At 33.2% G+C, this 144179-nt stretch overlaps 1 protein-coding gene and 1 non-coding gene across 2 annotated transcripts; both read right to left on the minus strand.

Annotated features, from left to right (window-relative positions):
- Positions 1-15555: 15555 nt before the first annotated feature.
- Positions 15556-95667, minus strand: Sox21b. Its single transcript, XM_068765333.1, has 5 exons — positions 95466-95667; positions 76843-77096; positions 51416-51610; positions 25461-25603; positions 15556-16120 (listed from the first exon to the last, which is right to left on the minus strand). The coding sequence occupies exons 1-5, from the start codon at positions 95468-95470 to the stop codon at positions 15674-15676; spliced, it is 1044 nt and encodes a 347-aa protein (XP_068621434.1). The 5' UTR covers positions 95471-95667; the 3' UTR covers positions 15556-15673.
- On the minus strand, positions 83011-83083 carry TRNAR-UCG (transfer RNA arginine (anticodon UCG)). The gene has a single exon. It is a non-coding gene; the product is annotated as a tRNA-Arg (tRNA).
- Positions 95668-144179: the final 48512 nt, after the last annotated feature.

Here is a 144179-nt window from a genome sequence, read left to right on the forward strand (position 1 = left end):
TACTACATGGCGACTGGGGAAGAACGGAGGAAGGGTGGCCGGTAAGTGGAGAATCCAACATCAGTGCAAGTGTATTAGTATATTGAACGTTGTTACTTGATGTCTATCACGTAATCTCTCTTTATTAGAGGGATGCATCCAATATTGACGTTGTTTTGTTGCTCAATCTTCCACTGCTTACGCAAAAGCAAATGCACCAAATGCAATGTGACTAATAATGTGGTCTTAACAGAGTTCATCTCGCGATTGCAGGTATATCGTGCCGGTACTAAGTTGCGTTTGCATCACGACAGTATCGCGTTAGTAGCGGGACTGAATAGTGAGCGATGGTATACAGCTAGCGAACACTTCGCGAATGCATCGATGGACACGGGCACCAGCATTGTTATTGCTTCGCTATTCGCGATAAAAGGAACCGTGGGTAATGGGTCTTATAATACGGGTATTAGTGTAGTTCATGTAACACTATAGAATTTATTTATGTTTCGTAATCTGTAGAGTACAAATTTTACAACGGAATATAGTTTTTTTTTTAATATTTTTAGTTTTAATAATACTCGCTATCGGCTATTTAGGAAACGATAGGGTTTTTTTACTGTGTTAAATATTTATTTCCACGTTCCTATTTTTATTTCTCTTTCTCTTCTTAAATTCTTCACAATTTCTTTCATTTGTCATTTATTTTTCGTCACAATATCTTACACTCCCCTGGCTTATTTGTCTCCGTATACACATCATCTTCCTTCTTTTTTAATTTATTTCCTTACTCCTTAGACTATGGAACTCTTTTTTATTTAGTCGCCTTCAATTCTGTGCTGCCTAATAGCAGAGACCTTCCAGGAGAACTTATAGGGAAAAGACTACGGAACTTAATACTGAAAAAGTTTTACTACGGAATCTAATATAGTGCTTGTTGCACTACGGAATATAATATAGTGTTTGTTACACTACGTGATATAATTTACTGGTCGTTATACTACGGAATCTAATATAATGGTTGTTACACTACGGAATGTAATATAGTGCTCGTTACAGTAGGAATATAATATAGTGCTTGTTGCACTACGGAATATAATATAGTGATTATTACACTACGTAATATAATTTACTGGTTGTTATACTACGAAATCTAATATAGTGGTTGTTACAGTAGGGAATATAATATAGAGCTTGTTGCACTACGGAATATAATATAGTGCTTTTTACACTACGTAATAAAATATAGTACTTGCGACACTACGCAATGTAATATAATATATGTTACGTTACAGAATTGAGTGGAGTCCTGTTATAATGCGGAATATTTTTTTATAGCAAGCTGTAACGAAATATATTTCTAATATTTACCTCTTTAGTATACTAGGGAATATAAGTAAAACGTTAAAATAAAAATCTGTATTATATGATGTTGGTTACCATACTGTAACATTTACGGCATAATAATACATTGTCTGTACTGATCTAGTACGGTTCTGTAGTTTAGTAGTTTAACAACTTTGCACTAAACCATACAAATTACCTGTAGGCGGTTGAAAACGGTTCAAGCCGGTGGAGCCATTGAAAAAGCACCTGGCAAACTAAATAACAGAATATTCACTAATAACTTATGACGTTTTGGATGACTAAATTATTATAAGTAATAAATATATTTCTTTTTTCTTAAATACTACGTTAAGTTCGTATTTTAATTTTTACACATGTTATTTATATTTTTACACTAGCCAACAGATTTTGTACTGCACGAATTTATTTAACTGAAGCATTAATTAAAATATAATGTAACATATTAAGAATGATCACTTTGTAAAGGATCATTGCAAAAAAACTTATATTTAATGATAAATGAGTGATAAGCTTACACAATTGTAGCCAATTATCCTGTATATCTGCAGCTCCTGAAATCACAAACGTGTGAAGTTCAGTGCAATCTGTCAAACATGTAAAGATTAGTCATGCTATTTTATTATGGTAACAAAGTATTAGAAAATTAACAAAATTACGCTTAATTCGTTCTTAATAAATCATGTCACTGAGGTAAATAAAAATATTTCTAATAATCAATGAAAGTTTTGTCTACGACATGTTCCAGACTGAGGTTACCTAATGCGTGTACCTATTGTGATACAATTGAAATGCATTGAATAGACAGGGTTAGTAAAAAACTGGCCACTAGCCTATAAGGCATGAAAATGAGAGTTCATCGCCTTTCATTTCCACCTACCCCCGCATAATAATACACATTGTTCTGTTTCGATTTATTTTAAAAATGGAACGCGGATTGAATCCGCGTCAGACGTCACAAAAGGGAGCGTCAATAATCAGACAATATAGCTGCCGTAATCAATATCACAATTGAAGAGGGGTATAATCTTAAAGAAATATATCGGGAGGGGTTTTTAAAGTCCTCAGAGGGTCGGACACAATGCCCGTTTTTCATACGAACAACCCCAAGCGGCGTGGACACGTCGCCGTTGACAGTCCCGCCTAAATTATGTGCTTCCTACGAAAAATGGCGGGAACTTGAGTCATCCATTTTGAAGTTTTCTCCGCGATCAGTACACGATTTATTGTTGTTTGTTCTTTGTTCGCGCTGGTTTTTTTTTTTGATGATAGATCGGAAATAATATTGTAATAATTTCAAATACATAAATAACCAATGATTAGCTGCTGCCAATGTTAAATGCTATGGAATTCATTAATAATTAAAACATTTAAATAACATAATAGTTCTGCTTCTTTGCGCCTTTTTTTTTCTTTTCGTTCTGAAGCTATGATTTGTTCCAACTTTCATTACTGTACTTGGACCATCATCATATCTTGCTTTGTTTTCTTTCTTTAAATATCGTAAAAAATTACGTCATATTTAGCAAATTAAAAATAAAACAAAGCCAAAAAGATCTGTCAAAATACTAATTTGACATTACATAGAGTTATTTATTATCTGTGGTAGTAGAAAGTGATGAATAAAGTGATAGATGAATTACTGGCCATCTGAAGGGTATTGCTACTGTCAAATTATTTTAATTACGTAACGTTTATACAACCAAGGAGTTTTTGTAGAAAAGAGGTTTAACATATTTAGCAAATTAAAAATAAAACATAACCAAAAAGATCTGTCAAAATACTAATTTGATATTACATAGAGTTATTTATTATCTGTGGTAGTAGAAAGTGATAAATGAATTCCATTATTCAAGTTTAAATAACGCTCAAAATTCAATGTTGAAATTTGAAATAGAATATAAAAGGCAAAAACTAAATTTTATAAAATTGGTTCTAAAATCAAATTAGTGCGCGTTTCTGTTTGACAAAAACGCAATTTATAACGAAATATATTTCAGATTTTATTTATTTAGTATGAAATTTAAGTCAAACACTACAATAAAAAATCTGTATCTATGTGATGATATGAGATTGTCAGACCGTAACTATTTTTTATGTCTCACTCCTTTTGAGGACATCTCGTTCCTCCTTGCCGTGTTTGGAATATTACAGATTCGGGTAAATAAGTTATCATATTTATTATTTTTATTGTTTACATTCTTCCTCCTTCTCATTTCCTTTTGTACTATCCTTTTATACTTCACAAAATCTATTTTTCTTGACATATCTTTTTCCTTTTTCGCTTCGCTTTTCTCCCCTTATCTACATTTTCAAATCAGTTTTTATTGTTTTTTTATATAGTTGTAATGGAATAGGCGTTTGTTTTCCATCTCACCTGATGGAAAGTGTAGATGAAGACGACGGTGGTACACGCCCATCCCAAAGAAACCTGTTCACTCTACTCTTAAAGGCTCAACAAGAGTTCAACTTATCACGAAACATTGACCTAGGCAGGTCCAAATCTTGACGAGTCTTACCAAAAACGAGCTGTCAAACCGTTTAGTTCGACTTTTGGGTATATCAGCAACGTATGGATGAAACTTTTGCCTGCGCCTAGTAGTCCGATAAAGGAATGGAGTTGGCTCAATCAGTTTGAATGGAGCCTTCGAGCACTCTCCAAAGTGCATCCTATAAAAAGCGATAAGCTAGCAACTCCGCAACTAGTTATCGAAGTTTTTAATTCAGTTATTGACTCATTTGTTTAAATTATTTACATTATAAATATTATTATGTTTTAAATTCACGTTTCTAAGTTGTATTTTAATACAAGCAGCTTTTCCAGTTTCTTTTGCTTACAATTGACCGTAACTACTATGTTGCACAATAATACATTGTCTGCACTTGTCTGGTACGGTTCGATAGGTAAGTAATTTCACAATTACACTGGAACGCATACGAATTATCGGTACGCGGTAGATAACGGTTTAATCTGGTGGATCTATCAAAACGTATTATTATTATTATTTATAATAATAATCTTAATTTTAAGGTTAGATCTGTGCGTTTCGAAATTCAAAATTGTTAATTTTTTTTTGTTAAGGTTAACACTAAAATATGATAAAAAACACTATGTTCTAATTTTAAATCTCAAAACGCAGCATGTATTAATTAAAAATAATAGTCGATTGGGTTCACTGTATCTTACCACATTTACTCGTATAGTACAAAAAATAAACTACGTAATATTAATAGATTCAAAAGAGAGTATAGTAAAAATGTACGTATATAAGAGAAAATAAAAGGAAAATCCATGCTATTTGAGATTACTATTCAAATCATCGAAACTCAGAAGTAAAACGACAAAAACTTGCATTTATCTGATATTTTGTATTACAAAATACTGTATAGCGTTATCGTTACTAACAAAGTGAATTAAGGTCATAAAAGTGCTTCCGACCCCGTAGGTTTTAAGAACTTTAAACTGTTTATACAGGATGATTGGTTACAGGTGTTTAGGTTTATTTATTGATAAGATAATTTAATCTTTAACACCTATTTCTAATCACTCTGTATGAAGCGATGAATCTAAAATTTGTTACATTTATTTATATTGTCTATAAAATTGCGACAACTTTTGACATTACAAAGTAGACAAGGACATATATTAAAATTTAAGCAATAAATTACGAAGAAAATTATTATTTTTGAAACCTTTGATTATATGATTAATTGACAGCAAATAGGCTATATGCTTAAGGCCTACTACTTTAAGCCTTTTACACCTGTAACCAATCACTCTGTATATGAAACAATTATTTGTAATGACAAGAGTTTTTAGTAAGACTTCGTGATGTATACAAGAATACACTTGATTAAATATATACAACGCAGGTGTCTGTCCGTATGCCTCATTAACTTTGACAAAGTGATCGATGAATTACTGGCCATCTGAAGGGCATTGCTACTGTCAAATTATTTTAATTACGTAACGTTTATACAACCAAGGAGTTTTTGTAGAAAAGAAGTTTAACATGTTTTGTTCTACTAGTGGTCAAGATGATGAAATGTTTACGAATCAATCTATTTAGGATATATCTTACATATATATGTTATATAGAATAATGTAAAAGATTTTTACCTATAAGAGACAAACATAAAAATAAAATTCTTTTCTTCAACATTGGAACTTTTAACAGAACCCTTATTGATTGTCAACCTATTATTTATATATTTTGGTTTTGACTCTACTCTGCTTCGCAAGGTGTTGTAGTTCTGAAGAAAAAAGCAGGAAGAAACACCACAACAACACATCTTTTAATAATTTTAACACAGATTTATACATATACACATTATCAGATATAACGATCAGGCGACATCACTGTCAAGGATTCTTATTATTTAAATATTCGTCTATTGAATATTAAGCTGTTCCGTCAATTTTTTTTAATTAGTTTTGAACTTCGTTAATGTTAGCCAAATAATGTTTTGCGGCATTTTATTAAAACATCTGAATCCATTTATTACAAATGAATTAAATACTCTTTGCAGTCGACACTTTATTACCGTCAGTTTTTCACGGTGCCTTGCGGATATACTATGGACCTCCCCAACATGTTTAATTTGTTATAATAACTATAATTATATAAAATATTACGATAAATGTATTGAGAGGCCACTGTAAGAATATTGTCGTCTTTAAACCGATTTCTCAAGGAGATACGTGGCTTTAAGCCGTAAATAGCTCGAATGGCTTTCTTTACATACTCATCACGATATATCTCGAACTATAAAGTTCAGAGACTTGAAATTTGGTGGAAATATTTATCATACCAAGTAGACATCAGCTAAGAAATTTGGTGATTACAGTTAAGTGGGCGTTCATTAGGAAGTTGCAAATTTTATTAACCATAGCTCTTATAGGCATAAAACTTGAATATTTAATGGAATCAGGCGTTCCTTTTCGGAAGTCCATCCTAAGCAAGAAAAGCACAAATATTTAGCCACTTACGCACATGCAGTAGTAGTCGTGAAACAAAGTGCACCGCCCGTCAGCCCGCTGATAAATGCGTATGCGGGGGCATCTTCAGGAGTTATGTTACACCGATTAGTGCAAAACACAGAGTCTGTTTGATGCATGACTACCACTGCATGTGCGGAAGTGGCTAAATATTGGTCCTTCTCTTACTTTGCATAAAACTTGATCAGAATTTTTTATGGTATGTCAAAAGTTACAAGGAACGAATTCTGTGAATTATTTCTACACACAATGTACAACCGGAGGACAGCTAGTATAATATAAACATATGAAATATTCTTTTTTAGAGTATTAAGAATATATTCTTGATAAGTGTCTGTGTATCTTATATGTATTTTAGTCCCTGGATGCGAGCTGTCAAAGACCGGTGTTTGCGATCTTTATAGCAGGCCTATGCTTTCCAGCGAACGTTCTAGATTCTTTATAATGGAATATTAAAAATAGTAATATTATTATATTGAAGTTTATATCAGATTGCGTAAATATAATCGAGGCGTGTACAGTGAACTTCATTTGGCGGCAACTCCCGCCGTTTAAGCCGCACGCGACGACACGTGACCGCTTGACAGTTGACAGGCCGGTGACAGCGGAGTTGTGTCAAATTTGACAGAAGAAAGGTGAAGGCGGCGGTCAAGTTATTGTTCGGTAAATTAACTTTCGTGCGTTAGGGTCAAGCTATTTGTGATAACTTTTAATTTTGATATTATAGAGTAAAAACCATATAAAAATCGAGCAGTGGTCAGAGCACCTACAAGTGTAGATCGCGGGTTCTATTCCATTTCAGTTTTTAGTATTATGTACTGTTGCAACTGTCCAAGTATCAGCTTCGAGTGCCGGTCTGGCGTTGAAATCAGGGAGGAGTCAATAGCCTCCCTGATAAGCGGAAAGTATACCAGGAAAGAATTCCTCTCTTATTGCAAAAGAATCACACAATATGCAATAGAAAGAAATAAAAGTTAGGCATAGACAACAAATAAAAACTAACAAGACAAGTTAAAAAATAAAATAATATAAAACTGTGATATAGAATAGATAAAAATGTGATACAATAAAAATAGAAATTAAGAAAATGTAAAATGAAAAGAGGATGAAAGAAAGGTAAACAGAGCAAAAGGGAAAGAAAGCAGAATTGTGGCATAAAAGAATAGAATGGTAGATTATGTGAAGTATGAAAGTAGAGAATAAAAATAAAAAATAGTTATGTGAATAAATAAAATTGCCCATAAAGTCCCTGTCCCATCAAAGATAGGGGTACGAGAGGCCCCCGAAAGCGGGGGCCATGAAAAAAAAAACTGTCCAAACGAAACGTAATTTATCAAGGCTCTTTCTCTTTTTATAATACAACGATTTGTATTTGGAATACATATACGAAAAAGTAAATCTTACACTAATACTGTATATATTTTTTGTTATTAAACCAAGTACATTTATAAACGTATTAATATATACTTCATATTCCTTATAGGTAGTTTATACATTGTTTTATTTTGTATTAGCTGTGTCCGCGACTTTGTCCGCGTGGGATTTAACAAAAGAATATTCATTTTATTGAGTTTTTTTTTAGAGAGAGACAGATGGCTAGGATGCAGTTTGTCAAGGAGGCCGAATCAGTAATGAGGAGATCAGTAGTCGAACAAAAGTAGCCGATATAGTCCAGCGAATTAGCAAGTTAAAATGACATTGAGTTAGCTATATAGCGCGCAGAACAGATGGCCACTGGTGCCTTGAGTATCCGGAGTAAAGACCACTGAGAAGCAAGCTCAGCGTAAAAGGTCCGCAAAATGTTTTAAGACAGGATTTTACTTTGCAATGATTTTTTCATTATGTTTTATTTTTGTTCTTCTCTCTCGTTCTTCACTATTTCTGTTACAACTTCTTTCATTGACACTCTTTTATTCTATTCCTTTCGTTAATATTCCTCACACATCCTCTCTCTTCCTTCGCCATATTCTTTGGTATCACAGTTAGTTCCAATTTCAAATTTCTATCCTTATTTATAATTGGTGGTTTATTTCTCATTTTACATTTCTTTTTTTCCCAGCTTTTTTTTTGTTTTAATCTTAATTCTTGGTTTTATTTATTATCTCCTTTATAATTCTTTGGAACGTCCCCCTGTAAACACATCTTGCTAAGGTCTTCGAGAGATGCTAGATGGAGGCTGTTTCTAACTGATCCTTTTTGAATTCTATAGGGAAAAATTATGTCCATATCCTTATGAGAAATATAAAATAAGTAGTATTCACAACAGGCGTGGTTTTTTTCTAGCAAGTAAGGTAAAAGCTTCACACATAAGTTTATCAATTATTCAATCGACTGTACCTTTTAATGACATAAACATGGAAGTGTAACAAAATAGACCTATTAGAGGTAGCTTAAACACAGTCTTACCATTTGTGAAATGTATCATTTCTTAGTGGATAATAAGCCGAGGATTACTTTAATAACAGTTCGTAGTTCCGTGATTAGTACGCGACTTTCAATGTAGGTGTTGGTTATTACTGTACTTGGAAGCAATGTGTTGACGTTTTAAATTACGGGTTTATATTCTCATACTAGCTGTTACAATATACATGTACATAAACAATTCTTTAAACTGTTTTTAAGAGTGATGGTATAAATTCCTTTTATAATAAATCATACTCTAAACTTATCCTGTGTAGTACCAGGCATTTGATTTGGCACACCAATTTTTATGTTCTATAAACATATATATGCCGTGGTAGCTTAGAGGTAGAAGACCGAGACTTGCGATCTTAAGTCGCGGGTTCGATTCCCGGGATCTATATACTTCACATTTTTTGTATTAAACATTTTTATTAATGATAGTCCAATAATAATTAGCGCTATATTGCTAAAAATCTAATTCTGATCGATATCAGTTTTCCGACAGTCATTCCGTTTTGAATATGGATTTATATTGATATATCAAAACTACTATGTTAGAGCATTTCAACTTTTTTTATTTAATTTTCTTATACTTATTTATATTTCCGTATTCATCGGAGGAAGCTAATAATTAGCGAAATTATTTCATAACTTATTGTATTTTGTATTATCGTAACTTACTAAATTATAATTGGAGCCCGTGGTAGCTGATGATATAATCAACACACTATTCAAATAAATAATATTTTAATTTTTATTTTGATTTACGTTCGCAGATGTTCTTGGTAAGTTTCAAAGAATCTAAAAATGTATGTATGTGTATATAGGTTTATGTATGTTTATGTTCACTTATTTGTGAATATGTAGTTTTTGTACACGTAAAGTACCCTTAATTAGTACTTTTACCTTTTCCATACTATGGTTGTCTGTAAGAGATTGCCTTGTGTGATAAGACCGCCCATTGTACTTTTTTGTATATTATTTTATAACTTAAATGTATCTTAACGTGTACAATAAAGAATAATAAAAATAAATAAACGTTTGTTGATTATGAACAAACACCACAAGGTGTGATATCTCAATATTGAGTTCCTTCGGTGTCTTTTGTATATCAAACATCGGGGCACGGCAGCAATGTTAGTGACGTCACAGCCGGAGCCGCGTGCACCACTCCATGTATTTATTAGTCTTGATTTTGTTTGCAATGAAAACAATCGCGGCGCTGCATTCGACGCTATTCATTGTTTATTTTCTCTCGTTTTGTCATAATAATGGTTAGCAATGGGGTGTAGGTGCACAGTTGTATACAGGATGATCTCTTTACATTTATTTATCTGTTTACTCTTTATTATATACATTCATAAACATAAAAAGAAGTCATATAACAATTAAAATACTGGAAGCAGCCAATAAGCAGTGTTTGTTCTTTTGTTGCTATTTTTACTTGTATTTTTAATCTGTAATTCAAGTTGACTTTAAAAATGTATTATATAAATAGCCTAAGAAGTATACAAAAAGAGAGTTTAGTAAAATTTGCCGACCTCACAAACATAATTTTGTGACTACAACAGACCTCCAATAAAATACAGTTTCGTACTGTGATTTATTAAGGAAGTAAAATAAGCATTAGCTACACAATGTAAAAAGTGATAAAATAAATCAAATTAAAAAATAAGGAATAAACTAACATTTTAACCCGTAGTATTCTGGAGGGATGCCGATGGGAACGAGGCGGCATATGGAACGAAAATAAATTTTGCAAAGGAAATTTTTATAAAGTCGAAATTTTTTTTGTAACTAAGAAGGGATGAGGTCAAATGAATTGCTTTTAAATTAACCCAAGCAGCATTTTACGGGCATCACAAGATCCGTTGTGGTGGCAATATTTAGAGATTATATTTTGCTGTAGGCGTCTGTAGACTGTCATGATGATGAAATTGTTCTCAAATTTATCTAGTTCTTTAATATCTGAAGATAAAATATTTATTATTATATAGTATTTTAAACCTTTTTTAAAGAGCATCCTGTATATTATCACCTATCTTTAACAAGAGGGTTCGCGATTGTTTGTGTTATTTCAGCGTATTTTGCCCCACAAAAGACGGCCCAGTTGTTTACTTTATGCCAAATCACTGCCCCTACGCCGCGCAGTGATATCTATCAAGTGCGCATATTTTATTAAAAAACATAGGGGAGCATTCAGGCGTTAAAAATTGACAACGATATATTAACGTCCGAAAACATATTGTTAAGGAGAAATATGATTTATTGCACCGTGATAGGGGTCGTCGTTGTGACAGATTGCAATCGTGTTAAATTTGCTATCGTATTTTATTATTTTAAGCGATTTAAAAAGCGGAATGAACACTTATGACGTCATTATGTATAATTCGTTATGAACACATCCATGATATGTTGATCTAACGGGACATGTTCGCTTATTTTGAATAATATTCTATTAGATAAGCGTTAAAAATACAATAGCAATATTTAATACGACTCTTGTGAAACGGAACGATATAGAATCATCGTGCGTATAAAAAAATATTTACATAGACATTTACCGAAACACACCAAGTAAAAACTTATATATAAATTCTCTTGGAAAAATTTCCGATCACTGGACAGGTCGATAGGCACATATCACAGTAGCCGAAACAAAACACACTATCAAAGACCGGCATATGACGGAACATAGTACGAGATAAACTTTCCAAAAATGATCATCGTCCTCGGAAGCGACTTATATGATCGAAGTAAAAGGTAATATCTCTAATCATGTAATAAATTTAATAATTTCATTAAATAAAAACGCGTTAAATCTTAACAAGGCTTGGGAATCTATGACTCCACTACCGTACATACTGTAATAAGAATTAGTTACGTTTATTTTCGTCATGATCTTAATATCAGCCAATCGACGCCCACTGCATGGCGTGGGCTTCTTCCATAGGTCGCAACGATGAAAGGTCTTATTTACTTTCTTCTTCCTTTTCTTCTTTTCGACGATAGACGCCCACTATATGGCAAAGGTCTGCCATAAAAGTCGCCACTATGACCAGTCTTGCAGTAACCGCATCCCTCGAGTGCTCTGGAAACGGAGGTAAAGTTAAAGATAGATTTAGAGAGCATCGCCTTAATGATGGGCGACGAAAACCTTCGCCCATCATTCCTATCGTTTGCTCGTAGGGCAGTGAGTGACACTGTTAATAGAAACAAAACAGTATAGATAAGAATGTATCTAATAAATTGCACATAAAATAACTAGTCAATTAATAATACAATAAGAAAAGTGTAGTAATGTATTAAGAAAGCACAACCCAAAGAAAACTGTGATAAAAAAATAGAATATGTAAATAATAAAATAAAGAATAAAAAAATGTACCTAGCCACCTAAGAGTAATAAGATGATGGCAGGAAGGCGATGAAAGCAAGAAGGAATGAAAGATATTGTGATGAAAATAAGGTAAGAATAAAAGAAATTGAGAAGTATGACAGTGAGTGAAGAATAAAGATGAAAAATCTGAAAAACTTATTTGTAAACAAAGACCCTAATCCCAACTAATTAGGGGTACGAGAGGCTTCCAATAGCGGGGGCCGTAAAAAAACACCGCATCCCTTGGTAACAATGTCGGTACACTTAGTGGCACGCCACACCACGTCTTCGGGCTCGAAGTCACCACTATAGAACCTTCTAACTTTTAACCCAAACGTCCATCAGTTTCACGTACAATCTGTTCCACTTACTGCCACTTTAGACTAGTAATTCTTCGATATTTCGCGGAAGTCCATCGTAAGTAAGAAAAGGACAGAGTGGCTCTCTGTGTTTGGCACTGATCGGTGTGGCATGGCTCCTGAGGATGCCCCGTGGAGGGGTGAAACACGTGTTGAGTAATTTGGCGGTGGCGGTTGTGTAATTCGCATTGTTTGCCGCATACGCATTTATCAGCCGGCTGGCGGGCGGTGCATTTCATTGCACGACTACCATTGCATGTGTGGAAGTGGCTAAATATTGGTCCTTTTCTTACTTAGTAATTCTTCGAGCTATGTAGGTTGAATTTTGTTTTTAAGAAAAATGATGTCATACGCGTTAACGGGTGGAGGAGAGTTACCATTCAAGCACCTATCTGTTCCTTGAAGACAATAGCCATGATGATCTAGTTTACGTATATTTACACGTATACAATGATTATTTACATATTACACTACCTTAATATATCTGTAACCTGGTTCTTGGTTCATCTGTTGTATTGTAATTTATTTAATTATGTTGTGTTTAGCTTATAATCTAAGTGAATATAAGCATTAATACAATCAATTAGTTTACATGTTGCCATATTGAAAAAAAGCTGCATTTTTTGTGATTAAAAATACATGCTCGCGTGGGAGGAGCTTGGATAAGGCTGTCACTAAAACGGAGGTGCCCAAATCGCATCCTTCGGTTGGTATTATCTTGCATAAAGTATCTTAACAGGTCAAATAATTAATTATGTAGTAACAAACCCTTAGTCATATATTATTGAATATCTCTATTATTTATTTACTGTACCTTCAAACTTTGTACTGATAGAATTTATTTGTCTTTCGCATATATGTAACATACAGCCATCACCACTGAATAAAATGACAATCACCGTTATCATCTTAATGGAGTTTTTAATTATTTGCAATTTAGGAATTCCAATACAGCTTGTTAAATTTTTTTAAAATTTTATGGCTAATAATGGTGGAGATATGTAAAGTTATTTCTTGTTTATTTAAATAAACAAGGTAAAGTACAAACAAGATACAAGCAAAGAGTTCTTGCAAATTTAAATATTCATCTTCAAATTATCTTTTAAACTAAACAAAGATTATAATTCTAAATATATTAATTTTTGAGATAAATTACTAATATTTAGTTTTTTTCAACTCTCCTTAAAAAGTGCATTTTGTATCTATGAGCGGTTTATTGATTAAATGTGAAATAGAGTATATAATTTTGAGGTTATAAAAACTGTCAGATGCAGCTGTTAAAAGACTGTATATTCACGGGAATTAATTTCATAGCGAACTGTCAAACGTGAGAAGTTTATAAGAAACTGTCAATGGCGTAGTTTCAATAGTAATTGTTTTTTCTTAAATTGATTAAGTTTCTTTAGTTTTATATCCAAAATAACCCTCTACAAAGTTTTAAAAAAGTTACTAAAAAAAGATGGATGGAATTGGTAAAGTTATGACGTGACTAAATAGTAAATAGATATTTTTAAACCTATAGATTAACTTATCCTCATTTCAACCATAGATGATACCCACTGTAAAGGCATACGCTTCACCCAAAGATATCATCAATAGAGGGGATACAACATAATCACCACACTTAGTAGCAGGCGAGTCGGCGAACGCAGTGAGGTATTATGGTACGCAGAGGGCGCTGCTAGTCATCCCCTGGAAACTTTTTTTGTGAGCAGTGGCAATCCTATGTAATTAATGTACAAAGTGTGAATCTTACAAGATTGAATCCCAGGAATCAAACCACCAACCTTCCATCGTCTTAATCCTCTACCACTGGGTTACCACTTCTGGATTAACTAATGATAATACCAATGTGTCTATAATATATGGCAAAAATATATAAAGAAAACAACTCAGTGGAATTTTCAACATTTTTAATTTTACATATTACGTGATATTTTTAATTATATTTAATAATCGTTTCATCGTACGACCGACATCGCTATACAGTTAATTACAATTTAAAAATCTATTTTAATTTACAACGAACAATTACAATGGTTAAACAAACAACGCGTTCATGTCGAACCGGCAATGGAAACAACATTAATATAAAAATAAATAAAAAAAAGTCGAACTATATTTTGAGCGTAACTAGATAAATTTATTTTTCTTTTAAAATGCCCGAAACATTTAGTAATGTTCATAATATTTTTAATTAGGGAATATCGATAAGTCGATATTATTAAAGACTATTTATTTACAAACTCCATTTGAAATTTATCGTATATTCAATAACTATATTTATTCAACATAAATTGCACCATTTTACTCTACGTGACATTTCCTAATGTTACTATCTCAAAAAAATTATGATTATTTTTTTTTGTAAACATTTCGGCATATGGCAACACATAAATGCAATGATCAGATAAATTTCCATATGGCAGTACCTTTTGTATAAACGAATTAATGGTGTTAACATATTTTATTACATATATAAGGTTATTTATGGGAACTAAATAATTGTGAAACATTCCATAATCCCTTGCTAATGATTCAACTTAATCTATATTTACAAGAATTTGTTTTTAATACGTCGTTGTATCTATACTTGGACACATTTATATAATTATTTGACATGAAGTGACGATGTGTAAAAAACTTCCATTTAATTCAAATAATAAAATTTGTAAAATCTTTAATTTGTAATAAAAATTTTTAATTTCCTATGACGGTTACCGAAGTAAAGAAATACTCATTTTTTTTTATTTACCACAAAGTGGATAGACGACATTTATGTAATATAAAATAAAAGATTCTGTTAAACACTAAAGAAAAAGTTATACGTACGACATAGTATATGAAATCATCATATATATGTTAGCGAATAACCGCCACTTAATGTCAAAGAATTTTACAACTATCATATACTATTTACAACATACAATATAATCAAAACTTACATTATACAAATGTTTATCAGATAATTTAAGAAATGGGAAAAAGGAACTTTTAAATAACATTAAATCAAACTGATTAATTTTGAAAAACAACTATAATTTTTTTTTATCGACATTTCTCTACCGCTACAATCGAAAAACAAAATATATTCGTGTCTAATCAAGCTTGAGATAAATCCTCGATAATTCCCGCGTTTATTGTTCTAGCAACACTGTACACAGATTAAATATACTTCACAGATTATGTATCAGGTCAAAATATAACAGTTAAAGGTCTCCGGAATTCAGAACCGGCTTGAGTGCTCGGCGCATATTGCCCCGGGTACTGCGGCATCAGAATGTTTGGAGAGCTCTGATAGTACGGCAGCGAGGGTGATGGGTTTGAGCCTGAAGATGAGCTGCCTTCAGCCCTCTCTTGTGCGGTCTTCGGCGTCATATCAGGCGACTCAGCCGGCGACCTCGGTGAGAGACTTGAACAAGAGTTGACTGCGGAGCTCAACCCGGCCATTGCGGCTGCAGATGCCTCGGAATACATCTTGCTAATGTCCATAGGGTAGGAGCGCTGTTGCTGTTGATCCATATACATGTAAGCTTTGGATAGCGCGGCGGAGTCCAAATATCCTCGGGAAGGGTCAGTGTACATGCCGTAACGGTATTTCTCCTCTATAGAATACTTCGACATATCCATTGTAGTTCCCACCTGAAACAAGCATACAAATTTTCATTGATTTATCTTATGATATTCAAACTTTTCCTAAATATTCAATATTTTTTTTATTTGCATTTTTTATTTCTTTCAACTTCAATAAGATTTAATGCGATGTGCTGTAAACAATTTTACAGAATAATTAGTTACAGCTAGAAGCTTTAAAGGTTGTGAATATATAGTTCATAGGTGCGCAAAAAGTTTGAAAGCCTTTAAACCTATTTTCTTTTCACCCGTATAAAATCAATACTATGAAAAATATTTTTTTTATTGGAATCTGACAAAATCTGCAGATAAACAATAATTATTGTAATACGTAGTAATTAGAAATCTGAAAACGGTTTTTCTTGATATATTATCATTACATTGTTTATTATTTCTGAACTATTCATTTTTGCACCAACAACAATATAATATATATAATCGCTACGCTTGGCAGGGAGGTTGGTGAACGCAGTGTGGTATTATGGTACGCAAAGAACACTTCTGCCTATCTTCCGGAATTTTTTTTTGTGAGCAGTGGTAATCCTTTACAATCAATGCATAAAGTGTGAATCATATATAAGATTGCATCCCGGGAACTGAACCTGCGATCTATGATAGCAAGTGTCAGTTTTTTACTGCCACTACTATTGCACCACAATGTATACGATACTTTAAATGATAGACAAATGAGCTGTACACTCCCTGTTTTAAACTTTTATAATCTGTATGCGAAAAATTGCGTTTATCTATTTTTGTTTTAATAAAATTCTCATTTGATATTTAACGTAAATTCAAAAAGATCTAAATTATGTTAACAAATGTAGAAAATAATTGTTGGTCAATTTAATAGTAAATAAAAAGACTTATTCTTATATATACGATCCGATTAAAGTCCAATAATAGACTCAATTAACGCACAGATAATATAAAACTAAACACACTAGTTAACGAGTCAAAATATTGACAATTCAGCACTTTGATTAATTCAGTAATCCGATTATCTTCTGTAATCTATCTTGACTACAAATAACGCAATTCACTGAAAATTGAATAAATTCAACTCCCTGACAATAGTGCATTTAAAAAAAGTCTTAAAGTCATTGTGATAAGGTATAAAATCGTATAAAATCTCATTCATATAATAACGTAATGCAGTATTGTACTCTACACGCCCAGACACACAAATCAAACGTAACAAAGCCTTCGAATAATGCTGCGGGTTTTAAATTTTTTAATGAAGTGAGCCGTACACAATATCGTGAGGAAAAAACGGCTCCCGTACGTGACACACGGCTCGCCCGAATCATGAGCAATTTGTAAATATTCTTTTGTTAAAACTTCGCTAAAATTAACCGGTAGTTTAATCATAACAAATTAACTAATTCTATATAAATAACAAGTAGTACTGCCGCGGTAGAGGACTTCGATTTACGATGCTAGGTCGCAGGTTTGATTCTCGGGATATGACTCAAAAATGTTTTGGAAAATTAGTCGATAAAACTAATATTTATTTATAAGAATAATATTTTAAAAGATACGATACGGCGATATCGGTGTGAATAGTAGTGAAAATAATAAAAATTATAATTTTAATAGATAAAAATGTAAATAATATTCGCCGTCCGTAAAGGCCGTGTGTATCGGCAGTTAACGCATAACGTACGGGCAAGTCGACCGACGCGCTAAATCAGGATTAGTCCGACACCGCGACATCAGCTATAGGTTTTACTGCAGCCCTTACACTCTAGTTTATTGCACCTTGCGTCTGAGTTATAAACGGAGAATGTTACAGGTTCTTCTCTCTTTTTGACCGTGTGTATACTTAATATATAGCCGTCCGAACGCCGCCTATTTCGAGCTTTTTGAAATTGTACAGTGGCTTTTATCGTCTTTAATATCTTGTATAATAACCGAATGGTAAATTCAAAATGGAATAGCCGACAGCGTATGCTTGACAAACGATAATAAACATTTATATACATATATATATACACACACACATATTAATACTTGTATATGTTTACCTACTTTTAATTAATATGCTACGGTCAGCTACTTTCGCTGGACTTACGTGCTTTTGAAGTTCCTAGAAATCATTATATATATATATATATTATTTTTATATTGTTATTATTAACATATAGTTATTTTCTAATTAAATGCTTCTTCGTGTAAAGTATTATACATATACATATATATATATATATAAATATATATATATATATATATATATATATATATATATATATATATATATATATATATATTTATATATATATTAGCCTACTTTTGTAAAACTAGTTAGTTAAATTGAATGACGTACTAACGACTTTAAGTAAATTTTGATACTAACTCACTTATATTGTATGGACTAACTAGATTCTGAAATAAAAATTATAATTACTATTTTAATATTAGGATAAATGCTATTACGCATTATCAACTATAATTTTCGTAATCTGTTATATAAATTTTTAATAATAGTTATTGCACGGGATATCTCTACGAGATGAAATTAGGTACAACGAAATACCTTCATAAATGAAAATAATAAATTGAGTAATACCACAGCCTTTGAGATTCGGCTAAATACACCCACAAAGCCTTTGAACTAGAACGGCATGCTGTTGTATTTATAGATGATAATAAGTTGGTTTCTAAGAAACTTATTAATCCTGAAACACCGCCAGCAAGTAGTGGGTCTCAATTATTTATAAAGCTTACCTTGAGGAACTTCACGACTTTCTACTATCACGGTTTCTATAAATGACGAGTGGAAGTCAGCACACTACAACCCTTATACTGAGTTTACTTGAAGGCGTAACAAGCGTTTCGACTCAATGTTTATGATCCTCATAACCCGAGTATGTATTGGCTTTCCGAGAATTATACCCCAGATCTTTTCTGTTTACTTTACTTTTCTTTTTCGATTATACCGTCGCTTTACATCAGGCGAGTTAGAAGTCAAGGGTGGACAAGTAAGGTTTAAAAAAATATCTGATATAGGCCTGCGGATTGGTAAGTTCAAGTGGGCTTGGTGATTTAATCAGGCCTATTGGAAAACTATGGGGAAAGAAAATGAATATACTCAAAGTGTACCGCCTTCTTAAAATTGAATCTTCGATCTAAGATAATCAATAGAATTTTAAAATCATTGGTTGATGATATAGTGTTAACAATAGATAGTAATAATTGTTTTTAGATGTTAATAAAGAAAAAAGTACCCGCGCAAAGTCGGGAGTGAAACTAAATATGTTACAGAAACGAACCGTGAAAGGCCAATAAACACCGCACGCTAAAAATCATCGATCAACATAATCGAATACGGAAAATCACAATGGTTCATTATAAGCTGGCTACCTGTACAGAAAACGCTCTGTCACTATATTTAATACCGGGTAAACGTGAGGCGTTGAATTGTAGCTGATTATATTGTTTCGTATCGAGTTTAGGGTGCGATTCGATACGTTAATGGAAAAAAGTGCGATTTCATTCGATAGTGTCGGGTCTATTAAGACTGTGATGCATCGACAGCGTATCTGGCCGGCAGCTTTCGAAAATGGAACGCCTGTTATTTTTTTTTCTTTAATATATTATTATTCATATATTTAAGTAAAGAATTACATGAGATTCTACACTGAAAGCAGTCGGGAGACCATCAATTATATTTGAAATCTTCTATAAACATTTAAGTCATATAACCTCCGCTATAGAAAACCAGCCTCCCCCATAGATTCACATCATATCATTCTGCTTCGAATATTTCTAGTGTATTACATGTTTTTATAAGCTATGGTAGATAAGCGGTAGACTGAAACTTGCGATCATAGGACAGTCTTATATAATTCACACTTTGTGCATTAATGATATGAGATTGCAACTGCTCATAAAAGTTTTAAAAGGATGAGCAGCAGTGTTTTATGTGTATCATAATATAATACCATCGCCAATATACAACATAGATATATTTAGGGTAGTCATATACCTTGCAGTGGGTGTCTATGGGTTGAAAAGACACAACGCTTTTGAATTTAGTTTATTATCATATGTAAGTTATAATTTTTTATACACAAAAGCCACTAAATTATTAAACTTGATTTGTAATCAATGGAGGAACTAATGAGAGGAATAACGAAATCTCTCTGTAGCCTGTTGAAGGATTTAATCCAGTCAAGACAAAATATTAGCTCATTTCTTGAAAGAGATTTTTATGCAGCATTGGTAAGGTACCAAAAATCATGATTTGATAGATAAAGGTGAACGCTAATGCAAGGAGGTCTTTCTTAATGTGCTCGTTGGACCGTCAGCCCCGATCACCGTAATCGGCCCCTGTTTAAAAGACGACCGTGTGATTTATCTCAATATGTTCACCAGTAAATATTGGTCAGTAAACATTAGTAAGTAAAAACTCGTCAGTAATGTTTCTATTTAATAGCACTCGACAACCACTCGCACAATTAACCGCTGCCTTCCCTTCCCTCGTCGCCCCACGATTTAAAAACTCCTCGATCTTCCCTCACCCTCTGTTTGACGTTCGATCTCGTGCCTCTGACGTGGATGTGTTAAACAGGGTGTTTAGGGTGCGATTTGGGGATGTTAACGCGATTAACCAGATTTGTAGATCGGCGAATTATCTTCGAGTGCTTTCATTAGACTCGAGTGATATCGTTAAGATTTTGTTCTGCTGAATAAATTTACTTCACGAACTTTTATATTTCTATTTCCATTTCGTAATATTTCTATGATATCTATTTAAAATTACGATACGTAATTAAAACTGTGTTATATCTATCAAAGATATTAATTTTATATATCGAAATGATTAAATGACATTTTCGAATGTACTAAATAAGAAAAAATCAAATCAAGTTACGAATTTTATTATCACGTACACAACTGATATTTATTTAATCATTAATATAATGAAAGCTATATTAGAATTGTAATACACAATAAAATATATTAAAAACTTTTTACCGATATTTGTGTTTGACTTTTCAGTTTCAGAAGTTGAAGCGCTTTGCAATCAGCGTCTTTTGATGACTTTAAAATTGCCGCCGGTAGATTTTGTGAGTGTATGTCTTACGTTGCGAGTCCGTGGTGTTCACTATAGGACTTTAAGGTCAGTAACAATCTACTCTTCGTGCCAAGTGACGTGCCCATTGGAACTCGAACTTGCCAATCCGTTGGCCTATTGATATGTTGGCAATCAATGTTACATTATACGCAGGAATATTTCAATTTACAAAATTAGGTGAGGTTTGTAAAAGTCTTTAGGATTCATATATAATAATTGTCAACATATATGTACGTTTAGTGGGATTATAGAAAGTGGAATATATTTGTCATATGTTATATTAAATTAAGTATACAAAAATTACACTAACATACAGGAGTCTATATCATATTGTAACAAATCTTCGACTAGAATAGTTACAAACGGATTCTTACTTTTATAACCGACTTTATATATACATTAATACCTTTTTTAATCCAACAAATAATTGTCATTAAACAATTGAGATAATCTTAGAAATAAAACAAACGAAAATCGATTTATAAAATCTTATACTCCCCCATTCAAATTCTGTAGGGTGACAATATTTTTTTATTTCTATACTTTTTTATTTCTATTTTTAAGTTTATTATTACTGTTTGTGCTGTGATTTATTGATAAATAAATTTAGAAATAAATCTTTGGGATATTGGGTCTATCAACAATCAATATATCTGTTACAATTTCGTTATCTCCATACTCTTTATGAATAGAAGTTTTAACGTGAATTGTGGTATGAATAGAAATTGAGCTATGTTTTATCAATCCTGACATAATTATAAATGCCTTTCTTCCTCATGATAAGTAATACGACTTGTCACTGTTACTTGTAATACTAAAGCAGCTGTAGTCAGGTGACTTATTCAGGACGTCAAAAAATGTAATATGGGCTTACTCCCATGTCCACCATTGAACATTCTATGGTTGAAATTTTGGCGATACACTATAGTTTTATAGCTACGTAATTGTATAGCATATCAATTTAGTAATATCTTATGATGAAGATATTCAAGCTTTACTCTGGTGGTGAAGTGATTCTATGTAAAATGTTGAATTAGAATTTCACTCACAATTTCATTTACACATAACGTATATTATTCATGACTGTACCAAAAATATATAGTTTTGGAAATGTAAAAAAAAATGTCCGGTAAGTCTCCTAAATCATTGTTACAATACAATCACGACCTGCGAGCATTGTTTACGTCGAGCCGTTGAGCCGGAACCAAATTAGGGTTTCGCGGGGTGGATGATCATGTCAAACACCCTTCCCGTTTCGCGCCATCTGCTTGTTTACAATCGTTTAGTTGGTGTTTGTGGAGTAGTTTGAGCGTTCGCAAATAAAAATTAATTCAATTTGGTCTGACTAATCGACGGGCTACTGTTGGATTTCGCGATGTAATGGTTCCTGATAATAATGCCAATGAAACTTAAGAGAAAAAGTTATACTAAAAAGAATATGACAAAATAAATTCCTGTGTATAATAAATAAATTTTTTATTATTATTAGGATCTATATTACACACACATTGCTTTCTACAACAGATATTAGCGTCCGTCTTGGTTTTTATAATTGCTATTAATATTTACGAAATTATTTTGCTCACGCTTTTGCATGTTAGTGCTATTAAAAAATAAGAAGACAGTTCTTAAATTATTAACTAATTTAAAACGTAAACTATTTAAAACTAAGTTGAAATCAACAAATTATATTAGTGGAGTTTCTTCCTGCTTTTTCTCCACAACTATAACACCTTGCGAAGTAGAGTAGAGTCAAAAATGAAATAGATTAAAAAATAAATAAATAATAGGTTGACGACCAATAAGAGTTCTATTAAAAGTTCCAATGTTGAATATATTAATTTTATCTTTTATTATGATTACTTTTTTATATTCATTGGTATTTTGTTTTTTTTTTTTCACGACGCCTTAACGCTAATTTTAAAATTAGATATTGGTCTCGTTTTTAAAATTACGAAGAAGTTTTTAAATTAATTTACAGAATTTTGAATGACTATAGTAAAATAATCACAGATGATTTAACAGCTCATGTATATAGTGTATATGGGTCTGAGTTTACGCATATAATAAAGTCAAACGAGATATATAACTGAACCTTTCTTAGTTTTAAATATATAATTAAAAGTATGTTATTATATAAATCTAATCATACAATTCAGGAGTTTTATATTGATTCTACATGGTTGATATAATGTATACGAACAACAATTTTAATTTGGTTTAAAAATAAAAACTGTTGTGTGTCTGGCCAGCTATTCTCAACAAAGGAGGTTTCGAGTCAGTGGTAGCTTACTACTTATAATATTAAAATAATCGAATAGTCAACATTGCATGTAATTGCCTATTTGAATAAAGATATTTAAAATTTTTATTTCAATTTTAAATGTAATAAAAATATGTGAACAATTTTAAATAATTTAGCGTACGTTGTAACTCTTAAAAAACTAAGGTGTTAGCAAAAAAAAAATGGCCGACCCATCCGTTAATAGAAAGAGTAAACTCATCATATATTACAAGCCTATTAAAATTTAACAGGCCGGCGCTGGAGGCGGACATGTTAGATGATCGTATTTGCAACAGTTAATAATGCAGGTTAAAAAATAACCGCAAGGTACGTTTCACGGTTAAATCACGTGACGGATGCCGCTCCCTTTGATTATATTCGCAACTTAACCATTTAGGTAAGGCGGCTTCCTTTGTAGTAATTATTCGTTGGTTACTATACAGTTTTTAAATGTTTTAATGAACTTCCTGGTTTTATATATATCATATGTATTTATATATATATATATATATATATATATATATATATATATATATATACCAGGTCGATCGCATTGTAGGGAGAAAAGCCGGGGACAATGTTCGGAGCTGATATCCCACGTAGCAATTGTAAGGATTGACTTCCTGCATTTTCTTTCACTTTTATCGCTTCATCCCTAAGTAGATTTTAAATGATCGTTTAGAAGCCCAATGAAATGAGATAGTTTTCGTTTTAGATATGCCTAAATCGTTCATATAGAGAGAATCCGTTGTTATAACTCTCGCACCTACCTCCATCGCATACAAATTCCCAATGAAGTTTTTTAATAACAGTTTAATAAAAACTGTATGACGACATCGTGAAATTTAGGTGTATCATAAAGCAGGCTCATTACGCGTGCCTCAAGATATACTATCTCTATATGTATTTTCAAACCTTGCAATGGGCGTCTATCAGCTAAAAAGACGAAGGAGAAACGCGTAAAATATTACTAAACAATAACAATATTGGGTAAAATAAATAAGGGAAAGAAGTTTGTAAAGCTCCATTAAAATAGTCACTTTCTGCAGGTAATAACGCAGAGTAAAATCCAAGGAGAGAAACCTGGTAGAAGATAGAAATCCAGAGGATTCTTGTTGGTTTAAACGATGAGCATATAAAGACTGTTCAGTTACAGAATTGAGGATCAAAAAGTCTCAAAGTCAACCCCTATCAGCAAAGCACCATCAGCAGAACGTATTTTTTTAATAAAGTAAAAAGCATTTTATCCTTTTGTTATGATTAAATAGTTTAGTTTCAATTACCATAACATATTGTTGCACTAAATTCAAAGATAGCTATTGTGAACATCTGTTATTGATGTATAGTTTTAAAATTTGTTGTAATTTTTTTGTACATATTTATGTATTTATGTTGTTGATGTACCTTTATAAATGAAATAATTAATAAGGCCTATAGTGTATTATTAGCTCTGTGAAATTGTAGTGGACTAAGACTTAAGTTTTTGGGTAAGATTCCCGGTATACAATCTTATGTAACTGTCTCTTTTTACATCAATTATATAGAACTGTCACTGCGTACCACACTATACCACATAATACCACACTTCGATCGCCAACCCACCTTCCAAGCGTGGCATAGTTAGCTTTGTGGGAGATATATGCCTTGCAGTGGACTCCTATAAGATGAAACGACGACGACGTCACTGTTTTAAAGGGATTTATGTCACGAATGGTTTTTCGTTCGAAATTTAAAAAGTCAAAATTATCAAAATACCTTGATTCAAGTAGATATTTAAACGCACTTTCGAATTCAAAGAAATTTTACAGCATTTATGTCATTTATTTTTAAAGTTACAAAAACATCAGTGTAGTATATAAATGTGTAAGTTTCCACCGGCTCGGAATACTGAGCTACTGAGAAATGTCGACCAGAAACTCAACAGTTGCTTTTTTTGTATTAGAAAATTCAGTGCCTATGAGAATCTTCATGAATGTATAGGTACATACCTGTGCGTTTGGCGTGAGCGCCGCCGAGATAGCGTTTTGCTGGGCAGCTGCTGCCGCCGCTGCTGCCATACTGGCGCCCAGTGGGCCATATGCCGCGCCGTAGTAGCCGCCCATCGCCTGTCCCATGCCGCCGCCCGCCATGCCTGCACAACAGATAACACACCGTTAAACACAACATATAACTCGATATTATACAACAAGGATGTTCAATCTCTTTGACCGTGATTCAAATCAACAGAAATTAAAATAAAGAGTAGCTTGGATCATATTATTTAAACTACTAACCGCCGCATATTTTCTTAACTTCTGGATTAATTCTTCCAGTTATATATATATATATATATATAGTCAGTATTATAAGTACTTTTAAACATAATTTAAGTCTTGATTTTTTGAGCTTTCATTTTTAATACAAACAATAACATTAAGTCAATAAATAAGATAACGCAAAATTACAACTAATGACAGTGGGGGCAACTTGAGAAATTAACTTCTCCATTCGTAAGTGGGCTACCTAATGGACAGAACTCTATGTAGTCGGGGATAAGAGAGACGGATCACACAGTGTGACGTATAGCGGTTAATGAAATATCATGCGAAATTTTAATACTGATTGGTAAGTAAAAATGATTTTAACAATGATTCTATATATTTTTAATAGTTCTTTTAGATGCTTATTTGTACAGATAAGTTGTAAACGTTTTAAAGGGGTGAACTAAAATATCCTCTCTCGTGTCTTTTAAAAGACAATTTCGTTCGAAATTATTGAGTACACACAATACAATTTAATCCATAATATAAATATATGATCTAGATATATAAACTAACATAATATAAGTATAAAAACCATAATCCTTCATTCCTGTTTTTACTTGTTCTGTCATTGTTTGACTATAAATCATTAAATGTTCTCAGTGAGATAGTTATAAGGTAACAATTGTAACTAATTTTATATGTCTAAGCTTCTAAGTTTGTACTTTCTTACTGCCTTTTGTTACTGTTTATCTTTAATAAAGTAAATAAATAAATTAATAAACATATAGTTCATTTGCAGTCAATTAATGTATTGTACACACTGACGCAAATCTAAAAGAAAAAATATTTTATTACAATAACCATTTTTTAACAATGTCAGTCTAGCGGTGGAGGATTGATGAAGATCGTAGTTCGCGGGTTCTATTTTCGGGATACTATTACAGAATATCAATTACTAACAAGTTTACATAGGATAAGCAGCATACTCTCCGTACCATAATAACACAACGTGATCGCCAACCCTCCTATCAATCGTGGCGATTAAATTACATCCCCCATAGATACCTATGGGGAAGGTTAAGGACTTGTTGTGGCCGTATATCGATTGAAAATAAGAAGAAAACTCACTTTACAAGGGTTGATTGGTAATATGTGCAAAAGATTTTTGCTCACAAATAACCTACACATTCACTACTTTTAATCTATTACAATTATAACCAATCACCCTGTGTAAACTAAAAATCATTAGGACGAAGTATTAACCTTAGAATAAAAGTAAGAGTATGTGTGAATAATTTCGCAATCCGCTTCCGCTTAGTTCGCCACTAAAACCGCGCCCTCGCTTCAGGAGCTCGGATTCGAGCAGCAATTAATTATTTCATTGTGTGAGGCATAATCCTCTGACCCTCGATTCCAGTTAACTGACCGTTAGTTCCTTCGAGGTGTTTATTAAACACTCCTTCAGGCTATCGCTTTTCAGCTAAGCAACACTCGCTGCTTTCAGGGTTAATTGACTCTTAAAATTTGTACTGAAATCTAATCACTTACTAATACTTTCTCTGATATTTCTAAATAAATAAATTGTATTATATTTTAAAGGTTTGAAGGGGTGAAAATTAATCTTATTAAAAAGCAAAATGCTACCTATTTTTAATCACCTGTATAAATCGATCACCCTGAAATATGTCATAATAATTTTTTTTTATTGTAATACGACCGACTAATAGTTTCTGATTGTATAGTGTGTAAAAATGGATTGTAAACAATAATTAATTTATTTGTAGCAATAGGAATTAAAAAAAAATTAAAAGGCTATTTTTCTTGCTATATTATAAACACGTTCAACCATTGATCTTTGGACAATATACTACCACCACCAACCCATAAAGCTATAAAACATATGTATAACCAATCAAACATTTCAAATAAAGAACACAATATTGAAAAGAGATTACGTGTATTAGTTGGGTTATAAAAAGATAATTCGACAGTTATTTTCTGCCAGTCCTATTTACTTTTTTTTATTACAAAAATCAGTTCTTTGATTTAGAAATAATTTAATAAGTACATACTTGCATTTCAATATGTAACTGTAATATATCAATAAAACAACGTAAAAAATATTTATTCTATCAAATAAGTTTTGCTTAGCACATATGACAAATCAAGACATTAATATCGGAATTTTGTTTCTATTGAGAAGAAGCGAGAAATTCACTTTAATTTATTATTTTTTTTACGTTATGTGTCTTCTAATATTACTATTATTAGTACTATAGTAGATTAAAATTGTATTATAATTTGAAAAGCAATACCATTATAATACCGTATTACATGTCATGGAAATCGACGAATTGAATGCTATCATACGTAATCGAGCACTTCGAGTCTTGTCGAAGATTCTAAATTTAAATAACAAATAAAAAAATTCGAAACTCCCTCATTGTGGTGATGTCAATCTGATCTACAATATATTGAAATACCGAGAACGATGCTATTACGAAGTAAATACAACAAGGTCCCTATAGTCACGGGACAGGGGTTGAGAAATGCTTGGCAAAATTTAGCACAGCCGACAACTCCTCCGTTAGGGACGTTGGAGAATTTTTTTTTTATTATATTTATAATTAAATTCGTTGTCATCTCGCACCGTGATGTCTCTGCTATTGGCGTGAATAACGATGGATTTTCTCCTTGAAGCATGTTTTATTTTTTATTTTTCGAGAGTTTAATAATTTAAGTCGCGCGCTAACATCGAGTTTTATTTATTTTTTAATAAAATAATTTAGGTGACAGTCTGACAGGTGGATGGGGGCAGACAATAAAAACGATTCCGATTTATTATTCACTGAGTGGTCTGAATATAATTTAATGGTGCTATAACTGTTCTGTACGTGATTATACGTATTTTTTATTAGACAACTATATGTTTTTTTGTTATCTGTGAATGTAATTGTGGCTGATAAATGCACTAAGTAAAGTTAGGAATAATTTTAAGAATTAAATTATTTGAATGATATAATCATTAAAATGTTTCACATTTATGCAGAATAAACGACCTCTGGTGCTTTAAGGTTTTGTAGTGGAGACCTCTGATCGAAAAACGGCGTGTTAGAGTCAATAGAGGTTGAATACAGACCGCGTCTGGTCAGTTCTTTTATATCTGGGGGAAGGTTGTCCAGCCGTGGACGTCTTTATGCTGGAATTTAATTGAATCTTATATATCGACTAAGGCATTAGTACAGTAATGATTATTTTAAGATTTTTTAAAGAAAGTCAGTATTATTAACGCTTGTAGTATGTGAGGTAGGGGAGAAGGATGCCGCAATTAATAAAACGCACACAAGATAAAAACCGACGATGTGACGTTACATATAAATGTGATTTGTCCTAAAAAATGTCGTCGAAAATTTAATAATACGTCATATAAAAATTGTCACAGTATTTTTCCAAATGAAAATGGTGCTTTAAAATAAGAATACATTCCTATTAAGTTAGTAAAATTCTGGTATAACAAACTATTTATAAAAAAAAACATTTCATCAAATTGACCACGATGAAAGTGCTTAAAAATAACACATTCACATTTCGCACGCCAAGAAGGGGGAAAACCCCGCTTTTCATATTTCATTTCATGTTAAAAAGAGAAAATAAAAAGTGTATCCGAATTGGGTCCGTTGTAATATCATAGAGGCTTCGCCCTAAGCGTCCACAATGAGTCCATTTTCGGCGGCCACCATTGATGCGCGGTAATGACCGGCTTCCTCCGTATATGCGGCGTATTGTGCATACGGAATGGACCCTGAAAAGGTCGGACGCGATGGGATTTCCATTCGGACCGTATTTTTCTTCGCCACCTTGTTACAGGTACGTGTTAAATTTCGCGGAAAAACTCGTCGATTTCACGTGTCGTTGTGTTTTTATAAAACACTTTATAATGTTTTGTTATTATGTGAAGTAATCTACAGGATGATTGCTTATAGGTATACAAGTTTAGTTCAAGTTATCACACTGAAATATATTACATTAGTCTATTTTTTTTATGAACGCCGGTACACCAAGAAACGTAAAGTAATAATGTGCGCAGAGACAGTAAACAATAATTCATATTTTTATGTAGAAATTAGAATTTTGAAATATCTTTTTATTCATAACAATATTTATTATTTTTGATATCATTGATATTTAGATAGTATACACAATACCTTAATAGAAACTATATGAGATATAGGTGCACTGTATTATGTAAATGTATTATTGTCCGTAAAATTCTTCCAAACATTTCCTTTTTCATATTTTGAGTTGAAAAGTTACAATATTACATATAAAGATAAATATAACATTTATATATTCGACATTTGAACTTTTAACAGAACTCTTATTGATCGTCAATTTTTTTAATCTATTTTAATTTTGACTCGTCTTCGCAATGTGTTATCGTTGTTGAGAAGAAACAGGAAAAAACTCCATAACAATAGATAAGTAATGGAAAAATTGTGTGGAAAATAGTTTCACCTTTACTTCCCATATAAACCATTAAGTAAATTAAAATACTTGTCATTCGATGTAAAAGCATTTGACGTCAATGAAAAACAATAAAAGATATGTTAGGATGTAATTTACCATAAAAGTATTACAATGAAAATTGTTATAAAGGGTGTCTGAATGCAAAATTCGATTTTAAATAAAAAAAACTAGAATAGCTAATTACTTGTTTAAATAAAAATTAAAAAGAAGAACTTTATGGATTTTATTTTCTTAATACTATGTTGTATGAATGCTGATCATTACGTGGGCCACGCTTAAAATCCTGGCTTCAATATTTCGCTGCAGAAACGATCGTAGGATGGCACTACGTCGTAAGCGATATTTATTTTGGTGTCGTTGCCACACTTCAAATAACCTCACTAATAATCCATGGCGTTAAGATCCGGTGACCATGGCGGCCAGGAGATGTCACCAAAATTACTTCACCAATTTTTAGGAAAGAAACCACGAAGAAGTGTCATAGCTTTATAGTCATATATATTACGAAAGCCTTGCAAAGTTATTGAAAATTTATTCTTGTAAGTTATCTTGTAAATCACTCTGAAGTGAATAAAGTTCAAGTTCTAAAAATATCTAGTTCATCATTCCACGCCCCCCCTGCCCCCCGCCTTGTTTTGTAAACCTCTTACAATTGTAATTTTTTGCGAGGTTTATAATTTATAACAAGAAATATTGATAAAAACTATAAAAGGTTTTTATGTTACTCTATTTTTTTCCATAAATACGAGTATATGTATGTAATATTTTATAAAATACTTGTAATGCTTAGCCATTGTTCTCTTTTATTTGTTTTCATAACAAACACTCGGTTTATACATTTTTACTGTTACAAAATATTCAGTCAGTCGGCAATGCCTGTGCACTGTGCAGTCAACGTAAAAAAAAAATAATAAACGTCAACGAGACCGGAGCTAAGCGGATAGAAGAGAAAAAAAAAATATTGTTTCGCTAAAAGACATGGGTACTCGACGTAGAAGTCAAAAGAATGAGTTATGAAACACGAAATAAATGAAGAACACAAAAACAAATAAACAAACAAAACTAATGTCTCAGGATTCGAACGCCGCGGTAACAAGTTTCCTCGTACTTAAAGCGTACGGGTTTCAAAAAACGAGTGCCCACTCAAAATTGTAGCTCACAGTAAAAATATAACAAAACTTAGCGACTCCACAGTTCTTGGAAGTTCGTCCTGTGTAATTAAAATTAGCTAAATGCGACTCCATCGCTGTACTTTTACGGGATCGCGGGGCTAAAGGCCGCTATACACTAGAGTTACAGCTGACTGGACCGACTACAACCACAGAGTACGTTCTCTTATTCAAGTAGCTTTATTTTATAGCCTTTAAAATGTCAGATGAACATGAAATAATAACATTATTCCTGTTCATAAAATATTTATCGCTTTAAAATCTAAATGCTTGTGTAGATTTCACTGAAATTTTATTAAAATAATTTATGTACCTATAAAAGTTAGACTAAGCTTTGTAATAAAGAAGCTATAACTGATAATACATAAGACTCGACTATGCGCTTTTACAACAGAATCCCAGATAATTTACAAAAGGTCCTATTTCTAGGTTTAAAAAGAATAAAGAATATTTGTATGCTGGAATACAAAAGCATACGCGATATAACATGTATTCTTTTTAAAATAAATATATAGTTCTAGTGAGTCAATCTCGGCTGTTTTTTTTTCAGGTCTATAAAAGATCAGGTCACCGTATGTTCTTTTCTAACTTATTTTATAAGTTATCGTCAAGTTATAATTATATACACAATTAGCTACCATTAACTTTAAATAATTAAAATGAATAAATTGTTCAAGATGATTAAAATATAAAAAAAATAATTATGTCAAAATCTCGTTATAGCCAACATCGTTCTGAATTCAAAATTATTTTTCTAATATTTACATTCTAAATAAGAGATTGCTACAGTACCTCTCAATAACAAATTTGGTTGCACATGCAGAATGCGTAAACGAATACTGTGGTTTTTTTCAAAGAGTTTATAGAATTCGTACCGACCGAAATAGTGGATAAGCACCCTTAGCAACAAAACCCTTTCTTTAGAGAAATTTAATTGAATTTTTTTGGCAATGTCAACCGTGAATTAGAGCAATTTGAGGGGGTTCGTGTGCGCTTTGATTTTTATCCGGCTTCGTCCTTAGTTTTTTTGTACGGCAGCGTTAAAAAGTAAAAGTGTACGTTTGCGGTGCACTCGCGGCCCGGGAGCCGCACGACTAAATGCCCTTCATAAATGGCAACAAAATATTTACTTCTGGCGCACGAGGGCTTCACTTTGCACTTTAAAAATAAAAATTTTACGAATTTTCAGAGCTATTAGCGATCGTTTAGTGGTGGTGTTGCGACGCTTAATAATATTTTGCACAGATAATTGAGATTTTGAGAGTTATTCTGTGTAGCGCGTATCCGATGTTAGTTTGAAAACGGGGAAATTCGTAACGAGCCTTTTCAAACAAATAAAAAAAAAACTCCAAATTTTTTGTTACGAAATTTCATTTAGAAAATTTCAAATGACTACAGTTAAAATTATCACAGATGATTTAACAAAGTATATATATAATGCTTATTGGTCTGTATGCATATATGATAAAGTTCAAAAAGAAGTTTTCTTTTCTTAGTTTTAAATATAAAATTAAAAGTATATTATATAAAAAAAGGTTTTTAATTGAAATAAATTAATGAAACTTTGTTTGTTGACCCTACATAGTTGATATTACAATGTATGCGAATAACATTGTTAAATTTCATATAAAAATAGTAACTGTTGTTTTCCTGCTCGGCTCTTCTTAGCAAATCAGTATTAAGAGCCGATGATACCTTACTGTTTATAATATTAAAATTACTTACAATTCAAAAGCGTGTGTAAATTACTTGAATAAAGATATTTTGAATTTGTTGAAAAACCTCCCAAGGAAATCGCTGAATGCGGGCAGCGCCAGATTTGTGGCGATCTTTGAGTAAAACCTATACCTTGCGTGGCTATTATTATTTTAGAACATTCAAAATGATACAGATAATAAAATTAAACAATAAAACACTTGGCCGCATCCCCCGCGTTGTCTATGCCAAGATCGGTACCCGCTTAAAAAGCATCCCAACAAATGACATGGCGAATTTTCGCGCCAACTCATCCGACGATACACCCCACTCGTGAGATACGGACGGAACTAACAAACCGTGGTTAAATTGATAGATTAGCACCGCTCCCGCAAATCATCTCGGCCCCGGTATTGACCGACGGGCGGCTCTCCCGGCTCAACATTTAACAATATCATTAGCAGTCTAACAATTATGTATCCATGAAATTTGATTCTAGTTTTAAATTATATTTTTCTTGCCCAAAAAGAGTTTTTTTTGTGATAAACCACTCGTAACTATTTCTTCTTTGTCGAAGTAGACAAGTCTGTTTTTGGTATATGTAGGTGAGAGTTTGGACTGTATAAACGGCTTAAATAGATAAAAATGATGCTGATATTTCAATTATAATTTTACAAAACTAGGTAACAATAATATAATACGTAATAATAGACTGACAGAACAAACGGACAAGCAAAACGCATAACGACACAAACTGTCATAAATAAAAAGAAATAAAAATATAAAGAGGTTTTAATCCTTAAATGCATAATGATGTAAAACTGCAAAATATTACCTAAAAGTAAAATGAGTACTACACATAAAAGTAAATGCACAGTGTTGTATATCTACAACTTAAGGTTTTTAAAAAAATATGTATAAAAAATATTATACACATATTCTTTTCCTATTTTTCCCTGCATTTCAGTATACTTATCTGCAAGATGAATATTTTTTTAAAGTATAAATATAAGCCATGCATTTAAGGGTTAAGTGGCCAAGTCTAACAATACATATTACAAAAGCATTTACATTAATTAATATATCTCATAAATATCGTATGACCTAACAGAGGGGAAAGAGGTGGCTCACTTAGAGAACAAAGAAGAAAAAGAAACGCAGTTTTCTGATATAAAATACTTGTTAAATCTCTATCACATTTATAAATATATGTATATTAAAAGATTAGTTCAGTACGTCTTGGCATAAAGACGCACAGACGTGTAAATCTCTTCAAAAGTTAGTGATCTTTGAAGAATCAATATGTATTAGAAAGTGATAGGCAAGTACAGTCGCGTGCAAAAATCATTCATTATTAAAATATTTTATAAATTTCTTGTACAAAAAATAATGGCGAACTTAATGCCGTGAGCATTCTTTATTAATTAACTATTTATTTAACATTTGTTTTAACTTAAATAGAGTCCTAATCTTTTATACATTAGTGTTTTTAAACGATAATAAAAAAAAAACAAATTTGATTTGAATAAATATTTATATTAATTTTAGACAAAGATAGTCTTGTATGTTTAAAGCTACTTGCACATATTTAAAAGTAGCCTAGCGTGTAAACGCATCTTTACATATCTCTACGTTTATTGACATCCATTACTATCGTCTGCGACATCTCAAACTTAAAAACTGGCTTTGATTCAATCACACAGTATGTATAGCTCTTTTCCAGACAAGCGGGAATATAATTTGGAAGCTGATAAATATGTATTCACATATATAAATATGCTTTTATTTAATTCTTTTTACATAAAAGTGTTTTAAACATTAAATTGTTCTTAATAAATATTATCTGTCAATCTAATACACTTTAAAGACTAGAGTATCTATTAACTAAGACTACCTGTGTAACATATGGTCTATAAATTCGTGAATATTTTATAGTCAATGTTGCACGCGACTGTACTGTTACACAGACTTATAAGTAGGACGCGTTCAATTATCTCTCTACGCTCTTGTAACTTTCAATTGACACACGTCTTGATATTTTATTCACGAGACTTAATTGGAGAAAGAAAACTCAGTTTGTTATACATAACAAAGTACACTTACGTCGAAAATGTGAATACGTGAATACGAAAGGTATTATTTATATCAGTTCTTCGTAGAACGTGATTCATTGTTGAGAAAAAATATGAAATAATTTTAAAAGCTGTCGAGAGCAAAATATTTATTTAAACCGATAACAACCAAAGAGCCTTTGAAGATTAAAATTTTGTGTATTTGTATAGAATTTAATATCCAATGAAATATACATTATAAAAGGAATTTAATTTTAAATAAGTTTATATTACATACTTTTTGGAGATAATAAAATATAAAGAAGAATACTGTAGATATAGATTATCTGGATACATCTCTGTGTAATTGCTGACACGCTTGCAAATGATTCTTCTAATTCCCAAAGAATAAAAACTTAGCAAGAGTTTTCCAGTCGAAGAGTACTACATAAAAGAATTCTTCTTTTGTGGCTGCATACTTCTATCATGCTAGTAGACGATCATTTTAATACCAGAAGATTAAAAACCCTGCAATAATTTTTGTCATAGCTGTTCTTCTATGTTTAATGAAAATTCGTCCCGGCAAGGGAATACTTTTTAAAAGAACCCCTCTCTAGAGTGAAGGGGAGATGAGCGGCGATTACTGGTAATATAGCAATAAATCGATGTCAATAAATTTAATAAATAATACTTGTGATATCGTTAGTATGTTTGTTTACAGGGACAGTAAATATGAATAATCTATTTTTGTATTGTATAAAAATAATGCAAGTCATTTTTCAGTCCATTGACATAAAGTAACATAATGCGCGTCTATTCTGCTCGCCGTCTCTCCGGCGTCTGTCATGTAGATGACGTCACGTGACCGGATGCGAGCTGGGCGGAGGGAGGGTGGGGCATCCGGCGGCGCACGCGATTGGTCACTTCCGTTCGGCAACAAACTGCTGGCGTAATATGCTAATCGTGATGCAGCAATTTATTGGATTACGTTAAGATTTAAGCCGGGGTGTTTTTCACCCTATTTGTCCAAAAAAATATTCTTTGACTCAATTATAGAAGTATCCGTTGTTCTATTAAAGCCTTCTTGTAAAACATTCGTAAAAAAATCATATAATTTTTTTAGTAATGTTTTATACAAGGTAAATTTACATAGACATAAACAGTATATGTGCACTCGTCTTGGTGGGTATCATTTCAGCTATATGACGCAATATTCAATAGCACTGAACTTCCAATTGCACCGAATGGAACTGGACTATTTCTAGCATCTTCAGAAGATCTAAACCTGGTCGGCGGATCTTTCTGCACTCATATGTATATATAACCGAACGAATTACGGACAGTCCCGTTTTCCATCTAAACATACTAGCCATGGTAGTCTACAATTAAAACTTTAATCCTAATATAGAATCCGTAAATCATGGTCGCACTGTTAACAATAAATCGGCAAAGTCGAGGTTCGGTCCTTCGTCTCCGGTCGAGTGATGCGTGACAGCCGAAACTTAGGTCTACTTTCGGAGGCCTTTTTTATCTGATCTAAAAGCTAGTAGCCTGAGCAGAGGTTCCCAAGCGAGCTATCTGGCTAAGTTACGTAAACGAGGTTTATTCTAAGAGCCTTCTGAAGCCTTCGGTACATGTAAATGCCAACAAGGCAACAGTGCACATCTGGACCGATAAACATCTTGTTACAGGTATGATACATCAGTTCTCTGAGATCCTTGTGTTACAGTAAAGAAAATTACAAAGCCAATGCAATATAGTAGTGCAGTTGATTTGAAGTATAATAGGTTAAATTTCTTTCGCATAAAATAACATCGTTTTCTATTGTTATCACACATTTTTTTGTCTTTTAGGTAAATTTATAAGTTATAAGTGTGTACATAATAAGAAAAAAAGAAACTAGAGATATTTTACAAAATAGATTTCCTATCAAATTTTACTTAACATCTAAATTGGAGAATTTTGAAGAACATATATATATTGTAGAAATAATTATAACTGATAATATTATTATGTGAATATATCGCTTTTCATCACCATTATCATTTATGTACCCGGCTAGACATAAACCTATTCTATAGATCTCCAATAAGATCGGCTTGAAGCGGTCTGCATCTGAAGTCTTATGACGACATCAACAAAGTCGCCTGTGCCTTCTGGATACGAAACAGGAGGAAACTCCACAATATATCTTTTAATAAAGTTTAACACAAATTTATACATATACACTTTATCAGATATATTCTAAATGAAATCAAAATAATCAGGCGACATCGCTGTCAAGGATTATTGACATTTAAATATTCTTTTATTGAATAATAAGGTTTTTTTTTTGTCAATTTATGCTTAATATACGTTTTGAATTTTGTTAATGCTAATCCAATAATGTATGCGGCATTTTATTAAAAATCTGATTTCGTTTATTACAAATTAATTAGAGTTTTTCAATCGAAACTTTGATGATATAGGTTTTTATGGTGCATTGTAAATACACTACAAAATATTGACATAAAGATATTATGAGGCTACTGTAACAATATTGACGTGTTTAGACTAATTTCTCAAGGAGATTTCACAGCCCTAAGCTGTAAATAGCACGGATGGTTCTCTTTTGTAAAGTTAGATTTTGCAACTTAATAGACTTTCATCTTAAGGCATTAAAAATATTGAACGAGGTGTGTCGAAGTTTCTAGAACGTTTTATGGCCTATTTTGTTAATTCAAGTATAATTAGAAAGTTACATACTTGTTTATAAGAGCTTATATTTTCGCTAACAAACTATGTACAGTTATAGTGACTTTCTGTATACCTTTATTATTGTTTAAATAAAAATAAAGAGGCTTTTTTTAAAATCTCCATAACCTTGTGGATACACAATCATTCAACAACTATTTAATATAACAAAAGAGACAGACAATGGCAGAGAAACAATATATGCTTGCGTCAATTAGCATTGTTATAACAATAGTTATTGTGTTATTTTGTAATAATTGAATAAAAGACGAAATAAGGCTACAGTCACACTTCATAAATACGACGTAAGCTGTAAATATTTGAACACAGTGAATTCGCGTTAAGAAAACTATAGCTCATCACAATACAGTTGAACCACGCATCTCAATCCAATAGATCGTAAATAACAGAGAAAGATGTGGTCACAATGACCAGTTGAAAGAAAGTTTTAAATACAGAATAATTCCCTATAGATAAAAACAAACAGGACCTATTCTTGCCTGCAGTGGTAATCGACGAGTTAAAGTGGACAGGAGTGGAAGAAGTTAAAGAAGTAGAGAAGCAGAAGTTAAAGGAGTGGAAGGAGTCCTTTTCAAAGGTACAGGTGCGTCTTTGATTGAGTTCCTCTGATATAAACAAAAACCTTGTAATAGCTAATTTTCATTTCCCGCTGTGAACTATACTTAATGTTTGAAGCGAAAGGATTGTGGTACAGTTAATACAACATGTCACACCTGTGTACATTTGGTTAAGCAGACTACATGTCTTGTACAGTCGTGATGATAATTGTTTAATATATTAATATTTTTAAATATCATCCACTTGACTTAGTTTTGTTAATTGACGTAATTTATTACATGCAGATATATATATTTACATATAATGCCTGAAGTGTTAAGAGTAGAAATAAATCTAGAGGAAATATACTAGAAAAAAAAAATTATTGTAAATTGTGCAGCGGTGAACATACCTCAGTAACTTACTTTAGAGAGGAAATCTATGATCATTATAATAGCCCATCAATTTACACTTTTCATTGACATTTAATCATGTAACAAATTAGTTACGTTCGCGACTGTACCAATTAAATTTAAACAAAAAAAAACGTGACTTTTGTAAGTCACCGCAATGTATACGTTCGTTGTAACTTAACAATAGATTTATTAGAAGGTACGGAGCTCTTGTTTGAGTGTACGATTGTGGAATTTGTCCAACAAACACTTTAACAAGGGGGCTGGATTTGATTAGAACAAGTGTTTTGTATTTGATTAGTTTTATACATATCGAACCATAAAAAACATAACGTTGTACAAAGTTCTGACTTGGTATGTTCGTCCAAAATTCTATTTACAACTTATTTACAACCATATAGACAATAAATAAACTACTATTTATTCTTTTAATGAAAGAAAACGTATTACTACCAATATCAATTTAATACTGTGATTAATAAGTGAGGTGAATTATTTAATAAAATGTAAATTATTTATTTATTCTTCCAAATCTATTACATCCCCTTCAAAATAATCCTAGTACGACAAAACGCACTTTGGCTACGCTTTTTCCAGTCTTCGAAACTGTTTATATAGTCTTTTTCCGGTAGTCTTTAAGATCTTAGATTTAATATTTATCTCCTCAATTGTGTCAAAACATCGACCCCGTATTAGACTTTTGAGTTTGCTTAAGTAAGAAGAAGTCTCACAAAGCCGAACCAGGAGAATACAGTGGTTACGGAACGATATGAGTCGAGTTTTTGGCAAAAAAATCGCGAAGAATCAATGCAGTATGATATCGACCAATCGACTTGAACTGTTTGAGACAAAAAATCCTTCAAAATTTAGACTTAGCCAAATTAAATACCAAACTTTTGATAAACAGATGCTTGGTAAATGTACTAGACAGTCCTACATTACATAAGAAAAAAAAATTTACAATCTTTCTCCCCGAGAGTTTTAAATGACAATTTTACTTTACGTTTTGGTCCTAGAATATATTTCTAAGTATAGAAAAATAAATAATTACATGAACACAATTTTTGCCAATTGAACTACATAAAAGTTTTCTATAGAAAACTAGATGGTGAGTTAGAGTAGCAGGGGTGGCCAAACTGCGGCTCGCGAGCCAAATGCATCTCTTTGAATAATTATTTTTGGCTCCGATTGATTGACGAATTATATCAATATTAAAATTTATATTACCTATGTCAGCTCCTGAGAAATTGAAACAAATTACTGGTGTCAATAATTATTATTCCATCATAAAATTAGCGAAATCCAAACACCGATCACAATTAACTAACCGGCATGTTAAGTATTATTAAGATTTCTGTCATATATGTGTGCCATTATATCTAACTTCAATGGAAATATTTTGTGCTTTTGTTTAAATAATTTTAACAAATATGATTTTGATGAAAAAGCATTCTTTTGCGTGTTTTTAATGCGTATTCAATTGAGGCTCGCTTTTCAAATTTCGAAAAATGGCTCGCACTATGTAAGAGATTGACCACCCCTGCTATATAGTGTATGTAACTGAATTAGTAAAGAAATAAGAATTTCAACCACGACTGTCAGATTCAATCGTGACAAGTACTTATTATACCGTCCCAGACGGCAAAGTTTAGGGCTAATGGGGTTATTAGCTGGTAAATATGAGACGTGGGACGCAATTTTGGTCAGATTGCCCTTTGGAGCGCTCAGTGGGCGGCGTGCGCCCGTCGAGTGTGTCGCGACCCTAATGTTTGCTGTAACGACGCCGCGACACGCGCCCGTCGCGTGTGACGCCGCCCTATTCCACCGCTTCCATTTTATTGGCGTACAAATATGGAAATGGTTGTTTTTATATAAAGTTATGACAGTTCAGATTTATGACATTTCAGTCTATTTTCACGTAAGTGATTTTCTTTACTTCATATTTTCATTCATTTTTCCACAGACTCTCATATGTGAAAAAGCTTCGAAGTAGCTTATATAGCTAGTATAGCTCCTAATTCATCCCATCCTATCTATAAAATTCGTTTTATTACGTTCTTGAAGAATTGGTACTGCCAAAAATTATAGATCTATTGCATATAGCGACACATGTCGATCGCTTTATACAGTATGATTGTAAGTAGGTGTAAAATATTTACGTCTTTTTGCTGACAAATAAGCTATACACCTTCTATTTTACATTACTAAACTTTCACATCTATAACTGATTACCCTGAATAATATATTTTAATACATAATATTATATTTACGCAAAATATAATTAACTATAATATTATATATATATATATATATATATATATATATATTTATAGATTATATTTAATATTGAAAAACATTAGATAGTTTTCTTTTAAAAACATAAATACCGTATCCAATGCAGTAACATTTGAGTCTTTGATACATGATATTGAAAGTATAAGTTAATATTAACTTGTACAAGGGTTGGTTACTACTGTCTACTTATATATCTCTGAAGGAACTAAGGAATACTGGCCGTATCTTTCACAGTTTTTGCTAAGTGATGTGATCATTGACGTATAAATACTATTAAAAACATGCTTCGGTTTAAAGTCAAAAAATAATAACGAACTAGCTGTCTCTACATATTGTACTTCTATATGTTATTGGCCTGTCGTATTACAATAGAAAAATAATTTGATGTATTTCAGACATTTAATTTTTTTAATAAAATTAATGTCAATATAAATGAAATTAACTCATATCTAGCTTCGTATGTATAAACACTTGACCAATTTTTCTTTGACATGTTAAAAATTATAAAGAACAAAAGACCGAGGTCTAGCAAAGTGGGCGCGGGATAGTATCACAGCCGTTAAAAAACCAACTGACCTCGTCGGAGTCGAGGTATGTATGATATGTGAGCCACATATAGAGAGCCCCTACCTCCGATCATACTAAATAAGAAGCGTGACTAGAGTTCATTCCGCCACTTCTCTCCCTGCGCTAAAGCCTTCCGAAGGTGTAGTAATGTAACCCAGGTAGTAGCTATCGACTATGACGAGGCTTTGCCCTCTGGGAAGTCCTTGAAATGGAATGCTAAAAGAGTATTATCGTCAAGTGATAGCCTAAGCAGAGTTCCCGGGTACACTTGGGTCTAACCACTCCATGGAGAGGAAATGTGCCAGACGTTGTATTACTATCAGAAGGTAGAAAATTAAGCAATAAAAGGTAATAAAACGCAATAGTAATTGTAAGTAACAAAATGTAATAAAAAAATCAAATGTTAATACTGTGATAAATAAATAAAAATAGAAAATAAAGATATAATAAAATGTGAAATAAAGTCCCAGGACGAACAGTGAAAAATGAAAAAGAATGGAAAATAATGTGACAAATAAAAGAAGAATGAGTGAGAGATATTAAGAAGGACGTAAGAATGAGAAAATAAAAGAAATCTGAATAAATTATTAAATAAAACTGTCCCTGAGAACCTAAGACAGGGGTTTTACGAAGTCCCTAATAGCAGGGGTCATAATTAAAAAACAGTGACTCCATGGAGCGTCCACCGAAGCGATCTAAGCGCTCGGCGGCCTCCCAATCCTGTAAAATTGTAGTATGTAGTCTGAGCAGAGGCTTTCAACCTTAAAAGAGATGTTAGTCTAAGTGCCTTCAGCGTCCTGCCTCCTGACACCCGCGGAATCTATAAATGCTATCTGGGCAGCAGAGGAAGTCAGATAAAAAAGTTAAGAAATGGTGCTTCAACTTATGTAATAACCATTGGTGCTTCCACTACTGACAATTGTACTATGCTTAGATTCTTTCATTGTTTAGATCAGCTTTGCCGGATAGACTTACCATGAGACACTAAAACCTCCCCTCTGTACAACTAGTATAGAATAGTAGTAGACTAATAATACCTTAGAGTCGAATTAAACTAAAATTATTTAAAAAAATCTAATTAAAAAATAATAATCCTCGATAAACTTTAAAACATTACCTCCGCAGTCTCCACGGTACGTCGCAAAATCTTTTAAACTAATTGAACAAGCGCGTCGCTTAAAATTCACCCCAATTTAGCATCCGGCATAAATTCGCGTCTGCAATTAACTTAATAGCTATTTCGGAGTTCAGTGCGTCCTGACCCTTAAATAAGGGTCGCGACACACGTGTCGGCCACGCCTGTTTTATACCGCGGTTTGTACAAATGATGCTGGAGGAATGATGTCTGGAATTTTATTTGGTTTCTCTGTGATTTATATCAGACACTTTAAATTACTATTACTTGTTGATAATTTGATAAAACCAACACATGTATTTCAATTTTGTTTGCTTGATAGACCTATGACAGATGACGTGATACAGCGCGTGACAGTTTCCAAAAAAGTTGAGGGTACGGTCATTATTAGTGACCTAATTTATAGTGAAACACGTAATAAATATTCTATCGAAGAAATCGAATTTTGCAGCAAGACCGTATTTTATACTTCCTATTTTGTATATGATTTATATTTAATAGTCATAACGAACAATTTAAAATTCGAACAAAATGATTTTAATTTTAATTTCATATTCCATCAGCTAACTTTTTTATATTTTAGATGGTATTTTGTTTCCAAGTCATATAGATATTTTGGTAATAAAAACTGTATTATTTGTTTATCTTTGCTATTAGTACTACACGTTTTAAATATTAAAAAAAGATAATATTTGGCGCGTTATGGCGGAATAAAAAAATTTAAAAATAGACATCATGAAAGTCGAAATTATTAAAATGGCTGCAATTTTTTTTATAAATGGCTGCCATTAGCAATTTTATTTCTATCGTACATCTACGTCAAAAAATAGATAAGAGCATAAAATATATATTTAATATTGCCCTTAATACATTTAAAAAATAGCGGTAAGTTCAAACACGCATTTTATATATCCACACGGTAAAAGTACAAAAATAATTTCGTGGAAATTATCGTTATACACAATTCCACATGAGAATCAAATTAATGATAATAAAATTTGATTTAAAATAATAAATAAAAGTTTAAAAAATAATAAATCCGTTAGTCAACTGCAAACGTTGCAGTCAGTAAAAAGCGTCACGAAATCATTTGGGCAGAGGTTCGAAACATTTTTTGCGTTGGTTAAAAAAATACGAATGTTACAAGCACTTGTTCTTAGAATTCCACTTGAATAGACTTGTTTTCGTCTAATTCTTGAGAGGCTTTCGCTTGATACGCTCCAAGTGATCAGTGGTCATGCTCCGAGAGGTCAACGACCCCGACGCCGCTGTAAAATCAACTCTACGATATTTTGACTCTATTTCTTTGTAGTCAATTTATATTATAGTTTTACATTGATTATCCTACACTTTGATTCGGTTTGTTACACTAACGGAGTTTTTATTATTATTTGAGATTACTGATTTTCTTAGGTACACTAACACAATAGCGAATTTTTTATTAATATTTTATGATGTTCATACCAGGCAAGCCTGTATCGTCAAAAAAGCATTTTATAATAAACAATAAATTGTTATGTAAGCCAAATTTATTATTTTTATTTCAACCCTAAGAAGTCCAATACTGCAAATAGACTCCCACATAGTTTTCCAATAGGACCATGATCCTCTTTAATCTATTCCTAATTTGTTGTTTATATTGTACCCAAAGCTCCCAACCGTTGTACCTATGGATATAGTACATCTGCCCGAAGACAAGGACCTATTTACAGTAGATCTTGCCTCCACCGTCTCTCACAGCAGTACTCTAAAAGGTAAATGCCTCGTGCGCGAACGCACTGCCTGACTCTTCAAGCGGGTGATGGAATTGTAAAGTGCATTCACTTCCAATACATCATCAAGAACACACTAACGATTTAATCCTCGTCCCTTCAATTACAATAGGATCAGTAGAAAGCGGCTTGTATTTGATTTCTTCCGAAGACTTTAGATAAGTCGTCTGTCTACTATATGAGGACTTCTCATATGCTTGCCGTTTCGTGGTCTCTACTCTTTCTAGGGTTTTTCATAAGAGTTATCATAAGTTAGCTTGGGGGCTTTTACAGCTTCATCGGAACTGAGTTCACGGAGCTGAATGGTCCGTGAATTTAAAAATAAAAAGAGCTGGACTGATGCATTCCTGTTGCAAGAAGTAATACGTAGTAAACAGCTTTACTCGAGTAGAGCTATTTTCTGTTGGTGTTGTGTATTTGCGACTTGGGACGGCTGAGTGGACACAGGTGAGCCAAGGAGGGATCCGTTTTGAACCTCGGTTCACCCACACTGTTTGTGGTTGGAGAGCATACAGATGTCCCCTAAGAACGGGTGTTGTATTGTCACACTATTTGACAACTTAGAAATCCTGAGTATATCTTTGTCTATTGTTTATCAGAACAAACACGACCTTCATGAATGAAAAAGACGGCAAAAAATAACAATGGTATATATATTCTCAGGTTCTTGACTCTTGTTTCCGCAACTTACTCCATCGACCGCCAAGCTCTGGCCACATTAGAAGTCAAGGTTACAGCGTAGCAATGGACGTCATGCACTGATTGCGGTCGTGACGGAAATCAAGCTTTGTTACATCATCGACTTTGTTACACCAATTAAGACTCGTCTTCGGCTAATTGAGTAAAATGGATGAAAGGTATCCGTTAGAATTGTCACTGAACTTTATCTTATTTTTATATAATGTCACGTAGATTACCTAAATACTATATATATTCCAAATATATCTAAATTAAAAAATTCTTTAATGAACAGTATGAATGACATCTATTATTGACTTTATATGTCTTATATCTGAGAAGAATACACGAAAAAAACCCCACGGAATAAAAACTTTTACAAGAATATATGTCTATACTTATACGTTTGATAAAAACTTTATTGACCCGGAGATAAACACACCACAAGATATGCTATCTAAACATGAAGAATTTTAAAAAGGGAGTATAAAGTATTTAATTTTATATATACTACATACTACAAAGTTGTCAAAGATATATCTATCTATCTATGTATATAAAAGGTATTTAGTTATAGCTGTAAAAGCTACAAAGGCTTTAGTATTTAGGTATTTTGTAGTTAATTAATGTATAGTATAATTCATCTAAAAACAAAGGTTTCAGATATAAAATTAAATCCGGACTACAAAATATTGAAAATATTTATTGTTTACATACTGTTCCTGCAGATTTTGATTATAGATGTAAAAGATTTAAAGGAGTTATGTTTACCTTTAACTTTTTACTGCCAGAAGTTGCTTAGCGAAGTAAAATGGAAAGAAATAACATAACAACTGTAACATTAGGAACATTAGGAAGCAGATCTTGTAAACGAGATTCATGATAAAAAATCAATTTGCAACGCAACAAAACAATATGTTTCACATATGACAGGGGTCTTGAGTTACTCTGATAACCAACAAAGGCGGAACCAAGTGCGCCGGTTCGATGCATAGTTTAAAACCTCCTTGAATGCTTTTGACAGTTGACAGTTTTCGCTGTCAAAACCCGGGGCCGGCGCTGCGGCGGGAGGTGAGGACAATGGGATTTAGTTGCGGGGGTACGTCAAAGTTCTGACTGACACGCGATTAAAGTTATTGAAAGTTTCCGCTTTTTAAAGGCCAGTGTATGAGGGTGTTAGCCACCGCGAGAGTTGCTCTATCGCGCCGTTACTGCAATTGGGGTAGACGCGCTGTCGCAAGGGCTGCGGCTTTGTAAGTGTTATGTAATCGATTGTGTAATGAGTTCACTTGTTTTGTATACCTTTAACTACGACACAAGCTTTATAACGTAACCTTGTCTGTAAATATTATTGTAATAATGTGCAACTAACGTCAAGCCGTCTGTTTTGAAATATCTCTTGTGCGTACTGTCAATCTTTCCATCCTTTATCTCACCTCACATTTCCGCGTATACGATATTCAATTTTATTATTTTTAAGATATAAAAATAATCTTTAAAGTGAATTAACAATAATAGTAACACTGTTTTATTATTTTCAGTTACTAATAGTATTATCTATTATACATTCACTATCTAAATATCTATATCAAATGTAATATAGTAATATTAATTATATTGGAAGATGCTTGATGGCGGCCGCATATCATCGGTCCGATTAGACATGTATGGGCAACGGTTATGCCCAGCGGTGGCCATCCCATAACTTAAACTGATGATGATAGAGTATTGTAAAAATTGTGGACAATTCGGTGAAATAGATGATATGCCCGTGACGAAGTTCTTTATCCTTTATTAGTTATGTGGTCCAAGGTATGTCTTTAGAACGCTTTGACATCTCAAACACAGTGAAGTTATAAATGCCAAAGATCAAACGGCATGTCACGGTGAAAAAAAAATGCCGCATAGGTCCCTTTACAAATGTTATCTGCCATCAATTATTTTTATACCACAAATTCATAAGAGTTATAAAAGCGTAGAATATTTTTTGTCAAATAAAATAATGGAGGCGGCAGTTCCGTTAGGGACATAATAGATACGTTTTACAACAATGGAACATGTTTATAAAAGAACAAGTGGTCAGTTATTGCGCCTTGGTTTTGGAGTCACGAGCAGTCGTGACCACGGTTTGGTTTTTGTCGTCGCGCGGGTGACTGTACCATGCCCCATTTAGTCTTAAAGTGCACTGGGACAAGTAACTAAACACAAACAGATTGTTACTGTTTCGATTTGATTACAAACAAGTAACTGGTAATACATATTTTATTTCTATGTCATTTATTTAAATGTAACTTTTATATCATACGTTTTATAACAATGGTTAGTTTTTTTTCTTTTTATAATTGATTAAGAGAATGAAAGAAGAAATGTGGAAGAAAACCGAATGAAAGATCTTAAGATGTATAAATGAAGAGTAAGAAAATAAAAAAGATTGTGAAAAATTAAATAAATTAAAACAAAAAGTCCCTGTCCCACACCAGATAGGGGGTACGAGAGGCTCCCAATAGCGGGGGCCATAAAAAAACAATGGTTAGTTTCAAAAGGTATTTCAGACTTTTGTTTTCTTAGTTTTAAATCTAAAACTATCTAAGTATTTTATTAAATAATTTTTTTGTAATATTTGAGAGATTTTAGTTGATTGAAATGTGCGGAACTTTATTGACTCATTTAAATGATTGGTAAAACAATGTATTCATAAAAATAGAGCAGTGGTAGCCATGCGAGATACAATCTTATATAATTTACACTTTGTGCATTAATTATAAGTAATCGCCACTGGTCATAAACAAGTTTCTAGAGGATGGATAACAGCATTTTCTGTGTACCAAGACTGCAATCGCTAATCTTGAAAGCGTGGCGATTATGGTATATCTTTCCATAGATATCTGGAAAGTTCTATGCCTATGGGCGATGAAACGAAGACAAACGATAATTTATGTCTAGTTTTAATATTATATATAGACGCCATTTTTTAAAATTTATTATGTTTTTTTTATGGCTAGCATAATTATGGCCAGGGTTGTATACGCTGTCAAAAGAGAAACGTTTAAATTCGTACAGTTGTATGAAACTTAAGAATATGTTTATCATGTTTTACTTTATGGTATGTTTTCTTTTATTTGCTTTCTTCCTAATGCGCCTGTTTTAAGCCCTTGATTGTCGACAAATGTTTGAGTATTTCATAAAGAAATTAGTTGTACATGTTGGAAAATATATACATATTAGTAAACAAAAAGTGCAATGGGCGGTCTTATCGCACGAGGCAATTTCTTTCAGACAATCATAGTATGGAAACATTAGAGGGATAATTATCAGGTGGGTAACGTGTACATACAGACAAAACATACATATATACGTGTATATAGCATGTATACTTAAAATAAATACATTATAATATGTAACTGGTGACAGATAAAATAACATTCCTCTTGCCATAACGAAAATTTGAATTAAGAATTAGCGGGACAAGTTAAGCCGTTCTCGAATTTTTTGTACTACGACGTAAAAGAGCAATTATTTTAATTTCCGATAAATATTAAAATGTAGAGATAAACCGAACAAATAACGTAATAAGCAGTGGACTAAACAATGAAGTGAACAGAACGACATGTGGCGTGATAAGTTCAATACACTTTTTAATTTTTTTATTCGTCGCTATAGAACCTCGCTCGATGACAATACTATCGCAGGTATACAATAATGATCTTGAAATTTTTATTATACAGGGTGATTGATTGTTTATAGATTTAATAGCTTTAAAGGAGTGAATGTAGCTGTCATTTGCTTTCAATTTTGTATGGTATACTCTACCAAATAATAATAGTTTTAGGAAAAAATTTATGTGACATATATATAAAGAGAGAGAGAAAGAAAGAGACAGAAAGATAGAGAGAAAGAGAGAGAGAGAGGCCGAGTGATTCATTAGTAACGATGCGGAAGTTAGGTCTAAGCTTCGGAGCTAGGAGTGTGCGTCGTGGTTTCGTCAATTATTTGCACCAATAAAATCTTATATAATTCACACTCTTGTGCACTTACGAAACGGACCCGCGACCTATAATCGCAAGTCTTACTCCTCTAATCTCTGTCAACTCACTTTAATTTTTGTTTTTAATTAAACATAAATACTACTGCCTTTATCATCTTTATTATAATTGATATATATCCATAATTCATAAATGTACACATACTCTATAATACATTTTAATACAAATGAAAAACAAGTTGATCGTTCTACTTGTATGTCATAATTATCCGGCGAAATACATTCTGTTTTTACAATATAACTAAATAGCTTTCATTGATCTTATTTAATCACAGATACAAAAAGTTTTATAATTGATTTTTTTAACCAGAGGCAACGGCAAAACAGATTAATTTATGTTTTGTCTCAAAATATATTATTATCAATACGTTCCGTGAGTCATACCTACAAGAACCTAATAAACAAAAGATCTATAGTAAAAATGAAGAAAAAGAAAAAAAAAGAAGTTCATTAAAAGTCGAAAAACGCGCAATGATTATTAAAAAATATACCCGACTAGAGTAAGCTAGCCAAACCACATTAATAGCAACTTCATTTATAATGAACACGTATAATTTTTCGAGTAATTTAACATTAGAGCAAATTAAATGTATCATTATCTCTCATTGTTAAATGTTCTTTGAATAAATTATAACATCAAAGAGTTGTAACCGTTGAAAATTAAAAAAAAAAACACATGGCCTCTAAGACGGCTTAAAAATAAAAAATTAAAATGCATTCTTAATTCAAAATTGAGTTCATTAAGGCTCATTTGTAACATGGCAGCGATATAGCCGACGATAATACGTAACTTGATATTACGGCGGAAAGTGTTTTACAGCGCATAATAGCGGATCGAGGGAGCGTTTTGCCGAAAACAAACATGTCCGACTACTCGTGTCATGTGAGGCTTAATTATGTGTTGTTAATATTGCATGGAGTAATAAAATATTGACGCTAAACATGAAAAACTATATATTAGGTGGACCGGAAAGTAATATTGCTTTAAGTCAAATTCACACGACTACATGTTTAACAAGTTTTTATTTCTAACAATATATTTATCTTCATTAATATAAGGTAAAAACAATCTGCTTTCTGTTTAATATGTCGACAGAAACGACATTACTTTCCGGTCCCCCTGATATTATAATCGCCACGCTTGGCAAGCGGGTTAGTGATTGCAGTATAGTATTATAGTATACAGAAGACGCTGCTACTCAAGTCTTCATATTAAAAAAAGTATATATTCGATTATTCAAAATTGGAACTTTTAAAAGAAATCTTATTGAACGTTTTAAAACATAGGTTTTAAAACATTTTTTCTAGTTAGATTTAAAAAAATACCAAAGAAAGTTCATCTGCTATTGTTTACAACACTGTGAAAACGATGACCATCTAGCTCTTTGGCTCCTGCAGATTCTTTGTAGTCTCTCACAATATCTTTAATACAGAAATAGAGCAATTTGTTCTCGTGTTTTACTATCATATAAAATCCTTTATACAGTGATTGGATTTTAAACTTCTTTACAATCTAGACAGTAATTCATATTATCAACAAGTCAGCTACTAGTCGTCCATTGCAAGGCAAACGTCTCTTTCAAAGGCTTTTTACTCCGTTGACTTAAATTCCGTGACAATATTCAATCTAACTAGTAAGTGAATTACTCCGTATGTATTATCATTAATATTTAATGGAATCAGGCGTTACCTTGCGGAAGTCCATCTTAAGTAAGAAAAGGACCAATATTTAGCCACAGAGTCTCTGTGTTTGGCACTAATCGGTGTAACATAACTCCTGAAGATGCGTCGTGGAGGGATGAAACACGTGTTAAGTGATTTGGCGGTTTTGTGATTCGCGTTGTTTTCCGCATACGCATTTATCAGCGGGCTGGCGGGCGGTGCATTTGTTGCACGACTACCACTGCATGTGTGGAAGTGGCTAAATATTGGTCCTTTTCTTACGTATTATTAATAAATATGCTTTTAACCCGCCAACTCAGCTAGCGTATTAGTTTTAAGAGATGTTTGCATCAAGGATGAAATGCATATTAAAAAGTATATAGTTACAGAATGTTTGACTTACCAGCTCTGAGGGCATCCATGGGTACACTTGGGTAGGGAATGGAGTAAGGGTATCCCTCCTTCCTTAGTGTCTTCGGCTTCCTCCGCGGCCTGTACTTGTAGTCGGGATGTTCTTTCATATGCATGGCTCTAAGTCGCTTCGCCTCATCTATGAACGGCCTTTTCTCATCTTCCGACAGCAATTTCCATTCAGCACCTTGAAGAAAGAAGAAATTAGAATCAACAACAATAATCTGTTCCTTTATTCACCTGTTCTATTACTTATAGGTCTAAGAGCTTTAAAGATTTATATACATATACATAGTTGCATAATAGTAAAGATAAAAGTACAACGGGCGGTCTTATCACACGAGACAATTTCTTCCAGAAAACCACAGTATGCAAATTGTAAAAGGATAAATATAACGGGTAGTTAACGTGTACATACTCGTATAGACAAGACATATACAAATATAGATACATATATTTATATATATATATATATATATATATATATATATATATATATATATATATATATATGTTTTAAAAACCATGTACAAAGTAATCTCTCTGAAAATCTATTGGAATGCGATAGGCTAATTTCTTATGGCAATACAATGTCTATAGCGAAAGATAGTAAACAATAATTAATTTTAATATGTAGTAATACTGTCTGTATTATATTTAAATAATTTTTTCTTATGAATCTATTGATTTTTTATACATTCGCTTAGTTAAAGCGTTTTCATATATTTGTATTTGTGTTATATTAAAAATTATGTATGTATCGGAGAAATAGCTTCAGAAGTGTTTTTGATAAGTATGTCGTCAGCAATCTAATATTACTTCAGTGATCATAACAAATTTCCGATACAGCACAGTTTCCTTGATTTTTTTCAATTGGACTAGCACTGTAACAATGTCTTAAAAGAGTTGAACGCTCCGGCGATTCAAGTGATAATTTTCATTTTGCCGTCGGTGCGTTGATACATATATATCCACCACTATTATCTTTAAATAATATATAAATGAAAGTAAAAATAGTATTACATAAAAAGATAAGAATTTTAATTTAAGTTTAAATCAATAAGATATATATAAGTGAAACAAAAAAAAAAACAAACAAACAGGCTATATCATCATGCCAAATGCCATCTATAAAATCCACATAACATAATTAAAAGAGTGATTCGCGAATAAATGGCGGCTATAAATAAAAAAAAAACTGTATATTATTAATTAGGTGTACAAAAAATGGCACCGGGAATAATCAATTTTCAAACAATTACGTGATTTACAATACGGTATGTTACAGTGTTAGTCGAGTACGTAAAGATTCTCCCATTGTATTTTGTTTTGAAAGTGTGGCTGATACAAGCTGATGAGGCTGTTTAACCGACATGTACAAGGTGGATAGGTTGGTGAAGGACGCATGCTTAAAGAGAGACGTCATATTTTATTTAAGAAGCGATAGATCAGACTGAATACGCTTGGCGAATGGAAAGGTATATAGAAGACACGACGACTTCAGTGACGAGGAATTAGCTTCATCAAATTGAGTTGGAGACGGTTCTGGTCCAAAAGATCACGAGGGAGGGGGTTTCCCCGAGTAACATAAGTTCAAACTCAGGGAAAGTCCCTGATGCATTTGTGACCTGTGATGCACCTGATCACCTTAGTTAATAAATTGTAGAACTCTAGACGGAAAGAGAAGGAAGTTAGGCGATGTATGGAAAGGAATAAAAGACATTGAGAAGAAAGAATGGTAAGTATGAAAATGAAAATAACATAATATTATGTAAACAAAAACCATGTTCACCCATAGGTTGAACGAAAGACCCCGAAAACGAGGCCACAAAAAAAATTATTGTTTATAGGTTTAAAAGCTTCGTATAGCTTAAAATAACTTTAATTTTTAATCACCCTCTCTAAAGTGATTACTGTGAAATATATTAAATTTGTCTATTGAAATACGACTGATCATTTTTAATTTTAATGTGTTTTAAATGTGTTTAATTTTGAAAACCACCATTGATTTTTGGATATGGTGTATGTTACATTGACAACAAGTTAGGTATACATCGACCCCTTTAAATATTTTTCATTTATAACCGATCATCCAGTAGATTTTCTATGTCCGTGTCAGAATATTAAATACGAATATCTTGCGATGCAATCCATGAGTTATTCGCAAGCGAATGCTATAGTCGTGAACTATAATACCGTTAAGAAAAAAAGAGTGAAGTAATTTGTTTTAACCATCCCTCATTGCGAGCACAATGGCTGAATCGATACAATATAATCGAAAGCCCCGGCGACCAGCCTAGCTCAATTCAAGAGACCAACCCTTTGTCTCCCCCCATTTATAGGAAGGCTTTATTCATCCCATCGATACCGAGGATGGGCCCCACCGTCCATTGAAACAAGACAATCCTGATTCAGGCGCTCACAAAAGCGAAAACAATGTCACCAACATTGAAAGGAACAATCCGACGGGACGGTGCTCTCGCTTCAACTTACGGTGCGGCGGTTGGATGGAACGGGACGGCAACAACAATGGCGGAAAGCGTTTCCTAATGACGAATTTGCGCTTTTCATCTCGCTACACAAGTTTTTCCCGGATTCTCATTATTCCGTCGATACTTTGGGGAGGACCCTTTGTCAGGCCGCGCGATGGGAACTGAAATGTTTCTAGGCAGTGCCGCGATCTTGTCTCGTGTACACAACACTTTTTATACTCTCAGAACTAAACCACGTACACCGCGGAAAGCTAATGCAGCCTTCGACCAATAATGATAATTTTAAAATAACTTTCCCTAGCATTAGTTTTAAAATATAAAACAAAATGCCACTTAGAATAAGAAATTGTGGTAGTCTTAGGAAATTCTCCAAGATGTTTAGGTTATTTTTGACAGATAATCTGTTGTACTTCTTCTTTTCAGCCGTTAGACGCCGATTGCCAGGTATAGGCCTCTTCCAAGGATATCAATGGTGGGATATACAATAATTACCACGCAGGCGGTTTGGCTAGTTTGCGCATTAACTATAATACTAACTCAGAGGACGTTGCTGCCCATATTCTGGAATGTTTGTGATCAGTGGCAATATATTTATATATCAATATTATTAATGCCCAGAGTGTGAATTATAAAAGATTGTACTTCGGGAATCTACTTCGAGATCTACGATCGCAAGTATCACTCTGTCTCTGTGGCTACATACCGTCCTCCCTACTATGTTATCTTTTACCGTTCATAAATAAGTGTGATTTTTTATCTTACCTGACTCACATAATAAGTTGCTTAGATCATCTGCGCATTTAAAATTGACTATGCCTCCTTATTCTACTATGTTTATGGAGAAATCTTCTACTGTTGTCGCTGTTATGTTATGGAATGAGCTACCAGAACCATTAAAATGCTCTAAATCGCTGTCAGCATTTAATAAGTTGGTAAAAACTGGTATTGTTTGTTATTTATTTGTATTTATCTTATACCTTATATATATGTATATAGTAATGTATGTAGTTGTATATATGTACACCCCAAACTGCCCTCTCCTTCACGTCTCTTATCTCCATACAAAGGTTGTCTGGTAGAGATCGCTTCGAGCGATAAGACCGCTCATATATTTTTTTTCTTTTTAAGATATTATCTATGGTTATAAATAGTAGCACAGATATATAATTAAAATTGTACCCGCGACCATCATTATATTTCTTAACCAATAAGCTGCATTGTTACTTACTACTCAATACATTTGTTTACAATTCATTCATTTTGTTATTCACTTCAGTTGCCGCGTTATAACAAATCATTCCGAGACCGAAGCGAATCCACTGTCAATCAGGAGAGAAGAACATTTACAAAACAACGTCGACGTCGATGCTCCAGTTGCATTCGTATTACCATTTAAATGAATCTATTCAGCAATCAATAAACCAAACTAATTATATATCCCGTAACAAAACGCCATTTACATAACACAAGCACCGTACTAAAACATACACGGGCCTTTCATGCAACAATGCGTGTAGCTTCGCGATTTCCCGTATTCCAACAATAGAGTACAGTGCTCGGCTGTCGCTCCAAGTCGCAGGTTTTGTGCGCATTGTGTTGTACAATGTCGACACTGCAGCCAGCCTAAGGAGGACAAGGAGCTAAGAATTTTTCCCTATGCCTTTTGTTTTTTGGATGACAATGCTCCGAGTTATTGTGATGTTAACGCATGAGTTTGTGATGATACAGGGATCTCTGTTACACAGATCGACATTTTTCGATTGTGGCAATGTTTTTACGAGTAGTGATGTATCTTTGCTAACTTTAAACACTTCGGTACGGTGCTCGTCTTCTACAATACCGTAACCACAGCCGAGCGTCGTCTTTAGACCAAGAAATTTTAAAATATCTTTGCAATTACAGTTTATTATAATTAAATTAAATGAACATCATACTTCGTATCACGATGTTTGATGTCATATCAAAATATAACATTTATTGTAATATTCTAAAACTTGCAATATATATAAAACAAACCAATAACTTTGTGTCAAATTTTTCATTTATAAAAATAAAAGTTAACATATGAAAATATCGAAATAAAAACAAACACTGTCTTAATTCACGTAAGTAATATCCGCTTGTAATGTAAAACATTCTCATCACAAATGCATTAAAGAACAAGACGGGCTCAGTGTCGATAAGAGCCACATGTGCGCCTTCACCTGTGGCCTATAGTCGACGCTCATACCGATGTGTTTAATCACCACTGATGTGGTCTACCGGATTGTTCCACCACTATATCATCATCATCATAATTTAATCCGTATATCCACTGTAGGGCATACGTCCGGCAATTGATTTTCATTAGGACCTTCTGTCAGTTTATCTTGTAGATAAACAAAACGTTGCTCGTGTCGGTATGTGGTGTTCACCTCAAAACCGACTTCTGTGGTATCAGGGTAAGCTCTTTCTTAGATCTCCAATAGAATGCCTGCGTCCAGATTCTTCCGATGATCTTAATAAGGTCGTCTGTTTAATATGTGGGAGGATGTCCTATGCTGGGCTAGTCAGTAATGGTCCCAATTCCAAAACAGCCCCCCAATCTCAATTTCAGTCATGTCCACTGTTGGTCATAGGCCCATAAATTTGACATCCAGTGTCTTCCAACGACCTTAAAATGTCGTTTCTTGTATATCGAACTTAAATCTGATAAATAATGAATGAGGAATCCAATTAGTTTTCTGAGACTCAATTAAGAAATCGTATCCGATGTGACGGATATAAAAACACCCTTTATGTTCGTAGCACGTCAAATTATGTCCTCGGACACTTTTTACAGCGCCACTCTATGGGCCGTTATTCCAAATTTAATTAACAATCGCCGATCGAGTTCGCCGGCGACACGTGCCGGCACTACAAAGTGTTGCCACTCTACAATAATTATTTCCTACGGCCCGCCTCTTCATTAAACAATGCGACGCGGGCAACATTGAGCGATCGCTCCATAGTAACGTAAGTAGGTATAAAATGTTGCCACAGTACTCTTTACATATTTAAACACTATTTTATTTATTGAATCAATTTATATATTTTTATTCTATAAATACTATTGGTATCTTATCACCCGACTTAATAAAACGGGTTTAAAAAATCACGAAAAGTAAGTTCTGTTTTGGAATTTTATCTTTATTCATTTTACTGTTTATACTTCGATCTTCATTATAATCTCACTGCAATTATCATGAATCTCGCCTTTCTGTTTTTGAGTGAAACACATTACACATATTATACGAATAATTTAAAAGAATACCCTAATTTTCCTCGACTTACCTATTTAATTCGTATTTTTAAATAAGTTTCCTATTACTTTGTTATTGTTATGACAAAAAAGAATAAGTTTTTGCAAATAGTTAAAAAAATTCTGAAATTTTAATAACTATTGAAAATTATGACCCAGACATGACGACTTGAAGACTATATATTCACATAGCGGAAGTTTAGAGCGATTTATATTAAATAGAAGCATTGTTGGAGTTTCTTCTGCTACTTCTCTCCCAATGATAATGCCTTCCAAAGTGGTAGTAAAGTAACCCTGATGAGAGCTATCGACCAGGTCGAGGTTTCGCCTCTTCGGGCATTTTTGTATCGCTTAGCTGGTATTATCAACGAGAAACAGCCCAGGCCCTGGACTTAATCACACCATAAAGTTGTCAGCGATCTGAAAGCTCGGCGGCCTTCCAATCTAATAAAACAGTAAGTAGCGGCCCGGGCCAAGCTCTCCCGGGAGCCCTTCAATTCCGCAACTTTAAAGGAGATCTAAGCCTAGGCGCACTCTACGTCCTGCCACCTTAAACGCGGGGAACATGCAATGGAATACTATAGGCAGATAACTTCCGGCGTTACAAAGTTTGTTGAAACAGATATTAAAATAACACCTATACTCGTAGATGTACCGTATTTAAATTTTATAAATAGATGCCTAATTTACTTGCGAGGCCTTAAATAAAGATGTTGAAAGTATAATAAATATTAAATTTCGTTAAATTTATTACAAAATTGTATTTAGTGTTCCATTGTTACAATTCCAGCGAGATATAATTCTTCTTTTGTTCTCTAACGTATTGGAGAAATATTAGATTGTTATTTTAATATAATAACTATAACCGAAATGTAAATGAAATCTATGTAATAGTTTCATTAATTGTTTAAGGATAGTGTTAATAAATAAATAATAAAAAAAATTCTTTTCTTGTTGCATCGTTAAATCGTTTTAACTTGTCTCCCGACAAAGGCTTCTTAAAAACTTTTCATTCCGTTGTTAGTTGTTTTTGTCTATGTTAGAAAAACACTGTACATCATTACACTAAACATAATAATGATGTAATTGGATTTATCTAGTTTCATCTATGAGTCACTTTCATCGGGGTTGTATGAAAGGTCCCCATAGCGGGAGCCTTTCAAAAAAACACTCTACTATCATTTTAGCCGTAGGCATCAGTTGGATAGTATCTACCGCCTATTTATTTTCAATAAGACTGGTAAAAAGCGACATCCAGCGTCTTCGTGACTACCTTAACAGCTTCGTCAATCCACTGTGTGGGTGGTCAAATGTAGTAGATTTGATTCCGTATAATTACATCCAGTGAGCTAGCATAGTTCTTTCACCAATTATCGAACCGATATATAGTTCGCATTATCAATTTATAAAGAACCTTATAGGTGTTTTCGTTTAAACAAAACATAATTCGTAGCACACCCTCTACGAAGTTTTTGTACGACAAACGTCATTCGGCTAAGTGGAGGCGATTACAGATTAAAAATAGCGAATCGGCGAGTTACGGAGCAGCGACGTCTTACTTTACATAGGTATCTTTGTTAACGACAATCGCACAGACAAAGAGCGAGACAAAAAACAAGGGGCCGTATGTAACACACTCGCGTAGCACACAATGCGCGACACTACAAAGAGTTTCCTCTCTGCGTTGTATTAAAACGGCCATTGTGTTCAGAATCGGACGAAAATGCTCTTCATTACTCTGAAAGCTTGTGTGCCGTGCGACAATGGGCGGGCGGAGGGGGCTGAAGGGGAATAAAGGGCCGCGGGGAGTGGGGGGAACAAAGACGGCACGCTGAAGGCGCTCCACCCTTTCGTCCGGAAAATTGAAATGGTAAGAAAGTATTTAGGTCATGATTTTATTAAATCTTAGCTGGTTCCTTTTCGGGCTCCCGTGCAAACTTCGATGCGTAGGCGAGACATCGATATTAAATCTACAATCGTTTGATATTCGGGCGTTTATTTTTTGACGCTTACGATTTTAAAATAAAATTAGAATTTCTATGTGTACATGTTTAATAATTATTGTATGAAATCTGCTTATGGGGTAGAAAGTCCAATATGTAGCAGAAATATCAATGTTAGAGTTACAATCGTTTGATATTCAGACATTTATCTATTAAAGCTTTAGATTTCGAAATTCAAATTTATTTTCTATCTGTACATGACTGTTGATTATTACTTGATTAGTAGAATAAAACACCTCCACAAAGAACCTTGAGAAATATTTTCGACTGGTGTAGATGCTATGTATATAATTTATAGGTAAAAATATTTCGGTAATGATTTCCTAAAATTTTAGTTAGTTTGCGGAGTACAAACTGCGATGCGTAGTCGAGAAAGAATTTTTAACATAGGAACTGATTAGAAAAGTTTTTTTTTATCATTATTATTACTTTCTTTATAGACACCACACACCTGTACCCTAAAACGGCAGAGACATTGTAGTCCCTCGTAGACAGTTTTTTATTTCTTAATTATCTACTTTAATGCCACTTTTTCGTCTAATAGATGACATTTAGCATGATGGTACTACAGCTTGTTTGTTTTTGTGTCACTTATAAGTTACTAATCAACTTATGTTAGATTTAAGTATTACTTATATAAGAATTTATTATCTATTCATGTTATACTATTTCTAATTCTACTATTAATAGTGTAAAAACAATCAACAGCGCCTGATGATATATGGATCTGAGATGTGGTCACTTTAAACGGGCTTCATAACAAAAATATCTGATGGTACATTGAAATCTCTTTGAGTAATAAGTAAAACGTTTGATATACGAAAAATAAAAGGTTCTGATGTTACGGTCCACCATGTTTATTTACAGATGAGTTTGTACATCGTAGCGGTATTAGAAAATATGTTATATCTTCTTCCTATATGGAGGAATACTCTTCATAATCAAAGATCGCGTAGTTCTCTAGGTGACCCAGCCAGCAATGGGACAGGGCTATGTTCGGAGTTTCTGCGAGATGGAATCATCAATGTAGAGACCCGCAAAAGAACCAAGATCACTGGCGTATCTTGATGAATTGCTTGTTTGAAGTATCAGCAAGCAGGGTACATCGCTCGTGCAACCGAAAGGCTTTGGAACCAAAAGGTTCTCGTATGGCGACCACAAGCCGGTAGACGCGGCCTAGGTATCCATCGGCTGAAAAGAAGAAGAAAGAAGAAACTACGCGATCTTTGATTATGAAGAGTATTCTTCCATTTATGAAGGAGATATTTTCTAATACCGCTACAATTTACAAGCATCAGTAAACATGTTGGACTGTAATATCAGAACCTATTCATTGCTCGTGTATAAAATGTTTTACTTATTACACAAAGAGATTTTTATGTTCCGTCAAATATTCTCACTATCTTTCTCATATTTTTGATTGCCCCCGTTTTCAGGAATCTCTCGTTCCCCCCTGCCTGTATGAGGCATGGATATTACAATTCGGATAAGTATAATTTTCATTTTATATTTTTATTTCACTTTATCCTTTCATCCTTGACAATCTCTTATACAACAATATCCTTTTATACTTCACAATCTCTATCTTTCTTCACATTCAAATCGTATCCTGTGCATCACCTTCCTTCTCTCTTATTCGTTTCTAGATCACAGTTTACTACATCATGACAGTTTTTCGATACTATTTAAATTTTACAAATTTTTGTAGTTTACATTTTTATAAAATTACAGATAATTTATTATCTTCTCTTTTCATTGCTTTATCATGGCTATTCCTCATATTTTTATAATAAAATGTAGAGAAAAAATTGAGTAACGTTTTATAAGTAAAAAGATAGCGCAAATCGCATGGTCCCTCAAATATAGCAGGTTATTTTCACTGTGTTAAAGAAAACCAGATACTTTTAAATAACGGTTAAAGCTAAATAGCTAAAAGCTGTTTCATTATTCTTATTTCAGTTGTAAATGAAGAAAGTCTTGTAGTTAATTGAATAATTACTTCTCTTTTCATATAAAAGCGATTAAAAGAAGCCTTCACTTTTGCAAGGAGGTGATTCATTTATTTTCATCTAAGCTCTTTCCAGTGTTTTGAATTACAAAACCTGGCATCGAATAAAAGTACCACTCCAAAATGTATCTTTAGATATAAATTACAAGTAATTATATATATGGGCAATAGAAGATAACTTAAAAGTGGTCATAAGAAGAATGTCAGAAGAGCGCAATCAATTAAAACTTAAATCAAGTTGACCATATAGTAAGATCTTTTAACTCAAAGTTACGAGTGTTTGTAACTATATAAGTACACAACAAAATCTGACAGTTTTTAATAATCAACAAAGATCTTCCTAAAATTGTATTTTAACTTAAATGAGTCATACTGTATATTTGATATACAAAATGATTGGATACATGTGTATAAGATTAAAAGGGACAGGCTATATGACAGCACTAAGCTTATAGCTTTAACATTTATTTCGAGTCACACTGTATAATGTGAAAGTATATAAAATCACACTGAAATACATTGCATTAGTTTTTTTCCATTATAATGCGCCAGGCCATTAACTTCTGGCAGTATAAAGTCTGCAGAGATAGTAAACAATATTTAATTATAATACGTATCAATTCGAATTATGAAAATGCTTTTTACGCATTTGAAATAATAACGATTTATTATTTCTGAAACCATTTATTTCTCGATAGGGTGTACATTCTCAAAGCTTTTACAACTTCAACCAATCAGCCTGTAAATAAGTGTTACCAAAGCTACAATAAAAAGTATTAATGTAATTACAATCAATTCACGAATAAATACTACCAAGGAAACTATTAAATGTATTCAAAGGAAAAAAATTAACTTCCGGCTGAAAATCAAACTAATCAGCGAACACAAACTCGCACATAGTTAACGTATTGTATATACTCACAACAGAATAACGACAAACAACCAGAACAATAAACATTCAATTCACGGCGAAATAATAGAAATAGGCATTGACAAATAGAAATAGGCATTGACAAATAAAAACGACAGCTCACGTACTGGGACAATGGCGCAGTTTCCAACACTAGCCGGGGAGGCCGAGTGTTGCGACGATGGCGAAAAGCCCGCTCGCTAATTAAACAACGGGACAAAAAGCTCGCGAGCGACAATACGTAAACACAAGTATTTTCACTGTGCGCCCCGCGCCGGCCTGCGAGGCCGCGATAAGCTGGATCCAGCCAACACCATGCCCACATAAAGCTCGCTCGCACCAATATTTACCCTAACGTATATTTAACATGACGTAGCTTTGCTACGGCGTAGCGCTACGACCGTAGATCCTCTACAAGTAAAGCGGAGAAAATTTTCTATACATTTTTAAGGTGGTAAACGATTTATTAATGTCTTTATAGTAAAATTACTTTAATAAAATAGCGGCTAAACATTGTCACACGTCGTTTAACGAATGAGGTGACAATAAATTAGAAAACCATGTTCACATTGACCTCTTGAAATAATCAATCTAGAAAGTACGGACGAATGTTTTGGCAATTTTAAAAACGAAGCCTTACTTATTGAAAGGCTTGTTACCTAAGGGACGTGGGTAAACTAAGACACAAGGAAGACACTATTTTTTTACTTGAATACTATATAGATCATGTGGATTTTTAAAGTCATTTGTAAGTACTTAATACCACGTGAACTATTTTTTTGGATAACTAAAGATCAAAATATTTCCGAGGATTACTTTCGGAATTTTAACTAAGTTTATTAAAGTTATAAAATGCTCGAAAAAGATATACTACAGTATATAGATATTTAAATATAATATTTGTACATTAATGTTTCTCGTCAGGAAAATTCTTACCAACTTGTGCATTTCTTAGCTTGTCCCAAATAGGGAAGATATATATATATATAATGCATAGATATTTTGTATGTAGAAACTCGAATTTACTTTACAGTTAGATGAAAAAATACAAAACATTCAATCCACGGTAGAGTAAAAGTAGTACTCATATTTACATTTCGCAGAAAAAACAAAGATAACTCGAAAATTTTTAGTATTTTTTAGTCCATTGACCATTCCAACTAGCAGCTTAAACTCGATTTGCTTTATTACAGTCAATGTATAAGCATGTATATTTTTTAATCGTATCACAGACTAATTAAGTAGTTTTTTCTTTGTAAAAGAATGATAGAGGCGGTTACGGTATCCACTGGAGTTAAGTGAGTGCTTATGTTAGATGGTTCACGATGTTAGCGAGAAATTTAGTATAATTTTATTATTTAACATATTTCATACATAACAAATAGCTGAAATAGATTTTGGTTGAGCCGCAATTTCTCTTTCTACCTCATAGCAATTTTGTATTCCGACTGAAACTGACGTAATGAAGCTAATAAAAGAGAAAAAGAAACTAATTTAAATTAAAAGTATATTTATTCAATTATACATTTATAGGCAGTTTTGAATCGTCAATTATTTTTACAATTATGAAAAGGCCAGTCCGGTCAGGCCGTGAATTAGCTATCGTTAGGAATACTGATCTGAAAAGGCGACCAGAAACTCAACTGTCGATCTTTTTAAATATAATTTATTTTCACAAAAGCAGCAAACAGCAATATAGCTGCCACACAAAAAAATATTTAGAAAAAGTTGAAAAGAGTTGGTGTGACTAAAATCCATTAGAACGAGTATCCAAATTATAGTTTTGTAACGACTGCAAAGGTTTTATACTACAGCAGGCTTGCAAGAAAATTGACAGTGTCGTTAATTTCAAACTTTCAAATATGAAAATTACTAAATACTCAAATGCCGATTCAATATTGTTGAGAAATATAAAAGCCGATATTGGGGGCATTATAGGTCAGTCTACATCCTAAAGAGAAGTGAAAAACAAGAAGACTCTTAATAATGAGAACCGTAGGGAAAGAGCAGCTTTAAACAGAATCGCTGCCAGTTTCGTTGCCCGAACTCTAGAACATAAAAAGCGTATTTTTGTTGAGTCTGCGTTTCCTTATCCCCAAACCATTGTCTTGACATTATTAATGCTTGACGTATACATTATGACATACTCGTAGTAAGGTAAAATGTTTAATAGCTCTCATATTTATCAAATTTACGTATAAAAGAAAAGGTCAGATGAAATAAAATTTAATTTTAAATTCGCTAATATAGGTAAAGTCGCTCAACTAGTCATGAATAAGGCTATGCCGATTAAACCCAGCGACTTAGCAAGTTAAGTGGCTGTGGACAGTCCACAAAGCGTACAGAGCGAACCTGCAAGCATGGAGAAGAATTTCCACAATGTGGCCAAAAGCACATGTGCAGCAGTGGATGTTCCACATCTATAATAGTTATATTAAAAAGCACAATGCGATAGTATATCACTCACTGTACATTGACCAAACCATTAACATTGACATCAGAAATCTCAAGTACTCAAGATTCTACTTTGTTAGCTTTGACCAAATATTTGAATTCACTTTTGGGTTAGCCAATTTTAGCTCGCCTGTTGAGACTACAATTGTTTGTTCAGTGTAAACCAACAAACGCCTTCGACTTTGTTGTGTGTTTAATAATTATTTTATATATATGATTTTAAAATTATTTCCATACATTCAATAATAGATTAAAAACTAAAATAACTGACTTATTTACATATACCTTAAGACTAAACTTACAGTGGGCAAAGAGCATAACAAAATTAATATATTCTTTACTGTATCAAACTGTTTAGTTTGATACAAGCGCTTTCAAATAATCAGTCAATACAAAATATCAATATTGTCAGTCCTAGAGGCTACCACTGTCTCGGAAGCCAGTTCTGCTGAAAAGAGTCAGCTAGAAACTTTGTTGAGTTGAGAGCAACTGTCGTTGCTTTCAAACTTAGTTACAATGTTAATCACGTTATGAAGACAGCCGGAGAAGTAGGAGAAACAAAATTAACTAATCGTTGGGTTGAGGATATAACCAAAGTACCAGGTAATGACGTCACCTGTAAGAAAATGGAGTATGACTGTACCCAATAAGCTCGATATCCAAAATAATCATACAAATAATACAAGAGTCGACTTCGTCGAGTAAGCAATTCCTTTAAAGGTGAATGTGTACACAGTTTTACAGTAGGATCCCGGAAAAAATGTTAATAAAGCTTCTAGTTAGATTTAAAAATAATTTATAAAAGGAGATTCGTCTTTAAAGGGCTATAATAGTGTAAATGACATTAAAGATAAAATTCATTTATTCAACATTGGAAATTTTAACAGAACTTTTAATGATCGTTAACTTATTATGTATTCATATTTTAATTCTTTTATTTTTGACTCTACTATGCTTCGTAAGGTATTATAGTTGTGGAGAAGAAGTAAAAAGAAACGCCACAACAACACAACTTTTAATTATGTTTAGCAATAAAAATTTATGTATATATGCTCTTTTATTATATACAGCCTAAATTAAATCAAAAATAATCAAGTGACATATATTCGAAATATTAAATAAAAAACCTTCTCCGTCAATTTACCTTTAATATGCGTATTAAATTTTGTAAATGATGTCAGGTAATTATATCAGATAGCAAACCTCGGGATTGAAGTGTTCGCCTCCATCTTTGTTTATTATATATGACATTAAAATTATTTTTAAAAAGACCACAATCTCGCTTAACTTCTTCACATGTTCTTCTCAGAGCTGATGTATTTAATCCGGCCACGTGGTAGATTTAACTTGACTTCAGAGATACTATCCATAGTATTTTAAATAAAGAATTTATAAATTTGTATAGTTTTTACAAAGCAATGATCTGATATTTTAAAAAGAAACTAGCTTAAATTATTTTGAATAAATTCTTTGTTTGCTAACATGAGTATCTTTTATATTATTTATACAACTTTCTATATACAGGGTGTTTAAAGGACGTCGATTGTGAAATAACAAGACCGAAGAGACGCGACGATATATCTCAAGGTGACAAACGAAAACATTTGTCCCTGGATTTTGTTTTTCGACATTTTAAACGCCTTTTTATATATAGTATTTTTTACATAAAATGCTATATATGTTTATAAGCATTAAAATCGAGATCGGCACCACATATTCGACTATTTTTTTTAATATTCTCACTAAGGCATGGGAGAAAAATAACAAGTAGAGAAATTCCGAGCATAGTCTCCATGGCTTATTGTGCTGTATGAAGCCAAGAGTGAAAGACAAATTTCAATGCGAAGTCATCTCTGGTAGCAATCAGTGGTTACGTAGTTTTGTATTTAAGTACTGAAGGTTATTGATCCAGAGGTGTTTCATATTATTTTTTAATTTAATACTCTTTCCCCAATCTTATTTTTGAGACAGAGATCTTTCTATATCTATCTTCTGTCTCTATCTAATTCTTCACTCTTTCATCCTTCATATTTTCTATCATTCCCACAGCTTTCATTTACATTACATTCACGCGTAGCTTCCCATCCTTCACGACATGTCTTGTTACACGGTTTTGTTACGCTTTAAGGTTTTAGGTTGAAGATGGACGTACGTCCATGTTAAGATGGTCGGAAGACATTAGATATTCACTGGGCATCTCTGTCGTAATGAATAAAATAATTATGATTATATACAGAGTAAATAAAAATATTTGTCAATCATCATTCATTTATGCCTATGTCCTCAAGATGGGGCAGAGGGCGTCCACAGTACGTCGCCGTCCCGAACGGTCTTGAGCCTCGCGCTTTACTTCGCTCCACGTTATAGCGTCATGTTTGTCAGTAGCTATCAAATATATGATGTCAGTCAAAACCCAAATTAGACGTGTTAGGATACTTGGTTAATCACGTCGTTGTTAGAGTCTAACATATACGCGTAGGAAATCTTAACTAATATGAATTAATCTTTGGTTTTAATAAAAATTTATTTTTATATTAAAACTGTAAATAAAATGATCAATATTTGTTTAATTGAAATTTAGGATAGGACTTTAGTTGGAACAGCCAAAAACGGCGTTAGTGCCGGCGTTATTGTTTCAATTATAAATTAGAAGTGTTCAAAACAAGGGCGAATAGGTTTCTCCTAGGCAAGCATGTACCATTAAATACCTCGTCATCACTTAAGATCAGGCGAGATAGAGGTCAAATGTGTCGTCTATAAATAATAAAAATAGATTTCGACAGATCAACACGAAATCTGTCAAGGAAATGTTTAACTTTCAGCATTTCAAGAATTTATCGTGCGGGGTCAATTGCGTTGTTGGGAGAGTGATCGGGAACTATCGGGGCTGACGACCCGCGTAGCAGGTTTGAAGATGTTTTCTTTTAACGCATTGGTACTCACCAACACCGTTTAGTCTCCTCTCCCTACTTAACCTAATTTACTTCTTAATATATTTTTGAAATTGTTACTTTTTTTTGGATATTATATAGTGATGGATAAAAGAGGTTCGTTGTTTTTGACAAAAAAAAAACAATAAAACATCAATTCTATGTTTGTCAATAGTTGGTTATTATATATGTATGTTTAGTTTCTGTTTGCATGACGTTTTAAAATATTGTATTTACTTTACAAATATTTAAATGCTAGAAGTGTTTGTATATAGACGTAAGGTAACTTGGCTGTAATACAGGCTTAAGTACTAAGTTATAAAGAAAAAAGATAGACTGTTTCAAATCCAAAATCCATTTATGATTTATCTACCTCATTAAAATGCAATACCCAAAAACACGGTTATTCAGTTTGTGGTTTAAGTTAATTTTTTATATACATAAAATATTTCTACAATTGAGTATTGTTTCTTCGCCTAAATATAACGATAGACATTTTTACTTTTAAAAAAATATATTTTTTCAGGATCACTAATTTTCATTGTGTGTTTTTTGTCGATTTTCTGGTGTTAATATCTACACACACATGTATGCTATACACAATTTTGTATTACAAAATCATAAAAACACGACATATGTTCGCCATAGAACATGATAAAGTAAATGTATCTTTTTAAATAACACATCTTTTACTGTGTTTGTATATATATACAGGGTAACTAGTTATAGGTTTATGGTAAAGTATTGTCGTTTCAGTTCATAGACGCCCACTGTAAGGCATAGGGCTCCCTAAAAGATACCTATAGGAGATATACCATAATCGCCAAGTTTGGCAGGTGGATTGGCTGTCGCAATGTGGTACATTATGGTACATAGAGACACTGCTGCTTATTTTCTGTAAACTTATTCGTAAGTAATGGCAATCCTATGTAATAAATGTACAAAGTATGAATTACATAAGATTGTATTCCGAAAAACTAATCTTTCAGTCTCAGTTCTCTATCACTGTGCTCACACAAATTTTAATTTTTTTGTGTATATATGTAGTAATTAGAATTTTAAAATTCTAATCTAATAACTACATATTAAAATTAATAATTTTTTTGTTATCTGTCCCTGCAAACTTTTGATTTCGATTTCGGAATTGAGTAAAAAAAATTAGCATATTTCAAAGTAATCATTTTATACACAACTATTGGAAATAGTTGTAAAAGTTTTAAAATTTGTCGATCTATACGTTCACGTTTTAAGCTTTTATTCCTATAAGCAATCACCCTGTATATAAGCGTCTGATGGTAAGGCTTATTTTGACTGTGATACCATACGATTGCCACCTTTTTACAGTTAAGACAGTATTGAAATTTTTACAGTTAAAATCGTATTAAAATAGCGCTGTTAACACACAAAAAACGAGAAAAAAATGATTATTAATCTATAAAAAATTAATAAAGAATATAATGAACCTTCTTTTAAAGTATATTCCGATATACGGAACGTTAAATTCAAATATAAAACGTTCACAGTGATATCGATTCATTTTTACATTCGATTGTCAATTATATCTCAAAATAATCAGTAGCGCCAAATTAGAGAACAAAAAAAAGAATGTCGAAGTTAAATCGATTCAGTTTCAGTCACCGACATAAAAGCTTGGAATAAGCTCCCGTTCGAGCTTTAGAAAACACACAGTCATTCCGGCGCGTTCACACTGCCTTAATAGATTCCTTGCTTTACAATGTCTAGTTATTTAAACTGTATACCGTTTGGTTTTAAAAAAAAAGCTTTGTGAAGCACAAGGTTTATAGGCTGAAGACGTGCTTTCTATTGGGCGAGATACTCTCTTGCATTATAGCCAATGGCGATGTTGTTGGTGTTTTTTAATTACCGCATCTGCCACAAAAAGGGCGGGCAGGTGATATGAAAAAAACATCGAAGTCGGTAAAAACTGTCTATGTATAGAGGGCGATGAAAATCGGTATAAATTGGAAAGCAAAGGCGACATATGTTTGTATCACGTAATTCGAGATGTAACGTGGCGTGGATGATTAGATGGGGTAATGGGACCGGGGTAGCGTAGGGTTGCCAGGTAACTGAAACTTTGTGTGCTTTGACGTCAAATTGTCACGCAAGAGTTTTGGAGGTTTTTGTTCTATTGCGTACTATACAGAATGATTGCTTCTAGGTGTAAAATTTTATAAGAGTGAATATATAGCCAATTAACTCTCTAACAGAGTCATATATAACATATTGATGATGTAGCAATAAAATAAGAAAGTCTACATTTTATTGAATAATATAAAAAAAACAATTACATTAGAATTTAGGAAAATGATTTAGTTTTATAATTCTTTATTTAAATCATTAAAAAATATGTTGAATTTAATGATCACTGTTAATCAACGTATGTGATAATTTTAATAGCGTTCATAAAAATGCAATTTATGTTATGTTTTCTTTATTTTTACGTATTGCTCAATGAAACTTTTTCTTTTAATTAAATAATAAAATCACGTGTATTAAAATGTATTTAGATCTTTTGCTATAGATCCGTATGCACAGTATAAACTAATAAAAAAATATTGCAGTATAACAAAAATGAAGTCGAACGAAGGTTTCGCTCCTGTGCTACACCTTTGAAACTATAAATGAAAACCAATTACATGAACTACAATACAACACCCCCCATCCTTAATTAATATTAACTACGGCGCTACGCCCCTAACAGTTGGCGGCTAGAATTATTGAGGGTTGGTGCATCAGACAGCGATGAAAACAAACAAGCGTGACACACGGCCGCGAAGGATGCGGAGCATGTAACGAACATTCCTATTTTAAAACTTAATTCTTAATTATTTTATACTTAATAATTCCACTGCTGGAGATAAACTTCCCACATATATTTTCTATAAAGCCGGTTGAAAGCGACATCTAGCTTCTTACGATGATCAGAACAAAATTATTTTTTATTTGTATAAAGTATCAAAAAACTTTGTTAAGGACTATACTGTTACATCATCATGATTCCTATTGTATATCGTCCACTTCTCGATAAAGGTCTCCAACATATTATATAACCGGTGGAATCGACCTGAATCCAGTGTCATCTGATTACCTTAATAAAGTCATCTGAACTCAATGTTTACTGTTTTGTTGAACAAAACGCTAAGCTTGCAGATCTGATGTTTCCACATGAAGAGCTAAAAGTTCCAGTGGTCTTCTGGTCTGTATATATCACATTTGAATGCTATGTAACTCAAGATACTTCAGATGATACAGAATCAAATACTGCGCTTTATTGGATTTTACGTATTGATTTTATTTCAGCAATAATTCAAAAAATCATGTGCGTTTCTTGCAAGGCGGTATTTCTGCAAAAACTCCAGTTAAAACTTATTTATATCAAGAATTGCTAATATACAAACTTAAAAACTATTCCGTAGTTAATTCTAAAAATATTTAAAATGATTTAAACAATTTCGACTTTAAAGTTAATATCTAAATAAATTGCTAAATATCTAAAAGGGAATGATTACTAGGAAATTCTATAGATTTGTTTTTACAGAAATTATTATTTTTTAATATTTTTTAAGGGATATAGATAAAAAATCAACTGCAATTAATAATCTAAATATAAATATTAATGCGTACAAAAATAATAAATGAAAATTAATTTCCATTATCATTGAAAATAATTACATATTTAATTTTTTGTTTCTAAATTAGTTTAAGGAGAATTCCTATTTAGGTCTTTATTAGATGAACTGACACTTTACACTTCGCTATAACTAAAAATTAAATAAGAATCATTAAGATATTGTTATAGTTGCATCAGTGTTTTCAATCGAAAAGTTCTCATTTCACTCTGAAAGATGTTATATAAGTTTAATGTTTTACTTAACCATTGGCAATACAAAGTTAGTCGGGACTAATATTACAAAATAAATATTACATAAAAAATATTTCTTAAATACATTCTAAATAATACGTGACTTTTTAGTCTGAATATACTTGTAAAGATTTCTCTTGTGCACCAAATATAAATATCTTATAAATTGAACTAAAAATGCATGTGTGTATATAAGCGTTAATTGATATTTTTATTTTTTATTTCTATTTACTTTATTGGAAGCTTAGAAATATAAAATTAGTTACAATTGTTACCTTATAACTATCTCACTGAGAACATTTAATGATTTATAGTCAAACAAGTGAAAAAATTACTAAACACGGATCAAAGATTATGGTTTATATATTTATAATATGTTTGTTTATATATTTATATCATATATTTATATTATGGTTTTAATTGTATCGTTTGTTCTCAATAATTTCGAACGAAATTGTATTTTAATAGTTACGAGAGAGCATATAGTGTTTAATCAGGGACTAAACTATAAAAATTTAGCATTCAAAGTATTTGGTTTATTTTGATAAAGAGATGGAAAAATTAAAACAAAAATGTACACGAGTTCTAAAACAATCGACTGTAAAGTACGGAGGTAGCGAGATAGGGAGAGCAGTTGGAGCTTTGTTTGACGCATCGACATTTGTCGGCCGGCGATTGGTTTCTAGAACAAAACGCGTTTTGTGCGCCGATCCATTACTGCCCGTGTACAATGGTGAAAGAAAGCGCTCCCGTTCATTATCGACAGGTATTACGACTAAAATCTGCCATCTGTACAAATAGATCAACTCAATTGTGCGCGCCGCGCTTTGTGTGAGTTTGCTTTTGCACGGGACGCCGGTCACTTGTCACACACATTCACCGTAGTGTTTGAACACACGGATATGCGAGCGCAAATGAGTTAAACATCGACTAACCCCGCCGGAATCGATTTACAAAAGGTACCGAATAACATTTCGATCTTTTGTCTATTTGATTGATGAAGCTTTGTACCTTTCAAAACAATGGAAAATGGAAAATTTAATAAAACACCTTTGCCGTATAAAGTTTTAGATGTGACAAGTTAATAAACAGTTACAGTGCTATAATATTAATAACAAATTTATTTCTGACAAACTACTTGTTTCAATATGTTTATTATCATTTCAGCAGTACGCCTACAGCTGGGCATAGGTCTCCCCTATACATTTCCAATATATCAGGTTTAAACACTTGGGGACAGCTTGCAACACTTGGGTTAACATTCTTCGTTGTGATTAGTCAGTGGTTTCAGCTACAATTCAATCCAAAATCTTCATTAAATTAGGCATTTTCATGCACTTTTCATTGTCGATTATTTTAACATTATTAGCAGTAAGTTAAGCCGACTCAGAACGTTGATCTGTTGAGAAGAGCCGGCTAAAAACTCAACAATTGCTCTTTTAAACGAAATTTAACAAATTGTTTCATATGTACATTATAATATTAATTATGTAAATAAGTCAACAAACCAAATTCCAAACATTTCGATCAACTAAAAACTATTGAACGCATATATTATCATAAAATTTATTTAATGTAAACATTATTTTAGATTCAAAATTTATAGTTCACAGACCCTTCTGTTCCGTGAATTCATGAGAAATGAAGCTGTAAAAGCCTTAGGACTAACAGCATTAACTTTATCAGAAACAGTAGATAGATATAAAACAAAGAAATGGAAGGTTTAAGATATTTAGTGAAACTATTATATATGCGTACAATCACACTACAGAACTTTAAGGCGCTAGCGGCAACCTATTCCACGTGTTTTACGCGACATACATATATATAAATAGCTTTCGATATTCTAGTTATCTCGTTATCGGTACAAGCACAACCTTCTGTATATATTAGAGAGTGAGATGTATTTATTCCAATGAAGTATTAATAAATAATTTGTTATACATGTCCTAGCATTCGGTTCGTATTGATCGCACGTTTCCATTTTAACAAATTCCCGTACGAAGTGGCGATAAACACACATGTATAGAATTTTAAAAGTAATCTACACGGCGTCCCGTTCCCTCCAAAACGCGTGGTATATAAAATTGTCGTATGAATAAACGATGCGATGTTTGACGAGGACAATGTGGAACAGGCGCGCAAAAAGAAATCCTGAGAGCATTCCCCGCCCCACAGTAGCCCGATTTCTTTTTATTTCGATCGACGAACAATCGCTGTTTGCTTTGACGGCTTCGAGACTTACAATGATTAGTTTTACAGATAAAATAATCTCTTTTTGTGTTAAATATGAATAATAATATTATTTGACAAAAAACTTTATAAAATTCTTATAATACTTAATTTATTTTGTTTAAACATATGTACATATGTAGTATTTTGATTTCAACATACTATATTTTATTTATTTGGTCTTGTATATCATAAATTATTTATTTTATACTTAATATGTAATGATATTATATTTAATGTATACATTTTCAATTAGTCGTGGAATTTTTAATTGCACAATAATTCTATGGTATGTTCATGTATGTATGTACGTTATTCATGTTTTTCTGGTATGCTTTTAACAAAAGAATTAAAATAGGTAAATATATTATCTTATATTTACTATTAGTTAGTGTATTCTTTAGTTTTATCATAGACTAACTGTGCCCGTAACTTCGTACGCGTGAAATGTTAAAAAAAACCTTATTTAGTTTTTTTTTGTTTAAGAATTTTTCTGTTTATGTTACTCCTTATGTTATTTGCTACCAGTATAAGTCACGTTAAAATCGGTCAAGCCATTTTGGAGATTAGCCGGAACAAAGTAACAAACAGAAATATATTTTTTTTTTAAAATGAACCGCATATAAGCATATGCTTTTATTTTAATATTACAAACAGAAACTACAATTTTATTTATTTGTATAGATAAAATCTCTTGATGTGGAAATAAAATATTGTATTTTCTTTTATTTTCATAAATGAATAGTTCCACAGATAAAATAACCTCGATTTTTTTAAAATGTTTTTAAAAAGTAATTAAATGCGATGCGTCTGTCAAACATTAAATAATGTTATTTAATTTTATGTCATCTTTAAATTGTATAAAATGCTAATACATTACAAATTACAAATGGAGCAAAACAAAAATATTTCAAATCTGTGTATCTATGCATTCACTAGTCTATGATAAAATTTATTATTACTGTATCTGACAATGTCGCGCTTGACTGTTACTTACTACAAAGGTTTGGTTAGTTGATATGTTTATTTTAAACACAGTATTAGTGTATGTTATTTGAACGTGTCAACATAAGCGAGGCACAATGAGGAGACTAACGTAACGTTTGCCAACAGTACCTACGCGCCAAGCCGCACTGCCACCGTTAAAAATGGAGGGAAAAAAAAATAGAAAATGGCGAATCCTCTCGCCGTCACCGCCAGAATGGCGGGCAGGGCCGCTTCGTTTTATTTTTCCCGTACTCCGCCCCTGTCTCCTCTCTTCTGAACATTTTTAAATTCTCCGCTGGGCTTGAGTTTTGCTTACTTTTCGTGGCTGATTAATTTGGTGGCCGGTGTCCCACAGCGGAGCTTCTGTCGCTTGATTGCGCCATCTTTTTTTGTGCGCCTTACAATATTTCTCTTTTTTTTATTTTTGTTTTTCGTTGCTTTTAATTTTAAATCCGTTCCAACTTTTAGATCATCTTACGAATTTACAGCGTACCTTGATTCTTTCGATACAATTGATCAAGTCGGTTTATTTTAGTGAATTTATAGTTTATTTTTATTTATCAAATAAATTTATTAAATCGATCAGTTGTGCTGAAAATTTAAATCAAACTATTTTAATCTTCCTTTATCGTAGTGTTGTTATGCAATCTTTCTTCTGAAGTATCAGTGAGCAGAGCATAACGCTGATTTAACCGGCGAAGGCTGTTGATTCCGAAAGGTTCTTGAGTAGCGTCCACGATCAGGTAGACGCGGCGTAGGTGGGCCCACACGTGGTAGACCGATGACGTAATCAAGGTTGCTGGAAGTCGCTGGTGGGGGCAATACTAAACCGGACAACCCTTTATCCTTTGGGGGAGGCTGACATGAATGAATTCTACTCTATTATTCTACTTTTCGATGTTGGTTCAATTTGACTAAATCTAAATAAATCACTTTAACTCATCTTAAAAAATCAATTTCATATATTTTCATATACAATTGCTTTAGTCATTTCAAATTGTGAAAAGTATTATGGGGATTGCCTAATTAAACAATAGTACATTAAGTAGTAATCGCTAGTGCTGTCTCGCTGGCACAGTACCTACCACACGCAGACATATGTAGGTACACTCACTCACTAGTTGTACTACGCAAAATGTACAGACATGTCCCTGTCCCACACGAGATAGGGGAACGAGAGGTCCCCAACAGCGGGGACCATTTAATAAAAAAAAATGTACAGACATTGTGGCAAAATAAAGAAGCAAAAATGTATAGTTCACGGATTCTTCCGTTCCGTTAACTCATTTCCGATAAAACTGTAAAAGCCTTTGGGCTAACAACAAGAACATCACATAGAAAGCCAAGAGAAGCAATAAACAAAGAAGTGTAAGAACAAGCCAGAAGAGAATCAAGAATCAAATCGATTAGCAACAATCGGCTAGCAAAATTGAATGCAGTGTTTCTTATACGTTTTACGAACGTTTACCAAACGACCTATGTCCTAGTAGTATAATACGATTTACATCAATTATCTTGTTGAATTAACAAAAGCATTAAAAGGTGAATTTATAATCGAATACTGCCAACACGATTCCATTAGAATAATTAGCATAAAGCATACAACGCTTTGTATGTGGGTAGAAATATCACGGGTATCAAAGGATCTTCGCACCTTTATTATAAATTTGCATTATAACAGAACCATTATTAAACTACAACAGACTGTCAATGGAGGATTCAGATCAATTATAGTTTTAATTAACAAGACTTAATAGACGAACTGGAAGGAGATAGAGTAGAAGAACAGAAGGGTATAAAAGTAGGTTCATCTAATAAAGAACGTTGTTGAAATATAACATAAGATATATAACGGAAATCATTTCGGATATGAGACATAATGTAAAACCATTATGTTTAAAATAATTTTAGATATATTTTTATATATATAGATAGAATTTGTAATGCTTAGTTTTTTTTTTTATATAAAGAAGAAGCTAGCGATATAACAGCGACATCTTAAAATCGTGCTGAAAATTTAAAACCTTTCATAATTCCTTCATTGAAAGAATCATTTCAGGAAAGTGATCGCCAGTAGTCAGCACCCGGAGAAGTAAACCCAGCACACGCAATGAAAATCAATGGTTAAGAAGTATTATTATACTATCTATAAATTACAGTGTAAATATAGGTCTATGTACAATACTAATAGAGACAGCAAGTAAAACGCGACATCTGGTTAAAGATTAAAGACTCACCCAGTCTTTTGGAGATCTCAGAGTTGTGCATCTTCGGATTGTCCTGCGCGATCTTCCTCCGCTGCAGTCGTGACCAGACCATGAAAGCATTCATGGGCCTTTTGATGTGCTCCTCCTGAGTCTTCTTCTGTTGCGCTTGTCCGTTCATTGCGATCGCGCCCATGCTTCCAATGGCGCCCATCGCCGACATGTGGCTCATGGGGAAGTGACCCATCGAGCCGTAGCCGGTGCGGTCACACATCGCGCCAGCGGCACTGCGGAAACATTTTTTTTACAGTAAGATAGAGAAAATGGAAACAGATAGAGAAGAAGATGACGAAAGAATGGAATTCAGAATTCTTATGATCGTAAGTCGTTGAATTGATTCGAATCGATTTTTTATAATTGACGTTATCCAATCATTATATAGGATTGCCTCTGCTCACAAACAAGCTTCCAGAGGATGAGCAGCTTCTTCTGTGTACCATAATATTACACTGCGATCGTCAAAAAGACAGATGAATGAATAAAACTATTTAAATCGTTGATATTTCATGCCATAAACGCCCACCATGCAAAATTTATGCTTCTTGATATATCTATGGGGAAATATATCATCAACGCCATAATTAGCAGACGGGTTGTTGACCGCAGTGTGGTATTATTTATATGCAGAGGACACTGCTGCCCATCTTCTGGAAACTTTGTGAACAGTGGTAATCGTATATAATTAACGCACAAAGTATGAAATATATAAGACTGTATTCCAGGATTTGAACCTTTGACCCACGATCGCAAGTCTCTAGTTTTCAACCGCTGGGTTACAAGTGCTGAACACATCACATTTATATGCAAATCGTAAATATTTGAATTTCAAATAATAAGTGTTATGTTGTGTTCCCTTTAATGTTGGTCGCTAACATTTTTTTTTTTCATTTTCATATTCCATGCATCTCTGTATTTTGCTTTCACCTTTTCTATACATAAAGACAGATAATGTGTATAACTTTGTTTCAGTTCAAATCGATCGTTCATATCAAGTTTTACAAGCTCTTTCACACTGTCAGGTGAGTAACTAAACATTTAAGAGTGCACACAACACGCTATGATCGCAAAACATTTTAATTATCCTAAAAATATTACACTTTTCGCCCCCCGACGGTGTCGCGGCCATTGTTAAGGCCCCTTCACACGTGCGCAACAATCGCGACTTTTAATACTCCTGCGACAATTACAGCGTGCACGGAAGCGGAAAATATTAATACGCGGCGCATAAGAAAGAGGGCGCTTTTTTAAATTGGCTGCTTATAACCGACCAACCGGTTGTCTTGATTGGCTGAAAGCCCCTTACAAGGATTTGGAATTGAACGACTCTCAGCCATAATTTCCTTAAGCAAGTTGCCTTTTTACGGTCGCTTTATGCGAGGGAATGTCAAGTGACGCTTCAAAGAATATTCTTAAAATATAATATATAGATAAGGGTGTTATAAACATACATAAACCACACAAACATTAAAGAAAATTATTTAGGTAAATTTAATTTCTCATAAAATACATTGAATGCACTTTTAATTCCTCGTATTGTTTTGACCACGAAAACGTTTAAAAAAATTTCTTCTTTCATTTTATAAGAGATATCATAGGTGAAATTTTGTTGGAAATTATTTAGGTAAATTATATTTTTAATATAATACGTTAATATTTTATTTCTTTGTTTTGACCATGGATAAATCAAAAAAAAAAATTCCTTCGCATTTCATGAGAACATTAGTGAGATATTTAAAAGTTTATTTACATTTACATTTAACAATAGTATATAGATGTTATTTTGTTATATGACTTTTTGACATCCTGTTGGTAGAGACGCCGTTATAGATGCTGTAACTGAATATTTTGGGACTTCTGAACGCACCAGTATCGTTGTCAACACTATAATGTGAACCTGATACTGTCTAAAGTATTCTGAATTTTAATTGTGCTCAAAAGTTACTATGATTAAAAAATACACATGTTTTATTGATAAATTCTCGTCTACCTCCACCAACTTCTTGCTTAAATCTTGGCGGAAAATTTCAAATCGATAGATCTGAAGGCTTTCAAAAAATATTTAATGGAATCAGGCGTTATTTTGCGAAAGTCCATCCTAAGTAAGAAAAGGACCAATGTTTAGCCACTTCCGCACATGCAGCGGTAGTCGTACAACAAAGTGCACTGCCCGCCAGCCTCCTGATAAATGCGTATGCGGCAAACAATGCGAATTACACAACTGCCATCGTTAAACCACTCAACACGTGTTTCATCCCTCCACGGGGCATCTTCAGGAGTTATGTTACAACGATTAGTGCCAAACATAGAGTGAGCTTAGTCCGCCAGCTTTCAAAAAAAATTATCTCAATTATCAAAATTATCTATTGCAAATTAAGCCGAGTTTGATGCAAGGGGTGTAGGGAAAATAAAACGAAGGTGTTTTTTAAGGGAGAAGTTAAATTTCAGGTGACTCTATAGCTATGCATGCAGTTAACCGCATAAGTCAACCTTATAGGTCATGTTACAAAGAATAATTTTTTTGTATTCACGTTCTAATAACGATCTAGGTAGTAGTAAAACCAATGTAATTGTGGCGATCGTTTGTATAAAATCGCACCTACCTTACGCGGCAAATTATTGTTAATTATGCAAAGAATCTACCTTACGGAGGAATCTAATTTTCTATGGAATCTAAACTTGGAGATAAAGGCACGCACTCTTCTTTCTGTTAACTAATTTTGCAACTATTTTTTGTGATAAGTTAGTAAACCATATAATACAAACAGTGAACGATTATAAATGTTTTTCAAATAAATATTTCGTTAAATTAGTGTAAAACCACCCAACCCGACGGGGTGTGTGAAACGCGGGTAGTTCAAACAGCGTTTTGCGTCAGGGGTAGATTTTGGGATGTGGGGCGGTTTTAGTTCCAGACGAAGCCTCCCCTCCGGGATTTGCGGTGTGATCGTATTAATTTCGCATCTAGTCCGACTTCACCATTCGATTTGTCGCGTTTTACCTACCCGTTATAGGCGGCAGCTAATTTGCGAATGATTTCACAGAGTTAATTAGAAATTTCTACGGTTCATACCGTTCATCTGGGATTGAATGCGACTTTAATAGATATAACTTTCATTACATCATAAAACATTATCATTGTTTAATTGCTATTGTGAAATATTTTTGATTTTAAATATGCACAATGTATGTATACCTAAGATTGGGCAAAAACCTTTCGTTTCTTCCTAATAATCCTCATGTCAGACGATATATCTCCCCTACAAGACATAAGCCTTTACCAAAGATCTCCGATGATCGCCACTGCCACCTAGTGGGTTGGTCTGACCACTCTGCGTCTATCGACTCGTAGCCGTCACTGGAACCTTTCGGCCCCAACGGCCATTTCAACAAGCAATTTTTCGAGCTATATCGGTGATTATTTCTTTTGTAGATCTCTCCATTTTTGATTTGATCTCGCAGCGAAACTTCGAGCTCCCTCTCCATTGCTCTCTGGGTTACCCTGAGCCTTGTCATGTATTATAATTTTCTATGCAAATTTATAACGCTGATCCAGCTGCCGTTACGACTGACGCACCACACTGCCATTTCATACGAGTAATTCTTCGAGCTACGTCTATGGTTCTGTACTTTCGACATAAATTTTGATCCCGAAAAATATATACAAACCGCAAACAGTTTTCAATAAATTTAACCATAGGACATCAACTACTGAACATAGGCTTCCTCCATTTATTTTCAATAGTGCCGGTTGGAATATGGTGTGACCACCGTCTTCTGATAACTCTAATAAGGTCGTCTGTCATCTTTGTGGAAATCTTACGCTAGGCTTGAATGCCCGTGATCTTCGCTCCATAACCTTAAGGTTCTAGCGGAAATTGTTGCCACTTTGCCAATCCGCAGTTGATTAGTTTCTTTCATATGTAGATCTTTACATCCCTGATTCGGTATAGTTTCTTCCCGAACATAGTCTTTGCCGTGGTTCATTGAGATACAATGATATATAAGATCGTCGATAATGAGTATTTATACATTTACATGTAAATAGATGAATATATTACATCAATAACTTAATGCCCATGTGCCCATGTGTCCATGTGCCCATGTGCCAATGTTGAATACTCTTTTAATTAGGGTCGCTAGCCTGATTAAATTCCAAACATGGATTATGTTCGTCATAAGTCTTTATCAGTGAATTTATAAGTGGAAGTAATTACTTGTTTAGATATTTATAAGAGATTATCCTAATGTATAAAATGTACTAATAATGTATTTATAACTATCTACCTTTTTATACAGTATGATTCGTTATATAGGTGAGTGAATGTGTTGTTCATATCACCAAAAAGGTTTTACGTCTAATTTAATATTTCTATAAGAATGCGACAACATACCTTCTAGCAGTATAAAGTCTTCTGGAACAGATAGTATAGAATAATCATTTTAATGTGTATTAACACGGATTCTATTTACTACATATAACATTACGTTATTTATTATTTTTTTAAACATTAATATTTGGATAATGTGTACCATATAATAATTGAGAAAAAATAAGCCTATAACTTATCAAGTTATATACAGTAAAGGCCAAGTATCAGACGTCGAACTGGCGAACTTAATCTTACAACTGACATTCCAGTTACTAAACCTTCTCCTACTGTTTCATTTTCACCGTCTACCCTATATTACCGCTGTGGTTGATACGTAATGAGTTCAAGTAAAAACATAACTCACATATAGTCATCATGACATTTTTCATATATATGTCATTCACAGATATTGACACTTTACTCACTTTTCCTGTGTTAAGACGACGTTCGCATGTGACTGGCATTGTTAAAAACATTGGATTCAGATCAAATGGGAGGTTTCAATCCGTATCACCTTCCAAAAGCTCCTTCTTTGCGCTTTATTCATTCGCGTTTATTCGCAAAATAAAATAATGGGTCACAATTCCTGTATTCTCTATATATTATATGTCATACTATATTTTGTGTAATAAAATGTAAAAGTAAACGATTTTCAAATAAATTAATTGTTTTATTTTAACAAAGTTGTAGTTGAAATAAAGTCCTAATAACACGGTGGCCACATTTAGTTGCATTCTACGGTTATTCCGGGAATGTTGTGTTTGGGTCAAAAAGGCCGGTGTTTGTCCGCTTCGCGAGTAAATATTTGTCACAGTGCGCCTGTGTGGCGGCTATGTGAATGCGTTATGGAATAAGTTATATTGTAATAACAATTTAAGAAAGCGTTATGCGAGTTTTAAAACATTTATGTAATTCATTTAAGTTTACGTTCACATAACATTACTTAAAGGCTTACTTAATGTGTTAAAGCATTCTCCATTACTCGACGCAGTTGTTTCTGTTCTGTTAACGAAATAAATATATTTTTTTAATACTCGTTCCTTTGCTTTGTTTAGGACAGAAACGTTACAATGCAGGTGTAAACTTATTTTCATATTTATCATTTTCCTTGCTCTTATTCCCAACTGTCTGCCGTACCATTTCACTGCAGAACATTAAAATGGCGCCCATGAGGAAGACGACACTTCCCTCTTCCATTTTCTTATTCATCTCAACCCCTAGATTACAGTGTTTACACACTATAAAATAGTTGCCGTTGTTAGTTAACTATATCTCTAAAATTAAAATTGCATGTTTAATTTACACTGCCGACTTCCCAGCTTATGGACGTCCAGGCAAGTCAGACCACCTACAAAGATATCTAAGGGGAGATATACCATAATCGTCAAATTAGATAGGCAGGTTGGAGAACGCAGTGTGGTACTTTATGAAACGCAGAGAACATTGCTGCCAATCCTCTGGGAACTTGTTTGGTAGGAATTGAACTCCTATATAATTAATGCACAAAGTGTAAATTATATCAGATTGTATCCGGGTAATCGAAGCCACGATCTACAATCGCAAGTCTAATTCTTTTACATAAATTTATTAATTTATATAGTAATTATCTATTGGAAGAAATTTAACATGGATATTCGTAGTTTTTTGACCGAGCTTATCATAGAAATGACTATTTTCTAATAAATTTAAATATAACTAAAACTTAGCATAGTTTGACTATGTAATTAAAAAAATGTTATGAAATTACTAATGAACACATAAAAATATATATCGACCGTGACAGGACTCGAACCTGCAATCTTCGGATCCGAAGTCCGACGCCTTATCCATTAGGCCACACGGTCTTGATAATCAATGTTGAAATTATCGAACACTTTCTAATATCTTTATTTTTAAACTGTCTTATTAAAAGTAATGTTTAAAAGGAAAAGATTTATTCGTATTTTGAAACCTATACCTAATACAAGCTTTTGCAAGGTATTGTACATATAAGTAATGACAATTTGGTAAGTGAAGTTTTCAAAATTCAGATTACTACTTTTGGATTTAAAATTAATTGATATTTATTTGTTCTGGCAGACTTTATATTGACAGAATTTATTGCACTATCCCATTCGATATAGGACGAAAACTTTATGGTTATGTTACCGCAATAATATTGTTTCAGTCATTACTTTACAAAGGGTGATTAGAAATAGTTTTTAATCTATTTCCTCACTTTAAAGCTTTTTCACTTATAACCAATCGTTCAGTATTTTCGTGTTTAATCTAACAACCAAAACAATTAAAATAAGACATAGAAATATATTCTATATTCGAAGTATACTGGCATAAATGGAAAGAAACGATAAAAAAACAGACAATCTAAATACGATTGTATGAATTTAAATTTCGAACATTTTGTCATTCTATTGATGACACAAGACTTATTCGCAATCCATTGACGGCACATTACTAACTATGCGGACAAATAAGAGATTAACAATCGATGGACATCGAATTTGTGTTTGCTTAAAAAATTTCACAACGTAATTAGACACCTCAGTGACGACTCTTGCTAATTCTAACATCAACTTAATATTTCGCGTTGTAATTAAAAAAAAAATCAGTAATGTCATTTTTAAATAAAAAAAGGAATGAATTTGTTATAAAATAGTACTATTATATACTGAAATCTATGGATGAGAGAGTTAGGTTTCCAGCTATGGCCATCGTTGCTGAAATGAAGATGATAATAATGTTTGTTTAATAACAAAGTTGATTAACGGAAATAAATTAGAAGTTGTTAAAAAATATAGGATAAAGCGACTTGGACTGAAGAAAGTAGAAGTGAAAAGATAAAAATAAGGTGGAACAGTTGAGTAAATCTCGGCAAATGGACAAATGTGAAAGACTTGACTCTCTTCAGTTAGCATCAAAGGGTCAGCTTTAACTATGTGTTTTTGGCAAATCGATTGTGTTTCAGAACTTTCCTCCAATCTCAAACCTTAAGCATGATTTCCATTCATTCATTTCACTTAGAGCTTGTCTACTGATAGACATAGGCTTCCCCATTTACAATAAGTCCAGTTGATAGCGGCCTGCGTGGCGAACGAACTTAAACTTAATATTTGTAAATAACTGCTATCCACTACCTGCTTCATGAACATTAAACACTACCTTCCGGATAGAATTCCTTGAAGTAAGTTCTTAGCTGATATCTTCTATACGTAATTATTATTCCTATTTAATTTCAAATCTCAAAAATTTATTGTTATGAAAATATCGTGATGAGTTAGTACATAGATGGAAATCTCTTATTCAAGCTGATTGAATATTAGTAATAAAGCTTGTAAGATATATATACGAGTATGTATAGCTTATTTGATAGCAAAAAAACTTAGATCTTTTACACCTATTTAGAATCGCCATGTGTTATGGGATCAATCTGAAACTCTATTGGAATGTGATAGGCCAATTACTTTTGGTAGTACAAAATATACAGAGACGAATAAATAAACAATAATTAATTTTGATATTTATTAATTTTGAAACTGTTTCTTTTTGTTACGTTATCATTACGCTTCTACACTTATTAGTAATTATCGTTTATATATAGATAGATATAAAGAAAGATAGATAAATAGTCCATAAAAAGTACAAGTGTGGGTAATCTCAAATTTCCGCTTTTATCAAACATTGCTACCACGTGGACATCAAATAGGCAACATGCATCGACCTTATATAAACAGGCTACTGTTTGAACTGCTCAGAGGTCGTTCGGCTGGATCTTTGCGTAAACGATTAGCGGCGGCCGTGCGTTTCGGACGGTCGAAACTGTTTCGTATTTATTCGTATTTACCCGACAATTACCGTCGTTCGGTTCGACGGCAACTGTACGACAACTGATTATGCAGATACAAGACGTTAGTTTTTACACCGCGTTGTATTCCTAATTTAGACGAACATCTATGTTTCCTATTTTTATATATTTTTAACAATTTATTTACTGTCAACCCAACATGTCTTATGCAATATCTAAGCCCACGCTATTGAGAGACCAATGTACCCCTATCTTTGGAAAGGACAGGGTCGGTTTATTTCATTTTTTTCACAGTACTTTTTTTTTGCGCGCTCTTCTTGCATTCTCCTTATAATCTTTCGTACTTCATCTTTCTTTTCACATTTCTTCTGCCTTTCTCTTTCATTCGATGCCATTTATTCCTCACCTCATTCATCAGCTTTACATTTCCTTCTTTTATTTTAAACATTTTTTTCTATATACTTTTAATTTTTATTTTGCTTTATTTGTTATTTTATTGTTCACACTTATTCTTATTTTTATCTTTTATTTCTACTGATTGCTTTTTCTGCAATTTTCCTTTAAGTTCCAGAAACATTGGTCTCTTTTCATCCTCCTTTATTAGCGAGGCCATTAACTAATAAAATATAATATAATAATAAACTAAACCAATATTTATATTAGTCAACTGTTATCCATGATGTTTGGTTATCGGCTTTAAAAATGTCAATCCATAGCTCATTTGGATTCACGGTAGACCCTATCCGCAAATCAATAGCTTCAGAAACAATAATATAATGATAACATTGTAAGAAAAATCGCTATTAAAATTCTAATCACTAGATATTAGAATACAGCGATCGCAACAGGTTCTATCAACTATTATTGAATTTTAAGAACCATTGCATTCATATAGTTCATTGTGCGTCCTTCCTGAGCGATCAGGAGTTTGAACATCATCACCCAATACTCCAAATTCACAATGTAAACATAGATGAAGCTTCCGAAAAGGTCCTCTTACAATTGTCACAATGATATCAACATTTTATATTAATACACGTATTTGACGTTCATCGACTGTCAATTTCCCCTGTGTCGCCGTATAGTTAGTGATATGCCGTCAGTGGTTTGCAAATAACAATGTTGTATCTTAATCAAGACATTCGAAATTTAAATGGATATTGTTAATGCCTTTGGTATCTATTTATACTGTACTGTTTTGTCAGTCCAATTGATCATTGACAGAGTCAACAGTATCTCCCAGTTCAGGTAAGGCTTGTAGTTCTACAACTATGGGTTCAATGAAGCTCAAAGATTGAATTGTAATTAGTTTGACAAGTAATTACAAATTAACATCAAATGCACGTAGAACAACCATAAATCAATAAGATCAAATATTAATAATACCACTGCGAGTAAAAATGACGCATAGCAGAAGTATAACATGGCAGTTTATTGCAATCGTATGCTGGGTTTAGGACAGAATTAGAAAGACATGAACAGAATCATTGAATACTCTATATTAATCAGTATTAATATAGCATTCTTTTACTAATTTGCAGAATCATGGTATCGGAGAGAAAGCTAAACATGCTAAACCTTTTACTAAGTGGGTAAAATCAAATGATTGGAACTTGAAGATTCCAAACTGTCATTCCAAATCTAAATTCAAAATGCATATAAAAAGCCTATTATTCAATAAACGAATGTTTTAATGACATGAATCCTTGGCTATGATGTCGCTTGATTATTTTGATATAATTTAGGCTATATCTGATAAAGTGTATATGAACATATCTGTGTTAAACTTTATTAAAAGATGTTTTGTTGTGAAGTTTCTTCCTGCTTCTTATCCACAACTATAACATCTTGCGAAGCAGAGTAGTGTCAATAATAAAATAAATAGATGATAAGTTGATCAATAAGAGTTCTATTAAAAATTCCACGTATTTCATTTTTACCTCCTTACAATGCGCATCACACAACCGACAGACAGCCAAACACAGAGTTGGCACTAATCGGCGTAACATAATTCCTGAAGATGCCCCGTGGAGGGGTGAAACACGTGTTGAGTAATTTGGCGGTGGCGGTTGTGTGATTCGCATTGTTTGCCGCATACGCATTTATCAGCGGGCTGTCGGGCGGTGCACTTTGTTGCACGACTACCACTGCATGTGCGGAAGTGGCTAAATATTGGTCCTTTACTTACTTAGGATGGACTTCCGCAAGGTAACGCCTGATTTCATTAAATACTCCTTACCAATATTAATCTTTTGAAATAATTACAGACAGTCAATGTTTCTTTTAATCTGAATCATTATCATTAACGGTCATGGGATGTTTACTGACATAGGTCTCCCTCGTATATTTCAAAAAGAACCGGTTGAAAATTTCCAAGATTGAGCGTCTTCCGAAAAGGTTTAATGGCATTTGTCTATCTTGTCGCTGGATATATGAATGAACCAATGGAGTTACAATTTAACCGTTTCGTTTGAAAGTACACGATCAGCTTCTTACTTTATTTCAGTTAGTAGACTTCACTGCATGGTGTAAAGATCACCACGAAGACTGGTCTTGCCCTGCCCTCATCCAGCGACTTCTCCCGATCTTAACTGTGTCTAACTGCTTCTACTATCGACTCCTGGTCCGGCTTTTGTTAACCCTGTTCACTGCCACTTCTAATGAGCATTTCTTCGAGGTGATTTTGGTTTTGCTGCATATCTTCTCATTAATGATTCGATTTCTGTAGCTCTGTTTATTGCTCTCTGAGTGATCTTTAACCTTCATAGGCCCATCATAAGCGACCATGTTTCATTCAGCTGGCCACTGTGAACGTTTTCTTAGTCAAGAATAATTTATTTGGTTACAAAAGTTGAATTGACCGGCAACGATGATTCTCTGCATTCTTAACGTGGGCGAAACGTAAGGATTTTTCCGTTTTAGGTGCACAGTTAATTATTAATATATCACTGTAACAGAACGGCTTCTTAGAAATCATTATCATTTTACTTTAAATTTGTCTATGATTTTGAAATAAATTATTCTCTATTATATATAAAAATATGTTATTATTTCATAATATTAATTGCAAGTCTTCGAAGGATGTATAACAAACCAACAACAATCCTTGGCTAATTATTTCATTGTAAATGAGAATTTCGTGTTCATATTGATCACTTGAAAGATACTTTTCAGCTGTTAGTTTAGTAAAAGAAACTGACTAAGACAAGATTCCGCCCTTTCCGGTGTTCTTGAGTCTGAACTCTAAAAGGATATTATCGACGAGTGATAGCCCATGCCGAAGATCCTTCGTCACCTTTAAGCCTCTTCATTCAATAAAGCGTAAGTCTGAGCGATCTAAGACATCGGCAGACTCCGAATTCGGGGCTACCCAGGGATCCCACAAGCTTTATTACCTTAATAAAAATTTTAGACTAAGCGCCCTCTAAGTTCTGCTTCTAGCACCCGCTATATCTTCAAATGCAGCTCAGATAGCAATGTAAGTCAGGTAAGAAACTAACACTCATAAATCAGAGACACGTGTTTCGATGCTAAGCTATGAGATAATGAAGAATAAACTAAGTAAACTAAGTCTCTTTTAATTAACATACACACGAACTATGTGTGTCAGTCATGAATATTCATCTGCGAGACACATCTTTGACGGGTATAAAACAATTCTCGTTGATACTTTACTCTATGAGTTTGGACTTGTTATGGTACAGTCTTCACAAATTGTTTCTACAATGCTAGCGAGTTACTCTAATGAAATACGCAAACGTATGCATCATCGACTGTTTGATTGGCGGCAACAACTGACGGGTGGATTGTTCAAACTTATTACCGACGTAACGAAGTGATTTACAAAGATCACTTGACAGCAAACACTTTCACGCTAATACACTATACCGATATATTAACTAACGGGTGACTATATATCTCGTTGATCGATAGAAACTTATTTCCAAGCATATAACTACACTCTTCCAAGCATAAAACTACAATCCAAGTAAATAACTTCTAGCAGTAAAAAGTCTGCACGAACAGACGGTAGTCAGTGATTAATTTTGATATGTAGTAAATCTAATTTTTAAAACGCTATTTCTTACTATATCATCACAACGTTGTACTAATTATTATAACAAATACTATTGATTTTTGGATAGAGTATATCATATATTTTTTTACAAAGTTGCAATGGAATAGGCGTTTGTCTTCCATCTCACCTGATTGAAAGTGTAGATGAAGACGAACGTGATACACGCCCATCAAAAAGAAACCTGTTCATTCTACTCTTACAGGCCCCAGAGTTAACCTCATCAGGAAAAAAGACCCAGGCAGGTCGTTTCAAGTCTTGGCGACTCTCACCAAAAACGAGCTGTCAAACCGCTTAGTTCGACTTTTGGGTATATCAACAACGTATGGATGAAACTTTTGCCCAATAATTACCAAATTTATTAATTACTTAATGATCTACACATTCAACCTTTTAAGGCATTGACAAAACTTTAGACGTATGCAAATATTCAACCTCTGATAACATTGCTTGATTGTTCAGTTCCTGAGTATTCTCTGAAGTTCCAATCAGTTTTACAACCACTTACAAATGAGATGCTTTTAAGGTCAGTAACTCGTGAGCGGATCAAAATGGCGGTCGGCGAGCCACAAAGGCCAAGTGCCATTGTAAAAGTGTAAAAATTATGAAGGCTTTACGGGTACGGACAATAAAGATGGGGCGATTGTACCTTCATTAGACGATCGGGGCACATCTAATTGCTTTTATGGGTTATTGGTCAATTTCGCGTAAGTTTTCGCGTTCTGAACAACCACAGCAATCGCTGGTAAAAGTATAAAGTGTTACTAAAATTCCCAATGGAATTCACCTTTTTTATTTCAAATATTTTTTTACCACGTACGATATTTTACCACACATATCTTACATACAAAGTTCAATTCTTGATTTTGAATCTGTTGATAGACGCCATTAGCCTTTCTGAGTTTCAAAGCTCCTTCAGACTAAATCGAACTGTGTTTGCAGCTAGTTGGTTTTATACCTTGCAAATGATGTATTACCCTCCATTGATTGTATGATATCAAATTGCGGTACTGACTGACCAATACCTGAAGATACACCAGAATCCTGAAGGTAAGATTGCGCAGGCATCTGAGACGTGTACATCACGCAAAAAATTATCCCTTTGCACAGAATTGATGGGTTTTATGTTATTGCTTACACTGCCAACGCCTTCAATAGAGCCAGAATAATATTGTGGTTTCTTCTTTACTATTCTAAAATTATTATTATTCAAAGTCGGAATATGAGATTTATTTATGAATCTTCTCAATTACAACAGAGTAAGAGAAACGTACAGGATTCTATAAGATTACTTCAAGTCTTGATTACTACAGAATTCTTTTTTCAAATACAACGATACTTCATGAAATCCTTGCGTGGGCCCCAGTATCGGACGAACGAAGAACTACACTCTCCTATCTCACAAATGTGCAGTTCTTATAACAGAATATTTAAACAAATGCCACCATAATAGTTACTGTATTCATAACAGATTTTCAATTTTGAGTATTTTTAAGCACAAATCATTGAAGAAAATTGTGCGCCGGAGGAAACATTTTCAAATTAAGAGCTTTTTGGTGTCTAAACTCGAAAGCTAGATGTTTTCTCTCACGTGCGATCACTTTTCTCTTCAATCTATTTTATTTTCGATTTGATGTTGTCTGATCTTTTTACAATGTTGCGTATATTACATTCTTTAACTATTATTTGTACTTTAATTTTTAATGTACTCTTAAGTCATCTGTGCTGCTAGTATTTTATTATAAGTAAATAAAAACAAATTAAAGAAATGTATTCGACCTAGGCATGGATTGCATCTCTATTGTTCTATTTTTTTCTCATCACCAGTTCAGATAATAAATGCCCCATATCTGAGAAAACTTTATTTAAAGAATATAAAACGATATATTAACATTAAAATAGTCCAATGTTGGACACATTGTTTTCATGTCCACTTTATGAAGTCATTTATAATGTATTAAGTAAGAAAAGGACCAATATTTAGCCACTTCCGCACATGCAGTGGTAGTCATGCAATGAAATGCACCGCCCGCCAGCCTGCTGATAAATGCGTATGCGGCAAACAACCATAGAGTGTTTGGCACTAATCGGTGCAACATAACTCCTGAAGATGCCCCGTGGAGGGGTGAAACACGTGTTGAGTGATTTGGCGGTGGCGGTTGTGTGATTCGCATAGTTTGCCGCAGTGCCGGAAGTGGCTAAATATTGGTCCTTTTCTTACTTAGAATGGACTTCCGCGAGGTAACGCCTGATTCCAATAAATACAATGTATTAAATCCATAGCACGCATACGTTTTCAGACATCTTTTTTAAATCTAAAATCTGGATTCTTTTTGAAAATTATTTCGGATACTATCGTGAAAGCGCATATATTGTTTGTTGAAAGATTAACTAACACGTTGAAAGTATTGTAACATTTGCTACGTACACACATATACATAATATTGCCTATATGTAAACATATATCATATAATTATATCTCTATTATAAATTACATCATAAATATAATTAAATCTGCAATATATTTAAAGAATGTAACCAATAATGGTAAATATTTCGAACTTATTTTTTTTTAATATAACCTCAAAATTGCTATACCCATTTTGATTACATTTACAATTAGGTATATGTAATTCAAACTATTTAATTATATTAATCATTTAAGGCTATTATTGGGTACAATAAGGCATATGTCTCCGTCAAAGATATCTATGGAGGGATATACCATTACCAAGTAATTAGTAGTACCAAGTAATTGCCAAGCTTGGCACATGGGTTGATGATCATAGTGTGGTATTATGGTACACAGAGGATACTGCTGCCCATCCTCTAGACACTGGTTTTTTAAGTAGCGGCAAATTTTTATAATTACTCCACAGTTTGAATTATACTGTATCCCGGCAATTGAACTAGCGACCTACTATCGCGTCTCAGTGCTCTACCGCTGAACCATAACTGTTCAATTATACATGCAGTTTATATATTTAAATTATTACCACTGAAAACATGTATAGTTATTCCATGATAAAGTTTAATTGTATAAATTACCGCATGAGATTTATATAATTTGCTTTCGCGCTGTATCAATAAAGCGTCTTTCTCATCAATTGTCTCAGAAGATGTCGTAAGGGAGTGTTATGTGTATGAGAATGTTATTTATTGTAATTTCTACACATTTATCGAATATCATCTAATGATTTATTTAGTTTTATTCAATTCATTCATTTTATTTACAACTTTGAGTCATTTATAGCGATCACCATTGTAGGTCAATAGAGAATATCAGAAACCTAATTTTGAAAATCTACGAACTTCCACTACGAACTCTAATACTCTAGCAAAGAGCAAATCATTTCTTATCTGTTATTAATTGTCAATTTTTATGTCGCGGTAGAATTTTATTACTATTTTTTGTTTAACTGTTCAGATCCATATCATTTAGCAATATTCTGTTTCTTACAAAGGCTTTATTTCTAATCCTGTTGTTAAGTACATTGCAATTACATACACACACACACACATATATATGTGTGTGTGTGTGTTATCATAAATATAACTTTTCTCAAAGGCGTAACAAGCGTTTCGACTTAACATTTCAAATCCGCACAACCCGAGTATGGAACGATCCGTCCGCTTGCTTATTTAACGAGAATAATAACCCAGATATCTTCAGGGTCAGATTAAGTAGACACCTATTGAGTCTCCGTGCTTCATCTTTGACCATATACCCGCTTTCTATCAGACTAGTTGGTGGTCAAAAAACCCAACTGCACAAACCTCTTTCCGAAATATATAAGTTAACAGAGACATAAATAAGTATTTCAAGTTTTTCAGTTTCATAAACAATTATCAATTTGTATTGAAACTTAGCATCAACTTCATCATTTCAGAAGAGCGACGTCCACTGTTAGATGTAAGCCTGATCCATAAATTTATTTCCAATAGGAAGCGGCTTACACTCAATGCGATTCAACAACCCTAACAAAATCGTCTGCCTTTATTATCAAACTTAGTAAAACAGATCTGGAAGCTTAACCATCATCTGCATATATCTATCCTCGGTTAATATCTTCTTCAATATCTTCTATTATATCAATAACTATATTTCTGTCTCCTTTACTCTCCATCTCATTTTACTTGCAACGTGCCGTCGGTTTATCTAATGTACTTAAGTAGGTACTTTTGTTCGTTCGAAATCTCCTGTCTCATTCTTTTGTATTTTATGTCATATCTTATTTGATTTCTTATAAGAAAATCCAGATATTGTTCTTTAAAACGGTGCCTTGTAACTTTTAGCTGGTAGATCCCGACGGTTAAATTTTAACTTTGTAATGTTATTTTGTATTTATATTCTGTTTATTATTCTTGTTTTAGTACTATTAATTCACTTATTAGAACAATAAGTATTTAAAATTAGTTCTTAAATACAAATTAAATTTAAAACAGTATTCATTTCCGATCAAAGTCCGTCGATTTATGTACATTCATCTACTATCGCGATGTTAGTTTAGACTATTTAATCCTTTTCTATTTCTTCTTTCTCGTTCTGTTCATCTTCTTTCCGTACATCTGTTAATTGTGTTAGAGAAACAATTATGACGGATTCCCTTTGTTTTTCCGTTTCCTTCAATATATTATATGTAAGTTCATATTCATTAATCCGATTAAGTTTAAACCTATAAGTAAGGATTTGTCTTTTTGTTTCTGTTTCTTTAGACGTTGAACGTATTTGTACTGGATCTCTCTCTCTCACTCTGGAGTGAACTAAGTCGCATGATTTCTTGAAAAGAAGTTTGCTGGGGAAACAATGTTGATGTAAGCTTGTCAAATTAATATCTCTATTATCCAGGAGTTAAAGATGATGGGGCAATTGTTTTATCTAACATTTCAACATATTTTACTATGTTATAAAAGATGACAGTGTAGGTAGTTCCCAATATTACTGTACACGGAAGTAAAAGAAGATATGCCATAGTGAAAGATAATTCTTACTACATATATTTATTTTATATATTTCCACAACAAATAAAAAAGAACTCCTAAAAAATGTGTGCACTATACTGACCGCATTAATAAAAGCGGATAGATAAAATAAATAATAACCTCCCGTGCACACGGCAATAATTAATGTGTTATTTGGCGGGAAACTGCAAATACAATGACATTTACAAAATGGCGTTTGACAATTATTAGAAAAAAATTAAATCCTTTAAATATTTTAATCAATATTTAATAGACAATAATTCCCATTTTTATTATATACTTTTTTAATTCTAACATACATAATGTATATTTAACTATATAGAAATAATTACGTATACATTCCATAAACAAACCAGAATATGTCAATATATAAAGCACAGATTATATTTGACATTTGATAATAAATCTGGATTCTTTGTTTATTTTTAAATATAAACACATACATTAGTTGCCAGATCTTTATATATTATGTTATTATTCTTATTACGAAACAGTTGACAGGCTTTTATTAAATATAATATCTCCCATCAAAATTAAATACCATCAAAATTTACCGCGTAATGCGTTAAGACCGTTATAATTATAATATTTAAAAGATATAACAAACCATATTGCTATATTCATAACACAAACATGGTTGTCTTAAGTTGTAATTGCATTTTATATGTCACAAAAGATGACATTTCTTATAATATCAAGCTTAAATATCCAATTGCAAATACAATAAGAAAGACGTACAAATACCATATAAAAATCTTTTTACTGCTATAAACGGAATTACGATGTAACATCAAATATAAATCATTTACTTTTAATCTCATTAACACAATATTATTGGGCTTAGATCGACTAATCTTAATCTTAAAGTATGTCAATCTATATGATCCAATATAGATATTCGCAAGTTGTAGATATAACTTAATCTTAATACCTCTAATTTATTTATCCATTTAGTTACAGGCGTAAATATTACTGCGATAAACTTTAAATTGTAATAGGTCTATGAAGTCTAACAAAATGCAATAAATATGTATAGACCTTTCAAGTTAGATTTATATTGGACAAATAACACAACCAATGTAATTGGATGAATGTATATTTCTAATTAGCGTTTATAAAACGAATTGGTGTATTTATTAATCTTTTAATTTTGATAATAAAAATGTAACGGTAGCATGAAATATAAACATGGATTTTTTAATGAATTTATTAAATTTAAACATTTTTATTAATGATAAAAGTAAGAAAGATGATAATAGATTTCTTTCAATGATAATGATGTGTTTAACATGATACAGATTTGTAATAATGAAACAATACACCGATCGGTGATAAGAGAAAGTGAAAGGCAGGTGTGAGACTGTACCTCATGAAGTGACCGCCGGCACGCTGATGCAGTTCCAGATCCAGGGTGTCGTCTTACACCCACGGGTGACACAAGGCGGTCCGCGCGCACTGCACAAACACTGTTCGATATTCAAAAAACAATCTACTTGCGTGTCATAATCGGTAAAGGAACGATCGATTCGACGCGATTCGATAAGAGCGCGGACGTCGTGCGTCGTGCGTCGTGCGTCCACCGCTGGCGCTCCACAATGGCGACAATCGACAATCGTAAGCTGCGGTGACGACGCCGCCGACAAATCGAGTGATAAACACGCACGACTCGGCCAATCGCAGCGCGCCAGTCCTCCCACGGAGACTCGCTGCGCGCCACCATTGGCCAAGCAACTGCCATTGCCTTACGGATGTTATTATGCAGAAGGAGACCAACTGTTCGAAATAAGAATTTTAAGCGCTCACCGGCCGGCTCACAATGCAAATTGGTTGCGTTGGCTCGCTCTCTTTCTACCGCCGTGTCGTCAGCTCTAGTGTTACTTGCGGTGGAATAAGAAACGTTCATGCAGGCCTGATAACCGCATGACTAAATATTGACACATTATTTTACTCTGCTCTAATAAACTTATACGAAATTTTATTTGTTTTATTCTAACAATCATCTTTAAACAAATAAATTGTAAAAAGAACCTAAAATAAACATAAGAGTCTTGTTGTAAACACGTTTGGTACATTAAGATTGTATTGAATACAGAAATAAGACGTCGATCAAACAATCTTTCATATTGAAATCTTTTTTTACTGAATAAAATACGACATGCAAAAATTTCTAACGACATAGCTTTAGTGTTCAGTAATATATAAAAGTAGCTTTCAATATATCTAATATATGTATGTAAGATTGGGTATATATATAAAATCTTTAAAGGTATAAATGTATAGCTGATTCGTCAATTAATATATATATATATTGAGTCGTTCTTGCTGTCAAAACCTCCGTATATGAGAAAAAAATTAGCCGTTTATTTATTGTTAAATATTTACCTCAATAAATTGTTTTTATTCAATAAAGTATATATACTCATACTACGTGATTAAAAGGTATAAAATTATCAAAAAAGTTTTTAATACGATTGTTTAAATGATTATTAACAAAAAAAAATTAAAAGTGTAATGTAACACTAATAAATTCTTTTTTAAATAGTTTTCTAAAATCTTTTCTCAGTTATTTTATCTTTATTTTTCAAAGCCTGACGTTTTTTTTTAAAATTTAAATAACCTTACAAATGACTTTAAAAATAGAACAAATCTTAAATCAAATTATGTACATGTTCATTGGACGTGATGTAATGTTTACATTAATTGTTTATTATTTATTTTAAATTACTATATATTTAATTCTAATATATCAAGTTCAGTTGTGCTAATTATAAATTAACTAAACATTGCCTTTAAATGTACTTTAGGTATACAATAAAAAATTTAAACTCTGTTATTACTATATATTCAACTAATATTCATTTATATGTTAAGATTTTTGTGTGCATGTTTTAAATGTAAAACATGAAAAATTTGCTGACTCATCAAAATTGTTCTTATAGAGCCAATTTTAAAATTTTGCTTACACTTAATTATGATAAGCTAACAAAATGATGTAATTCTTTGTAATTATAAGATGATCTTTGGTTGATTATAGTGTACAAGACTATTGCGTGTAATATAATACAGATTTTGTGTTCTATTTTATTCTTACATGCTTGTAGCAGTGTAGCATAACTTAGTTATTACAATTGTTCGCTTATTTTTTTGTATAGTTGTAATGGAATAGGCGTTTGTCTTCCATCTCATCTGATGGAAAGTGTAGATGAAGACGAACGTGGTACACGCCCATCCAAAAGAAACCTGTTCACTCTACTCTTAAAGGCTCCAGAGTTCAAATCATCAGGAAAAATAGACCCAGGCAGGTCGTTGCAAGTCTTGGCGACTCTCACCAAAAACGAGCTGTCAAACTGTTTAGTTCGACTTTTGGGTATATCAATAACGTATGAATGAAACTTTTGCCTGCGCCTAGTAGTCCGATAAAGGAATGGGTATGACTCTATGGTTCAATCAGTTCGAAAAGAACCTTCGAGCACTCTCCAGAGTGTAATATATAACAAAATGATCAGCTGGCAACTCGACGACGATGTTCAAGGGTGTGTAGTCTACTATTTGAGAGCTTTTCGTTGTTAATTAATAATATTAATTATTGTTATTGGACTAAAATTTCTTAATTTAAGAATCTTGTTTACTTTTTCACTGGGTCTCCAATTTCAGTCCTCATAGGCAACCTTACAGTTGCTTAACGAACCCCAGAGGGATCCTATCCTCGATATGTACGTATGAATCAAATGAAAGTAGACGAACGATAGTAGTTCTGCGGATGGATAGTTGAAGTAGCAGTAGGTAGACCACATACATGGCCGCTAGAGCCTTAAGGTTTTGGAATTGAGACCACGAACTAGTAAGCGCAGCTTAGGACCACTCGTGAACAGACGACCATGTGAAAGTTTTTAGAAAAGGTTATTATTATATAGCCTCTTTACTGGGCTCTATCGTTTAACTCCTGTCAGTATGGACAGGGATATAGTTATTAAGTGTTAATAATTGTTCAGTTTTCAGTTTTAATTCGGTCTTTCATATTTGACATTTCCTTTCACATTTTTCTTCATTCTTCCTTCACAAATTCTTTATTATTTTCCACACACCTTGCAAATTTCCCTTATATTCTTCTCTACAATAACCATAATATAACAGATGCAGTACATTTTGCTTATTTCAGTTTTCTTTGGTTTACTAATCTATCACATTAGATTGTCCCTTTTATGATTTTATATATTTTGAAGAAGCGTGCATCCATATTCTTCTGACGACATTATCAAAGATGTATCCACCATGTGGGTGGAAATCCTGGTGTCAATAATGTTAGGGGATCCGAAAAGTAATGTCGTTTCTGTCGACATATTTTACAGAAAAACTGATTGATTTTCACCGCTCTGGCATTGATTTTGTATACTAGATGGCAAAAAGTTGTTGATAACGAAGGTGAATATATTGTTGATCAGAAATATAAACTTGTTAAAGATGTAGTCGTGTGAATTTAACTTAAGAAAGCGACATTATTTCATTGTCTCTCGTATATATGAAAAGCAGTCGACTCTTACCTTTTACAGAATAAACATTGCTACAAAAATCCTCTACATATTATACTCAGGATTTAAGTAATATGGTGTAATTTTTAGTTATTTCTTGGCAAAAAAAGATAACATTGAAAATTTTTTTTAAACCATTTGTATAAGTATTTCTACTTTCTTATTTGTCGAGAAAAACAAAAGCAAATTATTATGTATAGAGTACATATTACAGAAATTATTTACAATCATTATTAATTCCATAACAATGGCAGCGAATGTCTACCGGCGTTTGAATTCAAACCGACGTTCCAATTTGGATTGGAACGCTAAAAAATACTAAAAAGTGTTTATGGCCTTAGTGGCCAGTATGTCTACAATATGAAGCGTTGATATACAAGAGTGTAACTTTATATTAAAAATATGTATAAAAATAAATGTAATAATAATCGCTTTCTTCGATATGTAGATGATATTAAAAATCAAAATTCTTTTATTAAAAAAGTTCATAGAGATCTGTACAATATATTTTCGCACGTATCCGAATAACATTAAAATATAAATAGATATCGATTACTAAAGAAACCGTTAGAATGTCTAAGGTCAAGAGGCGGTAGAAATATCACAAAATTTTCACATCAATGAACTGCACAACGGAAGCTAGATTGAAGAATAACAATCTTAAGTATCAATTCAAGGAGTTTCAATAAATTCAATCATATCATTTCAAACCGTTTGACGGGAACAATGAGATGTATAAGAAGAAATTATCATACGTCCATCATCCAAATATGATCCAATAACACGACAATAAACCGAAAAATGCAAATGCGGAAACGATACGCAGCCAAACGAATATACCGACATGTTCGATTCACATTTAAATGACGCTTCATAAATGTACATGGCCACCGAAAAATCGACAGCCGTTTAAAAAAAATTGTTTATGAATAAAACACAATCGCGAATTCGATAATTGAATTGTTAAGTTGCGCGAATGTCGCCGACACGAGGGCAGTGGGTCGCGCCCCAAGGGCGGGAGGTGTTTTTGACAAAACGTCCCAACGTGCGCTCCACATTGTGGCGCACGCAAATTAACTGCACACGCATTCAATTTTTATTGCCAATAAAAAAAAAACTTCCATTCATCGATTCGCGGCGCTGTATGCGCGAGCCGCTTGAAAAGAGTTTTTAATGTCGCTAAATAATTTTTGCATATGACAAGCCGATACGTGAATGTACCGATGTTGATTTGGTGTGCGCATAATGCAGGTAGCTTTGGGATTACATCGCCTCGTCGGTGTCATTCAAATTTTATTGTAACACACACAATTAAACGCGGCCGACCGTTACAAATACGTTTATTGATAATATGATAAACATAAATACCTTATTATACGAGAAATTAGAAATCACGTATGAATTTGTCGGATAAGGAATGTAACGAAAACTTTCAGGTTTTTAATTCAACTTTAACGCGATAGTTATAATGTAAGGAGATCGGTGGACGAACAATAGTAATGGATTTAGACGAACAGGATAGTAAGTTTAAGGTGTTTAAGGCACATAGCGCACTAAATAGATAGACACAGAATGGAGGCCGCGGACCAGCAAGTAAGTGCAAAACGAGCACCTACAAGGAGGACAGACATTTTTAAGGTCTTCGGAAGAAGCTAGATGCATGCCGCTTCCAACTCGTCCTACCCAATACCTTTTGAGAAACATATATCCATCTGTAGACATCATATTACTCACAAATATACAGGCAATCTTTTTTTATTATCAGTATCTATATTTCACAGACATTAGCGTCTTTTTTGGCTTATTTTTTGCTTATTACAGTGTTCACTATGTCTTTTAATTTATTTTAAACACGCTCTGACAATGTTCAGATTTTAAAATAACATTTTCTTGCGAACACTTCCTCATCCCTTCTCCATATTGCCATCCTCAGGTTGTGCGTCCGTACGGCAGTTGCCGTATTCGCTACATCGATGAATCTTGCGATCACATCTTGAGTCTCATCCGTGTACTACACGCACATGTGTGACGTGATATTGCACCCGCATTATGAACACTGTTATACAGCCCGAGAGTGTCTGTGTGATCAGGCCTTTATATGGTGATCTTTTCTCGATTTGGATCAACACAATTCACTCATTGGTACACATCCCTCGTGCTTGAGAATGCAGAGTGCGTAAGGCGCTTATTCTAACTCTCGTTTGCGATAAAAGATTTCTCTCGGAAACTTTACCTCAAGCCGTTACATCACATGCAACGTTTCAATACGTACAATGCACGTTCAATGAAAACACGTACAGAAGGTTGATACATAACGTAAATGCTGATAAAAATAGTTCCTAGAGAACTAATTATTACTGTATGAGCCCATAGATCTATTCTGTATTCTAGTGAAACCGGGTTAAATAATTATAGGGCGAAGGCCTATGCCTATTCGCCATCTAACAGCTTGTATGATAAATTTTATTGCTGGCGAAAATATTGCGAACTTCTCCTGGTGACCCACCAAGCTGGTAATCCGTGTTGATTATGACGAAGGTCAAGTCACATCACATCATCAGGGCTAGGAAATAATGAGCTAATAAATTCTAATGTGTTGACGATCATAATTGTGTGGAGTAAGGATGAGGAAGTGGTCGCACGAAGCGTGATCTTACAATCTTTACATTGTTAGGGCGTTGTTATAACGGATCAAGACTTAGTAAAAACTAACATGAAAAAACGTGAACAAAAAAAAAGTTAATAAACGTAAATATAAAACAAAGGCACGGACACTAATGTGAAACATATATCCTAATAATAATAATTAAAGCATGATTGTATGGTTACCTATATATAAAAAACTACATATTAATAGTAATCCACTAGCGGTGAATGTCCTGATTGCCTTGTCAATCGGGTATAAAAAAAGACATTAAAAATCTCAACTATATATATCGACCATTATTTCGAAAGACGAAAGATTGTCTCTAATAACTTCTGTTTTAATTTATTCATTAAATTTCATTATTTATTACCTAATAAATTATAGAATTAATATTAATAATAAGCTTTAATAAACACGCTTCAATAATTTTATAGTATTTTAAAAACGTCATCAATATGGTGCGCAAAATTAACATAAGGTAGGTACATTATGCCGATCGATTTATTTAAATATGGTAATGCGATTGACGTTTGAAACGGAATCAATTTAACGAAATTTGTTGTGCATTGTACTCGGTTTTGTGCACCGCACAAATCCGTTAGCTATAGATATTTTCATGCAAATAAATTTATTTATACATCATTTTTTATACAATCGATATTTTTTTACTGCTTCATTGTTGTATGAATCGGCGTGATGGATTCAAACGAAATCGACCGCCTGTTCGAAACGCCGCTGTAATGTAAAACATTATTTAATATTTATTTGATGTGTAAATGTATTATTACGTGATAGTACACCGTGATAATATAATTTTCATCGATTAATTGTTGCGTAACTCTAAATATGTTATACTAGATATATAATTTATTACCTTTTGATAGTAAAAAGTACAAATTTACTACAAAAATATCTGCAGACAAAAAGTATAGTTCACTCGCGTTAAGAATGCAGTGAATCTCTCGGATTGGATCTTGCAGTATAGCTCCGAGCATAAACCTATCCATTAATCTCTGGGTAACCTTGAGCCTTCTTATAAAGCCTGTCGTAAGTGACCACGTCTCGGATCCTTGTGTCATCACCGTGTAATAGAACATAAATCCTCTGTTATAACTGCCTAAAAGTAAGCTAAAATTGTTTCTCTTAATTCTAGATTTTCAAGTCAAAAAAATATCAATCGGGTGTTAATGCGCATGCTTTATATATTCGGCAGTTCAACGTGTAGTTTGAGAGAGACAAACATATGTCATTGATGTATTTACATTTCTCACAGAGATATTGTTGTGACATGTGTAACATCGACTATCGATACACGATGTAGTGCTGGGCCAATGTTCGGGGTTTCCCTACGAGATTGAATTAGGAATGACGAATCTCTGCAGACTAACGAAAATAACAGACATAGCCAGTCCAGAAAATGGACAAACTGAATTGGTTGTTGAAAGACCTTTAGATCTTCAGATTTTGGAGTGGCGACCATAGACCAGCAAGTGCAGCATAGGTGGACAGATAACCTTTTTAAGGTCGCCGAATGCAAGGCGCTTCCCATCGCTTCTCTTTGAAAGTTATGGGGAGGCATATATGCAGCAGTGATGAACTGGTAGATTCTTTTGATATGCGATTCCGAAGTTGATTGTTTTTATTCATGACTTATAATATAGCAGGAGCTGGGTAGTACAAGTATGGTTTGTTATTTTCATTATTATAAAAATTTTTGACCGAGTTTTTGCATTAAACCGTCAACAATTAGACAGTTTTGTTATTCTGATGTTAAATAAAATAAAAAAATATATATACGCGTCTGTTTTTAATATACTTTTATTGTTCCAAAAGCCTGTATGACAATTCTGTTTCAGAATATTATCTCGTATACAATACACGGTTCCAGTGTCATTTATTTTCGTAATGTAGAATCTAAAACAACTCGAAGAATCTAGTGCATAATATTATTTTGACTTAGCTTACATTGCTGCCCAAATAGCATTAATAGCTGATTCCGTAAACTCGAGGGAGTAGCACAGAGAGCGCTTAGCATAAAGGCTCTGTTAAGGCAGCTAATCTCAGAGGCTCCATGGGGAGTTTCGATTTAAGCCACTACATACTACCTTTTTACCGGATTGTGAAACTCGAAGACTCTTAGATCGTGTAAGTGAACGCTGGATGGCCACGTCCAAGGGCTCCCTGGAGTAGATCTTAGTAGGAGCTGTCACTTGTATAAGAATTAAAAAATATTTATGAGCTAACATTATTAGATTTTCATTTTTATTTCTTATCTCACATCACTATGTAGCGAAATTATTGCACCGTAACCGAATTAGTGGGCAGTAGCCAGTATCTGTTGCCAGGCAGCGACTTGTCGATGTTGAATTTTATTCACGGGCTGCCTTAGTGCGGGTCCCTACAAATGAAGTGCCTTTTGGTTGCCGATGGAGCGTAAGATCCGTCGCTTAATCTCGGTTGATCATTTCACGTGTCCGTTTGTGGGGTTTCGGGCGTTTCGCTTGCGAATCCTTGTCCGCGGCACAAGTCACAAGCGACCAGCGGGAATGATAAAGTTTTTTGTATTATTCTTTGGCATAAGCAACTTTAAATTGACTTATTATTTGTCATACGTATATAATGTGTTCAACTGTATATATCCGTATAAATCGTATTATTAAATTTAAGGTATGTTGTGAAAAGTAATAAAAGATTTAAAATTAGTAACTATGAAATTATTATATTATTACAAAAAGTAAATAAATATTAAAATTCTATTTTGCAAATGAATCGTCTTACTTATAAATAGGGCGATTAATTCAAGATGTAAAAGCTTAAAGTGGTGAATGTATAACTCATTTTTTAGCTGCAAAGCTGTACCAACTATTTCCAAATATCCTGATAAATGAGCACTCTGAAATAATTTAATTTAATTTATTTTTAATATAGTAATGCGATTGGTCAATAAATAGACAGCACAAAATCTGCGGAGACAGATAGAAAACAATAATTAATTTTAATTTATAGTGATTCAAATTTTGACAAGGCTTTTTCTTACTTTAATATGATTACGCTATTTATTATTTATTAAAATATATTTTTTTCGATAAGGTATTCATTGATGGGTATCTATAGATAGACAGCTTGTATTATAAATGACCAACTTATATAATTAACAACTTATATAAAATCAAATAAATGGTTACTAACAGTACGATTTTTTAATTAATTTTTTTTAATTAAGAATATACATAAAAATAACAGTAAAATAAAGCTTTATTTAGTTAATTTTATAAAGAGCGACATCATTTTTAATTAAAAATAAAAATAATAAAGTTTACCATCTAGTCGTTTATAACTTGGGTCGGTACAAAGCGGGATGAAGAAGCTCATAATGAATCAAATCTCATTGCATTTTAAATAAATACTGTTAAACTGATTTCGGTTTAATAATACAAGGAATAGGGTATAAATTCGCACGGGCGTTGTCAACGCACCTATTTATTTAGGTGCAATGATAACCTCACGGTAAATTAGCTCGTGGGCTATTCGCGAAGTTAAATCCGGCGGAAGTAAGTGCTCTATGAGAAACCTGAAAACCAAGCAGTTGTTTGCGGTTAGCGTGGATGCGGCTTCACTCTTTTTTTTTCTGGATTAATTTTATTACCTTCAAAGAGTATTTATTAAAAAACGGTTTTAACTTTTTTTTTAAATTAACAAACATTTATTGTTCCTTTTTTGAATCGTTTTATCAAATCTTTTCACCGTTTTAGAAGGGTAATGAATACGTATGCACATATAGAAGCGACAGTGAAACCTATATATGTAATATTAGGGGGACCTGATAGTAATGTCGTTTAAGTTGAAATCACACGACTACATCTTTAACTAGTTTATATATCTAATCAACAATATATTCAACTTCGTTATCCACAACCTTTTGCCACCTAGTATACAAAATCAATGCCGGAGCGGTAAAAATCAATTGGTTTTTCTGTAAAATATGTCGACAGAAATGACATTACTTTCCGGTCACCCTAATATAAGAACCAATTTTTATGAAATTTCATATATATATTTAGTACAACTGAGAATAGATTATTAAATATATTTCAAATTTCTAAGTGATAAGGTTGACCCACTATTAAAAAAAATATATTTTTCTGATAAACTTTAATTTTTACTTTTATTGGTTTAAGCATTAAAGATACATGCAACCCTAAAATTTTCACCTAACAACCCCTATTTTTATAGTAATATTTGTAGTTCAGTGATTTTCTATCATTGGCGGACGATTGAACCCTTAACGATTGAAAATGTTTTTTAGTTTTATTAACTTTTATATTCCGTTGTAGTTCGCAGCACTTTTTGCCTCCATAACATATATATCACATCTTTACATGCTTACAATAAGTTAGTTTTTATTATCTATATCCTAGAAATAATTTGTATGACAAAACAAACTTTGCCGGGACAACCAGTAACAATAAAACTTCCAGATCATCCGTTACTTAAGATTTGTACGATACAACAGCAAATATAGGATTAATAAAAGAAATTAACAAAACACATTTCTCGTGAGAAATACTACTTTAAAATCAAATCAATTACATTTGAATTCTATGCAATATCTTAATCCCATCTGTAAGCTTTCGGAAATCCTTAAGATGAATTAACTCCGTACCCAGCTTCCGTTAACTCTTATTAAAATCTCTTTTAGCAGAATTATATTGGTTAAGCTCTCAATATATTCTTATAATAATGTACACAAATGCGAAAATAGTTCTGCCACTTAATCCATAAAGCTCTTCATTACAATTAACAACACCCGTCTGCGTAAATAACCACACTTCTTCCGTTTAAGTGCATCTCACTCCACAATAATCATTGCACAGGATATATTTAAATTAAATTGAGTTATAATGAATACAATTAAAGTATATTTTACAATGGCATTAACGTTTGGTCAAACCGGACATGAAGAAAAAAATACAAATCGGAGAGCACAGATAACAATCAAAAACGGAACGCAGAACATGCGTACAGGCTGAATGCGAATTGCGCCTTTGTCCAAACAAAATGGCTACTTGAACGTTTTGCAAATCTATATGTTTGTGTAATCCTAACCGTGTAGATGAAAAAGATAAGTTTACATTTGTGAGTTAATAAAAGAAGTTTCTGGAAAGTTTTGTTAAGATTATGAATGTTTGGTTAGCGACGCCGATTCTCACAGTTATGTGTTTACTAGTTCAATTGGTACGCGGTGAACCGGACATCGTTTAAGCTCCTTTTAACTTGTCCTGTTACTCATTGTTATAAACGTAACAAGTTTTAAGTTCGACTTAAGTAAAGGTACAATCTACATCTTACTTACGATCTTCCCATCTCCAATGTTAAGGAAATGTTGATCAATATAGCATATAACGGTTCTCAAGTGCCGACCACGATCTTTTAGGTCTACCGAAGACATACTTAAGGTCAGGAAGGGGAAGCCGCTGGATACAGGCAGCGCAGGACGGGTCATCGTGGCGATCTTTGGGTAAGGCTTTGAAATGGGCGCTCAACGGCTGAAAAAAAAGAAAAAGACAGAAGGAGACAAATATGCGTAGATATATTTATTACGATAATTTTCACGTGAGAATTAGAAGATTTATAACATGAAATAATTGTAAAATTGACGTTAGAAACAAAGAATGAACATTCCAAACATGCTAGTAGTGTATATATATACATGAAGATTATTCGTAAAAGCTTTGAAAGGGGAAATGTATAGCTTATTTGTTACCAAAAGGCTTTAAAACTTTTACATGTATTTCCTTAAAATATTCTCGTTTTATGTTAAATGATCACTGTGTAACATTTTATTTTATAATTTTTTGTATTAATATACGACTTAAAATAGGTAGTCTTTGTTAAATTAAAGTTTCCAAAGGAAATATGGATTCATTTTTACATACAGGGTGATTGGTTACAGGTGTAAAAGCTTTACAATAAACGTTTGCTTCCTTGTTAGTCTTTTACATATTTACAATCACACTGTATAAAGTGATCATTGAAATATTTAACATTAAAAGTAGTAATCCGAATTTAAAGAACGCTTTTTCATACTATGGTATATTTTCGTCATTTATTACTTGTGAAACCATTATTGAATATGGAGTAAAATACATTAATTAACAACAAGCAAGCCTTAAAAGCCATTTATAGCTTTTAAAGCTATAACTAATCGCTTTGTATAAATATAAAAATACATTTTTAATACAAATTGGTGCTCAGTCAAATACAGAATACAGCCTTGTATTTAATAAAGCCTTTCGGTGCCGGCACTATATTAAACGCACTCTAACAACATACGTAAATAACTGACAGATTACCAGATATGCCACAATAGTTACTAGCAAGTGAAAAACTTTGTATCTTAATCACTTGTCCGCGAGCTTCATTTAAAATTAAACACTATGCCTCAGGCATAGAATTGATTATCAATCGCGAGCGCTCACGTAGGATGGCTCATTGAAATTTCTACGAAGGAGATAGAGTCGAAAATCGCCTGACAACAACAGAAGGTTACAATAATGGTCATTGTGTCACCGTTTAGTGGTGCCCCGCGAACGGAAGTGAACATCCATTGACCACTCTCGACATGGACGTGTTAAGTCCACGCGCCATTCCATCGGTCCATTCATACCATGAATTCTAGGATATTGTTGCGTTTGGGAGCTACTAAAAGCTCTACCACGCAACCTTTGTTGGTAATCCAGTGTGTGCTTTCATTCAACTGCATTTAGCGAGACGGCAGTGTCGCTTTTTTACGTCAGTCATCTAAAAACGGAGTAAACTTACCACGTGTTATGTAATAGTTTGGAGAGCTTTTTTTGTTATGTACAAAAAATAGATTTGAAACGCGTGGGCATTCTCATATAGTCCACTTTACTGGTAGCATAAATAAATACGATAAAACTAATAAATACAATAAAACCAAACTTAAGGCGAGTTTTAGTAAGCAAACTGCTTATACGGAGCTACTGGTTATTGGTGTAAAAGTTTTAAAAGAGTGAATTTGTTAGCCAAAATGTTTTAGCTTTTCCACCTATTTTAAATCACTCTGTATATAATTTCTTTTATATGTCCCCCCGCTATTGGGTACATCTCCTTCCACCACTATCTGGTTGGGAACAGGCATTTTATTTTATTAATAATTTCTTCTCTTTCCTTATTTTTATTTTACATTCTCTTCTTTCATTCGTCACAATATTTATCTTGCTACTCTTTCATTCAAAAATTCGATCTTTTTTTCTCTTTCACTCTAATAACCTTTCATCCATCTTCAATCACTGCAGGTCTATTTACAATTTGCAATACCTTAGATTTTTCATTTTAACTTTTCTTACATTTATATATCTCGATTCTTTGTACAAAGTAAATACTCTGAAATATATTACATTATTTTTTTTGAATAGAAAGACAAAAGGGCTATAAATTCTGGTAGTAAAAACTCTGCAGGAACAGTTAGTAGATAATAAGAAATTTTATTAAAAGAATTAATTTTTGTATAGGGTGTACTAAATATTGACAGTAAATGTACTATTCAATTACACTTTCAAAGCTTAAATAGCGTATTTTAAATATTTTTATGTTTTCAAATATATATTACTTCTTAATAAATATTGTAAAGTTAGAAAAAATTTTCAATCTCGCGAAATAATTAAAGAAAAAAAACCTGATATATATGCAAATCTTTTAGGTGTTAAAAATACATACATGTCATCTTATGGAGTCTAATGCTTCGAGAAAGATCAGTCCTGCCAAGCTGATCGAAATCGCCTATCAGTGAGAATAATAAGAGAAATTAAAATTTTAACTGAAAGATATTTATATGTAAAATCCCTATCTCATACATGGCAGGGAAAACGAGAGATTTCCAAAAAAAGACAACTAAAACAAACCCTGAGTCTAGACTTCGTTAGTTTATCTTTCGACAGCCAGTGTGTACGATTTTACAACACGATTCTATATAATGTTCTATAGCTAGATTTTAAAATATTAAAGTAAATAACTGCGTAAAAAATATTTCAGTGTTTATTAAATATATATATCTGTTGTTGATACAATTGTGAACCAAATTATTATCGGAATTATAATTATAGTTAAAATAAAAATAGTTGTATTCAATACTAAAAACAAAATAATGGTACCTTATTGAATAAATAAATAACATAAATAATCTTGTGTGATAGAAAGCAATTTTGTACTCATCACGCGCAAGTACAGGTAAAATGTCATTACTGTTACGTAACCTGTGCATCGCACTTACTGTTCGACATCGTAAGATTGCGTAGTAATAAATAATGCATATGTATATAGCTCTACTTCTTTTGCCTTTTTTTCTCAGGATTATAGCTTTTACAAGAGTCATACTGCAATAGATGTAATCCAACGTATGTCGAATAAAGAATTTTTAAATTTAAATTTAACGTATCTCATTTGTTGACAAATCCATTTCCGTAAAATCGGAAACGATTTTGTATTTCTTTGTACGTGATTGTCTTCGATTGGCAGTTGGTTTACGGCTCCAGCTGGCCAGTGTTCTTTCTCACAGGACTCGCTCGCCTGCCCTGTGACCTGTGGTACTGATTGTGCAATGCTCTATTGTCTGCTTGTACGTATTTACCAGGGTTGTCACCTTGAATTATTTTCTGTACACACAAATATTCTTGGGTTTATTAAATCGTTTTATTGATACATTTGATTTTTAATTAAAATTTATATTTGAATCGAGATATAATTAGCAATTATTTTTAGTTAGAAATATTTTAAGTGTGAATATAAATTAGCTTCTGACTTCAATCTACTAGTAACTTAAGTGACTTAATATTGGCACTGTTTAGACAAAACCCTCTCCCCGAATGGTATGTACTTTATAATATTTTAAATATATTGCTTAAGTGATGTGCATATTAAATAAATAGTATATGATTAAATATATTTTTATAGTGATTGACAGCCCTGAATGAAAAATAACAGGAAGTACAGGGGTGTGAGCAAGTATGACCTCAAGTTACCCATCACGCACCCTCAGCGCAATCTTCAATTTTTTTTCATTTTTTTTGTGACCATTGTCGTTATATCTGGAGCATTGCGATCGTATGAATACCGATCGATGAAAAAAAAACTCAATAAATATCATTCAATTGTATTTAGAAAGGGTTTTAAATTTAAAATTAGTTCGATTGGGGCTCGGGTTATTGTGAGCGCTGGCAGAAGATGCGAATCCGAAACGATTTTCTGCTCAATTTTTTTTTTATTTCGATTGTCTCGAGACATTCGCTGACAGATCATTCGCGAACAATGCGAGTATATACGTTTGTTCGTTCGTTGTTTGATTTCACGCGTGCTTTTGTGAGTTTTGCGAAAGGATAATAAAATTTGTATTTATGTCTCTGAAAGTCCTATGACTTACATTATATAGTCCATTCGCGTTAAGAAAACAGTGAGTCATCGTATTGGTTTTCATTTTTATACGGTTTTATTTAGTTCTACCCGTATGGAATTTGTTTATTTGGGTCAAAATTAGAAATTGAAATTTAAGCACCTTTCCGTTGTCAGATTGATTTGAAATTTGGTACAGACATTTAATTTAGATGATAATACAATATAATAAAATCAATGACATTATAAATCTAAGATGGCCGCCGATACAAAATGGCGGATTACATATTTTTCCTTAACCCTCTCAATATGGGTATCAAATGAAAGGGCTTCACTAGTAAAACACGATGATTATGTCAAAATTTAAAATTCTAGATGGACGCCGTTCCAATATATAATAATCCATAGGTACATATTTTTCCACAACCACCACAATATGGGTATCAAAAAACCGTTTAATTTAAAAGTTTTTTAAAAGTATTTATTAAAATTGATGACTACGCATTCGTTCTGTAGAGCTTTCTTTTCTTATGCTGGTCAATGTGTACACTGCTTTATTATTGACTATTAACTTATAGGTCTAATAGTTAACATAATTTCAGTCTTAAAGAGGCCATCACTGGATATAGACCTTCCCATATATTTCCAAAAAGATTGTCTAACCTTAATACGATTGTTTGACAAATTTGTGTGCAGATATCCCACGCCGCGCTTCGTATCTTACCTACAGAACCTTAAGGACGCAGTGAACTTCAGTTGGGTGCTTATGTGGTCTTTCCACTACCACATCAGCTTACCAATCTGGGCAATTTATGCTACCTTAATCTGATGATCCTTTCATTCCTGATTCATTAACCCGAACAAAGCCTTCTTCACGACTCGAGTGTGAACTGAAATAACTGTGAACTTGCCAAAGAGACTCGAAGTAAGAGACTACGTTGACCAATGAGTGACAACGTAAAGTCAATAAATAGCGACTGTTCTTAATGCCAATTTACTATTATATTTACGAGTTTGACCTGGAAACATATAATGAACACTAAAGTCCTGTACGTGAATTTATATATAAGAAGTATCTCGGAGGAAGAGAGATGGCAGGATCTATCAAAATAACCATTGCCCCCTTCATGAAAGAGGAAAAAGGGAGAGATACCTTTCTCAACTTCTGTAGAAAAGTAATAAAAGATGTAATAACATAAATATAAGAGAAAAGTTAAAAAGAAAAGTCTGAGGTATTACAAATTGTAAATAGACCTAACTGCAGTGATTGAAGATGGGTGAAAAGGTGATTAGAGTGGAAGAGAAAAATAAATCGAATTATTGAATGAAAGAGCAGCATAGATACTGTGACGAATGAAAGAAGAGAATGAAAATAAAAAAAATAAAGCAAATGTTAAATATATTAATAAAATAAATAAAAAGGCCCTCGTAATCAAGACTGATCTTCCATGAGCACAGATATAAGAAGAAAATAATTTGTTGTGTACAGATACAACAACGCTGTGTTAAAAATCCGACGCAGCAACAAGTGTACCGTAACACATGAAATGCTTTATCGACAGACTTTTTTACATTTAGCAATATCTCACTTCGAATCTTCTTCACGTTCTGCAGATATTTTCATATTAAAAAAATAGTTTTTAAGCAATCTCATTTTATTACTTTGCATCCTCTAAGGCGATACAAAGTGATCCATGTATACATTTTTATTTATCCTTTATAGGCGAAACATTTGATATGTTTCGCCCGAAGCGATGACAAGGTCGAAGATGATACATGCTTGCCTAGAAGCCTATTCACTGTTATATTTAAGACTCCTAAGTTATAATTGGCTTGAAATAATGACGACGATAGGTTCAACTCCTTAACTGTTCGCACTATAAAAGTGTCATCAAAATAAGTGATGATATAAATACTAAAATACAAAGAGGATTATTATGCAAGTAACTGGCTATTTAAGTATATCCTAAATAAAGAAGGAAATCATAAATATGCAAATGACATTCCTAACAAGTTTAAGTTACCAGTTTTTTGGCTCACCAAGGGTTGGAGCCAAAATATTTTATGAACACTTCCTATTTACTACAGACACCGTAATCTCTATTCAGTTAAACCATTTTGTTTGCTCTAATACCCTTTTGTATATTTTTTATAATTCCTTGTTAATAAGTTTTAAATGAACGTGGTTTAAAAAAGTAATAGTCATTAGTTTCTTTTGAAAGATTCCCTTGTAATATTTACATATCGTTTTCGTTATATCAATATTTGCTTTGTTAGGTTGTATTTTATGGTTAGTTTTAATATTTTTTTGAAACACTTACTGGCTTTTAATAAATATCACAGAATTAGTTGAAAAATTAAATGACATTTATATTAATATTTTATTAGTATGCGTGCAAGTCACATATGCTCAAACTATCTGTTGATAATTATCTCTTGTGCGTCTAGTCAATCTTGCTCCGTGTCTTGCTTCCCACCCTCTTCGATAAAATAGTCAAAACTTTACCTTGTCTTGTGCTCACTTCTAGGATAAAAGTCAATTCATGTTATAGTTAAGAAGATGGTAGTAAATCTGGTTTTGATTTTGTGATCGCGTACAAAGCACTCGTTGGCGAAGAATGTAGTCCACGGAATTTGCAGCATCTTCCTCAGGCATAACTGGTTTACCAGAACCATTATAGCTAAAATGCATTCCAGGCATTCCAATTTAAATCGTTGAAATAGTTATAAAAATACAGGACTTCCCCGAATAGACGTATTTGATTTATTAAAAATGTTAATCTTGGGCTCTGGTTGTTAACCTTTTTGGCTTTTACAGCTTTTTCGAACTCAGGTCTTGCGGATAAAAAAGAAACTACGACAATTACACGACATCCATACACGTTTGAAATTCCTTCCATCCGCGCTGTTTGACTTTGAATAACCTACCATTGTCATTGTTTCCAGACAATTATAACTTAGGAGTCTTTAAGACAAGAGTGAATAGGTTTCTTCAAGCATGTGTCATCGTAGACCTACTCATCGCTTAACATCAAGCGAAACAGAAGTCAATTGCTTCGCCTATAAGAATAAAAAATGTAACGCCAGACGTATTGTAATGACTAATTGATAGATATAAGACTACATATTCGGTTATCAAAGAAAGATGTGAAACTTTCATCCGAATACCTTCAAGCTGCAACGACATTAAAGTTGGTTGAAGAATAAATATTACAACCTTCTGCGAAAAAGTGATGTTGCAGAAGATAGATGCAGAGAGAGAGAGAGAGAGAACACTTCAGGTCACAGGACTTCAGAGCTACCATCCGCAGTCGGAGACCTGGTCGTCCATCTTAACATGGCCTTGGCGACGGATTCGGGGTGACCTGCCGCAAGTATAGTTGAGGTTCTAGGCCACCTTTAAAACTACGGTAATACGTGAAAGTGTTCCAGTAATTTTAACAAAAGGCGTTGTAGAAGACAGTGGGGTTTTAGCCGATAGGAGTCCGGCTTAACCATTTCGTTGCAACCGCAGCGGAGTATCCCATGCAGGATTTATATATAAAAATATTACAAAAATTAAGTCCATAATAATTTAACACCAAAGTGTTTATAATCATGTTTGATTAAACGACGATATCAAAGTATCTAGTGGTAATTCATATCAATCATTTACTCGACGTAAATCTCGTTAAGGCAATGATTTACAACCGTATTAGCGGATTTCTACCAAATTAGCTTTAATACCGTGCTTATGTTCATTATTTTCACCGCTTTCACTAATAAAAAGCGTCTTTACTGTATTATTTAAATGATTATATTGTTATAATTGCTTTCACGTCCCACTATTGAAAAATGAGTCTTGTTCTTTGAGAATATAAGTGCTAATACCGAATAACTTTGATCAAGAGTGCTTTTTTTATCAGGTTAGCACAAGTTTCGAAGGCTTGCGTTTAGTTTGGACCTAAAGGTGTGCTCTTTCGGAAACCTCTGCTATAGCCATTTCTAATTGTATATATAATTTCCATTACCGGATTAGAAGGTGAACTCAAGCAATTGCCCCAAAGCGGGACACTTGGGTAGTGCTGCCACTCCGTACGCACTTAAATCAGAACACGTTCCGACCACTCTTAGTTTTTTTAAGCAATTGAATATTAGTTTAATGCTCAATTTGATTGTGGTTTCTAACAAATTGGAATATTCTGGAATTATTAAGACGTATATAAGTGATTATGTGGAGAATGATATGAATAAATGTAAATATGTTTATTTTATTTCATACGCTTTATTATATATTAAAATATATATATGTAGCTCTATAATAGTTAACAAAAAGACAATGGCCGAAAAAAATTTTCTTTACAAAATTACAAATTTTAGTATTACGTTCATAATATATTACGAAATTCTCGTTTTTTATCAACATAATTTTACGATAGTGTTATAAATATAAATAGAATATATTAATAATTTGTATTGCCTTTTTCTTTATATAAAATTTAAAAAAAAAACCTGTTATAAGTACGTGTAATACCCGGCGATAAATATTGCACATCGACCTTTGGAAAGAGACAATCGGCTAATTTTGCCTTCGTAGAGCGTTATCTCTGTCGCACGACTAACAAAACGACATATAGGTGGTGTGGGATAGAGATAATGCTCTACGATAATTATTTTCCTAGAATGTACTGCTAGATGATTTGATAATAGAACATAAACATAAGAAGGCCATTGAAAAGTTTAGACAAATGTAAATGAAATAATTCTGTTACCTATATCTTTTTTAAAAATTACATCAAGTTTGATTAAACTGTTTGAAGCATGTTCCTTAGTGATTTCAATTCTTTTTACACTAATTTGCAAAGGTAAATGTGTTCGTTATATGTTACGTAACAAATTGTTATCGTAAAAACGAATTGATTGTCCGTGTGTTTCAATAAAAAAATAACTCTTAAGGAAAGTTAATCTACCGCACAAATTGAATTATGTGTAATAAATACTCGGTGTTGTCAAATCGTTTCGAAATTGGAATGGATTTAATTGACCAATCACGGCGGCTACCAAGTTTCACCGGAATAATTATCGCGCCATCGGAATAGCCTCCGTCGAAGCCTCGACATGAATATTAATAATTCTGTATTAACAAATTCACGGTCGTATTAATAGGAAGCTATCAGGAATGTGGTATAAAAGTTTCAACTCATCTATGCCCGCGTCTCTACGTGTGTGTTGTATACAACATTCAATACATCTATGTGGTAGTGTGAATGTTTAACCGACGCATCACTACTACATATATAAATAATGCGTAATACAAACACATGCACACATATAACGGCGCGCATAAACGAAATGAGGCGTCAATAAAATTTGAAACGAATTGATTAAGTTAAAATTCTTGTATAAATTACGATAGGATTTTTAATTTAAATGTCTTGTAATCAGTTTTTAATGTACTGCATTGTATGTTGACGGTGTTCGAATTTTGAATGTGAACTTTTTTTTTGGCTTTACCATTTCTTTACTAACAGTCTATGATCTTAAACATCCTTAAAACAGTTCGTTACTTTCATATATGTCATGTTAATTTGTATTCTTGAGGGTCACGACATTCTACATAAATCGTCACTTCCATTCTGCTCCAATTTTCAGCCGCATATTGGTTTCATATACTTTGGTAGTGTGATGTAGATTTAGTTTTATTTACGCAACTCCTTCGGTGTCTTTTTCACCTTGCTAACAATTATAGGGTCTCTCCCTCGAAAACAAATATATATTCCTGTATCGAATTACCTTTTCAAACAAATACACACAAGACGGTAGCTTTTATTACAAAATAGATAAGCCGCAGTTTTATAACATAAAGTAAAATGAACATAATTCTTTGTTGATTTTACTAAATAGCAAGGCATTGCGGACATATATATTATATTCCCCAAACATATTGTATACAGTATGATTTGTTTTTAGTTTAAGTTCAGCATATATAAAGTGATCACTTTGAAATATATTGCAATAATTTATTTTTTATTGTAATTCAACATAACTACAAATTCTAGCAGTATAATCTGCAGGGAGAGATAGTAAATAATTAATATGTTATTGTTTCAGTCCATAAAAGGCTCTCTCTCGACTGTAAGGCATAAGGCTGCTCTAAAGATACCTATGAAGGGATATACCATAATCGCCACGCTTGGCAGGGGGTTTGGCGATCGTAGTGTGGTATTTTGATACGCAGAGAACCCTGCTGCCATCCTATGAACACCTGTTTGTAAGCAGTGGCAATCCTATATAATTAATGCACAAAGTGTGAATCATATAAGTGTTTCCCAGGAATTAAATCCGCGACCTACGATCGCAAATCTTTTGCGATGTTAATAATTATTTTTGAGACCATTGACTTTTGGAAAATAGTGTTATTACTCTTGAGAGGGCGTCCAAAAGCTACGTGGTGGTCTAATATCAGAAAGGAACTGGAAACCCTTCAAATTGATGCAGAGACAACCCAGGATAGAGTGGCCTGGGGCAAATTGATAAGGAGACCCGACCACGAATAAAGGGAAAAGGGAAGGAAGAAGAAGAAGAAGAGTGTTATAACTCTTTGAAATTTCTACACCCATAATTAATCATCCTTTAAAAGTTCGTACATCATTTCTTATAATATACATGTATAATATATATGTAGCATCAATGTCTTGCATTTATACAGGGTAAGACATTTCGTATAATTCCGCAATAAAATGTACATTATGACGTCTTCATATGGAATTCATAGGGTTAACTTCTGTTTCTTTTAATATCTTAGGATAGAAAGAGATAGAGACGTTGTATAGGGAGCAATATTGTTTCCCTCTAATGGGCTGTAGATTTGTACGTGCGATGGGGTGAAGTGGGCGTGATTCGATAATGTTAATTTATTGCCCACCGTACGCGTTTCAATAAATAAATTGTATTGTAGTTTATGAAATCGACGAGCTACTTATTTGTAGTGTAAATGTTTCTGAGAATATACAGGAGGATTTGTTATAGACGTCGAAGCGTTAAAGAGATGAATGTATAGCTGATTTGTCAGCAAAAAGCCATGAAGCTTTCTCACCTATTTCGATTCACATATAAATTGATTACTCTGAAATATGTTACAATATTTTTCCACGAATACTACAGGCCAATATCTTCAGGTAGTATAAAGTTTTCAGGGATAGATATTAAACAATAATTAATATTAAAATATGTAATAGGAATTATGATTTTTTTTAAATATAAAATAAATACGAAATATTCTGATTTTTTTTTAATTTTTGAAAAAGGTGTACCATATATGAATAGACAGATAATAACCTATACATTCACCCTATAGCTTTTATACCTATAATAATCACCATGTATGTTGGTCTGTTAATATTTAAATTTCTGATTACAAATTCTCGAAGGTTTGACAATTTTAAAATTAATTTATATGTTTTTAATTATATCACCGTGGCGTAATTAAAGAAATAAGGTTGAATTCCACTAATGCATGATTTTGAGCACAAATTTCTAATAAGATTTACGATCGGCTATAAAATTAGAAACGCTTATTGGAATTCAACATTATTTTTCTAAGAGGAAAACATTTAGTTTCGTATAAAACAAATGAGATATAAATAAATATTTGGCATATTCAAAAGGTTTTGTCTACGTTATATAAGGCTAAAATATAGATATTTATTATTTTTAACAGATATCAAAATGATATAGATACAAAAATTACAACTTCAAGATATAATCTCAATATAGATTTTAATGACTTAAATAAACACTCAACGGGATATAAAGAAAGCTGTGGATAAGAGGGCTATGAGAAGAAATGAGCGAAATCAAAGCGGAATCGCAAGGTTTAAATGGCAGTCCGCACGCGACTTAAGAACAGAAGTCCTCTGGGGCTTTATGGGTCAGGAGTTGAGACTTCTTCTCATTCGTAGACTTTTATCAGGGTGGCCATGATCAAGCTCCAGTCGGCTCTGGTGCTCTGATGCTCTCTCCAAGTATCGGCTTGTAGCTCGATGTTTGGCGAAACAAGAGCAATCGTTGATAAGATACATGATGGAGCCAAACTGGTTTCAACGCTTCCTATTTGAAATCTATGAAGGAGGCCTATACCAAGTAGTGAACGTCATTTAGCTGTGATGATGGCGATGATAAATAAAGTTAAAAGGAAATATTAGGGGATCAAAAAGTAATGTCGCTTAAACTTAAATTCGCACGACTACATTTTTAACAAGTTTTCATTTCTAATCAACAATATATTCATCTTCGTTATCAACAACCTTTTGCCATCTAATTTACAAATTAATAGTAAAAATAAATCGGTTTTTCTGTAAAATATATCGCCAAAAACGACATTACTTAATATAATATATTTACCATAAAATCTTAGCAGTGTTTTAGTTTACTTAATGGCAAGCAATAACATCTAATCGTCTTTATCCAGATTCAATAGAAACGCTTTTCCTTATAACTTACCGTGCAAGAGAACTGGCGACATATAACACAGAATTCAATCGTAAAAAAAACTAAATAAATACGTAACTTCGAACGTTCGAAATTCGAAACATATCGTAAATCATTAGAATTTACAACGAGAGAATCAACCTCCTCACCTGTTGCACGACACCTGATAAAAACATCCAATGATTAAAACAGTCGCATAGAATGTAATAGAATTTCGTATTTATATAATCGATACACAGATTATATAGGAGATAAATTTCACAGATTATTAATATAAATAAAAAAAAATCTGTGTTCATTTTTTTTAATTGCTCGACCACGGAATCAAATTTCTCCGTCTACTCGATTGATTTGTAATGTAACCGTTATCTTATAGCATCATATATAAACGAATAGTTTACGTAATCTGACAGGGTAATTGTTAGATTTACGTACAGTTTAAAATTTAAAAAAAAATTATTGTGGTAATATAATATAATATATATGGATGCGAGACGTGAAAGGTCACCAAAGATATCTCGCGTCAGCTCAAAGTCTTCATACTGGTCTGAGAAAGTCTCCAACGTAGATCTCTATAAACTCTGCGGTGAGATGCCGATCGACCAGCAGATCAAACGCCGCAAATGGAACTGAATATACCACACGCTGCGAAGGGACCCTGATCACATACCGAGGCAAGCCCTAGAATGGATTCCTCGAGGAAAGCGAAAACATTGCTGCCCAAACATACCTGGCGGCGGACGATCACTGCAGAAGTGAAGGCAGTTGGAATGACGTGGAGGGAAGTAAAGCGCGAGGCTCAAGACCACGATGGCGACGTTCTGTGGACGCCCTCTGCCCCATCTTGGGGTCATTGGAATAAATGATTGTAGTAATTATTACATAATTCGTCATAATTTAGGAAATTCAATGCTGGACCTCTCTCTTTATAGACTTCCAATACGTACGATTGGTAGCGGCCTGTATATAACATTTTCGACAAGTTTAACGAGGTCCTTTGTCGGTCGACGCTGAACTTACTGATTCATCACATTAAAGCATTTCGAACATTAACTGCCATTTCAACTTGCTAATCCGTAAGGCTATGGCGATAACTTTCGTCAATCTAGAAATCTCCTGGTTCCTAATTCGATCTCGTACAGAAATTTCGAGCATAGATCTCCCTATGTTTTGTTGGGAGACTATGAGAGATCACGATAAAAAGCCACATACTCGTGTATTACCAATAAAAACTGACGGCTCTGAAAGTCAGTTAAATGTTAGAAATCAATTTAGAAATTTTAAGTCCAATATCTTCCTTACTGAAATATTAGATATCTTCTACATTATACCGAAGAATTTCTTATTGTATTCACTGTATACAGATAAATAATGAGTGCATGATAAGTTACAATTCACAGATTATAAATACAAAGTTGACATAAACAGACCATAGAGCATAGACGTCGGGCCCCATGCGACAAAGCGCGATAGGCGGGCACACAGGCCGTGTCTAATCAAATCGCTTCATACGATGGTTAATAACAAAGTGAACTTCATATTTATGGGCCGTGTTTTAAATCTGTTTTTATGGGAACTGTGGTCGGAATGGATTAACGGTGATTTAGCAGGTTGCCAGCTTTCGACCGGTTTCAAGTGATAGATTGGGGTCAGTTTCGCTAGGTCACTGCGAAGTCAAACTTAGACAGGGGTGTCTAGCCTGTGACATCTAACAGACAATTTTTATAGTGCATACACATAAAATTACGTCATTTAATTTTTGATTTTAGTAATTTTGTTAATTCTAAAATCGAAGATAAAAATAAAAATAAATTCATTTATTCAACTTATTATTATATTTGTAGAGTAAAAGCAAGAAGGAAATTCCACAACAACACATCTTTTGATAAATTTTAACACAGATTTATAAATAAACTCTTTATCAGATATAGCCTAAACGATATCAAAATAATTAGGCGACATTGCTACCAAGGATTGTTGTAATTTAAATATATGTTAGTTAAATAATTACCTTCAACTTTTGAATTTTGTTCGTAGTAGTCTAATAATGTTTTGTGGATTTTTACTAAAACATCTGATTTAGTTTATTAAAAATCAATTAGAGACTTATTGCAGTTGGACCTTTGGTATAGTCAGTTATTCACGGTGCCTTGTAAATATACTATGGACGTCTCCTATTTTTTTGAATTTATTGTAATTATTGTAAATGTACAAAATATAATTAAAAATATATTGTGAGACCACTGTAAGAATTTTGACGTCTTTAAACCTCTTACTCGAGAGGATTGGTGTATAATGAAATTTCACTCAAATAAAACTTACTGTTGCTATGTAAACAAAAAAAAATCAAAAGGCAGTATAAACAGATATTACTTTCTTGTAAATGATTTGCGGTAGTAGAAGAAGCGAGAGGTATAATAGCGATCTCTCTCTTTAATCTGTTCAAAGATTGACGTTTGTCAAGAGTGAACACTATTACTTCTGGAGCAGATTTCCAAGGTAGCGCATACATTTGTAAATACTAAACTTAGATCGTTACAAATTTGGTTAGGTTATGTAAGGCCTTCCTGAAGCTGTTACGCTGGTTGTCAGGCCCCAACACCATACTTCCTACGACGCACCCGACTCGGAAACATACTGGTAAATTTATGGAGTAAAGGAAGCTTAATTTTTAATATATTAATAAAAACATCAGTTTGTATTTATGACATTTATTGTATTGTAATACTTATGAAGAACTGTGCCGATTGAAAAATTGAAGTGGCAGTATAGAGGCTACGTAGTGCGCAGAAATGATGACCGTCAGAGCCTTAAGGTTCTAAAGTGGAGACCGCAGACCCTCAAGCGCAGCCATCATTGGATGTTGGCCCACAAGGTGGACAACAACTTTGTCAAGGTCGCCTTTAGACATCCTTAACGAAACCAGTGCCCAGCTGTGAACATAAGTATAGTAATTATAGTAATTGTAAAGTTCGTGATTGTATCCTGTTATACCTACGCATAATCCAGTAGTGAATGTCCTGGCAAACAACCCGTCCGACACAATACCGAAGAGTTGTACAGTCACCCGGTTCCCACGTGTCCAGGAGCGAGGTTTTAAAATATATATAAAAACCTTCGGCCCACTCTGTATTAATAAAACCCTTTAATAAAAGAACTCGATAGCTTTGCGATGCGCGGGCGACGCTTCGTGTAGTATAATTTAAAATTTAAGATGCTACGATATATATTCGTAAAACATATTATTACAGTGTGAAAGGTTTTTGTTTAATTCGTATGTTTGGGAATGAATTATTCTAATATTGCATTAAGAATGTTGTCAAAATGATAAATAAGATTATATCGTCGTTGTTTTAGTCCATAAACGCCCACAATAAGGCATAGGCCCCTATTATCATGCTATTATCGCCACGTTTGGCAGGCGAGTTGGCGATGGTCGTGTAGTGTTACAACTGAGACTTGCAATCGGTAGGTCGCGGGTTCGATTACCGCTATAAAATCTTATGTAATTAACACTTTACATAGTGGGCAGCACTGCGATCATGTATCACGTATATCCTCCATAGATATTTTTGAAAGAGCCTTATGCTTGTAGTGGGTGTCTATGGTCGGAGATTTTTTTTTTGGGATCGGACTATCACTGCTGCTCAAATGGCATTTAAAGGTTCCGTGAGTTTGAGATGGCAGGGCCTAGAAGGCACTCGGGTGCTCCTGAGGCCTTGGCACAGGCCTCTTAGATCGCTTCGGTGAACGTTCCATAGATTGACTAGGCCTAAGGGCCCCTACAAGGGGAAGTTGGCTTAAACTGTCACTTGTTGATAATATCCGCTTAGGATTCCGACACAAAGGTGCCTAAGAAAGCGAGAGGCGAATAAATAGTTACAAATGAAACATCTGCGATCTCCGGTTGTACTGTTGCCAGTTTAATACAAGATATATTCAAAAAATATCATTCCTCACACGTTTCGTAGGAGTAAAAAAAGGCTATAAAAATATATACCCCTCATCGAAGATAACACTTTATAATGACTCGGCTCAGCGCGGGCGGTTAGAACAAACAGAATCGTGCGTGCGCCATCTTTTTTTCCGTCCCGTTCAAACGGAAAGGGAAATTTATTTACGTCTCACTCGTGCGCGTGCGCAGCACTGTAACGAGAAAGAGACGGGAGAGGGACAGGCAGGTAGGTGCCGCGATGTCTGCCACTACCAGACACGGAGGCACCAGATATGGTATCCTGATACGGTTGCCACATTCTTTGTGGTGATTAATATCTTTTAAATAAAAAGTTTGGAACACATAAGCTAGGTCGATGTATGAAATAATATAGATATATTAAAAACGCTATAGGTTTTGTCACTATTATTTTAATTCGATTTTATTTTATATCAATAAATATAGAAAAGATGGCTTTTATACCCTTAGCACTATACTTATACCTACCTCTCTCTTGGCTCTAATTTGTAACACGTATATGTACATAGGCACCGACTCGAAAGATATCTATGCGGGAATATAATATAATCTTTACACTTGCAGGCCGGTTGGTATTCGCAGGTTGGTATTATGGTACGCAGAGGATGCTCCTGCTCCTCTTCAGGAAACTTGTTTTATGAACAATGGCAATCCTATATAATTAACGCACAAAGTGTGAATTATATGATTTTATGTTGGAAATCGAACCGTTGAGTTTCGTCTCAGTTTTCCACTAAGCTACCACTAGTAAAATATATACACTCACATGTAATGTCTGTGAATTATTATTTAATAAATTTAAAAAATATACCAAATATAATTTCGTAAATAAATGTTATTACACTGATAATTGCTCTATGTGTTCAATGTGATCGCCCAACAAAAATCGAGTTGGATGTGGGCGTCTGTGTTTATTGTGGTCTTTTCTCTGGTCAGGTCGCGTTTGGAACATTTGTAGGTGTAAAAAGGAGGATACCATTATAAGGCATTTCAACCTGATTGCATACAATTAATCAAAAGTAATCACAGTAAATGATCTAAAAAGAACTAAATAAATAAATAAACAAATTAGTTTAAAATTTATTGTTTCAAGTATTTCATACCTTTATCAGAAACCCGACTGGATATCAATGAGGCAATACAACACGTTAGGCGACAAATCTGAAGGAATTTTTTTTTTTTCAATTTAATAGTTCATAATTCCGCGAGCCCAGAGTCCAAAGAAGCTGTAAAAGCTATAAAGGTTAAAAGCTTCCAGTGCCAGTCTAATATATTCACTTTTTAAACATATCGCAGATTATATCACGACTATTTGTACACCAATTATGACAGTGGACATTTTTAAAAACAATTTCAGACACTTACTTAGGAGTAAAACCTTATTATTTACAATTGTCAAGGCTGGAAAACTAGATGACATTTATAATTTTAAAAAATGAGATGTCTATTCAAGCTGATTAGATAAAGGTTTAAAAGTTTTAAAGAGGTCAATGTATAGTTTATTTATCTGCAAAACGCTTATTATATAAAATGATAAGTCTGAAATGTGTTACATTTTTTTATTGATATGTCACAGGTTAATAACTCCCGAGTACAAAGTCCGGGTACGGATTGCAAACAGTAAGCAATTTTTAAATGCTTGTTCTTGCTATGTTATAATGACTGAATTGACAGCAAATGAGTTAGACCTCTTTGAAAGGTTTTACACCGAAAAGCAATAAGGTCTTTATTATTCTGTTATTTTTCCAAAAAAAATTGGGATTTAGGCTGACTTCAATTATGATAATTCAAAAAATATTAACTTCGCGTCGATAACTACGTTTAAAAATGTCAGTTGTGTGCCTCTTACCCGTGTTATGACAAATGAAAAAGAGCCAAAGCTGGGGTTGGAACAGGTTCGGTCGTTGTTCGTTCAATACGTGGGCGACCGTATTCGAGTTTCAAATGGAGGAAGTAGATTGTCGGACATTGACATCGTTAGAAAAATATATTTTGACAGCGTCTTAAATTGTATATATATATATATATATATATATATATATATATATATATATATATATCTACAAAACCGTAATACGACCAATATTGATGTATGGCTGTGAAGCTGGGACGCTAACTTTGAAAGAGGAACAAAATCAAGACGGATCTTGAAGGCTCCGAAAGAATGCCGAAATTGAGACTTTAGTAGCACAGCCAAATATCATTGGCGAATATAAAGCTCATCGAATCCGCTGGCTTGGTCACTTGGAGCGAATGGGATCGGATCGGAGCGTGAAGGTAACGTACCTGGTAAAACCGAGGGGTCGAAGACCAGTGGGTAGACCCAGGTATCGCTGGTTCGATCGCGTTGAGGCAGACTTGCGCGAATTGAATGTCAGCCAATGGTAGACGATGGCGCAAGATAGAGGAAAGTGGAAGTTTCTCGCTTCGGAGGCCAAGACCCACTTTGGGTCACTGAGCTAGCGGAGTAGTAGTATATATATAAATTTATACACATTGTCACAATATAACAGTGTTATAAGACTATACTGCTTTTTAAGTATATTATTTATCTCTAATAGATAGCGTTACTGAAGTTTCTGTGGAAATACTAGGTTACTAGAGTTAAGGTTTTCCGAAGTGGTAATGTTGGCAGGCAATATCAGAGGCTTTCTTGAGCGCCTTGTCAGAATGCTAAACGCGTGATAAGTATCCACCTAAGTGATCTAAGAAGTTTACTGCCTTTAAATTAAAGATAAAAAGATAAAATTCATTTTTTTAACATTGGAACTTTTAACAGAACTACTCTCAACTCATCAACCTATTAATTATTTATTTAATCCATTTTGTTTTTGACACTGCTTCGCAATGTCGTATAGTTGTGAAGAAGAAGCAGGAAGAAACTCCATAACAACACACCTTTTAATCAAGTTTAACAATATTGATTTACACATATAAACTTTATCAGATATAGCGTAAATGACTAATAAGTATTTTTCAATTTACTTTTAATACGCATTTTGAACTTCGTAAATGGTAGCCCAATGATGTGCGGTCGATTTGCGGAATTTTACTAAAAAATCTTCTTCCGTTTATTACAAATTAATTAAATTTAGTAGATTCAGTTTTTCACGGTGCATTGTAAATACACTATGGACGTTACCATTTTTTATCTAATAATGCATGTGGTATAATTGCCCGAACTGAAGTTCCCGAGACAGCTCTCGAACTATGTTACGTAAAGGCGGTTTAGACTAACCATTTTTGCTTCACTGCCTTAAGTCTGCAGACTATAAATAAGGCAACAGAGTACATACATACTAAAAAATCGTGATCTAAATAAATATGAGAAAAAATATGATTTGTGCGAATCAGTTTTTTTTTAATTTTATAGGCATTCGTATTTAGAACGAACGTAACACTATTTGGATAACACATATTACTTTGTCAGAGTCTTTGAGGTAAGTAATTACGAACCGTTAATAGTGCTGAGTTTCTAGTGGCTTTTCAAGTTCCTACAGATCGAAGGAACTTGATGCAGCCACTGCCAACCGGTCCTATTGGGAATCTATCCAGAAGTTCTATGTCCAGCTGTGAACATCCTACGGCTGAAATGATGATAATGAAACACTATTTGTCTATGAAAAAAAAATCTACAATGGCATTGGTTCTGCATTGTAAATTGCAGCGTATGAGTTGTTGATGTTTTAAAGTAGAACCATGGTACAGTCTGCTTCTTTTTAAATTATTTCTTTTTTTATGGACGTCTTCTGCAGGAGTGTAGGAGTGGTCGTAGTACTGTAGTGGTTGAAGTATTGGTAGTGGTTAAATTAGTCGACTTGGGTATTAGAGGGATGACCTGATTAGGGACTTGAACTTCCCTAGTCAGATAGGCAGGTTGCAGTCTGTCGACTGAGACAGTAGAGGGCTTGCCCCGTAATTCTATTGTGAAGAATTTTGGGTGCCTTTCTAAGACCTTGAAAGGTCCGGCATATGGGGGTTCGAGAGCACCACGTACATGATCTTGACGGAGAAAGACGTGATAAGTTGTACTAAGATCACGTGGTATGTAAAATGGCACTTTGTCTTGTTGCGTACTGGGTAACGTCAGCTGTAGTGTAGTCGTCCACCGGAGCGAGGAACTGGCCAGACAGTTGAAGTCTTCATATACCTGTCCGAAAGATCACGATGACCGATCTTGCGCAGCGACTTCCCGCGACCCTATGTCGTTGGTCCACTTAGTGGGAAACCTACCCACGTTGCTACCAGCTCGTGATCGCCACTTGAGAAACTTTCGGCCTCAATGGTAATCGGTTCCACGAGCTTGAGCGATCTATCACTACAATCATACCTAAACAGAAATTTTAATTCAAAATATCTTTATTCAAGTATACATTTAGCCGAAGTTTTGATTTCTCAATAAATTTTAACTCTACAAAGAGTCAGTGTAATAAGTTTGTAACCTACCATTGGATCGGAATGTTGATATGTTGAGAAGAGGAAGCTAAATCTCAACTTTGTACATGAAATTTAACAATGTTGTTAAAGCATTAGAGATGTAAAGAAAATTATTACATAGGTATTTTATTATTATGCATCCAATTTTCGAGTCAACCCACCTCAACTCTTAACCTCAGCAAATTACGTCCGGTCACGTGGGCGCAGTTAAACTGTGTTACTTACGGTACGATTCTCAAAAACGGGAATCCCCCGCGCGTCCGAGGCCGGACAGCGAAGCCGCCGACTGCGCTAACATTCAAGTGCACTTCGTACAAGGGAGCCATTTTGTTCCGAAAATACTCTATGATTTTCCATAGAGCGACATCAAAAGGGATTTGTATGGGAGGGCCCACTTCTGTGCCACTCTGCGCTTGGCTTTGACTCTTTGCACTTAAATTTATCGAACTGTTTTTGAGGTTCGCTTCTACCGTATTAATGACGTCTTTTTCACCTTTGATTGTTTTTCTATTGACGATTATTAAAAAAGTTTTTACTTTCTAAGCATAAACATACTTATTTAAGTATCGATATGACAATATTAGTTGAAAATTGACACACACATCATGTCACACTCGCCATAACAAACTTATAATAAATCCTATAGTAATATGAACCATTTTTACAGATTATAAAGCTCAAAAATGAATTGTTTTCTACTATATTCCGAATATTGTAAAAGTATCAATAAAAAACTCTGAGTTTGTAATGGGATGTATACCGATCAAGGTGCGTTTGGAACCCTTGTACCTTCAAGGTGGAGTCAATTTTTGTTTTGCACATAGTTTTAGTTCATATCCAATCATTTTCTTCCGGAATTTCTATCATAGTGTATGCACTTACTTTTATAAAGTAGCCATATGTAAACATATCTTTACCTTACAATATTACTTTACTCTCATATTAAATTGAATTCTTTCGACAATCTGCTCGTAACATACATAAGTGATACGATAAATTATTTGAAGTGGATATTAATACACTTTTAAAAAGTAGCCATATGTAAACACATCTTTACATTTCAATATTATTATAATTGAATATCAAATTGAATTTTTCCGACAATCTTCTCGTAGCATACATAAGTGATTACGATAAATGATTCTAAGTAGACATCAATACGTTTTTAAAAAGTAGTCATATGTAAACACATCTTTACCTTGGAATATTATATATAATTAAATTTCAAATTGAATTTTTCCGGCATTCTTCTCATAGTGTACATAAGCGATCGCAATAAATGATTCTAAGTAGATATCAATACCCTTTTATAAAGTAGTCAAATGTAAACACATTTTTATATTAAAATATTATTTTAATTTAATATCAAACAGCAACAGGTGATTTATATTCATCGTTAATCCATATTATAATACACATAATTACTACTGAGCAGTGATAGCTTAGCGGCAGAGGACTGAGACACGCGATCGTAGGTCGCGAGTTCGATTCTCGACATTTTATGATTCACATTTCGTGCATTAAATATACAGGATTGCCTCTGCTCACAGACATGTTTTCAGAGGATGGGCATTGGTCTCTTATTGGTCTTAAAGATATATAGATATCTTTAAGAGAGACCTTTGATCTTTAAGGAGGGTATATTTATGGGGATATATTTATTATCACCACGTTTGACAGTTTGGCGATCACAGTGTGGTATTTAATCACGCTAAGGACGCTGCTGCCTTTTATTTACAAATTTTTATCTGAGAAGTGCTAATCCCACATAATAAAATGAATAAAGCGTGAACTATGTAACATTTGTTTCCCAAGATTCAAACCCGTGGCCGGCGATAGCAAGTCTCGGTATATTCCCCTGGACTACCACTGTGCAATTAAAAAAGTACTTGATGTTAACTCTATCAAACAAATCAAATTAGGAATGCATTGACCCCGCGACCTCTACCGTATGCCACTGTTTGCCTTCACTAATTTGAACAAATGTCTCTATTTGTAACAGGGACAGTTGACGTGATATACGTGTGTAGAGTGCTATCTTAGTACTACTTGGTTTAAGTTAAAGTTTATGGAAAGAAAAGGACCAATATTTAGCCACTTCCGCAAATAAAAAAAAATAGCGGAAGTGGCTAAATATTGGTCCTTTTCTTACTTAGGATGGACTTCCGCGAGGTATCGCCTGATTTCATTAAAGTTTATGGTGTTAACCCAAGGGCTTTTACAGCTTCATCGAAACTGAGTTCACAGAGAGGAAGGGTCCGTGAACTTAAAAATAAAATAGGTAGACAGACATATTCCAGTTGTTCGATGATGTTCGCACGTAGTAAACCGCTCTACCGGAGTAGAGCTGTGTAGTGTTGATGTTGTGTATGCCGTTTGGGATGGCAGCGTGGACGAAGGCGAGCCAAAGATGGATTCGGATCCAACCTTGGTTCACCCATGCTGTTCGTAGTTAAGAAGCGTTCCTAAGAACAGTAAGATACTTTAATGATAGTACGCAATTTATAGCAAGATCCATTTTTTTAATGGTCCCCGCTATTGGAAGTCTCTCGTACCCCCTATCTGGTGTGGGACAGGGACTTTTGTTTTCATTTAATTATTATTTTTAATTTTTCACAATCTTTTTATTTATTTTCGCTCTCTTCATTTGTGCATCCTATGTTCTTTCATTCGGTGTTCATTCCACATTTCTTCTTTCATTCTCTTTCGCTCTGTGACCTTCCATTCCTCTCTCATTATACAATAGTATTTTATTTATTTTATTTCTGTTATTTACATACTTTTGTTTTACATTTATTTCACTTAAGCTGTATAATTCTATTTATTTACAATTTACTAAAAGTTGTTACCATTATTACTTATTTTTTATTTACATTTTTACTAATATTATTTAGCTTTGGTTTTTTTGAGTTGCTTTTTTAATTATTTCTCTACAGTAAGATAGGAAGTCATATTTTGTCAATTTTTCTTTTATCAGGTAGGCTATGGTTTCCTCGCAAGATGCATATTAGATACTTAAGAACAGATGCACTAACACTAGTTTATACTAGAATTATTTTTATAGAACACAGCTGCCCAAATGGCACTTGCAGATTCCTTGCAGTATGAGGTAGCAGGACATAGAGTGCGTCTACCCTTAGAACTCCTTTAAGGTAGTGAAGCTCGATCCCTCCCAGGAGAGCCTCGACCCAGGCTGTTATATGTTATTATTTTAGTTATTTGAATGACTAAACGCAAGGGTACCTACAAATCTAGAACTATCACACACTATTATGACACTTATTGATTTATCTATTAGTCTGAAATACTTTTTAATTATTGTAAATTAACAGCTGTCACCTAAATACTTAACAATTTATTGTTAATATTATATTATTGAGAGTGGACTACTATAAATAAATTGCTTGTTGGTGGGCATATATAAAAACGCACTGATAGCAGATGGAATAGTTTTCACGTTCATCTTAAAGGAAGTTGTTACACTGTTAGTCTAATATAAGAAAATTCTACGAAACTGACATATAATATATCATATAGTTTTAAAAAAATATGATGTGGCTATGTATCAGATGTATGTGTCGTATCGTTATCAAGTCTTCTTTAAGAATGACGATTCTATCGCGCGGTGCCGCTTTTATACGCTCATTAACAACTAGCGCCATCTATCCACCCCGGCAGAAACTAAAGAGTTTCGACATTATTTTATATATTTGTCTTATGTTGCAGGGGTCGAACTGTACGATGCTATTTTAATGTATGTCTATTTAACTAATTTACATTTCCCGTCGCTTCCGCAACAAAAGATACAAGAAACACGTTCTATGTATCTATATGAAGTCTATTGTTGCAAGAAAACTTTTACGTCAAATTATTTTCGTGTTCTTAGATACATAGAAATTTGTATAGTGCACGGCGATAAATATGCTCATCGACCTTTGGAAAGAGACAATCGGCTAATTTCGGCTCCATAGAACATTATCTCTGCCCCACACTACCTGTGTAACGATTTGTCAGTCGTGCGAACTGTTTTGCATGAAGTCTCGACAAATATATGAAATAGATAAAATAAAACACAGTTTTTTTTAATTTTATCCGTAAAGATATTAAAAGTCATGTTTATGTTAACGTTTTATTACATTTTAAATCTCCATAAGTCATAGAGTGACGCAAAATGCATCCATTAAAGTGTCGATTGCTGCGAGTGTCGCGCTTGTGTGCGGCGGCCGCGAGCCATGAATGGAACGCATCCTTTGGCCGCAATGATGTCTGGCCAGACACTCTGGAACCGTCCATTCATCCCTAACAAATAGCCGAAAAACTCGCATTATTTATTGTCGCCGCATCTAGAGATGTGCTTCGACATAAAAATAAACATACACAGAATGATTAGTCATAGGTGTAAAAGTTATATTTGCTGTCAATTTATATATGGTACACAATATACAAATATCAATTATCTTAGAAATTATAAACAACGTAATGACAATTTAGTAAAAACGTTTATGAATCTCAGATTACTGTTTATTAATGTTTATTAATATTTACTATCTGTCCGTATAGATTTTGTGTGACCTGAAGTTATTTGAAGGTTTTTCTTCGTATAGTGTGGTATTATTATAGTACGCAGGGAACCCTGCTGCCCATTCTCTTGAAACGTGTGTGTGCAGGCATTCCTATATAATTAAAGCACAAAGTGAGAAATGTGCAAGTTCGTTAGAAAATCGAAGCCGCAACCTACAATCGCAAGTAGTATTTATTGTAATTTTTCCATTTTATCTAATTATGTTACTGGATTTTCTTTATTATTTACAGATATTTATTAGTTATTTTATTACAGAGAGAGAGAGAGAGAGAGAGAGAGAGAAAGCGGGTATAAATTCATTGTTACATTTGTATTCTAGAATGAGTCTTTTATTTACATTTTTTTTTTGAATTGGTGTGTTTGATCGCTTTAAAAGCGATATAGAATGAACGTAATCGACAATAATTGACAAACTATATTATAGGTTATAAATAATAATATTAATGTACAACATCAATTACAATTATTATCGAAAATAAATAATATGTAACATATAAATAAAAAAACAAATCGATAAAGTTTGTATGGTCACATCACTATTTCCCAGTCCGACCCCGATATATTAAAATACAAACATGAACAATGACATTTCATTGTTGAAAGAAGAAAAAAAAGTATTAAGAAATTTATAATATCCACCTCCGCGCACAATAGGCAGAGGCGGTAAGGGTTTTCTAAAAAAACCATCAATGGATGCAAATGACGACGACGAATCGTTTTCTACGAAATATTTCATACACGGATCGAGATTTGAAAGGTAAGTTGGTGTAAAATGTTCGTACTGTACGGGAAGGATTAATGGCGCATAATGAAATTTGGTTTTTGACTTCAAGTTGCCGATCCCATAGGCTATGTTAGACTTTCGTTCGTTATATCATTCATGTTTCGTTACTTAGATATCGTTGGCATAGCCCTTCCCATGTTTCGTTGTGCAACTAAGGCCTTGCATGATAAAAGAAATTACGTAGGAGTGTATTGTAATACCGTAAACACGCGCGACTCGGAAGATTCACTGAGTAAATTTAAACTCGCTAAGAGTTCCCCGTGCATTTGCGACCCTGCGGTGGACTAGACCGTAGGCTGTATTGACTGACAATTTCGATTGCAGGAGAGAACAGACGAGGTAAACATTGCCAAGCTAGAGGAATAAGAAAGTCGCGAAATCGTCTTGGAGTATTGTAAAACGATAGTAAGGTAATTAATGACAATATATATATACGTATATAAATACTGTCATTATTTTTTCTTTACGAATCTTTCGCACAATTAAAATCACATTGTCGGAATCGAATCTTGGATCGACGATTCTAAGTCAAATGCTTTAATAACTACGCCGCTACTGTCTTTGTGAAATGTATCCAATTGAATGCTACCGAATTGAAAATGCATCAAGAACGAAGTTCCCTGAACGATATACACCGAGCGGGTAGGCGTCCAAAAGATGCCATTGTCGTGTCTCCCATTGTACAAGAGATGAGTTCGGGAATTAAAATTAAATGGAAATATCAAATGAAACTCGTACAAGAGGCGTTCTGACGATAATGCCACTTAGAATTGTAACGGAATGGTTCGTTTTAGTGTATACCGACACGCCAAATCAAACTAAACTCTATAGACCTAAATAAAAGGTTTAAATTCAAAATCTTAGAAGTCAGAATGATAAATGTTCAATTAGAAACGTAAGTGATGGAAACACTTGGGTGGTCCAATTAATGAAGTTGCAGTAGATATTTGTAATGTAGCATAAAAACACAGTAATCCCCCCTATAGCGCGGTACTTTTATAACGCTTTTTAATATTATACGATTTCATGTAACTAATATAAAGGATGTAACAGTAACTGTGAATCAAACGTTACCCAGGGGTGGGGAACCTCGTTATGAATCTATTTCAGCCCCATGTATATTTATCGATTTTTAATATTCGTGATTTATGATTTTTTTGAAAAAGTTTTTTCAAATTTCCTCAAAGAACTTTATTAGAACAGTGTCGTCTGTATAAGTCTACGCTCGTGATTTTTTTTTATTTCAATCGAGCTGAATAATAGGCATTCTATATCATGTAACCACAGATAATCATTAAAGGCTTTTACGGTCTAGAAGAGGTAGTTCTTTTATCTGTCTTTACTGCAAAACTTTTAGGTTTTAAGAATTCCATGAAAATTTATTTTGTTAAGAGAACATTCAATAGTTTTCTTCTTTTTCTTTTGAGCCTTCAGACGCCACTACAAGGCATAGATCTCCTTAAAGATCGTCACGATGACCGGTTTTACGATGTCAATTTCTAGCGTGAATTATTACGTTGTTGGTCTACCTTGTAGAGAATCTGCCCATGCGCATGTACCGTCTCGTGGTCACCATTTCAGATTCTTTCAGCCCGAATGGCTCCTATATTAATGTTAAATAATTTCTCTCATATTCATTTCATTCAGATAAATCATTTATAAGATTGAATGTATACATCAAAATGGATTTGTACGTGGCACTCTCACGGGCAGATAATTGGAGCCAGCGGGCGCCGGGCTAATCCCGGATTCGATTCTCGTGGCATAATGTCGTGTGTACCCATTGTTGTGGGTTTAATCAATTAATTTTATCGTCCTCCTAGCAACAGGGATAATGCGCTCGACTTGTTTCAAATGCGCGCAAGTGATCCAGCCGTTCGAGCACGAGATTACAGGGGATTCCCCATCGGATCGGTCGCGAAACTCATTGTCATTGTTTCTATAATTTCGTAAAAAATGTTATCGTTATATGTTTCATAAATCTGTTATAATTTTTCTATTTAATTTTACTTGTAACATATCGTTATGGGAACTCATGTTTCTTCTCAAGGTACAAATTTCCAATCATTATTCGGATCTAAGGGTCCTAAAATTGAATCAATATGTGTGGATTTGTGCATGAATTTTTGTGAATGTAATAGAATAATCACTGCTTGTATACGATAAAGTTAATTGCACCGGTGTGTTGCAAGCGAACCATTTATTCTTACGTCATATAAATACATTTAAAAAACTTTTAAGTTAAACGGTTTTTTGATACCCATATTGTGGTGGTTGTGAAAAAATATGTACCTAGTCCTCCATATTGGAATGGCGTCCATCTTGAATTATAAATTTTGATATAATCATCGTGTTTTACTAGTGTAGCCAGTTTCATTTGATACCCATATTGAAGGGGTTAAGGAAAAATACGTAATCCGCCATTTTGTATCGGCGGCCATCTTAGATTTATAATGTTATTGATTTTATTATACTGTATTGTCATCTAAATTAAATGTGTGTACCAAATTTCAGATCAATCTGACAACGGGAAGGTGCTTAAATTTTAATTTCTAATTTTGACCCAAATAGACAAATTCCGTACGGGTCGAACTAAATAAAAACGTTTAAAAATAACAAAGATATGTGTATTAGACGCTGAAGGCGGTCCTGATAGTTGGCTTCTAGTTTTGCTGAAAATTCAAAATATCTTTATTCATATAAGCATTAACATGCGCTTGTGAATCGTCGATTATTGTAACATTATAAGTAGTAAGTTACCACCGTCTCGGAACGCCGATCTGTTATACCGGCAAGAAACTCAATAGTTACTCTTTTAAATGAAATTTAACAATTTTTTATATGTGCATTATTATTTTAATAATGTATATGAGTCAACAAACAAGGTTTTCACACATTTCGATCAACCAAAGACACTTGAATCCTATAATAGTATTAATTTAATAATATACTTTTAATTTTAGATTTAAAACTCTGAAACGGTAGGTCTAAGATATATCATGGAAATTTATTATATGTGCTTACACCCATGAAGGGTTTGTTAATTTTTTTGATGAGGAAATTAAGGCGGTACTATATTTTTAATTTTTTGTATTTATCATGTGTCTGTCACTATTTTTAGCAAATGATTTTAAATAAAGGCGCATAATTAATATGTTATTAATTATTTATTGAGAAGCTATTGTTAGAAAGCTAATCCCTTTAAAAATCTCTCAGGGAATTTCTAGTTTTTAGGTTATAAATACCCATTGATAAATAAACTCCTAGGGCATTAAGTTCAGTGCTTTTGGCAGGTTATAATTTTTTTTTATGTAGCCTTTTCCTATGCTATGCTAAAAAGTATAAACGTTATATATTAACCTGTCAGAAAAAAAACTATGTACACAACATTAAAATTACTACACTTCTACTATACTATAGAATTACTACGTTTTTTACGTAACTTGTTTGTTTATTTATTAAGTTTAAATTTGATTGATGATTATATAAGAGGTATATATGTGATGATGGGATGATATATGATGATTATATAAGATAAGGAGATCTTATAAGACAGAATACCTTCTGTCGGGACAACTGGTGACTTATAACACTTGATAATATTAATTACTTGAGAAAATCAGGATATATATGATGATTTTTTATTCATAAATGTTCCTAAATAAACATAATTTTTCCAATGTTCGTGTCGATAGACGCCCACTAGAAGTTATAGCCCATCTATCGTAATAAATACACCAACCAAAAAATGTAGTAATAAATATAATAAATGAAGCTAATTTACAAATGATTTGTTCAAGAATTCTCAACATTCACCAGCACAAACGCGTCGGTAGCTCAAAGCGGGATCCGTTCTACGGATTTCTCAAAGATCCTAATCCCACTTAAGACGTTTTCACACAACAATACACAGTTTACCCCTCAGCCGACACAAAGATAGAATGCGGTAACAATGAAAAAGATACTAAAGTGGTTAATCAAATGGTAGATGAGTATGAAGATAAGTCCGGTGCCGTACTGTCTGGAGAAACACAGCCTCCAGCTAGCCTTACAGAGGCATTTGAATCTCGATCCACTGGAAGTAACAAGTCAATTGTTTGCCTTTCCGGCTTAATCTTTGAAGCTGATCGTGCCATGAATGACCAATACGTAAGTATCCTTGTGTAATTCATTACTACGAATGAAATGAATAAAAACCTAACGGGTTCATAATACAGAGAACAGATGCGATTTGTAATGGAAAATCTATGAATGGATACGTTGATAATTAAGCTAGCAGGCAGCTGTTTATATGGTTACCATTATATCTTAAAAATAACTTAGCTTAACATCGCCGGGTGTTAAGTACAGAACATGATTTTAAACATGACAATAGCTTCGTTAGAAATTTGTTCTATACTATTGTAAAAATAGATACGTATGGTATGTTATTAATTAATAAAAATAATTTGAAGTCTTGCAATATTGAGATTCCTATCTATTTTTGGGTAAACGGTAGAAGTATAAATTTTATACTGCTTGAATTTTATTTCCCTTGCTATGAACAAGATATGAAATTTATTAACTGGCTTCCAAAGTAGCAATGATGAGATATTTAAAATTAGAAGGTGAAGGCAAATGCATTTCATAAACATGTTAAGCTTCCGTTTCCAAGTTGTCTACCTCAAACTCAGTGGTCTTTACACTCCCAAAGTGAATCTAAAGTTATGTCTCTCTTTAAGCTACTATTAAGAATTGTAGCAATTGTTATTATATCATGTTTAATGTACAGATGGCTGTTATTATCTTAGATTTATCAAGAAGAGAACTTGATCAGAAGACGCTAGGTATAGGCTCCTTTACACCAGTGCTATGATTTAAATAATGATGATGAAATTTAAAGACATAAAAGCAATGAATATCGTTAAAGAAATCTGTACGATTCAGTTGAAAATTAGTTCACAATGCAATGTTAATCTAACAAAAGTAGGGAAAAAAAACCGCACACCGTCTTTCCCAGTTCCCGTTCTTGTTTTCGTGAATGAGGCCGGGGAACAAAGCTTGGATTACCGAGATGCTGGAGTATCCACATTTCTCCGCGACAATGGGCCTGTATCAATGAAATTTCTTAGCGAACAGCAATATAATAGAGCGGCATTCACAACGGAACGCACCGTACTAATTCCACTGTTGTAAATATTTGCGAACTATACTAAATCTCAATGTCGGCGTTGTATGAAACTGTACTGGTCAATGTTACGTGTAATCTTTTCAATGTTATGTGCATATTTAAAATACATAATGTATATTTATTTATAAAAAAAAATCTCTGTTTTAAATACAGTGATATACAGTGTTTTCACAAGCATTGACATGTTTTTGCTTATTTTAAAACACTTATCTAAAAGCACTATGTATAAATCATATAAAAAAGGTAAAAATGGTGGTTTTTGTCGCAATTATCTAGTTCACAGATCCTTTCGCTCCATGAACTTAGTACCGATGAACCTGTAAAAGCCTTAGGGCTAACAGCATTAACATCTTCAGAAACAATACTCTTGTCGCAAACGACAAAGACAATCCTTTTTTATTAAATAATTAATTTACAAATGTCTTTATCGTAATAGTTCAGAATTGTATATATAACTATTGTATTGTATGTACTCTAAAATTTAGCAATGTGCTTATTAGCAAAATCCGTGCTTAGTACATTTTTTGTACTTACAAATACATAAATTTATATAAGAAGCGATACAGAGGTTGCAGTAGCACTATAAACAGGAGAGATATTTTTAAAGCTGCAGCTTTGACTAAATTAGATACCATTTTGGGATATTACTAATTTCTTACATCGGTTAGACGAAGGATCCGAGGAAGGGTTATGTGCAAGACCGCCCAAGAGCACCTTGACTTGGGCTGTTACATGAAATACTTGACTTTATTAAAAAATTAATTAAAATTAGATTAATGCATAACTTACGTTGTCTTTTCAGTTAATAGACGCACACTGTTGGGCGTAAGCCTCTCCCAAATATATCTAAGGAGATATCAAATAATCGCCACGTTTGGCAGGCGAGCTGGCGATTGTATTGTGGTATAATGGTAAGTAGAGGGCGCTACTGTTCGTCCCTTAGAAACTTGTTTGTAAGCAGTGGCATTCCTATATAATTTATCCACAAAGTGGACTTATATAAGATTTCCATGTCCAACGATAAAAATGGTGTTCAAATTTTCAAATCAAAATCTGTTTTTTAAATCCTAGACAATTTTTTTCTTATTTATAATTTATATTCTGTCTCCACAGAATTAAAATACACATTGTTTTGTAATTGAATTATCAATGCTACTTGCGATATTTTCTTTTATAATATTTTTTGGAGAACATAAAAATTTAAAAAAGGCGACTTAACCTAACATTCATGTGGTGACTGCTTCGTAGTTTTGAAGAATAACTCCGCGTGCGTTCATAGAGTAACAATTGCGTACTAAATTGACCGATATAGAAATCTACGTCTCGATAAATAGCGATGATATGAAACATCTCATGGGAATTAAAGCTCTAGGGTTACGTCATTTGGGTTGAGAATGTATTAATTGATTGGACTATATGTTAGGGGTAGATGTAAACAATTAAAATTGTAACACGTCTGTTAGGTGATACAATGTTACAATGCGCGAGTGTGGACACAAAGACGAGGGCGGCCGGATGCGTGCGGTGTTCATTATACGTAGCACTGGAAGCTGCGAGAAATAATAGCTGTAGAGACAGTTTCGGATTCCAATAAATCGTTTACGTGGGTGGAACAGCGGCGGGGGTAGAGTGGATATTACATCTAAAACTTTTTTTAAACTGATTTGCATTTAAAAAAATATTTATTTATTACATTAATACACGATAAAACAAACATACTTGATTGTTAATTTAGAATTAAAATTACGTATATGGTTAAACTATGAAACGTCTCGTTCAATATTTAGTGCAATATAAGGCAATAAGACGAGGTATCTATTTAAGGCCTCATTGGAAATCTTACAGTGACACTATTAGCCATGGAGTGAACTTTGTACAGGATTATTCTACAAAATTGAATCAGGTATAATGAAATCTCATGAAAAATTATAGTAACTGAGGTAGCCTAGCGGACTGGTGGGTTGAAGTGCTAATAGGCAGGTAAAACAGCACGCAGAATATATGGTTGTAGATGCCTTGTGATTTTGGAGCGAAGAGCTCGGACCGATGGGCGTCGCGAAAGATCTCTGTCCACAGGGGGAATATATTATTTGAGGCCGTCAGAAGACGCTGAATACAGGCCGCTTTCCTTAGAGTTTATTGTAAATATATACAACACGTCCATTATAATGATGTTGATTTTTATTGAAGTGTCGTTAACAAATTTTATTTTTCCTTAAATAACTAATATGTATTTTCACTTTAAATTTATTTTCCGATGTTATAAATGCCATCTGTATTAAAGTTTTTATTGTTATTACTAAAAAAAAAATGACGGTCTTATAAATAACGCCTACTGCATTCATTTCTTGTTCCACATGCAGAGCGCGCACGGAAGACGTTTATAATTTCATAATATTAAAATGTTTCGCATTGATCTGCGCCAACATTTCATGCGAACAATCCAACAATGGGTGTAGCTAACAATGACACTAGCAAACACACGAAATGCCATTTGCACCTACCGATGTAAAATGCATCAATCGTACACTCATGTAATACGATTATATTTCTTAACTTGTATGTTTTAAAGTCTATTCTAGTTGTGACAATTAAATGACGGTTAATGCTTTTTGTTATTAAAGAGTGTCATTGTAAGTAAGCAAAGTACTATTGTGTTAGATAAAAGAAAAGCTAAGGATGGGCGCATTGTCGTCCATTGTGGCGGGTGTGCGAGGACAATGACGGGATCGCGTTTAGAATTTTTGGACAATTTCTGGCAGTTTTTGCGACGCGCTGCACCTTGTTCACAGAGACGTACTCACGTTGTAAAGCATAATACACTTTCGTAAATTTTAACTTTAAGAACTTTACATATATGGAGAGAGAATATAATTAAAAGAAAATATTAAACGTGTAAATATATAGCTATTATTATTATACTATTATTGCACTCTGTGTTTGGCACTAATCGGTGTAACATAACTCCTGAATATGCCCCGTGGAGGGGTAAAACACGTGTAGAATAATTTGGCGGTGGCGGTTGTGTGATTCGCATCGTTTGCCGCATATTTATCAGCGAGCTGGCGGGCGGTGCACTTTGTTGCACGACTACCACTGCATGTGCGGAAGTGGGTAAATATTGGTCCTTTTCTTACTTAGGATGGTCTTCCGCGAGGTAACGCCTGATTCCATTAAAATATATAGCTCATTTGGCGTCAAATAAATTATTACAGAAGTAATAAATATTGAAATGATTATAGTGTAAGAAAAATCGTTTTACAAATTCGGATTAAAACATATTGATTTTAACTATTGTTCACTATCTGCCACTGCCCCAAGTCGAACAGTCCTTGTGGAGGGAAACATCCATAACCGACAACCGGAAAGCGACAGAAAAAAATCAAGAACATATTCGAATGGAAAAGAGATTTAGGAAAATTAAATAAACATATACATATGGTTTATCAGGTTAAGTTAAACTTAATAAAGGCTTTATATTAATATCATTATTATCTGTCACTGTAGACTTTAACGCTAGAATTTGATCATCTGTCGCCGTCTAATAATAATAATAATTCTTCTTATCAGCTGATAGACGCCCACTGCAAGCTATGGACCTTCACGAAAGATCGCCACGATGACCTGTTCTACTCTGGCCGCATCCAGGAACTTCCCATCACCTTAACTATGTTGTCAGTTCACTTAGTGGAAAGCCTACTCATCTCACATTTTACAGCCTCGTTATTGCCTTTCGGACCTAACACATTTTTCTGAGAGATGACCTTATACTGAGTGATTAGAAATATCTGTAAAAGTTTTTTCTGACAAATAAACTATGTGTTCATCCCTTTATAAATTCTACATATATAATCACTAACCCCGTATATCCTTGACAGTTTTAGACTACCGTTTTATTGACTTTATTATTTATTAGTGTTAATATTAATTGTATTCAGCGAATACAGCATTGTTTTTTTAGCGTTACCATGATTTAACTTTAATGTTTAACTTGTAATTGACTGATTAATCATTGATTACGTATGTAATCCTGGTGTGGTAGTTACTTTTGTACTGTTATAGGATGTTATCACAAAAGAAGTCAATTCAATTCTGGTTAGTATCAAACTGGAATTTACTGCCATTCTTCTCTTGGCGAACAATATTCATCACTGCAACTTAAAGTTTTTATTAAATATATAATAAAATTAATTTGCTGTGAACTAAATGCGGCCCTGTGCAAATTAGTATCACGAACAGGGTGGTATAATTTTCCGAAAGCTACTTGTCGCATGACAATGGGACGACTCATGATGCACGAAACATTCGCCCGCCGGACCAGCGATCCCAAATTACCCGAATCAGTGATTTGATTTGTGAATGAAATGCACGCGGTGTTCTTATTTCTCCTTCATTCATTATGTATACTCTTACTTCTTTTATACAGAGATGTAATAAGAAACAAAAAGATTTATCTACGGTTATGTACAGTTTTAAAGATCTATTTAGATCATGGAAAAAGTCACGTAATAAGACTCAATATTGACGAAACTAAATGCACAAAATGATTTACAATTTTAAGGAAATCCTTTAAATAATAAATTAACACAAATTGAACGGTTTGATGGACAACGGCTAGGTTGTTCGTATTGTTCGACGATGAAGGCGGCGACCAAACAGACAGCACATGTGCATTGCTTTAGGTTATAGTGTGGTGTAGGTGATAAGATGCCGCGGTTTCAGGAGCGGTTATAAATCGCTTTTTTAATTTATTGTACTTATTACATTACTTATACGACTTAGTATATATATAATATGTGACTTCGATCAATTTCGACAGAGGCTGTGATGAAATTAAAAAAATAAAACATTTCTTTAAAAAGGCTTTTCGTTACGATGGGGTAATAATTACACTGATATAACTTATTCGTGTAGTAATAGCTAAAATGCGGAAAAGTTACAGGCCTGTCCTCTCCTGTCGTCTCCTGCCCTGTTCTGTTCAATTCAGCAGTAGACGACTTACGGCTTTAATGATGATGATAATTTCGACTAATCTCCTTTATTACCGCCCCATTAGAAGTTTTTTACTTATCGCAGTTCAATCAAAAAATAACTTTAACCTATTGTAGAGTAATTAGTTTGTTACGAATTAAATCAATGTCTTTGTGAAAAAATTTCAGATTCCGTTTTGCGGTAAATATTTTGGCTGCTAATTCCATCATCAGTATTAAAGATATAATATATACATGTATTCAAGCACTGTTATAAAATGAAGTAACATATAGTAAGCAATAGTTGATTTTTAAATATAATAAACCGAATTTTAATAACGACTTTTAGTACTATATAATCATTACGGTATTAATTATTTCTAAAACTTTTGATTCTTATAAGACATGATGATGATGATGAATGATTTATAAGACACTATAAAGCTTTTACCACTATAATCAATCAGCGTGTATAAAAACCGCTAACCTCTTATAACTTGACTCACGTAACACTACAGTTTTCAGTGTAATTTGCAAATATAATAAACAATAGCGTGTTCCTTTTGTCTCATGAATCGCCATATGTTTCCCTTTGTAAATATAATTTCGCCCTCAGGGTTTGCTTGCTATATCATCTTCCGAATTGTGAATACAATATAAAAACGACATACTTTTTTTCCATTACCAGTTTAAAGAATACAATAATGTTTATTTGTCTTGGTACTATAAGATAATGCGATGTAAAGAGGTTTTATATATGGAAATGATTTGATTCTCTGTTTCATAAGATCTGTCTGTATAAAAATCGATTATGTATTGCGATTTAAATCATAATTGACAATTTAATAAAAGTAAAAATACAATGTAAACTTTATTCTACCCTGAATGCTGCTTCTGATTGAAGATATAATAAGCACCTATGAGAAACGGTATAGAATCCCTGAGGATATAGCAATGATGGTTGCTAGATCATCCTCATTGATAATTTAAAAAAAATTGAATCTTTATTAGCACTCACTGTTCCCTGAAAAAATAGTACATGAAGATCACACAACTAAATTAAACAAGTATTAAGACATAGTCAACGAAATAACAAGAAATAAATTAATAA

The sequence above is a fragment of the Battus philenor genome, unplaced genomic scaffold, assembly GCF_028537555.1.
Source record: "Battus philenor isolate CCGP_79_NKW_IND1 unplaced genomic scaffold, ilBatPhil1.0.hap1 SCAF_2, whole genome shotgun sequence".
In the NCBI taxonomy this organism is placed as follows: Eukaryota; Metazoa; Arthropoda; class Insecta; order Lepidoptera; family Papilionidae; genus Battus; species Battus philenor.

What these genes read in the sequence shown, in the direction of transcription:
- Sox21b (XM_068765333.1), bottom strand. An exon ending in TGAGATCTCCAAAAGACTGG is followed by an intron (nt 51,611 to 76,842) that starts GTGAGTCTTTAA and finishes TCTTTCTTCAAG; the next exon opens with GTGCTGAATGGAAATTGCTG. An exon ending in CATGGATGCCCTCAGAGCTG is followed by an intron (nt 25,604 to 51,415) that starts GTAAGTCAAACA and finishes TCTGTTGTGCAG; the next exon opens with GCATGGCGGGCGGCGGCATG.